The sequence below is a fragment of the Calliphora vicina genome, chromosome 4, assembly GCF_958450345.1.
Source record: "Calliphora vicina chromosome 4, idCalVici1.1, whole genome shotgun sequence".
In the NCBI taxonomy this organism is placed as follows: domain Eukaryota; kingdom Metazoa; phylum Arthropoda; class Insecta; order Diptera; family Calliphoridae; genus Calliphora; species Calliphora vicina.
Window position 1 is genome coordinate 121007534 of NC_088783.1, and position 144179 is coordinate 121151712.

At 28.1% G+C, this 144179-nt stretch overlaps 6 protein-coding genes across 7 annotated transcripts; 2 read left to right on the forward strand and 4 right to left on the reverse strand.

Annotated features, from left to right (window-relative positions):
* The first annotated feature begins 13664 nt into the window (after positions 1-13664).
* Positions 13665-82770, forward strand: DAAM (disheveled-associated activator of morphogenesis-like protein). Of its 2 annotated transcripts, none has more exons than XM_065509992.1 (11): positions 13665-13777; positions 73087-73737; positions 77922-78470; positions 78532-78951; positions 79019-79196; positions 79258-79932; positions 79999-80204; positions 80512-80657; positions 80727-80888; positions 80953-81116; positions 81288-82770. In XM_065509992.1, the coding sequence occupies exons 1-11, from the start codon at positions 13730-13732 to the stop codon at positions 82142-82144; spliced, it is 4056 nt and encodes a 1351-aa protein (XP_065366064.1). In that variant the 5' UTR covers positions 13665-13729; the 3' UTR covers positions 82145-82770. The 2 variants fall into 2 exon arrangements, with proteins under 2 accessions (XP_065366064.1, XP_065366065.1); XM_065509993.1 differs by lacking the exon at positions 13665-13777 and adding an exon at positions 41697-41835.
* Positions 82488-83959, reverse strand: DNaseII (deoxyribonuclease II). Its single transcript, XM_065509994.1, has 2 exons — positions 83841-83959; positions 82488-83776 (listed from the first exon to the last, which is right to left on the reverse strand). The coding sequence occupies exon 2, from the start codon at positions 83698-83700 to the stop codon at positions 82786-82788; it is 915 nt and encodes a 304-aa protein (XP_065366066.1). The 5' UTR covers positions 83701-83776; positions 83841-83959; the 3' UTR covers positions 82488-82785.
* A 2307-nt stretch (positions 83960-86266) lies between these two features.
* Positions 86267-88863, reverse strand: LOC135957045 (ESF1 homolog). Its single transcript, XM_065507702.1, has 2 exons — positions 87923-88863; positions 86267-87863 (listed from the first exon to the last, which is right to left on the reverse strand). Exons 1-2 carry the CDS (start codon positions 88793-88795, stop codon positions 86334-86336), a joined length of 2403 nt encoding a protein of 800 aa, XP_065363774.1. The 5' UTR covers positions 88796-88863; the 3' UTR covers positions 86267-86333.
* Positions 88864-90144: 1281 nt separating this feature from the next.
* On the forward strand, positions 90145-97128 carry MTPAP (mitochondrial poly(A) polymerase). The gene is made up of 3 exons (XM_065506904.1): positions 90145-90269; positions 90335-91193; positions 96083-97128. The coding sequence occupies exons 1-3, from the start codon at positions 90173-90175 to the stop codon at positions 96984-96986; spliced, it is 1860 nt and encodes a 619-aa protein (XP_065362976.1). The 5' UTR covers positions 90145-90172; the 3' UTR covers positions 96987-97128.
* On the reverse strand, positions 92330-93373 carry Tsp2A (tetraspanin 2A). The gene has a single exon (XM_065506905.1). It carries the CDS (start codon positions 93347-93349, stop codon positions 92630-92632), a length of 720 nt encoding a protein of 239 aa, XP_065362977.1. The 5' UTR covers positions 93350-93373; the 3' UTR covers positions 92330-92629.
* Positions 97129-100788: 3660 nt separating the features above from the next.
* On the reverse strand, positions 100789-103348 carry Naa30A (N(alpha)-acetyltransferase 30 A). The gene is made up of 4 exons (XM_065508454.1): positions 103192-103348; positions 102059-103077; positions 101749-101994; positions 100789-101203 (listed from the first exon to the last, which is right to left on the reverse strand). The coding sequence occupies exons 2-4, from the start codon at positions 102914-102916 to the stop codon at positions 101039-101041; spliced, it is 1269 nt and encodes a 422-aa protein (XP_065364526.1). The 5' UTR covers positions 102917-103077; positions 103192-103348; the 3' UTR covers positions 100789-101038.
* Positions 103349-144179: the final 40831 nt, after the last annotated feature.

The following is a 144179-nucleotide window of genomic DNA, read 5'->3' on the forward strand; positions in this document are numbered from 1 at the left end:
AGATTAAAACTTTCAAAAGTTATTATAATGTTTCAAATTATAACAGATTTTGTTGGGACCGAAGGACCATTTTCAAAAAATATTAAATGAAGGGGTAATGGTAAATATTTTTAGTTAAAATATGAAGACTGAACTAAAGGTCTTGTTTTGTAAATCAAATATCTCAATATTCATTATGATGTTTGAAATTATAACAAACTTAGTTTGACCCGAAGGACCATTTTCAAAAAATATTAAATAAAGAAATAATTGATAATATTTTTAGTTAAACTATGAAGACTGGTCTAAAGTTCTTGTTTATGTAGATTAAATCTTTCAGAATTTATTGTAATGTTTGAAATTATAAGAAATTTTGTTTGGCTCGAAGGACCATTTTAAAAAAAATTTTAAACAAGCGGTAATTGATAATATTTTTAGTTAAAAATGAAGAGTGAATTAAAGTTCTGATTTTTGTAGATTAAAACTGTAAGAATTTATTGTAATGTTTGAAATTAAGAATGATTTTGTTGAGATGGACGGACCATTTTAAAACAATTACATTGCAGTGATTACTATTTTCTAAGGAAAAGGCTAAGTAATTCTCATGTTTGTAAAAAGCAAAAGCAAAATAGTTTTATTATGATAAAAGGAATGATAATGTAGATCATTTTTTATTTCTTGATAGCGATCGAAATTATAACGGATTCGAAGGACCATTTCCTAATAATTCTTGAAACATCAAAACCGAGCTAGATTAACAATTTTCAGCAGTATTGAATACATTGTAAATAAACTACTGTCATAACCGTAAATAACATCTTATGAATCATGTAATTTACGTAGAATTCCCATTACTATTTGTTGAAAACGTTAAGAACTTTACTTTTCATTTTGTAACTTCCTAACACTTTATCAATTCAATCACAAAACTCACATAAACCAGATTTTAAATGTTTTTATTATTATTTTTGTAATAACTTTAGCACATTCCTACAAATTGTTGAAAAGGGGCTTAACAAGCTGAAAGTGGAAGAAGCAATGAAATGGGAAAAAAATCTAAATATGGGTTGCATTAGAAATCGTGATGATTAACAACTCTACAGCAAGCTACCACTTTGATGGCCATACAACTACTAAGATTATTATTTATGATTTCTTATGATGGATTTTTTTCTAGTTTAACAATAATTGCAACATTTCACAGAAATAATAATAAACTGGCCGGCTATAAAATTTAGTTTTTTTCATAAAAAAATAAGTGTGTAAAGGGAAAAAATACATTTAACAATTACCACACAGTCGTTTGATGAATAATCAAAAAAATATAAAAATATATTAAACAAAATTTCAACAAAACTATGATTTTATAATGATGATGATGTGTTGAAGTTTGTGGGTTAAATTTAGACTTTTTTGGGCTAGATTTTTTAAGAAAAATAAAGGGTATTTCATTGAGTGCTTCCTATCATTAAATCATCAACATGAAAAAGTTCAGTTCACATCACCTCCACAATCTCAAAGATATACCCAGAGTCTCTGGTGGGAATCGATCCCGCAACCCTCAGAATAGTCCAGCAACTATCGACTAGTTCATCAGGGCACCTCGGGATTTATTGGACACTCTTGGATCTCATGTGAAGATGTTGCTCCATCAAATGTCTAAGTTGAAGTCCCTATGACATGAAAAAGTTCAGTTCACATCACCTTCACGATCTCAAAGATATACCCAGAGTCTCTGGTGGGAATCGAACCCGCAACCCTCAGAATAGTCCAGCAACTATCGACTATTCCATCAGGGCACCTCGGGATTTATTGGACACTCTGGGATCTCATGTGAAGATGTTGCTCCATCAAATGTCTAAGTTGAAATCCCTATTGGAACCCCCTTTAGTTTCTTTAAATAGCTTAAGAAATTTTTTTATAATTTGTTAATGAAAAATGAAAGTGTTGAGTTTACATTTCTAAGATTTATTAAGAAATTTGATAAAGATTCAAGATAAAAAATTAAGGCTTATAAAAAGAAGCAACAAAATAAGGGGAGTATTTCAAATTTAGAAAAAACCCAACCCAATTATTATAACAAATTGAAATTCGTATACATTTGAAAAGAAAAGTCAGCCCACTCAACTTCATTACAAAGCCTTTACTCAACATTTACTACCTAATGTAGCTCTGTTTTAAAGTACGTGCTTGGAATTTTAATTAAATAAAATTTAGCTACAAATAATTCTGGTTAATTTCACACAATAAAAACAATTATGATTAAATCAATTTTATCTTGAAATGTCACTATATTTCGCTAGAAAAACCCCAGCAATTTTAATTGTAATTAAAACTAGCAAAAATTATAAACAAATTAAAGGTAAAATAAAACCATAAATTACAAATAACAAATAACATTCACAATTTTATAAAACAGAAGAGAAAAAACAAAACAAAACCCTCTAGGTGGTAATTAAGCAGCTTCAAGCCTCAACACCACCATGAACCAGCCAGTCTCCAGTAAAATAATGTAAAACAAAACTGTTTTTTTCTTATCTAAAACTAAACTAAAAGTAATTTAAGTACAAAACTAAAAGTGAATGAGCTAAACTGCAGTCTTGTAAAAAGATTTTTCTTTTTAAACACTTTTTTTTTTGATGTGTTTAACAAGTTCATAAACCACAGGAAATTGTAACAAATCTTAAACTCTATATGGTATTTAAATGGTTTAATAAGCAGTGCACATGAAATACTTTCTCTGGTAATTTGATGGTCTTTAAATGATAATTTTCAGGGTCAAAAGATAATAAGAAAAGATTCTTTGTTTGGATGGAAATGAAAAAAAATTTTAAAGAAATTGAAAGTAAAATAAAGTTTATTTTATAAATGCAGTTCTAAAACTAATTTTTTATAATTTATTTAAAATAAATAAATGAAAAGTTTTTTCACAACTAACGTACTCATTTGTTCTTCAAATTTAAGATGTGACTGAAAATATGAGAAATTTGAATTTTATGTTCGGCTCGAAGTACCAAAAAAAAGTTCTAAAACAAATTTTTTATAATTTATTCAAGGAGTAAATTGTTGAAGAGTTTTTTCACAACTTCAGTCCTTATTTGTTCTTCAAATTTAAATTGTTACTGAAAATATGAGAAATTTGAATTTTATGTTCGACTCGAAGGACCATCGAAAGTAAAAATACACTTCAAAAAGAAATTCTATAACAAATTTTATATAATTTATTTAAGGAATTAACTATTGAAAATTTTTTCAAAACTAAAGTCCTTATTTCTTCTTAAAATTTATGTTGTGACTGATATTATGAGAAATTTGAAGGTTATGTTCGGCTCGAAGGACTATTGAAAGTGAAATAAAGTTTATTTAAAAAGTGCCCTTCAAAAAGACAACAATTTTTTTAATTTATTTAAGTAATAAACATAAGTTCTTATTTTTTCATCAAATATACTTATATTATGATAAAATTTATGGTTATGTTCGGCTCGAAGGACCAAAATGAAGTTCTAAAACAATAGTTTTTTTTCACAACTTAAGTCGTTATTTGTTCTTCAAATCTTTGCAGTTATTGATAATATGAGAAATTTTAAGGTTATATTCGGCTCGAAGGACCATTTGTGTAGAAGATTCAAAAAATTGATTTTTAAGAAAGATTTAAGTTAAAATATGTGAAAATTAAACTAAAATCTTTATTGATTAGAATATTTCAACATATTTCACCAATTCTTTATAATCTTGTTAAAAAAACTAATAAATAAAGATAAAAGAAACTGTTTTGCATAGTAGGAATGATTCTGTAGATCTTTTTATATTAAAATTCGTTATATTTTCTTGATAGTGATCAAAATTATGACAAATTTGAAGGCTATGTTTGGCTTGAAAGACTAAAAAAGGATATAAATGAGAATGTTTTGAATTAAATTATAAGATAAAAGGAACTGGTTTAAATAAACAGCAGGAACATTATTTATTTTCTTGATAGTTATCAAAATTATGACAAATTTGAAAATTTTGTTCGGCTCGAAGGACCATTTGTTTAAAAGATTGAATAAAGTGGCAAATGAGAAAGATTTTAGTATAAATACAGATGTAAAACTAAAATCTTCGTAGATTAGAATGTTTTCACAAATTCAATATTTGTTATTTCTTAAGGAAGTTTTGAAGATTATACTGGGCTCGAAGGACCATTTTTATAATCAAAATATAGGAAATAAAAAATGTTTACAGCGTTCCGAAGGACCATTTTCTGTTTTCAAAAACCATGTTGATGTAATAAATATAATAAACTTCATAACATAATATAATAACATAGGAATAAATTCAAAATATGTTGAGTATAAATGTTCGCTTAGAAGTATGATATAGTCAAAATATTGAGAGTGAAAATGACGTTTTAAAAGAATAGAAGAACCATTTCTTTATTCCCTTCAAACAAAACGTAAGTGAATGATGATATGACTGATTGGATGTACAATTTTTAGAATCCTTTTCTAGATAGTAATAAAATACAATGTTTATAGTCAAAATATGAAGATTAAAAATAAAGTTTTGCAAAGTAATTCCTATTGAAAAAAATTTAAATTTTTTTCACCCGGTTCGAAGGACCATTTTTGAAAAATTTCAAAACTGTGATAAATGAGTAGGATTATGGGGAGTAAAAATAAAGTTTTACAAAGTATTTCTTTAAATACAACCTTATGACACGAAACTATGAAAAATTATTTCTTTATTTTACTTTAAAACCAACATAAGTGAATGAAGTCGTGATAAATTATAAAGTTATGTTGGTACGAAGGACCATATTCGAAGCATTTTCAAGATAGTTATAAATAACAATATTTATTGTCAAAATAATATACAATTTTTAAGAGATTCCAAGGACTACTTCATTATTTTACTTTAAACACAACATATGTGAATGAAATTATAAAGTAAATTTGGGTTCGTAGGACCATTTTCGAAGCATTTTCCAGATATTATTAAATGAGGAGATTTATTGTCAAAATATTGTAAATAAAATGACAGCATTAAGAGATTCGAACAATTATTTATTTTTTTACTTTAAAAACAACATAAGTGAATGAAATTATAAAGTAATGTTGGGTTCGTAGGACCATTTTCGAAAAATTTTCAAGATAGCATTAAATAACAGGAGTTATTGTCTAAATATAGAGAATAAACTGAAAGCTTTAAGAGATTCAAATGAATATTTCTTTATTTTACTTTGAAAACAACATAAATGAATAAAATTATGATAAATTATAAAACTTATGTTTGGTTCGAAGGACCATTTTCGAAGAATTTTCATTTAGATGATAGAAAATCTGTATTTACAATTTATGTTTTCTAGAGTCCTCCTAAAAGCAGTTTCTTGATATATGATTGAAATATTTTACTACATTTCCATGCAGAAGTTTCTGAATTAAAGAAAAATTCTCAAGATGATTCGGCTGTAACTTATGTAAATAATTGTTTTCTTTTTTCCATAAAGAAGCAGCTATAAATCAAGTGGCCACACATAAAATCTATATGGTCAAGGTTAAAACAAAATGTAAAATACTTTAAACCATTCAATTGTATTTTTATTAAAATCATAAAAAATATATCAAAGTTTGCGTAACAAAAGAATATATTTATAGACAAAAACTAAAACAATAATGATTTGCATAATTTAAATTCTGTCTCAAGTCTTTTGTATTGAACAACAAAAGAGTAAAAAAATAAAGAATAATACAATAAAATAGACAAATTGTATTGATGTAAAGGTTAAAGATTCTCTACACAAGATTTATTTTTTTGTTATAATTGAATTTATTTAACCAACAACTGAAAAATGTAAGAATTCAAATTAAAAATTAATTAATTTGGATCAAAAGGAAAGCTTTAACTAATTAATTTAATTATATAATAAAACATTATGCAGAACTAAAAACTAATTTCTAAACATTTAATAAAATCTTAAGATTTCCACTTAGAGATCATGCAAGATCATTTATAATTGTAGAGATCTTTTTATGGTATTGTCATGACTTAACATTTTTTTCTTAACTATTAACAAGAATTTGCTTGTTTTTAATGTTTATATTATAGCTAAATAATATTGCTGGCTTTTTAATCACCTTTTAAAGAAATATACCTTTCATTAAGCCATTAATTCAACATTTTCTAATAAACATAAAAATCTTCGCCTTCCTATTACTTTAATTACAATTTTAACTATTTTATGAGGCCATTACACAGCATTTATTGCTTCAAATCCTTTTGTCGCCATAAACTCCTCTCCAGAAACCCTTTTTTATGAATCATAATCATTATAAAAGATCATTTGAATGGATTTTTCAACAAGTATTTAAATATATTAATGTTTTTATTCTAAGTATTAAATAATTTAACATTTTTTAACCATTTAATGCTTAGTTTTTATGATAAACATTTTTACAGATTTTAGCTAAAGTTTTTGGACAAAGGATTATTTTAAAGTTAGCTGAACATTACATTTTTAAAAGCAATTTATAGTTTAAATAAAAAAAGTTAAAAAGCCAACCGCCTGGCTTTTAAATAAATAAGTTTTTAAGTAAATTGCTTAGTTAGAGTTTGTTTTTTTTAGTTGAGATTTAATTTATTCTTACATAATGTGTGGAAAATTTATTACTCTATTAGGTTTAGTTTAATTGTAAATAGAATATGGTAGAATATAAATGACTTTAAAAAAGCTAAAATAAACTACTTAAACGACTTTAAAGCACCTTTTGAACAAGAAAGAATTGAAAATTGTAAATAAAAATAAAATTCTAAAACAAAACTTTCACAATTACTAAATGAAATTAAAGTTTTAACAGATTCGAAGTTATAATGCTTCATTTGTCTTCTAAAAGGTCACAAGTAAATGAAAATATGACTCATTCGTGATTTCTGCTCAAGGTTCGAAGGACAATTTTTGACGCATATAAAACAAAATTGATAAACGACATGATTTTTTGTTAATACAGAAGAGGCAAATGAGACTTAATTGAGTTGTATTTTAATTTGTCCATTTTTCTTCAAAAACATCAAAAGTAAATGAAATTATGACTGATTCGTGGTTTCCGCTGGGTTCGAAGGACCATTTTTGAAGCATATAAAAGAAAATTGATAAACGACATGTTTTTTTCTTAATAAATAAAGGAGAAAGAAGTACGACTTAATTGATTTGTAGTAACTTGTTCATTTTTCATCAAAAACATGACAAGTAGATGAAATTATGGTATCCACTAGGTTCGAAGGACCAATTTTTGAAGCTTATAAATGAAAATTGATAAACGACATGATTTTTTGTTAATACAGGAGAGAGAAAAGTAAAACTTAACTGATTTGTAGCATAATTTCTCTAATTTTCTTCAAAAACATCACAAAAAAATTATATTATGAATGAATCGTGGTTTCCGCTGGGTTCGAAGGATCATTTTTTAAGCATACAAAATAAAATTGATTTTTTGTTAATACAGGAGAGAGAAAAGTAAGACTTAACTTATTTGTAGCAATTTTTTTTTCTATTTTTCTTCAAAAATATGACAAATAGATGAAATTATGGTTTCCACTCGGTTCGAAGGACCAATTTTTGAAGCTTATAAAAGAAAATTGAACGACATAATTTTTTGATAATATAGGAGAAAGAAAACTAAGACTTAATTGATTTGTAGCATAATTTGTTAATTTTTCTTCAAAAACATTATGAAATTATGGTTTTCACTCGGTTCGAAGGACCAATTTATGAAGCTTATAAGAGAAAATTGATAAACGACATGATTTTTTTTGTTAATATAGGAGAGATAAAAGTAAGACTTAACTGATTTGTAGCATACAAATACATCTTAAGGGAATGAAATTATGACTGATTCGTGGTTTCTGCTCGGTTCGAAGGACCATTTTTGAAGCATTTAAAAGAGAATTGATAAACGTCATGGTTTTTTCTTAATACAGGAGAGAGCAAAGTAAGACTTAATTGATTTGTAGAATAATTACTCTATTTTTCTTAAAATACAGCTAAAGTGAATGAAATTATGAATGATTCGTGGTTTCTGCTCTGTTCGAAGGACCATTTTTGAAGCATTTAAAAGAGAATTGATAAACGTCATGGTTTTTTCTTAATACAGGAGAGAGCAAAGTAAGACTTAATTGATTTGTGGCATAATTTCACTATTTTTCTTAAAATACAGCTTAAGTGAATGGAATTATGACTGATTCGTGGTTTTCGCTGGGTTCGAAGGACCATTTTTGAAGCTTAAAAAAAAGAAAATTAATAAACGACATGATTTTTTCTTAATACAGGAGAGAGGAAAGTAAGACTTAATTGATTTGTAGAATAATTACTCTTAAGAGAATGAAATTATGACTTAATCGTGGTTTCCGCTCGGTTCAAAGGACCATTTTTTAAGCATACAATGAAAACTGATAAACGACATGATTTTTTGTTAATGCATGAAAAGCTTATGTATTACCTTGCACAAATGGTTAAGAGTATTAAAAATCGTATGCATTTTAATTCATGTATGCTAAAACCCTATTATAACTCAAATCTTGCTTTCTGTTTGCAACTGGATTTCAAACCAGATAAAATATCTACACAAACTTACATTTAGCTTAAAAAAGTTTGATAAAAATAGTATCTAACCACTCACCACTTTTATGTATTTCATTAAAAATAATTTATTTAAAACAAAATTTTTCAAAATTCTCAGCAAATATCCAAACATTTGGCAAAATTTAAGGTGGAACCTTAAGACATATTTGTGTCTTAACTCTTTTGTTTTGCCTCAAACACAAACAGTTTGTTTTACCTCTAACCAAACATTTTTTATACAATAAACGGTGTATTTTATAAAGAAAAAACATCTTAAATATAACTTAATTATATTAAAAATGATTTGGCGAAAAATTTTGAAAAAAAGTTCAAGAAAACTTAAGCTTCTTGTTGAATTCATTCTCCGATTGTGAGAGCGACAAACAGAAAAAACTAAGTCAAAACTTTGTCAATGACTTTTAATACTTTGTTTATTTTCTTTGAGAGTTTTTTGTTATATTTAATAAAAAAACACAATTACCGCTAATAAACTGTTATATAAAATTATAGTATTTTTTTCTTTGATAAAACTTTTAACCAAGTTTGTTAAAAAATGACCTCAAATTAAGCTTAAACTCTTGATTGCCTCCTACACTAAATAAATTTTGGTTTGGCAGTTTAATGATATCACAAACTAAACAGTTAACATACAAAAAATGTAAATTATTATTTAAAAAAAACAGAATTGAATTAATTTATTACATTTAAAATAACATTGTGGGAAATGTTTAGTTTTGGTTTTTTTTAAATTATTTAATTTTCTTGTTATTTTGTTAAAGTTTAGCTTAATAATTGCAATGGTTTAATTACACTTATTATCTATATATTATAACAAGAAAATTAGTTTAAGTAAAGACTTTATGGGAAATTTTAATTAAACTGCAGCTAAACATTTGACAAAAAAAAAAACATTTTATCAAAAAGATATAAAAACAAGTAGAGAGCTATATTCGGCTGTGCCGAATCTTGTATACACTTCACCAAATTTTCCTTAAACTATTTTTTTTTTGAAAAAAAAATTAAAATTTTATAAATTTTATTTTTCCAAATTTTTTTTAAAAAGGTTTTTCCAATTTTTTTTTTTTAAATTTAAAATTTTTTTTTAATTTAAAAAAAAAAAATTTGAAAAAAGAATTTTTGAAAAAAAAATTTTTTGATGAAAAAAAAATTCGGGTTAAAAAATATTTTTCAATATTTTGACCCATTGTAGGTCCTACTTACTATAATATACATCGTTGCAATGGACATTGAAATATCTATCATTAGATATTGTATATATTAATGACTTAGTAATCCAGGTATAGATAAAAAATAGGCCAAGAATCGAGGTTGTCCCGGTTTTTTCCGTATATAAAGCTATAGTAAGTTGGACCTACAAATGGGTCAAAATCGGGACAAATATTTTTTAACCCGATTTTTTTTTTCGTCAAAATTTTTTTTGTCGTAAATGATATTTCCCAAAAAAATTAAAAAAAAAAATTAAAAAAAATTGGACAAATTTTTTTAAAAAAAAAAAATTAAAAACAATTTCGATAAGAAAAAAATTTAAAAAATTTCAAAAAAAAAAAATTTTAATTTTGTTTACCTAAAAATATTAAAACAAAAATATTTTTAAGTATAATTTGGTGAAGGGTATCCAAGATTCGGCACTGCCGAATATAGCTCTCATACTTGTTTTCTATTCTGTTAAAACTTTATTTTAACTCTCAATATTTGGACTCTTGGATTTTATCATTTGCTCGAAAATGGTCCTTCGAACCCGAAATTCAAAATAAACCATATTCAATTACGTTGTTTTTAAAGAACATATATAAATGCTTATGCATCAGTTAAGCCTTTGTTTTCACTCTAGATATTTTAACAAATAAAACTGGTGATTTATAAATGTATATATGCTTAAAAAATGGTCCTTCGAGCAGAGCGCAATTTAAGCCGTTTAAAGAATAATAAAGAAATTATCCACCATATCGGTTAAGTCTTTCTTTTCACTCTAAATATTTTAACAAAATTTATCCATTTATTTTCTACAAAAATGGTCCTACGAACCGAACCTAAACCTCCATTTCATTTATTTAAGCTATTTTTGAAATAAAAATAAAGAAATGATGCTGCAAATCAGTTCAGTTTTTCTTTTCATTCTGGCTAATGAAACCAAAACGCTTGCAGAGCCTAAACCTAGAATCAGTCCTAAGTTTATTCAATTATGTTGTTTTTAGGGAAAAATATAGAAAAATGTTGCTGCAAATTAGTTAGAGCTATATTTTCTTTCTAAATATTTTAACAATAAAACTTGTCGTTTATCAGTTTCTTTTATATGTTTCAAAAAATGGTCCTTCGAGCCGAACCTGGAACTTGGAATCTGTCATAATTTCATTAATTTAAGTTGTTTTAGAGACAAATACAGAAATGTTGCTGCCTTTTAGTTAGGGTTGTCATTTCATTGTGGATGTGTTTACAATAAAATTAGAATCTGTCAAAATTTTAATTCAGTTACGTTGTTTTGCTGCAGCAAATCGTTTTAATTTTTTTAATTGTGGCAAATTCAACCAAAATGCTTGTTGTTTATCAATTTCTTTTATATGATACAAAAATGGTCCTACGAGCCGAGCCTAAATCTCCAATCAGTCATAATTTGAGTCAATTACTTTGTCTTTAAAGAAAAATATAGAAATATTGCTGCAAACCAGTTAAGTCTTTCTTTTCTCTCAGGATATTTCAACAATAAAACTTGTCATTTATCAATTTCAAAAATGGTCCTACGAGCAGAGCCTAAACCTCAAATCAGTTATAATTTTATTCAATTACGTTGTCTTTAAAAACAAAAAACAAAAACAAAGAAATGCTGCTGTAAATCAGTTAAGTTTTTCATTTCTCTCTGGATATTTTAACAATAAAACTGGTTGTTTATAAATTTCTTTTATATGCTTCAAAAAATGGTCCTTCGAGCCGAGCCTTATAATTTACTTTTGATGTTTATGAAGAAAAATTAAGAAATTTGTATGCAAATGCGTTAAATCTTTCTTTTTACTTTGCATTACATCAATAAAACTTGTTGTTTATCAATTTCTTTTATAAGCAACAAAAATGGTCCTTCGAGACGAGCTTTAACCTCGAATGATTTGTCATTTATTAATTTATTGTATATGCATGAAAAAATGGTCCTATAATCAGTCGTAATTTTATTTTTATGATGTTTTTAAAGAAAAATTAAGAAACTTTCATGCTAATCAGTTAAGTCTTTCTTTTCTATTCAATCTAAATATTTTAGCAAAAAACTAGTTCTTCATCAATTTATTTTCTATGTTTTAAATATGGTCCTTCGAGCCATGAAAAAACCTTGAATTTATGACTAATTCAAGGCTTATGTTAGACTCGATTAGATTAGAAGTTATATTGATTTATTTTGCTTCAAAAAGAGGCATCATTTCTTTCACTTTTTTTTAATTTGTTTTATTAATTTTCTTTTTGGCTTAAAATTTAATGCTAATTATTTAAATTTTTAATTGATTTTGCTATTAATAACTTTCTATTTTATTTATTAAATTTGGTTTTAAGCAATTTCATTAGGAAATTTATAACAAAATGTTTAAAATAGTTTAAAGGAAAAATAAATACAATATTTAACATAAAACACAATCATAAAGCGTAAAATTACAATACATTTCGCAAAAAAAAAATCAAACTTAAATAAATAGCAAATGAAAATGTTTTCCAAACAACAGTAACAGGCTAAAATATGAAAACTGTAAATAACACTCTCTTAAAAGATAATTTGCAATATAAAAAAGCTCTTTAGTTGTCTCTTTTTGTGAGAGAGAGGGATGGAGAAAATCATGAATACATTAAAGCGCAGGTCTAGAAAAACAATTTCGCACTTTAAGAAATCACCGATTTAACCCAGCAGAAGCCGGGTAAGGTGCTTTAGTTAATGCTCTTTTTTTCCCGTTTGGTAATTTACACTCAATTTTGTTGAAAAATTGAAACTTAAAACTCTTATTTAATGCCAAAAGCAGGCATGCAAGCACCTGTTTGTACATGTTTTACTTGAGGTAAATTTACGTTATTATGCTTTTTACACTAGACTACTTTGGCTCTCAAACAAAAAAACTAAACAAAAGTATCAACAAGACTTTATTTAACAAATAATAATGAATGTTGTTGAGGTATCACAAGCTAAAGATTGCGGTTTTGTAAGTTTGTTTTTTGTATTTTATTTTGTTGTTTTGTTGAGTGGTGGGCCTACGCTAGTTGCTACTAAGAGTGTCTTAATGTTTGACCAAAGCAATCATAACGTCTTGAAACGTCGAGCTTAATGCACGTTTCGTCTATGTGAACGCGCTTGAAAGCAAAACTGTTTTTTTTTTCTTTAACTTTACTTTGAACAATAAAACGAAAACAAAAGAAAAAAATAAACTCAAATAAACGCAATGTCTGTCTTGTTATCAATAGTAAAGTTATAAATAAAATCCCAATAAAAAAAAACAATAATTATTGAAAATTATTTTTTTTATTATTAAAGAAAAATTACAAACGTGCGGTTTTTCAAAACATTATTTAAAAAGTTCGATTAAAAGTGTTGATTAAAGCTATATATGAATTCAACCAAACAAAATATTTGAAAATGTTTTTAAATTTGCCAAAATTTTAACATAAAATTAAAAAAAATATTTACAAATTACACTTTCACTGTGTTTAATGTTTTCAAAATAACTAAACATGAAAACTAAATTTAATGCACCTTAAGAAAAAATTTATAAAAAAAAAACAAAAATACAAACGAAAATTTAAACAACATTTTAAGAAAGTTTATCTCAAAGAAAATCTTTAAAATAAACATCCACAACAAACAAATTAACATATTTAAACATTACCTTACATCTACAAAACATATTTTTCTTTTAAATATTTACTATAATGCCAACAACAAACATAATTTACATAAATTAATTTAATATTACAAAATTTGTATTTTGTTAATAAAAACCTACAATCTCTAGTTTATGCAAAAATTTATGGAATGTTTCAAATAAATCATTATTAAACAACTAAAACATTATGGACTTTAATAAAGCTTTAAAAAATATGTTAACAAATTTTGTTAATTAAAAAAAGTGTTTTTTGAAACTGAAAGCAGAAAAGGATTAACTCACGAAAATGTGTTCCAAAAATCAAATGAGTAGTTTAATGGAGAAACTGAACACGGTAAGTTTAAGGAATTAAAAAGAAAATCTTTAAAAATTTAAAGAAAACTCTAGGTTAATCAAACGAGTTTAGTTAAACTACAGTTTAATCTAAAAAAGTTCCAACAAAACGAATTTTATAAATTATGAGCATTTTATTCTTTAAATATGAAATAGACTCTCGAATATAAGAATTTTTAAAGAGTTAAATCTTCAAATAGGAACTATATAATCATCAACTGCAAGTTTATTCATCAAAGAAGAGTTTAAACTTTGATGACAAGATTATTTGTCAATAACAAATTTTATTCCAAAAATATGAGAATTTTTAAAGAGTTAAATCTTCATATAAAAGCTTTATAAACCAAGAGTTAAATCTTCATATAAAAATTATATAAAGCAAAACGGAAATAAACGTCAAATGCGAGTTTATTCAAAGAGGAGTTTAAACTTCGATGACAAGATTAATTGCCAGTAACAATTTTATTCCTCAAATATGAGAATTTTTAAAGAGTTAAATCTTCATATAAGAGGTTTATAAACCAAGACAGAAAACGGCAAATGCGAGTTAATTCGCCAAGGAGAAGTTTAAACTGCGATGGAAAATTATATTCCTAAAATATGAATTTTTTAAGAGTTAAATCTTCATATAAGAACTATATAAATCAAAACGGATATAAATGTCAAATGCGAGTTTATTTGCCAAAGAGGAGTTTAAACTTCTATGACGAGTTTATTTAGCAATGGCAATTTTATTCCTCAAATATTAATTTTTAAGGAGTTAAATCTTCAAATAAGAACTTTATAAACCAAGACTGGTATATCAACAAATGCGAGTTTATTCGTCAAAGAAGAGTTTAAACTTCCATGACAAGATTTTTTGTCAATGACAATTTTATTCCTAAAATAGGAGTTGAATTGCTAAAAAATAATTCTAACTTCAAAGAATATTTTCGTCAAAGACAAGATTAAATTTCAAAGACAGGTTTAATAAGCAAGTATTATTTTAATCTTCAAAGAGGAGTTTAAATCAAAGAGGAGTTTAATTTTCAAAGACTAATATATTTCTAATCAATATTAGATTTGCAAGGAATATTTAAATTTGTTTCTTATTTTTTTTTTGTTTATCGTTAAAAGACCAGTTTAATGATCAGATCAAAGTCGTGTTAATTCGTGATATACGAATTTTATAATCAAATATTGAATGGTCATAGAGCAGTTTTATTTTTAAAGATGAGTTTAGTTTTCAATGAATATTTTAATGTTTAAAGAATATTAGAATCGTCTGAGACAAGACTGAATTCCAAAGACATGTTTAAACGCAAACTACGAGTTTAATCCTCCAAGTTGAACTTAATCTTCAAAGAGGAGTTTAATCTTCAATGAGAAGTTTAATCTTCAAAGATTAAAGATTTTAGATTTTAAAAAATCTTTTAATTTATTTAACAAATTTAGTAATTATTTTGAATTTTTTAATATTTTTATTAGAATTAAATTTATTCTGGCTTTACCTTAATTGTTAAACAATATACATATTAATCGCCAAAGGCAATATTAAATTTCAAAGACAAGATGAGCTTAATCATTAAAACACGAGTTTAATCTTTCTAAGTATAAATATAATCTCCAAAGACTAGTTTAATGATCAAAATAGAATTTAATAATCAAAGATGAGTTTAATCGTCAAAGATAGGATACAATTCCAAAGACAGGCTTAATCTCCAAATATAAATTGAAGCGTTGAAAGGCGAATTTAACAAACAAAGATAAGTTTAATCGTTAAATCGTGGTTTTAATCGTTAAAAGACAAGTGAAAGACGAGTTTAATAATCAAAGATGAGTTTAAGAGTCCAAGAGGAGTTTAGTCTGAGTTTAAAATAATATTTAATATTCAGTTAAAAATAGTCTTTTAATCGTCAAATATAGATAATCGTTCAAATCAATTTTAGTAGTCAATGACAAGTGCAAAATTGTTATTTTTAAAACGATTAATCGATTATTCATTTAAGCGAATATTTAAATCTTAACAAAGAATCCCACAAAAAAGCCTTTAAATAACATCTAAATTTATTTTAAAGTAATATTTTGCACAAAATTTAAACTTTTAGAACGATTAATCAATCGATTATTCGGTTCAGCGAATAATTAATTTTTTTCTAAAAATCTACAAAAGATCGTTTAATTACTCCTAAATTTTTTTTCAAATAATTTTTCCAGCTCGTTCAAAATTTGTAAAACGATTAATCGATTATTCGGTTCAGCGAATAATTAATATTGTTTAAAAAATCCCACAAAAGATTGTTAAAAAACACTTCAATTTATTTAAAATAATTTTTTGGTGCAAAATATTCAACTTTTAAAACGAATAATCGATTATTCGTTTTAGCGAATAATTAAATTTTTACAAATAATCCTACAAAAACCTTTAAATAATATATAACCTTATTTTAAAATCATATTTTCCACAAAATTTAAACTTCTAAAACGGTTAATCGATTATTCGGTTCAGCGAATAATAAATTTTTTTCTAAAAATCTACAAAATATCGCTTAATTACTCCTAAATTTTTTTTAAAATAATTTTTCCATCTAGTTCAAAATTTGTAAAACGATTAATCGATTATTCGGTTCTGCGAATAATTAATTTTGTTTAAAAAATCCCACAAAAGATTGTTAAGAGACACCTCAATTTATTTAAAATAAATTTTTGCTGCTAAATTTTAACTTTTAAAACGAATAATCGATTATTCGTTTAAGCGAATAATTAAATTTTTACAAATAATCCCACAAAAAGACCTTTAAATAACATCTAAATTTATTTTAAAGTAATATTTTGCACAAAATTTAAACTTCTAGAACGATTAATCGATTATTCGGTTTAGCGAATAATTAAGTTTTTTCTAAAAATCCCACAAAATATTGTTAAATGGCTCCAAAATATATTTAAAAATAATTTTTGGAGCTATTTTAAAATTTGTTAAACGATTAATCGATTATTCGGTTCTGCGAATAATTAATTTTGTTTAAAAAAATCCCACAAAAGATTGTTAAAAGACACCTCAATTTATTTAAAACAATTATTTGGTGCAAAATTTTAACTTTTAAAACGAATAATCGATTATTCATTCAAGCGAATTTTTACAAATAATCATACAAAAACCTTTAAATAACTTCTAAATTTATTTTAAACTAATATTTTGCACAAAATTTAACTTCTAGAACGATTAATCGATTATTCGGTTCAGCGAATAATTATTTTTTTTTCTAAAAATCCCACAATAGATCGTTTAATTACTCTTAAATTTATTTGAAATTAATTTTTGGAGCTATTTTAAAATTTGTTAAACGATTAATCGATTATTCGTTAAAACGAATAATAAATTTGTATTTAAAAATCACACAAAAGATTATTAAATGGCTCATAAATTTATTTAAAAATAATTTTTGTAATATTAAATTGACTTTTAAAACGATTAATCGATTATTCGGTTTTACGAATAATTCGTTCTTTTACAAGAAATCATACAAAAATAATTGAAATTTCACATAGATTTATTTAAAAATAATTTTCGTCACGGAATTTTTCATTATAGAACCATTAATCGATTATTCGTTTAAATAAATTTAAATTTTTTCCACCAGGAATCCAACAAAATATCTTTAAATGATTTCTAATTCATTTAAAAAATTTGTTATGTAAAATTAAAATTTTTAAAACGATTAATCGATTATTCGGTTCAACGAACCGATTATTCATTTATTCGATTTAACGAATACTCTCTATTTTACCATAAAACATACTTTTAATATCACATACATTTATTTAGGAATCAGTTTTGCTACAAACCATTAGCTAATAAAACGATTAATCGATGATTCTTTGAAGCGAATAATTTATAAAAGTTGTTCAAATAATTCCATAAAATTTAATAGAACTCTTTAGTTTTAATTACTTGCAAACCAAACTATTAAAAATCTTGTACATGTAATAAATATTGTGCCATTTAAATGTATTTGTTATATAACAAATGATGTCATGTAAGAGTTCAACCAGTTTCTTTAAAAAAAATCTCCACTCTAAATTCCAACAAATCTAGATTTTTCTTCTACATTTCTGTTACAAATATGTAACATACAAAAATGTAATATATTTTATATATTATAATTAGCTTTCAGCTTAAAACTAATATAATTTAATTTATTAACCTTAATAAGACATAAATCAATATGAGAACTAGCAGCGTATACTGGTCAATAATAAACAATACCATTATATTTGATTTAGAGTTCGAACTATCATTTAATTGTTCCTGTTAACCTAATCACCATAACTTTGTGCACAATTCAATAAAGAATTATTTAATGCATAATAACAACAACAAAAACTTCTGCACGTTTAACCATCGTAACACTTTTAAATAACAAACTGCAACGCTCTGCTCTGCACGGCCAATAAAATAATAAATAACAACAACAAAAATCTACAAATGCCGGTTTTTTTCTTACATTTTGTTGCTGTGTGTTTTAATGTTAAACTAACAAGTTGTAAGACCAGAATCTTTCAAATCCAATGACTTATGTAACCTCATTTCCATATTAAAAGAAAAATATTCAACTTTTTTTTTACTTTTTATATAAAAAAAATAAAAACAAATACAAAAGACAAAAGCTATAGACAAACACACACACAGACTGTAGGAAAAGCTAGCTTAGAAAAAGTGTGGAATAGAGGAGAGAATGTAGTAAAGTTTTTGTGGCTGCTGCTGCTGCTGCTGCTGCATGCCCCAGAAATGTAATAGAAGCGATAGGCAGTAAACGTGTGGAGATTGAAAGAGGTTGCAAGAATGAAAAACTTAAAAAGAAAAGGATTTATCAAAGGATATTTAACACAGTTTGAGATTTTCCTATATTTTAGCTTTTAAACCTAACGAATAATCGGTTATTTGGGTTAATGGTTTTGTAAAATTAAATTCCAAAACAAGGCAAATGTAATTTTAAATGATCATAGATTGTTTTAATATTGATTTTCAGTAGTTTGCTTAAAAATTAAATTAGTTTTAATCGATTATTCGGTTTGAAAAATTATTTTTTACAAGAAAATTTCTAAAAATGTTTTAAATTTTAATTAAATTTATTTAGAAATAACTTTCGTTAAATAATAAATTTTTTTAACGATTAATCGGTTAATCGATTTAACGAATAATTTATTTTTTTTTTTACTAGAAATCAAACAAAAATCATTAAAATGGAAAAACAATTTTCATTTCTAAACATTTGACAAAAAAAGAATATATTTTTAAAGTAATTAATCTGTTAAATATTTAAAAAAAAATTAATCGATTATTTTGTTTAACTAATATTTGACGAATAATTATTTTTTTTTTAAAGAAAATTTCTAAAAATGTTTTCAAATATTAACTAAATATATTTAGAAATCATTTTTATTAAATATTAAATTTTTTAAACGATTAATCGTTTATTCGGTTTAACGAATAATTTATTTTTTTTACTAGAAATCAAACAAAAATCATTAAAATGGAAAAAACAATTTACGTTACTAAGCAATTTACATTTTAAAGTAATTAATCTGTTAAATCTTTTAAAAAAAAATTAATCGATTATTTGGTTTAGCGAATATTTGACGAATAATTATTTTTTTTTTTAAGAAAATTTCTAAAAATGTTTTAAATTTTAACTAAATATATTTAGAAATCATTTTTATTAAATATTAAATTTTTTTTAAACGATTAATCGTTTATTCGGTTTAACGAATAATTATTTTTTTTACTGGAAACAAACAAAAATCATTAAAATGACACATTAATTTACATTTCTGAGCATTTTACTAAAAAATCGTATATTTTTTAAGCGATTAATCGGTTAAATATTTTAAAACTATTAATCGATTGTTCGGTTTAGCGTATAATTAAGTTTTTAAAAGGATTCACTCCAATATCTGTTAAATGAGAAATTTTTTCGTTTTAAAATATTTTTTCTGAAAATTTACGATTAATCGATTATTCGGTTTAGCGAATACATAATTATTTTAAAACGAAACCCAAAAAAAAACTTTTAAATGAGAAATGCTTTTACTTGAAAATATTTTTTCTGAAAATTCAAAAAAAAGTTAAAGCAATTAATCGGATATTCGGTTAGGCGAATAATTATTCATTCTACTATAAATCACACAAAAAAACCTTTAATGTCATTTACATTTATTAAGAAATAATTTTAAATTTTTAAGCGATTATTCGGTTAAGCGAATAATTTACACAAATCTGGAAAATGTATTAACTTTAAAATATTTTTTAATGAATAAAAATTAAAACGATTAATCGTTTATTCGGTTCAGCGAATAATTTGATTTACAAGAATACTTTAAAATACTTTAAGTTACACAATTTTTACTTGAAATAATTTTTGGCAAAAATTAATTGTTTAAAACGATTAATCGATTATTCGTTTTAGAGAATAATTTATTTTTTTACCAGGAATTTTACAAAAATACTTTAAATGTCACATACGTTTTTTTAGAATTAATTTTTGATATAAAATTTTAATATTTAAAACGATTAATCGATTATTCATTTTAGCGAATAATTTGGCTTTTTACAAGAAATTCCTTTCAAACAGTTAAATATATAATAAATTTATTTAGAGAATGTTTTTCGTTGGATATTTAAAATTTTTTGAACGATTAATCGGTTATTCGGTTTAACGATTAACTTTACGTTTAAGCGAATTTTCCCAAAAAAAAAACCTCTAAATTACATACACTACATATATAAATTACATACACTAAAATATAAATTGTACTGCAAAATTTAAGTTTTTAAAACGATTAATCGATTATTCGGTTTAGCGAATAATTTTATATTTTTAAAATTTACTCCAAAATTACTTTAAAATCAACTTAAATTTAGTTAGCAATAGGTTTTTGGTATGAAATCTAAATTTTTCAAACGATTAATCGATTATTTGTATAAATAATTTATTTTTTTAGCACAAAAACATGCAACAATGTTTATAATTTCTTAGAAATAAGTTTTGTAAGATTTTTTTCTGAAAATTTTTAAATTTCAAAATGATTATTCGGTTTAGCGATTATTCGGATTAACGAATAATTTATATTTTCACCAAAAATTACAAAAAAAAAATACATTAGAGATATATATCAATATATTTAAAAACATTTTTTGCAGAATAATTATAATCTTTGAAACGATTAATCGATTAATCGGTTTAACGATTAAATTAATTTTACTAAAAAATTTTAATATTTATCTTTAATAATACCAAATTTGGTTAAATTGTTTTTATGTTAAATTTTTGTGTTCTAAAATTTTATTCGTTTAAACATTTAATCGAATAATTTTTTTCAAAAAAATCGGGAAAGTTGTTATAAAATCTAAAAAAGTTTTTATTTTTAAACAGTTTAACAAAAATTAAGAGTTTTTATAGATATTAATCGATTGAAAATTATTCGATTAATCGAATAAAATTAGATTAATAGAATAAAATTGATTTTTAATGGTTAATTAATGCTTATTATGTTTGTCGCCTAACGTTCTAATTCCAGTTGTGACACATTAACCAGCCAACAGTCATGTTCATGATTTTCAGTTTGTGTCTTTTTTTGAATGAATGAAATAAATTTAAAGAAAACAGCCAAAACGAAGTAACCTGGCAACAGAGTATTACAGATATTTTTATTTATTTATTTTTTTGTTTTTGAATTTTTTGAGTGTGTAAAACAATATGCAGCCAATGAAGCTTGAAAAGAGGTTGACTGCATTATTGGAAGTTATTTTTAAATACGAGTATAAATTTATAACGAAAAAACAAACTAACTGAATTGAAGTTGGATGGTTGGTTGGATGGCTGGCTGTCTGACTCTGGGATTGTTTGGCAAAATGCAACAAAACAGATTTTGTTACTTGTACTAAATACTGGTTAAACTTGGTGGTTGGAGTTTAGTTAAGCATATCTTAACTAACTTAAGCAACAGCATAAATTCATACTACCTCACATTCATACATACATACTTGTAATATAGAAGTCGATTTTAACGTCAGGTAGTGTGTTTTTCAGTCTGTCTGTCTCACAGTCTAAATGTCTTTTGTGAATGTATTTTCATATAAAAAAAGTTATATTTTTTTAACTGGTTGTTGTAGTATTTATTACAATATTTGTATGTTAATAAGGTTGCATAACTGTTGTTATATGTTATTAAATTGATAAGAATTAAATTTAATATATGACAACATTACTGGGTTATAAAATATGAAAAAAAAACTACTGCTACTACATGCTACTCTTGCTACTTTATTAAAGCAGCAAGCAAGTGTTAAATAAATAAAAAAAAGAAATTTATATATATTTTCTTGTATTATATTTTTTCTTTGCTGAATTCAGTGAAGTGTTTATAATTTATGGTTTGTTTACTTCATCGATTACCTTTAAAACAAATTAAAATTTTCTCAACGGAACTTGTAAAGCTTTCTTTGCTTATTTGCTTATTTTATTTAAATTTTGTATTTAGTTTAGCTTCTTCACACGCCAATTAGTTATTCATTTAGCATACATTTTGGTAATAAAACTAACAAATTCACTACTGCTTCAACCAACTACTCATTTCACTCTTTATTTTTTATTTTTTTTTAATTTAAAATATTATGTGCCGTAGTTGTGTTTAACACACAAAATTAATAAAATAAATATTTGTCACCCATTACTTTCTAATTTTTTGTTAAAATGTATTTATTTATTTGTTTACTTTTACGTTTTCACATAAAATTGTTATCATCAGCAAAAGAAATTGCAATCAGATATCGAGAAAACGTTTTAATTTTATGACAATTTGCTCTTTAAAATATAAAATAAGTTAAAATTAAAAATAAAAAAAAAAACTGATCGTAACTGATCAAAATTAGTTTTATTTAAACCAATATTGAAAATCTTAACTATACAAATCTATATTGAAGTTTTAACTATGTAAATTGTTCACTATCACCACTTATAAATTAAAATTCTTAAAATTCCACTAAAAATTCTATTGATCATATTGAAACCTCAATACTTAGTCCAGACAACCATCAAGTTTAGATCTTATTATTATAATTTCTTTGTAAAATCTGATTATTATTGAAAATTTAATTAAACCTTCATATTTCTAACCTAATTTTACTTTTCTTAAGACTTTTGTTTCGAAATATTCTATTGAGGTGCTTAAGGTGCCATTACTTAGCCAGGACACATACCTAATTAATGACTAATCATTAAAATGTTTAAGAAAATAAATAGAAAATTTACCGGCAATATTCAAGACTTCAGACTGACTATAGTCACTACTACAGACAGACTATTGACTGATTATAGACTCGTTATATACAAGACTATAGTCAAAACCTTAGACCGGTTATATACCAGAATATAGACTCACTATATCTAGGATTGTAGACTACTAGATATAGACTGGCTATAGTCCAAACTATATTCTGACAATAGTCAGCACTATAGACTAACTATAGCCGAAACTATACTGACTATAGTCGAAACTATAGACTGACTATAGTCTGGACTATAGAATGACTATAGTTAGGACTATAGAATGACTATAGTCAGGACTATAGACAGACTATAGACTGACTATAGTCAAGACTATAGACTGAATATAGTCAAGACTATAGACTGACTATAGTCAAGTCTATAGAGTGACTAGAGTCAAGACTATAGACTGACTATAGTCAAGACCAAAAACTGACTATAGACTGACTATAGTCTGACTATAGTCACTGACTATAGTCAAGACTATAGACTGACTATAGTCAAGACTATAGACTGACTATAGTCAAGACTACCCAGTATGCAACATTTCGAGTCAGTTCTATTTATCGAACTTATTTCGAATTAAAATCGAAAATATGAATTTATTATGATGCTCTATCCAATCTACATTTTTTAGAATATCGTATTTTAATATTTTATAGAAATGGCGAATAATGTTCGACTTTTTTTTAATGTCAAATTTTATTTTTGCACAAATTGACAAATTCATATTATTCTTTTGCCAATTTGTGAGAAAATAAAATTTTATTTCTAATCCTATCAATAACATATTCATAAAAATAAAGTTTAACACGAAAAATGGATCAAAGACGTCTTAAAAGAAAAGCGCAGCCAATTATTGATGTTGTTTTTGACAATTCGAATCTCATAATCAGCAAACATCAGAAATATCTGCAGAGTTTATTGCATTTGAAAATGAAAACACATCTAACGCAACATTATTGGATAATAATAAAGGTATTGAATATGCATTATTTCAAGAAGAAATTTCTCGATGGTATAAAGTATACGAAATTGTTCATATATTTAATCGAAATCGAATCAATTTAGAACATTTTTAATACCGAAAAAGATATAGTATATCGATAAAAATTAGAATCAGAATAATAAATAATTTTCGACTCTTTATCGCTCTGCACTCTACTTAGGAAAATACGCACATTATCGACATTATATCGAAGTCGATATCGATAAAATTTTACGAAAAAATGATTCATTTTCGACATAACATCGAATCATTTTGCATACTGGGTATAGACTGACTATAGTCAAGACTATAGACTGACTATAGTTAAGACTATAGACTGACTATAGTTAAAACTATAGACTGACTATAGTCAAGACTATAGACTGACTATAGTTAAGACTATAGACTGACTATAGTCAAGACTATAGACTGACTATAGTCAAGACTATAGACTGACTATAGTCAAGACTATAGACTGACTATAGTCAAGACAATAGACTGACTATAGTCAAGACTATAGACTGACTATAGTCAAGACTATAGACTGACTATAGTCAAGAGTATAGACTGACTATAGTCAAGACTATAGACTGACTATAGTCAAGACTATAGACTGACTATAGTCAATACTATAGACTGACTATAGTAAAGACTATAGACTGACTATAGACTGACTATAGTCAAGCCTATAGACTGACTATAGTCAAGACTATAGACTGACTATAGTCAAGACTATAGACTGACTATAGTCAAGAGTATAGACTGACTATAGTCAAGACTATAGACTGACTATAGTCAAGACTATAGACTGACTATAGTCAAGACTATAGACTGACTATAGTCAAGACTATAGACTGACTATAGTCAAGACTATAGACTGACTATAGTCAAGACTATAGACTGACTATAGTCAAGACTATAGACTGACTATAATCAAGACTATAGACTGACTATAATCAAGACTATAGACTGACTATAATCAAGACTATAGACTGGCTATAGTCAGGACTATAGACTGACTATAGTCAAGAGTATAGACTGACTATAGTCAAGAGTATAGACTGACTATAGTCAAGAGTATAGACTGACTATAGTCAACAGTATAGACTGACTATAGTCAAGAGTATAGACTGACTAAAGTCAAGAGTATAGACTGACTATAGTCAAGAGTATAGACTGACTATAGTCAAGAGTATATACTGACTATAGACTGACTATAGTCAAGACTATAGACTGACTATAGTCAAGACTATAGACTGACTATAGTCAAGACTATAGACTGACTATAGTCAAGACTATAGACTGACTATAGTCAAAACTATAGACTGACTATAGTCAAAACTATAGACTGACTATAGTCAAAACTATAGACTGACTATAGAGTTTTTTTTTACTTTTCTTTAGTAGTTAAACTCAAAATATTCTCGGGAAGTTGTAGTGATTATCCAGAAACCTCACTACTTAGCTTAGAAACTAATCTTTCATTACTCGTATCATTTTTATATTGAAGTAAATCTAACTTTTCTTAAACTTTTATTAAAACCACTTCATTTCAAATTCACTCTTACTTTTCTTTAACTTTTCATCAATTGAATGTTCAATGTATTGGCTTTATGATTGTGTCACAAATATTTTTGCCATAAAATTGATTATAAAAGTAGTTTCTTTCTTACCGCAGTCTATTAAAATTTCTTTTGTAAATTTTTACAAGTAATTTTCGTGAAAGTGAAAATGTATTTTCAATAATTATGATTTTATAGGCGAAATTAAAAAAAATCAAACATGTTGCTTGGAAATTTTTGTGTTTTTTTGTTTGTATTTCTTATTATTTTCTTTTAATATGTCAGTATGTTAGAGTTTTATTGGTTTTTTTTAATTTATTATCCATTGTTTTTTTTTTATTATTTGTTTGATAAACTAATTTATGGCCATAAAAGAAAAGTGTTTGTAATAGTTTAAAGGTGTTATATGGTTATAAAAAAAATTAAAATTCAAATAAATCACAATTACAATAAATGAATTTTATGAAGTTGGCGCCAGAGCTAGATTTAATGGGGAAAAGTAGAGTTATTAACATTAAATATTGAACAAGTATTATTTGGAAAAAGAATTTGGAGATCAGTACTTGATATTTCTTTGTTTGTAAATTAACAATGATTTTGCTTTAATCCTACCTAACAAAAAATAATCTTCCAAATACCTTTTAAGAAGATAAAAATGCGATAGAAATATATATTATTTTACTTTAGTTTCGCTGTAAATCTATTCTTCTGTATAATCAATTTGCTGTATTTTAACTTTTGCTGTAATACATTTAAGCCTGTAAACACAATCACAATCTTCCTAATACATGTTCAGAAGATACAAATGCGATAATAAAGCGATAGAAGAACTAAAATAGAGATATTTTCTTGGTTAAAAATCTAAAATCTAGCTTCAATATATAATTAAAAATATAAATTTCCCTGAATTCATGTAAAACGTGGGTGTGGCTCAAAAAAAAAATTTGTCTGTTTCTGAAAAACACTTAATAAAAACTGCCTACTTTCCTGTATTTAAACATACTACCCTTTTTCTACATAACTTTTTTGTATAAAAAAAAACTTTTTCATTTAATTCAATAACACTACATGATTTTAGTTATAAAATTAATGAACTTGCCAGCACAGTGATACATTTTATTACATACGCAGCATACAACATAAAACCTCCAAAACATTTTTTATAACCTCATGGAGTATGTTGAAAAATTAAAACAACAATAAATAAAAATTCCAAAAAAAAAAACTGTAAGGTGGATTATGGTTTAAAGCATAAAAAAAAAGATTTTCAGGTGGGATTTAAAATAAATACGACATTAATTCATGGCTAAAAACAACGAAACTAACTGCTGAAACAAACTAAACCTCAAGAAATATAGATTGTAATGGCATGCAACATGAAATTATTGCTGGTGTTTACACTTGTTATGGTTTTTATTTAATTTATTTTCACTTGCAAAAAAAAAATTACATTTGCGGATATTGCACAACACCAACCAGCAAGTTACAATTTACTTTCCAACTAAAATTTATTTATTATTATTATTTTATATTTTATTTATGATTTTTTCAATTTCTCTGTTGTCTTTCTGTTAAAAATTGCAAGGTCATGCTTAAATTTTAGCTAAAATTAGCCCTAAAGGTGGAAGTAGTAACTTTAACGCTTTGAATTTCTTTAGAAAATCTATAAAATATTTATTTATTTATGAGTTTCAAAGTCGGCTTGTTTGCTATATAATTATTAGTTTTTTTTTAAAAAAAAAGGAAAGAACAGCTTCTTTTTTCTTGTTACTTTTACTTAAATCATATATTTGTTAGGTTAAAATAAATTACTTTTTCAAACCTGCCAGCCAGTTGAAGTTAATCATAATCTTAGCATAAACATTTCTTTAATATTTTAAGCTCTTTATTATTAACTTGGCTTTCATTATTTTGCTGTTTTTCTATTTTTATTTTTTAGTTTTTTATGATTATTTTTTAAGAGAGTTTGTTTGTAGCCTAACATCAGTTAAAGCTGCTGTTGAATTTTAACAACTAAATCATTTTAAAGGCTTATAACTGACCAGCCAGTTAGCCAAGCGTTATAATTTTGTTGGTCTTAGAACAGTTAGCAGTTAGAAGATTGTAAGTGATAATAATAGAGAGTTTTTTAACCCTTTATAGAGTAACAGGAACTCCAGACTAATGGCAAAAAATACACTGCAGACTTGGCTGTAGTCATAAATTTAGACTAGGTTGTAGGCAAGACTATAGACTGACTATAGTCAAGACTATAGTCTATAGACTGACTATAGTCAAGACTATAGACTGACTATAGTCAAGACTATAGACTGACTATAGTCAAGAGCATAGACTGAGCCTTTCTATAGTCTTGACTATAGCCTTTCTATAGTCTTGACTATAGACTTTCTATAGTCTTGACTATAGCCTTTCTATAGTCTTGACTATAGCCTTTCTATAGTCTTGACTATAGCCTTTCTATAGTCTTGACTATAGCCTTTCTATAGTCTTGACTATAGCCTTTCTATAGTCTTGACTATAGCCTTTCTATAGTCTTGACTATAGCCTTTCTATAGTCTTGACTATAGCCTTTCTATAGTCTTGACTATAGCCTTTCTATAGTCTTGACTATAGACTTTCTATAGCCTTTCTATAGTCTTGACTATAGCCTTTCTATAGTCTTGACTATAGACTTTCTATAGTCTTGACTATAGCCTTTCTATAGTCTTGACTATAGCCTTTCTATAGTCTTGACTATAGCCATTCTATAGTCTTGACTATAGCCTTTCTATAGTCATGACTATAGCCTTTCTATAGTCTTGACTATAGCCTTTCTACAGTCTTGACTATAGCCTTTCTACAGTCTTGACTATAGCCTTTTTATAGTCTTGACTATAGCCTTAACTATAGCCTTTCTATAGTCTTGACTATAGCCTTTCTATAGCCTTAACTATAGCATTTCTATAGTCTTGACTATAGCCTTTCGATAGTCTTGACTATAGCCTTGACTATAGCCTTTCTATAGCCTTGACTATAGCCTTTCTATAGTCTTGACTATAGCCTTTCTATAGTCTTGACTATAGCCTTTCTATAGTCTTGACTATAGCCTTTCTATAGTCTTGACTATAGCCTTTCTATAGTCTTGACTATAGCCTTTCTATAGTCTTGACTATAGCCTTTCTATAGTCTTGTCTATAGCCTTTCTATAGTCTTGACTATAGCCTTTCTATAATCTTGACTATAGCCTTTCTATAGTCTTGACTATAGCCTTTCTATAGTATTGACTATAGCCTTTCTATAGTCTTGACTATAGCCTTTCTACAGTCTTGACTATAGCTTTTCTATAGTCTTGACTATAGCCTTTCTATAGTCTTGACTATAGCATTTCTATAGTCTTGACTATAGCATTTCTATAGTCTTGACTATAGTCTTGACTATAGCCTTTCTATAGTCTTGACTATAGCCTTTCTATAGTCTTGACTATAGCCTTTCTATAGTCTTGACTATAGTATTGACTATAGCCCTATATAATCTTGACTATAGCTAGTCTATAATCTTGACTATAGCTATTCTATAATCTTGACTATAGCATGTCTGTAGTCGAGACTAAGCCCGTCTATATTGTACTATTGTCTTCACTATTTTCTTTCTATTATCTTGACTATTTTCAGTATTTAGTATTAATATAATTATTAATGATAAGCCTCAAAAATTCCTATTGGATTTTGTTCAATAAATTTAATTATTATTTACTTTTTTCTCAACATTTTTAACACGTTTACTTGTTGAAAAACTTTTACTCAAAATATTTTATTATTTTCTTGGCAAAAAACAAAAAAACAATCATCAATCAATTAAATCAAGCGTTTAAAAATTAATAATTAGCGAAATTAAAAACATTTTGTTTTTGCTAACCTAAATTTCGCACACAAGTTTGAAATAGATATTGGGTTTATTTTTAAAATAAAACTAGGGTTAATAACGTTTTGTTTAACTTAAAAATTTAGCTGGAAGTTGTATACATTAAATAAAAGAATTTTAATGATTTTTTTTAAGATTAAATTAAACTAAAGTGATGCTATCATAGAAATATAATAAAGGGGTAGAATAAAAATATTAGAATTTAAGACATGTGGGCAATAAATAAGTGTTTGGTTATTTTAAGCTAAGGATTTTAAAAGTTATAAAGTTGTTTAAGAAATTCAGACACATGGTTTTAATTTGATATAAATGTTTTATAACAATTGAAATCAATTTAAATTAAATATTTTATGAGAAAAGAAGCAGGAAGTAGAACTAGAACTAGAATTTAAAAAAAAGAATAAATATTTTCAATTGTTAATAAAATTTTCTTAAACAAAAAGTTGAAAAGGTTTTTTTAATTAATTTGTTATATTCTTGTTTAGTTATTGTCTATTTTTTCTTTAATTTTATATAAATTTTGTAGCGCCTTTTCCTAGTTTCTAAAAAATTAAGTGTTTTGTAACAATATTTTAGCCGTGTCATGTCTGTGCATGTCTTTTGTTTGTTTATTTACATGTAATTCAAGTTCGAGTAACGGTATTCTCACATACGTTTGCAAGTGTTTGTGTGTTCATGTTGACGCTTTCGTGTCTCAAGTCTTTTGTTTTCAACTTATGAAATTATTTTAGTTTTAATTATTTTCTATTTACTTACAATTTATTTAAAAGCGGAAGTTTATAACAAATAGAAAATATTATGTATAAAAGAAATAGTAGTAACTGGCGACAGAAATATGTGTCAATACATGACTTTAGCAATAATTATTTGTAATAAATTCAAGAAAAAATCATAAATTTCTAATAGCAATTTATTAGAAACCCGTAAAAGGTTATTAAATAATGAAATTATTGACTGTTATTAAGCAAACACCTGAGACAAGTGTTTGGTTTGTGTAACAGAATTATTATGAATAAATTTCTTTGCAAGTTGTTTTAAATTGTTGGCAAATTAGTTACCATTACATCATTAACAAATGCTTGCTTGTTATTATGTCATGGTTATTTAGCTTTAATAAATGTTGAAGTTTAATATAACACAACAAATTAATAGAACGTGAAATATTGTAACATTTTCTTTTGAAAATTTCAACATCAAGTGTTTTAAAAGTTTGTAAATTTGTTGAATTTTAAATTTGTATACCAAAATTTCTTATTTAATTAATTTAATATGCAAAATTCCATATTTAAAAAGAGAAAATATCTTTAACATTAACAAAATTTATTGATTTTTGTTTTAAATCTGATTTTTAGTTTCTCCATTTCTAGGTTTTTTTTTTTTGCTAATTTACATCATGTTTTTCAAATTAATTAAAAGTCTAAAAAACACCAAAGTGAAACAAGTTTTTGTTCGAAACGTAAACATCGTTTAAATTACTCTAGTAAACTATATTTAAATATTGTACTCTTATTAAATGTAAATTCCTTGTACAAAAATATACTTTTCCAAACCCCCTTTATCAGCAAGTTTACTTTTCAAATTTTCATTTAAAATCTTCCGCTTCCTGCATAGACCACATTATGACGCAGTCTTTCATTGTAAAAGCCTTTCAAGAAAGGCAACATTATATTATTAAAAAAAAATCTCATATTTTGTTTTGTTATAACAAAAAACAAATAAATAGATAAAAACCACACATGCAAATTATATGAATAAATAATGATAAAAACAAGTTTAAATATCAATTATAAACACTCAAACTATTTAACAGGATTTGCTAATATTTTGCCAACAACATTTGACAAAAAAAAGAATGGAATTTTTAATTAAAAACATATGGCAGTTTAAAAACTATTTTAAACAAATAAAACTGCAGCAAAGTAGTTACTCTATACTTGCACTGAATTCCTGTAATCTTCTAAAAAGATCATGACTAAAGTCGTCATTATAGTCTTGACAATATTCAAGACTATAGACATACTATGGTCGAGACTATAGACTATCTATGGACGAGACTATAGACGAACTATAGTCAAGACTATAGACGAACTATAGTCAAGACTATAGACGAACTATAGTCAAGACTATAGACGAACTATAGTCAAGACTATAGACGAACTATAGTCAAGACTATAGACGAACTATAGTCAAGACTATAGACGAACTATAGTCAAGACTATAGACGAACTATAGTCTAGACTATAAACGAACTATAGTCAAGACTATAGACGAACTATAGTCAAGACTATATACTAATTATAGTCAAGACTATATACTAATTATAGTCAAGACTATAGACTCTATAGTCAAGACTATACACTAATTAAGACTATATACTAACTATAGACAGGCTATAGTCAGGACTATAGACAGGCTATAGTCAGGACTATAGACAGGCTATAGTCAGGACTATAGACTGACTATAGTCAAGACTATAGACTGACTATAGTCAAGACTATAGACTGACTATAGTCAAGACTATAGACTGACTATAGTCCTGACTATAGCCTGTCTATAGTCCTGACTATAGCCTGTCTATAGTCCTGACTATAGCCTGTCTATAGTCCTGACTATAGCCTGTCTATAGTCCTGACTATAGCCTGTCTATAGTCCTGACTATAGCCTGTCTATAGTCCTGACTATAGCCTGTCTATAGTCCTGACTATAGCCTGTCTATAGTCCTGACTATAGCCTGTCTATAGTCCTGACTATAGCCTGTCTATAGTCCTGACTATAGCCTGTCTATAGTCCTGACTATAGCCTGTCTATAGTCCTGACTATAGCCTGTCTATAGTCCTGACTATAGCCTGTCTATAGTCCTGACTATAGATGAGCTATAGTCAAGACTATAGATGAGCTATAGTCAAGACTATAGATGAGCTATAGTCAAGACTATAGATGAGCTATAGTCAAGACTATAGATGAGCTGTAGTCAAGACTATAGATGAGCTGTAGTCAAGACTATATGAGCTATAGTCAAGACTATAGATGAGCTATAGTCAAGACTATAGATGAGCTATAGTCAAGACTATAAATGAGCTATAATCAAGACTATAGATGAGCTATAGCCAAGACTATAGATGAGCTATAGTCAAGACTATAGATGAGCTATAGTCCTGACTATCTGTATTAAGTCTTATGAATTAATTCTCAAATTGATTTAATGAGCTTTCGTGCAATAAGCAAACATACGAAGGTGTGAAAGCACGACTGCTTTAAAAATATCATAGCTCTTAGAAAATAGCTTTAACATATGCCTAACAAATTTGCATTTAATTTATTTTTTTCACTTATTTTTTTCAAATTCCCCACTCTTTATCACTTTTATTTAAATATTAATTTTTTAATGAACTTAAAATTTAATAGCTAAAAAATGCAAACATATTTTTACACTGTTTCTAATTAATAAAAAATAAATATTTTTGATATTTATAACATAATTTACATAATGAGGCGGTAAAATAATAATTAATACCAACAAAACATCAACTAATAACCAAAAGAAACTTAGCTACCACTTTTAATGAAACTAGCTTTGGCAGCTGGAGATGAGACAACATTTTCATAAATATAAATCAGGGAGAAAACAAAAACAACAATAATTTACCAGATTAAGCTTAAAAATATTGTATAAACATTAAATAAATCTCATTAAATGCTTCAAAACAAAGCAACAATTTCTTTTTTTTTAAAAACCACTTATAAAATAAGTTTGAGAAAAAACTTGGCTCTGAATTGCCGACTAGAAATAAAACATTGACTTACATTTGTTGTTAGCCAAAAAGTAAAATATTTAGTGGGACATGTCTGTCTGTCTGTCTGAGTCTATCAATCGTTTTCTAACCAAAAAAAACTAGACATAAATGTCTCATGTCAAATTAAAACAACAAATCTGGGGAGTAGCCAATGTTTAAATCAGTTGAACACAGTTTGGCTACTTTATAATCAATCAAATGCAATTAAATGTTTGAATCTATTACATGCGTTTGAATAAATACATTAAACAAACTATTAATAAAGAAATCTTTATAATTAAATCAATTGCAATTCCTATAAGTCTGGAAATTTTGCCAAAAAAATTGCCACAACTTTAAATTAAAAATACATCATGATTTGGACACACAATTGCTTAAATTGTAAGCAAGCTCATTCATGTCTACAGTGATTTGGAAGCAAAACCTTAAGTTTGATAATATACAAAATAAGAAATAAAAACATTGTACATAAAAATAATGCATGACCACAACCTCTTACAGAGTTCATTGTAACAATACGGATCATACTCAAAAAAAAAGTTCAAAATGTAAACTGAATGTAAATAATACAATTACAATTAAAGCGACAAGGCTACACAACTATGTACTTTTCTAAATTAAATACTAAGCTTTTTTTTAGTGTATATAATGAAGGTACTTTTCTAAATGAAGCCAAGAAGCTAAACTAAATATTTAACTAGTTATAAAAAAGTACTTTTTTGTAAGTTAAATTGGTACTATTGGTAAATTGTATAGCAAAAAGTACCAACAAAACTTTAAATAGTGTTATTATTAAAGCGTTATATTAATAACTATAAGTTATTGATGTTTATTTCAAAAGGTACTTTTTTTTATCGAAAATGGTACTTTTAGTAAATATATCAAAAAGTACCAAAAAAAATTACTGAATTTTATTATTTGACTTTTTTACATTCTATAGGCATTTTCTCAATTTTTTTTCTTTAAAATAAAAAAAAAATAATGAAAAACTTGACAAAAAGTACCAAAAAATTCTATTTTTTTTTGGCATTTTTAATGCATGATTCAGCAACTTTTTAATGAGGTAGGTTTACGCGTAGCTCTCTGCGCGCGTACCATCAAGTAGAGTCGAAAGGACCCCGTTTTGACATATTAGGTACTTTTTTCAAAAGAAAAAATAGTTATTTTGGTAAATATATCAAAAAGTACCACAAGCATGTACAAAATGTTTCTTGTAAAGCAGTATTATGCACGAAAATTAAAAAAAAAAATTCTAGTACATTTTTACGCCAAAATTGTAGTTTTCAATATTATGTCAAAAAGTACCAAAAAAGTTACTAAATAATATTGAACATTTTAAAGGTTTTTTTTGAGAAGTGTTATTTTTTGTATTACAACTTCATTTTCATATTTTTTTTAAAAAAGAATTTAATGAAAATTAAAATAGTACTTTTGTAAAAAAAAGTACTTTTTGGAAAAATGGAAAAATTTTACTTTTATAGAAACTACTTTTTAAAAAAATTATACATAAATTTATATAGAAGTTATTTTTGGTAAAATATAACATTTATAAAAAAGTACATTTTGCAAAAATGGGCCTTTTTTGGAAAAATTGTACTTTTATAAAAAAAAAGTACTTTTTGGAAAAATTGTACTGTTAAAAAAAAGTAGTTTATGGAAAAATTGTACTTTTAAAAAAGTAGTTTTGGGAAAAATCGTACTTTCTTTGAAAAAAGTACTTTTTGGAAAAATGGTACTTTCGTAAAAAAGAGTACTATTTTGAAAAATTGTTCTTTTATAAAAATGTACTTTTAGGAAAAATTCTACTTTTATAAAAAATTTGTTTATGGAAAAATAAAAGTATTTTTATAAAAAAGTACTTTTTGGAAAAATTGTACTTTTATAGAAACTACTTTTTGGAAAAATGATACATAAATTTATGAAAAAGTTATTTTTGGAGAAATATAATTTTTATAAAAAAGTACATTTTGCAAAAATGGGACTTTTTTTTGGAAAAATGGTATTTTTATAAAAAAAAGTACTTTTTGGAAAAATTGTACTGTTAAAAAAAAGTAGTTTATGGAAAAATTGTACTTTTAAAAAAGTAGTTTTGGGAAAAATGGTACTTTCTTTGAAAAAAGTACTTTTTGGAAAAATGGTACTTTCGTAAAAAAGAGTACTATTTTGAAAAATTGTTCTTTTATAAAAAATGTACTTTTAGGAAAAATTCTACTTTTATAAAAAATTTGTTCATGGAAAAATAAAAGTATTTTTATAAAAAAGTACTTTTTGGAAAAATTGTACTTTTATAGAAACTACTTTTTGGTAAAATGATACATAAATTTATGAAAAAGTTATTTTTGGAAAAATATAATTTTTATAAAAAAGTACATTTTGCTAAAATGGGACTTTTTTTGGAAAAATCGTACTTTTTAGAAAAATTTTACTTTTATAAAAAAAAGTAGTTTATGGAAAAATTTTACATTTTTAAAAAAGCAGTTTTGGGAAAAATGGTACTTTCTTTGAAAAAGGTACTTTTTGGAAAAATGGTACTTTCGTAAAAAAGAGTACTTCTTGGAAAAATGGTACTTTTATAAAAAAGTACTTTTTGGGAAAATGGTACTAAAAAGTACTTTTTTGAAAAATTTTACATTTGAGTATTAGTATTCACATTTTTGATTTTTTTAAGGAGAATTTCATCAAATACTTTTGGAAAAATTATACTTGTTTTAAAAATTGTTCTTTTATAAAAAAGTACTTATTCGAAAAATGGTACTTTTTGGAAAAGTGGAACTTTTATAAAAATAACGTTTTGCACAAATGATACTCTTATAAAAAAAGTACTTTTAGAAAAAAATTTTTTTTTTGGAAAAATTAAAGAGGAATTTCATAGAAAGAGCTTTAAAGTACTTTTTTGTAAAAATTGTACTTTTATAAAAAGGTACTTTTTGGTAAAAATGTTACTTTTTTTATTTATTTTATCCTTTATATATTAATATCTGATTATTTTAATAATGAAATTTATTAAAAGTACTTTTTTGAAAAAAAAAAAATCACGATTTGTAAAATAGTACTTTTTAAAAAAGTACACAAATTTTTTTATCACAAAAAATGTTTCTTAATATTTTTTCTTAATTTTCACTTTGGTGAAGGGTATATAATATTCGACACAGCTGAATATAGCCCTCTTGTTAATAATTATAAAGGCCCTTAAATTTAAGTACCTAGTTAAAAGGTACTTTTTTGTTGCAACAGTAACAACCCAAAGTGTCAAGCATTTGTGTAGTAAATTTAATACTTTTTTAATTAAAATATTTTCTCAGACCTTGAGGGTTTTTGGCAACTAAAATTGTAAAGTATTGTTTAGTAAATTAAAAATTAAATTTGTTTCTCTAAAGAAATAGCTGTTACAGTTTATGTAGATGATGAAAATATTTGCGTACTTTTTTTATTATAAAATTTGTATAAAAACTATTGCAGTTATTACATAAATTATTTTGGAATTTATATCTTTTAAATATTTGTAGTTGTATCCTTAAATGTTGGCTTTAAATGAAGCGAATGAATGCGGTATGAATGTTATTGATACGTAACCTGTATAATCAATCATGTTTAATGAATTGTTTTTATTTCAATTGTTTATATACGGTTTTGTTATACGATTTTTTTTCTATATAAATCAATAAACTTTTGGTGTTTGTTAATAAACCTGGTTAAGTGTAAAGCGAGTTAATAATCAATTACACCTACTTTTTTTGGGATTGAAAAAAACATTTATGACACACTTTTTGTTTGTTTGGAGTGCAAAAATTAATTGTTTTTTAAATATGCGTTAAAGTTTTTTAGTTATTTAAAAAAAATTATATAAATAGTTGCAGCCATAGATAAATGCACATAGATGGGAAACTTTCCTCTCAAAGACCTAACTCAGTTGCTACAAAGGCGATGTGCAGAGAATATATTAGTAAAAAAAACTATGTGAAAACAAAAACACTCATATGAGAGACTTTTTCGTTTGAGTTTTTTCTAGTTTCCCTTCTATGTGTGTTACTCTATGGTTGCAGCATTGTTGAAAGAGTGTGAGAAATGAGAAAACATTTCAATTAAAGGAAAATTAATTATTTTTTTTTGGTATTTTCATTGTGTAACTTTAAATATTTATTTGAATCTTTTAAAACTTTGAAATTTTTGTTTAATATCAAATAACCAGCTACTGTTTGTGGCTAATTTTAGCATGACCAATAGTTAAATGAATATTGTGGGATTTCCATATTAAATACTAAAACCACAAAACAACTAAGATACCAAATATTTGCCTTAAAGTATCATTTACATTTAGAATTTTCAGTTTCTTTTTTTTAAAAAAAACAAGATTCTTAGGCTTAAAAAAAAATTGTTGCACAATCGCAACCCCAAAACGCAAAACCAGCTCATATTTCTTATACTTCACAAGTATAAAAAAGGTATATAAAATTTGTCTTTTTAATAAAAAAAAACTGCATTAAACTTATTAAGTTATATATTTTTTTATATCACAAATATGTCTAATATATCCAACAACTCAAGGTTAATTAGTTGGTTACCGTTAGTTTTAACTTAGATCCAGTTTTTTATTTTTTTATTTTACTGTTTAAATAGTAGTTTGTCAACAATACAAGTATTAAGTAAGTAATGTAGTATTTTAACATATTATTTATTTGTAGTATTTTAACATATTATATTATTAGTTTCAATTGGAATTGACAAAATCGTGGCGATGAATTGAAATATGACAACTTGTTTGCTTAAATATAAATAAAAATTGTTTGAAATTACAGCTTAATTGAAATTAATGCTTGATTTTATTGCTAAAAAAACAAGGCCAAGCTAGTAAAACTTTTAAATTAATGACAAAAAAGAGGCTCCAATATAAAAAGACTGGATATTAAAGCCTGGGAAAAAGGATATCAAGGCAATGAAAAAATGCCAATTAAAAATTATTAACAAATAAATTTCATTTAAATTGTTCAAAAGAAAAATTAAGTTGAACAGGATTGACAAGTGAATTAATAATATGGCAGCTCTATTAAAAGTGGTACCTATAACAATTGGCACTACTTTAAGTAAGTGCTACCATGTTATTAATTTCATTGGCAGCACTGTTAGCAGAAAACTATGAATACGGGGGGGAAATAATTTTCAGCAATAAAATTTGAAATTAGAAATAATAAATGATCTGTTAAAAGGTTTTAATATAGAATTTTCAAGATAATCGATTTATAATACGTAGTTTATCTAATTAAAATTTGAATAAAAAGAAGTCTGCTAACACTTACCTTTATCTGCAGGAACTGAAATAAATAAGAAAATAAAATTGTTAATAATAATGAAAAAATAAGTTAAAAATAAAAGTATTAAGATATGAACGTTCACATTGATAACAAAATTGACGAAAAAATGTAAACAATATATTTAATTCCCTCTTATTTGACATTAGATGACTCTTATTAGAGTATTTAAAATATTTAAATTGTTTTCAACACCGCCCGGCGATTTTGGAATTTTTCTGAAATATTTTCATGGGTATTTTATACAATTCCTTAAGCTTAGTTACAAAAATAAGCTTTTTGAGTCAAATTCGAAAATTCGAACTTAATTTCGAATTTCTAAAAACTAACACAAAAAGTTTCCAGTTATTGTTCCACAACATTTCCATTGACTTTTTTAATAAAAATTTAGGAATTGGCAATTTTGAAGTGATGTTCGAAAATTCGAACTTAATTTCGAATTCTTAAAATCACCACCAAATGTTGTATCACTGCTAAGCAAAATAAAAATTATTTTGTTCTACTGCATTTTCATGGGTTTTTTGTTATTCGAAAACAGAATTTTTAAAAATTTTTGAAATTTTTTGAAATTCGAACATGAAATTTTTGCTAAAAAATTTAAGATTTTATCATTTTTTCGCTCACCATCAAGTATAGTTAACAAAAATATACGTTTTAAGACATGTTCGAAAATTCGAAGTTAATTTCGAATTTCCAAAAACCAGCACAAAATGTAGCATTACTGCTCTACAAAGTGAAAATTATAAAAATTTTATTGTTTTGTCAAATGTTCATGGCTATTTTGTTATTCGAACATAAAATTTTTTAAGAAAAATTTAAAATTACATGAATTTTTAAATTCGAACATTAAATTTTTAGAGCAAAATAAAAGATTTTACTATTTTTGTGCAAAGAATCAAGTGTAAATTGCAAAAATAGGCTTTCTGATCAATGTTCGAAAATTCGAAGTTAATTTCGAATTTCTCAAATGTACCACAAAATGTTCCTTTATTGTTCTAGAACATGAAAATGATAAACATTTTGTTTTTCTATAATATTTTTATGGAATTTTAGACATTCGAATATGGAATTTTTTGAGAAAAATTTAATAATTCAAAATTTTTTTAAATTCGAATATGAAATTTTGAGAGCAAATTTAACCACATTATCATTTTTAAACAAAAAATCAAGTTGCAAGTTGCAAAATTATGCTTTTTGAGTCATGTTCGAAAATTCGAAATTAATTTCGAATTTCTAAAAACTATCTTAGAATGTTTCATAATTGATCTACAATTTGAAAAATATAAATTTTTGTTGGTTCTACCAGATTTTCATTGATTTTTTGACATTCGAACATGGAAAATGTCTTTAAAAGTAAATTTTTTTGGGATTTTTTAATATTCGAACATGAAATTTTTAGGGCAAAATTAAAGATTTTATCATTTTTGTATACAGCATCAAGCTTCAATTACAAAAATAGACTTTTTGAGTTATGTTCGAAAATTCGAAGTTAATTTCGAAATTCCAAAAACTATCTTAAAAGAAGCCACTGTTGTTTTGCAATATAAAAATAATAAAATTTTTATTGGAACTCAAAATTTTCATGGTTTTTTTGGATATTCGAACATGAATTTTTGAAGAAAAATTATTGATTTTATAATTTTTGTAAAAATTTCCAGCGTATGTTACCAAAATATACTTTTTTTGGTCATGTTCGAAATATTTAATTTCTCAAAAATGCCTCAAAATGTTCCACTTTTCCTTCGCAATAAAAAAATTATACAATTTTTCATTTTCTATCACATTTTCAGAGATTTTCGAAATTCGAACATACAATTTTTTACTAGAAAATTTAAAATTTGATAATTTTTTTATTAAGAATCAAGCGTAGGTTACAAAAATATACTTTTTGAGTCATGTTCGAAAATTCGAAGTTAATTTCGAATTTCTCAAAAGTACCTGAAAATATTCCATTTTTGATTCACAATATAAAAATGCTGAAAATATTCATGTTCTATCATATTTTCATCGAGTTTTTGTTATTCGAACATGAAATTTTTAAAGAAAAATTTAAAATTTCAAAATTTTTTACAAAGTCATGTTCGAAAATTCGAAGTTAAAAAAAATATCCATTAAAAAATGTAATTTTATGTGTTTAAAACCTTTTCCTGTAATTTTCAATTATTTAACAACATTTTCAAAGTCTCCAACAAAGTTAATTAAATCAATTATGCAAATCAATAAAGCTTATTAAATAAAGCTGTTGTTTGTTATTTTAAATCCATAAAAATCTAGTTAGTATTTTTCAAGATAGCCAGTAATTTCTTTATCTTTTTTTGTTTTAATAAATGTGGATCTTAAGTATCCATGTCTACACCTTTTGATAAATTATAAAATAATTTTTATTTAAATAATTCTTTGCTAAAAAAACAAAACACAAAAGAAACTTAACAGAATTTTGTATTTCAAAAAAAATTGTTTATTTACACAAGTGTGACTGATAAGCTGGAATTTACAGACATTAAAAAGGGAGAAGCGTTTAGAAGAAAAATGTATTAAACACACTTTTAAGAATTAAAAGAAAAAGTAAAATTGCGTTAAAAAAATTACAAAAAAAAATTCCAGAAGTTTTTAAATAAAACAGGGAGCAGTGTTCAAGTGTAAAATTATTTATATTTTCTAAGAATAAATATTCAAATTTGTATAACAAATGAGAACAGTCTCTATTTACTTTCAAAATGACGTAAATTAAATATTTTAAAGTTAGCTGAGGGTTTAGAATCCAATGTGTTTGACGTTTATTGCAAAAATGTATTAAGTGAGTTTAAGTTATTTTTATTAATATATAAAAAACTAGTATTTTTGTAATGTTTTTAGCCACTTAGATGATTTTTTTGTATTTTGTGTATTATTTTTTAAATAACTGACTTAGTTTACTTTTGCTATCAACGTTAAATTTAAACATTTTTATTATTTATGTCAAGTTTAAATAAATTTCGCTCATTAAAAAAACACACAAAAATTCTTCTAAAATAAAATTGTTAAAACGCTTTAATAAAATTAGTGAAATAAAAACCTTTTAAATTAGAGGACGTTTCGAAAAATATCAACGGTTTTTAGCTAAATTATTTATGGGAAAACAAATTAATTAAAAATATAAAACAAAAAAATCTCCTTAAAAAAATTAAAAATAAATGTGAAAATTAGCTTTGAATAAAAAAAATGGTGGTTAAACTATTTTCCATTATAACAAGTTCATTAATGTTTGTTGACCAAATTCGAAAAATTTCATACAATTTGTTCAGTTTATGTCACGATTTTACGATACAAGTTTTTCAATGACTTGTCTTGACCCTCATCAATACGTTTTTTTCGAAGTTTTTTCATCTCTAAATAAATTTACAAATCAGTGGATGGAAAATGCCAAACAAACTCTATATTCAAAAATTTATTGTAGTTTTTTTTTTATTTAAAATAAAAAAGTTTATTTGAAAAAAAGATAAAAAAAAATATAAATGTTGGTGTGAATGTGAAAAAGTGTTTTTTAAACTTGAATTTTCAAATAAATTTAAGAGTTTTTTGTATTGCTGTTTTTTGAAGATTATAATGACATAGTTGGTTTAAACAATTGTATTTTTTTTTTTGAAAACCCAGCCAAAAGTAACAGAGAATAACAAGTAAATAGATTTTCAAGCACCCTACATTAGAAATGAAGAAATAAACAAGGAATTACAACCTTCTTTTCAAAACAACAATTTACCAAAACTACAACAACATACATATTTGTTTATACACATTCCAACAACATGCTAACCCACAGTATAAGTGTTGAAAATGGGTTTCGCTGAAACCATAACAATTTCTTTAAGGTGATCTCACATTATGGTTCATAACATTTTTTCTATTGCTCCGATTTTGCAGATTTTCAATACCAATTTGCCTAAGATCATGATAAACATTCTAAATAAATCTCATCAGCCTTGGTTTAGCATTTTACATGCTAGGCTGATTTACACACACAGAAAAAATTACATAACTAAAATTAAAATTTTAGAAAAATCTGTGTTCTCACATAATTTTTGTTCCTTTACGGCGCTACAAAGTGAAAATGATAATATTTTTATAGTTTTATAGCATTTTCCTGCAGTTTTTCCCTTTCAAACATAACATTTTTGAAGAAAAATTTAAGATTTTATTATTTTTGTACAAAGTTACAAAAATTAAATTTTTGAGTCATGTTCGAAAATTCGAAATTAATTTGAAAATTCGAATTTCTATTTTTGAAATCTAGCGTAAGTGAAAAAATTAAAATTTTGAGTCATGTTCGAAAATTCGAAATTAATTTGAAAATTCGAATTTCTTTTTTTTGTTACAAAATGTCAAAATTATGAAATCTTTCATATTATTCTATATTTTTAAGGGGTTTTTGACTTTCGAACATAAAATTTTTGGCCAACAATTTAAGATTTTATCATTTTTGTACAAAAAAATCTAGCGTAAGTGACAAAAATTTAAATTTTTAAGTCATTTTCGAAAATTCGAATTTCTATTTTTATTCCAAAATGTAAAAATTATGAAATCTTTCATATTTTTCTATATTTTAGGGGTTTTTGACATTCGACAATGAAATCTTTGGAGAGAAATTTATGATTTTATCATTTATGAAAAAAATACAAAAATTAAATTTTTTAGTTATGTTCGAAAATTCGAATTTCTTTTTTAAAATCTAGTGTAAGTGACAAAAATTTTAATTTTGAGTGATTTTCGAAAATTCGATATTAATTAGAAAATTCGAATTTATGTTATTGTTCCAAAATGCAAAAATTTGAGTCAATTTCGAAAATTCGAAATTAATTTGAAAATTCGAATTTTTATTTTTTGTGCCAAAATTTAAAAATTATGAAATCTTTCATATTTTTCTATATTTTTAAGGGGTTTTTGACATTTGAACATGAAATTTTTTGTGAAAAATTTAAGATTTTTAAAGAGAGTCATGTTCGAAAACTCGAAATTGATTTCGAATTTCTAAAAACTTCCATTCATGCTTATCAACGTAAAAATTCTACATTTTCAGGAAATTAATTAACTAGAATTGATCTCTTTTTCCAAAAATTTCAGGATATAAAACCTGATATTTTAATAGTTGTCAAAATCTGTCATATGTCAAAGACTATCCCTTATTTCTCCAATATTTTATGTTAATTGAACTGTCTTTAGTAGAGTGTCATAATAATTCTGCACACACCTTTTTTAACATTACTTACAATTTCTTTTTGAGTTTTGAAAACGATCGATCACGAAAAAAGTCGCTTTAAATTAATGTAGTCGTACATATGATTTGTTAATGCATGGCCTGTGTATGCTTATTTAGATATTAATATGAATCAATGAATATTTATTCATTTATACATAACTAAAGTTTACAATTAGCTTTTCTTGTTTCAATTTTTTTATATTATTTTTGTTTTCTTTTATTGTAATATTAAACATAGCTACATAGATAGATAGATATACCTTGTTGCTGTTAAACATTTGTAATTTATTTAAATTCAATTTTTATTTTAATTTCACTTTCATTTTCAACCAGAAAGCAATAATAAAAGACAGACAGACTGACAAGACACACAACTGCCTAAAAACAACAACACCACTACTCACTGTTGTTAGTCATTCATTCAAATACACTTGAATTCACTAAATAAGTATAACTATCTATAAGATACATAACACCACCATCCGGTCACTTTGAATTTTTTTTTTTTTTTTTTAAATTTTATTTTACATCACCAGAAAAATATCAGTTTTATTATCATTATTTTATTTTATTTTTTTTTTTTGAAAATATATTGTATATTTGAACTAACGCGTCCCCAGTCTTCTTTGTAGTATTGGTAGTAAATTATACAAATACAATTTTTACATTTATTCATATCTATCAGCAGATACCAACGATTTACCATGTAGTAGTCATTAGTTTAGTGTAAAAGATGTTTGTTGATGTTTTATTGTAAATTTTTGTTTTGTATTCCATTCCACATTGTTGCTTTTTGGTGTCTTTATGATTTTTGATAACGAAAGATAGTGAAAACGTTTTTTTTTTCTTGATTTTTTGGAAATGGAAATTAAGGCGGTCTTTTTAACCTCATGCATATTTATGAAATAAAAAAATATGTGCCCACCAATAAAAAACAGCAACAACAAAATTAGCTTCTCTCCCCCATTTGTCATTTAAGGTTAACTTAGGTCAGGTTTGTAATAATTTACACAAAAGCAGATATTTTAAATGGTAACTAATTAAACGTGTTTGGGATTTAAATTGAATTAAGAGAAAATATTTTTTGGCTAATTTGACTTCAGCATACAAAAATGATGAAATATTAAATTTTTTCCCAAAAGCTTTTATGTTCGAATGTTTAAAAAAATATGAAAATGTTACAGAACACACAAATTTCTACAATTTTTATATTATAGATTAATAACAGAGCAGTTTTTGATAGTTTTTGGAATTTCGGAATTAACTTCGAATTTTCGAACATGAGTCCAAAAGCTTATTTATGTAATTTAGGCTTATAAATTAATTAAATATGATTAAAACTAACAATTTTTCTCCAAAAATTTCATGTTCGAATGTCAAAATTTTAGTAAAAAAATAAATTTCATGTTCGAATCTATAAAAAATCAATAAAAATCAGGTAAAACCAAACAAAATTCTAATTTTTATGTTGTAGATCAATAAAGGTACATTTTGTGATACTTTTTGGAATTTCGAAATTAACTTCGAATTTTCGAACATGACTCAAAAACCATAATTTTATAACTTAGCCTTGTTATTTTAAACAAATATAATAAAAATTAAAATTTTTCTGCAAAAATTTCATGTTCGAATTTTAATTTAAAATAAATTTCATGTTCGAATGTTCAAAAAAACCAACAAAAATCTTAAACAACCTAAAAAAATTATAATTTTTATGTTGTAAATCAATAAGGGAACATTTTAATATAGTTTTTGGAATTTCGAAATTAACTTCGAATTTTCGAACATGACTCAAAAATCATATTTTTGTAAGTTACGATTGTTACTTTGCACAAAAATGATAATATTTAAAATTTTTGTCTTAAATTTTCATGTTCGAATGTCGAAAAACCCATGAAAATGTAAAATAAGATGAACAATTTTATAGTTTTTACATTGTAGATCAATAATGGAACTTTCTGCGATAGTTTTCAGAAATTCGAAATTAATTTCAAATTTTCGAACATTGCTAAAAAACATAGTTTTGTTTCTAACATCATCAAGTCTTAAAAATTCCTCTACAAATTTTAAGTTCGAATGTTAATAATTCCAGGAATTAAAAATAAAAAATGAAAAAATTTATGTTTTCCCTCTTTTAAAAAAAATTAATTTAAATAATTTCATTTTATCCTCAAAAACCACTTTTAACCTTTAAAGTCAAAACGTACGTGTCTTTTAAACAATACTAGAGATTTTATTAAAAAGAAACTGCAATAAAATATCATAAAAAAGCAAATAAAATTTAAACAAATCACCTATTAACGGTTTAAAACAAAACACAAAATGAAAATAAAACGCCTTAAGGTTTTTAAAACATTTAACACGCTTTACATACTTAGCATGGCTATACTGAGGTACATTTAATTTTAAACTCACAGGGGAGTAAGGGGCTTAACAGTGCAAAAAACTACAAAAAAACACTTTCATGAATTCAAGATCTTTTTTTTGTTTTAATTTAACCTGTTGAATCCACACACTACAATTGAAGTGTGTGTGTGTTTTTCTGCAAGCTGTGATCTCTGGGTTCGTCTTGCTGCCATCTGTAGTAATGTTTTGAAGGCGTTTCACTTTCGATTTCAGTGATTTCAGAAAGAAAACAACACCAGCAACAAAAAAAAATAACAAAATTGTTCACTCAAAGCTGTCATTGCCGGTTTGAATTCATCTTAAAGATTGTTTGCTTTTTGCGCAGTGTTAAATTAATCATTGATGAAAGCGTAATTAAATATTTATCTGGTTATTTTTTGTGTTTATTGCTTTATAAATATTGTATTTATTTGTATCGCCAACATTATCTATCAGACAAGAGCTTGAAAGTAGATATAAAAGGGAACAGAGGTTTTTATTATATAATTTGTATAAGATTTTGAAAACAAAAACCAGTTAGATTTTCTAATTTTGCTGCAGAATAGAACAAAGTAAAGCAAAAATACATAATAATACAAGATCTTAAACATTTCCCCTCAAATTTTGAAATATTTAAAGCAATTACTTGTAAATATTGTTTGCCTCTATTATTAACCAGATTTTTGTTTTCAAAATCCTCTTTATATATTTTAGCTTTAATTTTCGTTAAATTATTTTATCTAATAAACTGTGCCTCTTCTCTCTCCCTTTTTAACTTTTTTCCTTTTTTATCTTTATTACTTAATCAGCTTTCATTTTATCTTTATATGATCTGAACTCCTGTTATGATTAGATAAAGTTCTTTATAAAAATAGTTTTATTATACAATTGCGCATTTATCTTTCCCACAGGTTTTTTTGTAAACAATTTCATTAAATATTCATGATTTAGATAAATCACTATAACTAAGTTAGTAGACAGCAAAATTCTATAGAATTGCCATTAAAACTGACAATAGCTTGTCAACAATGTCAAGTGGTAAAAACATCAAAACACAATAACAATAATGTCAGATGTCAAAATAAATCAAGGCAAATAAATTTTAAAAAGAAAAAGCCTTAAATGAATCATTAATGTTCAGGAAATATTACAAAAATAAATAATAAATTGCACAGTTAATTTCTAACTACGGATTAAAAGTTTTAAAATTTAATGAAACTTATTAGATATTGCATTCCATTATACTTTTTTATTATGTAAGAGGTCAAAGGTCATTAAATATTAAATCATAACGATCATATAATACAGACAACATTATTGTAAAGTTTTATATTAAGCTTTACAATAATTCAAAAAGCTTACTGTAAAGCTTTTTAAAAACTGAGATTTTTCAAGCTTTTGGTTTGAATGTTCTTTTGCCTGACCTATAATTCCTACAATATAAAAGCTTTAAAGCTTTTTAGTTTATATTTATTAAAATTTTGCTGAAATAAGAAAAATTAAGCTAATAAAAAGCTTTAAAAGATTTTTACATCAATTACTATTGAACTTTTAATAAAATTTTACAAAACAAAAGCTTTTTGTAATTTCCAAAATAAAAGCTTTTAAAATTAAAGAAGTTTTTTTATATTTTTGATAATTGAAAAGTTTTCATAATTTGTCTACAAAATAAAAGCTTTTTGGAATTTCCAAAGAAAAAGCTATTTATGAGCTTTTAGATGTCAACAACTTTCTTTTGTTAATTTCAATTTAAATCTAATAAAAAGTGTCAAAGCTTTTAATAAAATGATATATTAATGAGGGTAACAAACAAAAGCTTTTAGTTTTTATAGCCCTAATATTTTAGTTTTCAATTAATTTTAAATATGTTTTCTAACCTTTCAACTATTTCAAACATCTCTATTTTAATTGTTTTTTAAAATATGCTATTAAATTATGGTTTTTATTAAATTATTGCCTTTTAAATATGCTATTAAATTAACTATCTCAAGTACTGGCTTTTCAACTTCAGTTCCATTTACCTTGATCTAGGCTTTATAATATACATACAGCTATGTATGTATTTACTTGGTACTAAAACTGTTTTGCTCTGCCTCTTTAAACTTAAAAGAAAAAATCTAAAAAATAACAACAAATAACAACAAATACCTAAAATATGTAGTTAAAAAAAAACATAACTAAAACACTTGACACCCATTTAAAAACAAATATGAGCTCATAAATAATATATTGTTAATGCTGCTATTAAAACAAATAAACAAAACAAAAAAAAACGTTAAGAAAAACTTAAGTAAATGTCAGGTATAGAGAGTTGCCATAAATATATTAGCAACAATAAAATAAATTCTATTCAGCTGTGTTTTAAATTTCATTTTAATTAAAATAAGTGGAATTTATTAAACAAATTATAAGAAATGGTTAATTTTGTCTTAATTTGACTTTAGTTTCCATAATTATTAGTATTTTAAAAGAAATGTATTGATTTTTAAATGGTTTAGGGCTGTAAACTTAATAACAATTCGAATATTCTTTATAATCTATTATTTTCTTCCATTTTAAACAATTGGCCATATTTTTCTTATAATCTAGAATTTTTCCTGCTCTGGCAACACCCTATTTAGTTTGTTTTGTTTTTATATTAAATTCGTTGTTGTTGTTTTAGTTGTAATATACAATTACCTCTATTTCATACACTCCCATACAAACCCAAACAAATATAGCATGAACTGTTTACTTAGTGTGTTTGTTGTATTCTCATATAGTAATTGTTGCTCTGGTTTTTTTTTGTTGTTGTCTCCACATGCGTGCTCAATCTGTTGGTGTTTCAAATAAAATTGTTGTTTTTATTTTAATAAGAAACAACAAAAACATCAACATAAAAGTAACGTGCTTTGCCACAGTGTTTAACGTTTTGTATTTTTTTTTTGTTTAAAAAAAATGACACAAAGCTGATTTTTATTTGTTTAATTTTGGATTGTTTCTTATTGTTAAAGCTTGCTCTATTATTATTTTATTTTATACATAGTTTGCAACAAGTGCTAGTTTAATTTGTTTAATTGGCTATTTTTTGTAAACGTTTTCTGCTGACATTTGTTCCGCATTCTTAGAGATTGAAGTAAAATTTTTGAAAAATAAACTCTGTTGAGTCAATTGTTTTTGTGTTAATTAAACTTTAAAAAATTTTCTCAAAAAACGTGTAATTAGTTTAATGTTAAATAATTATATTTGTAGGTTACGTAATTTTTTATAATAATTAGTAATTAAATTATGAATTAAACATACAATTCGCACAAAATAATTAAAATTTAATTCAGTCTGTATTTCCCCCTCTGTAGTTGGGGGGACTAGTCAGTTGTCTAGCGAAAGAGGGTTAGTACTGGCTTCTTCAATAGTAAGGGAACAAATGACTTACATTTAGACCCGTTTCACGTTAGGCAATTTTGTCAATTTAGCACTTTAACATTTCAACTAAATGAAAAAATTCATTAAGTCGATATTTGTTATTGGAAAAATTTTAAAATTCGTTATTCCCTTCAATAACTTTGGCAACTACATATATTTTACACATTTAATTAGAATAAGCCATTGAAAAGTAATAAATATAATCATAAAGTCGACTTTTCGACTTTAAAAAAATCTCATTTTCGACTTTTTATTTGAAAAAATGTATAAAAAAAAGCTCATAGCTCATTAATAACTCTGGAAGCCACATTATTTTATACTTAAATTAGAATAAGCAATTGAAAAGTAAAAAAAAAAGTTTGGTCTTTTAAAAATCGTATTTACGACCTTTTATTAAATAATGTAAAAAAAGCTCTCATCAATAGTTCTGGCAACCACATATATTTTACACTTTAAATTAAAATAAAAAACTGAAAATTAATTTAAAAAAAATCATAAAGTCGACGTTTCGACTTTTAAAAAGTCTCATTTACGACTTATTTATTTAAAAAATTGCTCATAGCTCATCAATAGCTCTGCTAACCATATACATATGTTTTATATATTAAATTAGAATAAACAATTGAAATTAAAAAATTATAAAGTCGACGTTTTGACTTTTAAAAAGTCGTCTTTATTTTATTGGTATAACTCGACTAGCGATCTTTAGGGAAAACAAAACGGCCACTATTCAACTTTTTTTAAAGTCGCATTTACGACTTTTTATTAAATAATGTAAAAAAGTCGAATATACGACTCTTCAAAAATCGAAAAAAGTTGAAAAGTGACCGTTTTCTTGAAATTCGATACGAATATAAATGTGATTGAACTTGTTGCCATAATCTATTGTGATTGAACTTGTTGCCATAATCTATTGCAATTTGCAGAAATTGTTTCATTACAATCGAATTGCGTAGCAAACCCCGGTATTACTAAAAAATCTACTTATAGTTTCTAGTTGACTTTTGAATGTATCCTATTGAGAATCAGGGACGTTATTAAATATTTTTGTATCTGCTTAGAATAACAAGTCATTGAGGAAGTAACATTTTCCTTTTTAATTATTATTATTCAGCCTAAAATCTTGTATTTAATTGTCTATAATTTGCCATAACCAGTAAGTGTTTCTTTCAGAATTCACCTGGTTTCACTTGACCTTTATAATTGAAAAAACTAAAACATGATACAAGAAAATCTTATTCATTCACTAGAACCCACATAAAAAACACCATAAAACTCCATTGTTAAATGTTTAAATAAATCATAATATTGGTTTAGTAAAAAAATATAAAAATAAAAACAAGAAATTACTTCCTCTTCTAAAAAAAACAATTAAACTATAACTGTGGAGTTTAACCTTGAATTTGAATTGAAATTAAAGATCATTTATTATTTCTAAAACAAAAATTTAAAAGCGTTTTTGTTAATTGTGACAAATTGTTAGCCACAAACATAAATATGTATTTCTACTAGTATTTTTTAAAGAAAATTCTTTATTAATTTTAAATTTATTTCTTGTTTCTTTTCAGGTACGTTTCTTTGTTGAATATCTTGGCAAATATCATTTAATTCCCCTTTATTTGTTTGGTATAGTATTAAAAAGTTTTAACAAAAATGCCATATTTGTTTAAAATGTCAAAATCTTATAGTATTTGGTTAATGCCACACCACAGATTTCATTTATTTATAAGGTTAGCAGAATTGCTAACAAAAAGCTAAAATTGCACTTGTAAGTTTAGAATTATAAGCCATTAAATATATTTATTATTTAAAATACTCGAACAAACGTTTAAAGATCATTATGAAATTCTTTTGTTTTGACTTGCAATGAAGTCATTATTTATAAATGCTTCAGTCGTCATTCATTCTGAAAGCCAGTCAGCCAACCATGCCATGCCACCCCACACCAGCACAGTTGCCAAAATAAGCTTTTTATTTAAGTGTAAAATGTAGATGATAAAATCATTTGGTTGCTTAACTTTGTCCGTCGATCTGTCTGTCCACATATGGCTTATCTTAAGACAATTGAAATAGAAATGTTAAAAGATGTCGATGATATGATTTCATCAATTCATTGGAAATTGTTTCAAAGACAATATAATATTTGAAGTTGCAGATATTTGTATTGGAAACAATAGGAAAAGTTTGTTATCTTAAGCTTAAGGCAGCCTAAAAGCTTTATAATGAAATCATTTCAACAAATTTCTAAACAAATTAAAAGAAGCAATAGCAGCAATTATGACTATAATAATAAAAAATAATCTAACTCAACAATGTTGGAAATTGTTGTTTTGCGAAACTATAACAACATTATTTGTCCCTATCTTTTGGTCTACTTAATCAATTTAGCTGATTTTCAATACCAAGCTGACTAGGACAATGATAAACATTATTATGGAAACTTTATTGATTTAGGCTAATTATTTTGGATGAGAGCGTGATTTACACACACAAATAATTTTGAAATTTAACAGTTTTTGAAAATAGCTTAAATTTAACTAAATTTTATTCTAAGAAACTTAAGCACACACATCAGCTAACGTAACAATGTTAGAAATTGTTGTTTTGGAAAATTATGTAAAAAAAAATTTATACATTTTGCTCACTCCATAACTTTTGTTCTACTGAACCGAATTTTTTAATTTTCAATAACAAACTGCTTAGGACAGTGATAAACATTATTGTGTAAAACTCATTTATTTTGGCTGGGAATTTTGGATGAAATCGTGATTTACACACACAAACAGAATTTTGAAATTCTTCAGATTTTTAAAATTAGATTGAAAAAATCAATCCTACAACAAAAAAAATTTGGTAATTCTTGTTTTTGCTAAATTTTATCAAAATTAATTGAGGTTCTCTCACATTTTGGTCCATAACTTTTTGTCTACAGCATCGATTTAGCTGATTTTCAATACCAAAATGATTAGGACTATGATAAACCTTTTTGAAATACTACCTTTTTAAAAAGTACTTTTTTCAAATGTACGTTTGTAAAACATTAATTTTTTACAATGCACGGTTTTGAAATAGATCTTTTTTAAAATGTTCTTTTTGAAATAGTACCTTTTTAAAAAGTACTTTATTAAAGTAGTACTTTTTGGAAAAGTACTTTTTTGAAATAGAACTTTTTTAAAATGTACTTGTTGGAATAGTACTTTTTTGAAATAGTACCTTCTTAAAAAGTACTTTATTAAAATAGTACTTTTTTAAAAAATACTTTATAAAAAGTACTTTTTTAAAATATTAATTTTTTAAAGTGTACTTTTTTAAAAAAGTACTTTTTTTAAAACAGAAATTGTTTAAAATGTACTTTTTTGAATAGTACTTTTTAGAAATAGTACCTTTTTAAAAAGTACTTTATTAAAATTTTTGGAATGGTGATTTTTTGAAATTTAATTTTTTTAAAATGTACTTTTTTGAAATACTATCCTTTTCAAAAGTATTTTATTAAAATAGTACTCTATTAAAAAGTACTTTTTTAAAATGTACTTTTTGGAATAGTACTTTTTTGAAATAGTACCTTCTTAAAAAGTACTTTATTCAAATAGTACTTTTTAAAATAGTACTTTTTTAATATATTAATTTTTTAAAATGTACTTTTTAAAAAGTATATTTTTGAAATACATATGTATAACATTTTTAAAATGTACTTTTTCGAATAATACTTTTTAGAAATAGGCCCTTTTTGAAATAGTACCTTCTAAAAAAGTAAAAATTTTGGAATAGAACTTTTTTGAAATTTAACTTTTTTAAAATGTACTTTTTTGAAACAGTACCGTTTTAAGAAGTACTTTATTAAAATAGTACATTATTAAAAAGTACTTTTTTAAAATAGTACTTTTTCAAAAAGTACTTTTTTGAAATAGAACTTTTTTTAAAATGTACATTTTTGAATATTTAGTACTTTTTTGAAATAGTACCTTTTTAAACATTACTTTATTAAAATAGAAGTAAATTCTATTAGAAAAAAAACTTGGAAGTTTAAAAATTAACCAAATATGTATATTTTAAACAACCATGATCTGTTATCTTCTCTATTAAACAATTCATGTTAAAACAATTAATTACTCAAAAACAATAAATAATCTTTAATACAACAGCTGTTTAGTACTTCTATTCATATTCTAATTGTTTAATTTTTAATGGTCATAAACATGACTAAAGGCCTTACAAAGTGTAGTCGCATCAGAATTACAGCCAACTTGTCTAGTTTATATTGACCTGATTTTAAAGCCGGCTGGCTTGGCTGCTTATGTATTCATAAAAACTCATAAATGTTCAAGTCGAATAGACGGAGGCAGAGATAAAACAAACAAAAAAAAACAGCAAGAAAACATTTAAATGATTTTCTTTGGCTTTAGCAACGCACTCGTACAAACAAGTATTATGTACTTACAAAACAATTTGCTATTGATGTCAAATATGACTTTATCTCAATTTCTTTTGTAATGGAAAATCATTTAATTTGTGTTCTACTCATTTCTAGGTTTCCGATTTTCTATGGTTTTCTAATGCAAAACAAAAGTTTCCCACTCAATAGATTTTCAATGGAAGAAAAACTTTTTCCCATTTAATGCTTAGTCAGCTAATGGGAAACTAAAGTTTTATAAACACATTACAAACTATTAAAAGAATTCTTTAATATTAATGTATAATAAGCCATTTATTTATTGTTGTTTGAATAATGTAAGAATATTCAGCGGGAAACAATTTATTGCGATCACTGATCTGTAATCCATTAAGAATCATTACTTTAAAACATTTCAATTTGTTATAAATGAATGTTAATAATGATTTCTTGCTTTAAGTATGTATTTCAAAGAATTATTACAAGAATATCATGCAAATGGGTTAATGGGTTAAAGTTAATGATGTTTGAAAATAATTATATAGAGAGATCACAAAACTAACCGGAACTAATGGCCTCTAGGCATTTGAAAAGAAACTTTAACAACAAAAGAATAAAATACACATTTTTCCCAACAATTTTACAAATTGAAAACAACTTTAAATGGAAAATAAATAAAACAAATTTTTAAAGCAAAATTAACCTAAAAATCCAAACGATCAATAACCATTTTTATTTTTTTGATAAACAAAAGCAAAAGATCATCTTCTCTATGTATCCAAACGATCAATAACAATTTATTTGATAAACAAAAGCAAAAGATCTTTCAAAAATCTTCTCTTCTAAAACGCAAACCTGTAAATTTGCTGTTTAATACCCTTATCAAACCCATAATTAAGTAATTTACTTTGCGTTTCACCATCTATCATTCATATTGATATCTAAAAGCGTGCGTAATTAACACCTCAATTACAAGAATTTGATTAAACTAACAAAACAACCATGATCAATATAGCAAACACGTAACTCTATTTATAACGTTTTTACACCAATGATGCAATGCGACAATGGGAATTTTAAACAATTTTCTTCTGTGTTTGGGTCAGTAGTAACAAGTCATAAATTAAAACTAGTTCTAACTTAACACAGTTTTAAATAAACAACGCGTACGTACCGTCGTCGTAAAGTTTGTCTAAATATTCTGTAATTTTTTTTTTATTCAATAAATAAACCTGATTATATTGATTTTTTTAAGGTTTTTTTTTCATCGTCGCTACTCGCAATTTAATTTAATTGTATGTGGCCTTCAAAGTATGAAGTACGAGTATGTGTGTTTTTAACAATTTCAAACCAGCAGACATTGAATTTTAATAAATGAAAATATTTTCATATGCAAATAATGCAACAAGCTTAAGCAATTAGTTGAAATTTTTTAAAATAAAATTCTAAACACGTTAAATAACCAAGAAGCACGAAGAAGACGAAGGAGAACTAGTAGTAATAGAATAAGAAATAAAGACAAAGTGGGCGGGTGTACGTACGTACGACATAAGAAATAATGTTAATTGGGGCTTGTGTTGATTTGGAATATTTTTAAAATATTCCACAAATTTGCCAATTTTTTTGTTAAGATTAAAAAAATAATTTGATTTATATTATGATATTGAAATAGTACCTTTTTAAAATTGTTTTTTAGTACCATAATAGAACCTCTTTCAGTAATTTTTTTTTTTTTGTTGAAAAATTTAATTTTAAAGTACTTTTTTGAAATAGTACTTTTTTTAAATAGTATTTTTTAAATAGTACCTACTTTTTTAAAAAGTAATTTTTTGAAATAGAATTTTTTTCAAAAGTATTATTTTAAAATGTACTTTTTTGAAATAGTATCTTTTTAAAAATTAGTTTTTTAATGTAGTACTTTTTTAAAAAGTATAGTTTTTAAATAATACTTTTTTAAAATGTACTTTTTGGAATAGTACTTTATTAAAATAGTACTTTTTTCAAAAGTACGTTTTTAAAATATTACTTTTTTGGAATAGTATTTTTTGAAACAGTACTTTTTTAAATAGTACTTTTTTTAAATTGTACTTTTTTAAAATGTACTTTTTGGGATAGTATCTTTTTGAGATAGCACCTTCTTAAAAACTACTATATTAAAATCGTACTAGTAACTTTTTGAGATAGCACCTTCTTAAAAAGTACTTTATTAAAATCGTACTTTTTGGAATAGTACTTTTATAAAAAGAATTTTTTTGAAATAGCTCCTTTTCGAAAAGTACCTTTTTAAATAGAAATTTTTTAAATAGTTCTTTTTTAAAAAGTACTTTTTGGAACACTTTTTGAAATAGCACCTTCTTAAAAGGTACTTTTTTAAAAAGTATTTTTTTAAATAGTTTTTTTAAAATATATTTTCTTTTTAAAAATATAGTTTTGAAATAGTACTTTTTTAAAATGTACTTTTTTTATTAAAATAGTACTTTTTTCAAAAGTACGTTTTTAAAATATTACTTTTTTAAAATTCACTTTTTTGAAATAGTACTTTTTTAAATAGTATTTTTTTAAATAGTACTTTTTTAAATAGTACTTTTTTTAAATTGTACTTTTTTGAAATGTACTTTTTGGGATAGTATCTTTTTGAGATAGCACCTTCTTAAAAAGTACTATATTAAAATCGTACTTTTTGGAATAGTACTTTTTTAAAAAATATAGTTTTGAAATAGTACTTTATTAAAATAGTACTTTTTTTTTAAATGCACTTTTTTGAAATAACACCTTTTTAAAAATAGTATTTTTTGAAATAGTACTTTTTTAAATAGTACTTTTTTTAAAATGTACTTTTTGGAATAGTAACTTTTTGAGATATCACCTTCTTAAAAAGTACTTTTTGGAATAGTTCTTTTTTAAAATGTATTTTTTTGAATTAGCTCCTTTTCCAAAAGTAACTTTTTAAATAGAAATTTTTTAAATAGTACTTTTTTAAAAAGTACTTTTTGGAATACCTTTTGAAATAGCACCTTCTATAAAAGTACTTTTTTAAAAAGTATTTTTTGAAATAGTATTTTTTTTAAATTAGTTCCTTTTTAAAAATTACTAGTACTTTTTGAAATATGTAGTACCTTTTTCAATATTAGTATTTATAAATAGTACTTTTTTTAAATAGTATATTTTTGAAATAGTACATTTGTGAAATATGTAGTACTTTTTTGAAATAGTATTTTTAAAAATGGACTTTTTTGAATAGTCCTTTTTTAAAAAGTATATTTTTTAAATAGTACATTTGTGAAATATGTAGTATTTTTTTGAAATAGTATTTTTAAAATTTGAAGAGTCCTTTTTTGAAATTATGCTTCTTTAAAACTATATGGGGAAATAGTACTTTTTTCAAAAAGTACCAGAAAATATATTCCATAATTTATGTACATATTTTAATGGCTCTTAAACTATTTGTTTAATGTACAATCGCTGGTACATATACCAGAGAAGTACCTTTTGAAATTTGTTCCGAAAAGTACTTTTTCAAAAAGTGGTTTATACAAACAAAATATTTCAATGTGCCAGCAATTCATTAACCAAAAAAAGTACTTTTTCCAAATAGTACTAAAAAGTATTTTTTCAAAATATTTTTGAAAATTATTTAACAAAATTGTATTAAAAGTAAATTTTCACAATATTAAAATACATAGTACTAAAAATGACATTTTCAAAATAGTACTGAAAATGTACTTTTCAAAATAGTATCTATTGAAAAGTTGTTTTTCATAATAGTACTGATAATTATTTTTCAAAATGGTTGCAAAAGTACTTCATATATTTTCAGAAATGTACTTTTGCCTGAAGATATTTTCGAAATAGTACTTTTTTCAAAAAGTACTATTTTAAAAATTTAATACACATTTTAATTTTAATCTTAAAAAATACATTTTTAAACATTCAAAAATATTCCTTTCTCAAAATTTTTTAGATTTTTGGAAAAAAAATTTGAAAATTATTTATCAAAATTGTATTAAAAGTAAATTTTCACAATATTTAAATACATAGTACTACAAACGACATTTTCAAAATAGTACTGAAAAAGTATATTTTCAAAATAGGACTGAAAAAGTACATTTTCTAAATAGTACTGAAAATTATTTTTCAAAATGGTTGCAATGTTTTTTCAGAAACGTACTTTTGTCAGAAGATATTTTCGAAAAAAGTACTTTTTTCAATATTTAATACACTTTTTAATTTTAATCTTAAAAAATACATTTTTAAACACTCAAAAATATTCCTTTCTCAAAATTTTTTATATTTTTGGAAAAAAAATTAACAAAATTAACATTATTTTGCAACAATAACAAATTTTGTTACAACTTTATAAATGTATTTGTTTTATTTATCTCACTTTTTCTACATGTTTACATTCTACGGTCGTGTATGTTGAAAAACTATAAATTATCAAATTATTTAACAATTTTTTTTAGTTGTGGTTTTCTATAAAAACCGAAAAATATAAAAAAAAACATTTGTTAAGAGAACAACTAACGGTTTCTATTACCATAAACAAACAATTCTAGCCAAATAAGTAAGAAAATAGAAAACCAAAAAAAGAACGCAATATAAAACCTTTAGGCCAAACACGATTTTATCCTCATAACAATCTTAACAGTATTAGAAAAATCGACAGGAAAACAAAAACAAATTCAGCAAAGACACTCTGGAAACAACAAAAGAAAAAACTTTACAACAATCTATGTATTAAAACTATACAAGAGCTAAGCTGTATTAAAATTGTAAATTTATACAACATTTTCTTAAACTTCATCTAATGTTCAAAATCAAAGACTTCTTGACTAAAAAAAAAGTGTTCAAACAGCAACCAGGCTTAAAGCAAACAAACCGTACTGCCAACACCATTAGATAACTATGTATTAGTTTAATATTGTTGTTGTGTGTATGTAGGTTTTTGTTATGCACTGTATTGCATGTGTAGTAGGTTTTTGTATTGGAATTGTAACTTTAAACAGAAATTAATCGCTAAATAAACGAAATAAAAATGCAGTGTTAATTTATGCAACGAATCAAGTGTTAATGTCACGTATTTTTTATTTTCCTTTGTTGTTGCTATTTTGTTGTTTTTACACATTTTCTTTTTGCACCTTTTTTTTGCTGAGCTTTTGGCTTTTTTTGGTCGTTTAATACCTAAAGTTTTGAAAATACAGTTACTTTAATTGTTGTTATTGCTTTTTTTTCTGTTTGTGTGCAACAAATCGATTGATATCAGCCAATGTTTGGTGGTAAAGAGGGAAGTTAAGCCTATTAAAACAAATGGAATTTGAAAAATTATAAAAAAAGAAGATGAATGATGAAGGTTGAGTAAAAAAGGACCACATTTTGAGCCTTAACAGCAAAATAGCTTAACCCACAATATATTAGCTTTTAGCTTTTTTACACAATCTGTACAATTTCCATCAAAGTATCATTGATATTTTATAGCAAAAGCTATTTTAGCTTAAGTGCACATTGCTCATTGTAATATAAAAAGCAAATTATTACAAAAAAGCTTTTCCTGTAAAGTTGTCTGTTTGGCACTTTAGCTTTTTTCGCTGTTATGTTAGTTCATTTTAGTTTAATGATTCAAAAATATAGAAAAATTTCTAATGTGTCAATTTTTTTCATGCCAATTTTGTAATACTTTTGAGGAAATAACTTTATTATTTCAATAATTATTTATATAGTTGTTTTCACCACAATAACATCTCATATTTCGTTTAATAATACCACAAGGTGTTAAAGTTATAACAATATATAACGCCATTGCAAAAATATATAAAATTGTCAATGGATTATTATTATATAAATGTGTGACAGTAAAATAATATAAGTCACAATAACAAAAGAAGCATTACAAATGAACAATATTTTTTTATCACAAAAGAAAAGGAAATACAAAATTATGGCAATAAAATTAAAAAAAAATAATATGGAAAAAGTTATAAAAAAATGGAATTGTAAATAAAAATTTTAGTTCTTAATTAAATACCTTTTTTTTAAATTTATATTATGTACTCTTTTATAAAATTTAATCAATTTTTGTACTGAAAAGTAATTTTGCAAAATAGTACTCAAAAGTACTTTTTATAAATAGTACTGAAAACTACATTTTCAAAATAGTCCTGAAAAGTACATTTTCAAAATAGCACTGAAAAGTACTTTTTCAAAATAGTACTGAAAAGTACTTTTTCAAAATAGTACTCAAAAGTTCTTTTGCAAAATAGTACTCCAAAATTCTTTTGCAAAATAGTACTCAAAAGTACTTTTTATAAATAGTACTGAAAACTACATTTCAAAATAGTTCTGAAAAGTACTTTTTCAAAATAGTACTCAAAAGTATTTTTGCCAAATAGTACTGAAAAGTTCTTTTTCAAAATAGTACTGAAAAGTACTTTTTCAAAATAGTACTCAAAAGTACTTTTGCAAAATAGTACACAAAAGTACTTTTGCAAAATAGTACTAAAAAGTACTTTTTCAAAATAGTACTAAAAAGTACTTTTGCAAAATAGTACTCAAAAGTACTTTTGCAAAATAGTACTAAAAACTACTTTTGCAAAATAGTACTCAAAAGTACTTTTGCAAAATAGTACTCAAAAGTACTTTTTATAAATAGTACTAGTAACTACATTTTCAAAATAATCCTGAAAAGTACATTTTCAAAATAGTCCTGAAAAGTACTTTTTCAAAATAGTACTGAAAATTACTTTCACAAAATAGTAGTAAAAGTACTTTTACAAAATATGTAGTGTTAGAATTACTTTTTCAAAATATAAAGTACTAAAGGAATGGAGAAAAAGTTAATGTTTTAAAAAATAGTAATTTATATAGTGAAATGCAATTGAAAAGGTTTTCTAGTTTTCAAAGGCCTTGGGTATATCAACCCAAAATTTATTTATTTAAAGTTAATAAACTTCTTTTTTATAATGTTTATTAATAATTCAAAAAAGCTTTGATTGTATATTCATGTAAAATAATCTTTAAGCAATTTCTTAATTAAGCACATGATATTTTTCAGAAAAAAACTCAAATTTTAGAATTTAATATTTCCAAATAAAAACACATTTAATAGAAATGTAAATATCCACAGAAATATCACCGCAACAACTATTTAAATATATACAGGCATGACAAAAAAAGCCAAGCCTCCAAATAGTTTTCAAAATGCACCAGCTCAGCAACAGATATTAGACATTTACTACAGCCAACTTACTCACTAACTAACAAATTTTTATGTTTAACATGAATTTTTCCACATAAAAACCCTGACTAACATCAACAGCAACCACAACCACAACTTTTTCTCAAGCTGTGAACAAAAAAACGCAAGAAATAAAAACTATTGATATATGATGAAGTTTCGTTACAGAAATAAAACTTCAAACTGAAGTGTTTGGTTTGGAAACCATCTATATCAACATATCTATCTATTATGCCCTTTAAAAATAAAGTGGAAGTAGAGGAGAGACAAAAAAAAGAAGCACAATCAACCGTGAATTTGTAAATACTTAGTGAAAAATTTATGTTACAGGCAAAACTAAGGAGTGAGATCGAAAAATTCTTAACACACGTTTTTCATTACATTTTTTAACCCAAGTATTATTTGAATTTTTTTTTGATCAAGTTACCTTTGAAAAACATGTCAGTTATTATGTGTAATGTCAATTATATTAATTTTTTTGTTAATCTGATTAAAATGAGTGACCAGAAAAAAGTGCGTACTGAAATTATTAAATATTTTCAACAAAACCCAACTTGGTCTTACAAAAAGTTGGCCAAGCATACAAAGGTCTGCCGTCAAACTGTTTCCAATGTTATTAAACAGTACCGGGAGAACTTGTCAGTTGATAGAAAACCTGGTTCAGGTAGAAGGAATGGTCCACATGATGTTTCTAAAGCCAAAAAAATAGAACGCATTTTCAAAAGAGCTCCCAACACATCCGGTAGGAAAGCAGCCCGGTTAGCTCAGTGCTCGGACTATTTGGTACGAAAAGTTAAAGCTAATGCAGGTTTAAAAACATACAAGGCTCAAAAAGTTCCTGACAGGAACGCTACTAAAAATTTAGAGGCCAAAAACAGAGCACGGAAATTGAAGTCAAGTTTTATAAAAAAATATTCTTGCTGCATAATGGATGACGAAACGTATGTTCTGGCAGATTTTTCGCAACTTCCAGGTCAAAAATTTTATGTTGCTGATGCTCGAGGGAATGTTGAAGAAAAGTTTAGGACCCAAAAGCAGACAAAATTTCCCAGAAAGTTCTTGGTATGGCAAGCAATATGCAGTTGCGGCAAAAGAAGCCACTCATTTGTTACAACGGGCTCTATAAATACCGAAATTTACATCAAGGAATGTTTACAAAAAAGGCTGCTTCCATTCATAAGACTTCATAATGTGTCCACTTATTTTTGGCCTGACTTGGCATCCTGTCACTATGGCAAACAAGCCCTTGAGTGGTACAAGAACAATAATGTGGTATTTGTACCAAGAGAGACAAATCCTCCAAACTGCCCGGAGCTAAGGCCAGTGGAGAGATATTGGGCTCTTGTTAAAAGAGAATTGAAGAGTACAAAAAAGGTGTCCAAAAGTGTGGTAGATTTTAAACGGAGATGGACTACATGTTCGAGCAAAGTGACAGAAAGCACTATAAAAACGTTAATGGAAGGGTTTCCGAAAAAGGTTCAAAATTTCATCACTAGTGATTAAAACTATAAAAATAATTTTTTTTGTAAATTGTAATAATAATTTCAATCAAATAAAAAAAAAATTAAAGCTGTAAGTTTAGTGGTTTCTTTTTTATAAACATATATGTATGTTAAGAATTTTTCGATCTCACTCCTTAGTTAGACCACATGCCAAAAGAAAATTTGTTACAAAAAATAAAAGAAAATCATCAGCATGATTTTCTTTTTGTTAAAGATGTTAGTAGTAAAGGTGTAAATAACGGTGGCAAACACTTTTCCTTTTTTTTTTTTGCTCGCTGGTACTTATGAAGCGTATAGTAAAACAATAAAGGCATAGTTTAACGGTTGAGGTTTAATTGAAGATAGATTGGTTATTTCAAGATTAGGGGTACAAAGTAGGTTTAAACTAAGTAAATCAATCAGAACTACAGAATTTAGAGTTTCTATTTTAAACTTTGATAATTGACAATTAACTAAAGTTTAAACTTTAAAAAAATACGTAGTACCAAAAAATACTTTAAACTATTTTTTCAAAATAGTAGTGAAGAGTACTTTTTCAAAATATTACTGAAAAGTACTTTTTCAAAATAGTATTGAAAAGTACTTTTTCAAAATAGTACTGAAAAGTACTTTGTTAAAATAGTACTGAAAAGTACTTTTTCAAAATAGTACTGAAAAATACTTTTTCAAAATAGTATTGAAAAGTACTTTTTCAAAATAGTAGTGAAAAGTGAAAAGTACTTTTTCAAATAGTACTGAAAAGTACTTTTTCAAAATGGTACTGAAAAGTCCTTTTTCAAAATAGTACTGAAAAGTCCTTTTTCAAAATAGTACTGAAAAGTACTTTTTCAAAATGGTACTGAAAAGTCCTTTTTCAAAATAGTACTGAAATGTACTTTTTCAAAATAGTACTAAAAAAAATCTTCTTTGAATTTTTAATTAATCAATCATGATTTTGATATTTTAGTTTAACTAAACTTTAACCTGAGAATTTAGCTTAACTAAGCTCTAATCAGAGATTATATTTAAATTGAAATCTAACTTTAAGTTATTGTTTAACTAAACTTTTTAACCTCTGATCTAAGTTTAATTAAACTCTAACTAGAGATTATATTTAAACTTAATTCTAAATTTGGAATATTATTTAACTGAACTCTTACTTGAGTTCTAAGTTCAATTAAACACTAACGAGATATCTTAATTAAAGTAATCTCTAAGGGTTTGTGATTTAAATAATCTTCAACTTGAGACCTCCGTTTAATTAATCTCTAACTATACTTAATAGTTTAATTGATATCTTATTAACAATTTCATTATTATATAACTAGTTTATAAGATAAGAAATCAGTTTATTGCTAAACTTCAATCCAAGTTTAATTAAACTCCATGCTAATCATAGTTTAAATAAACTTTTAATCAAAACTTTAACTAAATTAAACTCTAACTAAAGAATTTATTTTAAACTCTGCTTAAACAGCTGTTAAACCTCACATTGAAAATCATTACCCACAAACTGTCATTCCTTCAATTTTCATTTTCTAACAATTTTGATTTTAATTTCGTACCACCACATTTTGCTGTTCAACGTGTTTGTAATTTTCTTTAAATACCCTGGCTAAAGTATTAGTGTTTTGAAAGAAACATGTTAACATTTATTTTATGATCAAAATAATGGCTTAAAACGTTGTAATTATTTGCAACTTGTTGCCAACTGCAAATATCTTTCGTTTTCAGTTTTTTTTATTTCAATCAACTTGTTTTTCAATCAATATTAAGTTTAAGCTCATCTTTACCCACTTTAAGTGATTTATGTGTTTCAAAATATATATATATATTTTTCAATCATTTTAAAGTTACACATGTGGTGAGATCGGATCATGTTGTGATGGCGATCATGATGAGTTATAGTGAGTTGGTTGGCTGGCTGGCTGGATGTTTGGTTGGTTGGTTGGATGACTGACTGGCCGAGCTCTCTAATGTTGAGTGACAAACATTGTTTTTAGGCACCTTAATCGATAATGACTTCATGTGGCATACACTTTTGATATTAGTGGTTATGATCCTCATGTAATTGTTTTTTTTTTCTTAAGTTTGAAGAGTAAAAGTGTTTGTAGTGGAAAAGTTTTATGTTAAAATTTTTGTTAGAGAGAATTTGATTTACAAAACAAAATGAAAGCTTTTGAAAAAAATGTCTAAAAAAAAAGCAGACATGCGGAGACCAGGCGAGGATCCAGCTCAGTTTTTTTAGGAGGAAATAAATTCAAATGGATGTTTCCTTATTTATATTAAAATACTCTGTTTTAGAAACTGAAACTTAGTAGCTTTTGAAGCAAAATTATTAGTTCTGTTAGGTTTAGCAACCCTGCAACAATGATTTATTTAACCACATTTAACTAAAAACACAACCCTGTAAGGGCGATCAGAGATGTAAACCTAAGCAGGGTTACATTAGTAGTAACAAAAAACCACAAATTGAAAATGGTATGCAAACCTATGTATGTATTTATGTAAATTTTATATAGATTTTCATTAGCATGTATAAGTTCTTTTAACTAGCATGCTATTTATAAATAGTTATAATTTAAAGTTGGCCACAATTTATCACTGTCTTCAATCTAATGACAACCACTCCTAAATATTTAGCTTCAACTTAATGGCCATTAAATGTAGATAATTAATAAATCATTAATTGTACCAGCCCTTTTACTACAAATTATTTAACGCCACTGAACTGAAAACACAACCCTGTCATTGCAAAATCCAGCCATGTAAACTTTAGCAGAGTTGCTTAAAATAGTAGCAAAAACCTGACAGACAGTTCTAAATATTACAATTTGTGTGAATTTGTTATAATTTTTCAGTTTTTGCAAACTTAATACTTTAAAACTTGATATAATCTCATTAGAAAATCTAAAAAATACTGCAATTTGTAGAAAAAATATTATCTTTTTAATCTTTAAATGGTTGTTCCAACTTTTTAGCATGTAAAAACTTTTAAACCTAGATTTTTACTATTTAAATAAAGTTGGCCACAATTTATCACAGTTTTCAATCGAATGACAGGCACTCCTAAATATTTAGTAACACTTTAGTTACCATTTAATGTATATAATTGACAACTCATGGTTTTTTCTCTGTATTTCTATTTACAAGATTATTTTGTAAATTAGAAGTATAAAAAACTGTTTTTAGCAGCTGTTTATTTAAAACAAATTACCGCTACCAAGTTGTGAACACAACCCTGTTAATGCAAAGGCAGAGATGTATGCAGAGCCAGAGTTGCAATAAGTAGTAGCAGACTGTTCTAAACATTATTCGTTTGAAAAGCCTATCGGAGCCATTATATATGCAAATGTCCGCCGCAGCTTCGCTGAGTGGCTCGCATGCGAAATGTCCAATTTTACATGACTCTGGCAAATTTGAGCGCTGCTGTGGTTTGTGGCTTATCCACATTGACTTGTGACTTAAAAAAATTGCCCAAGAATAAGTCTAAGGGGTTAAATCGCACGATTTCGATTTCAACTCCATGTGAGATGACCGTGCCCCATGTCCTGTTGAAACCATATCATTCAATTCAGGCCAAAAGAAGTTGGTAATCATTGAACTTTAGCACTCGCCATTGACTGTGATGTCCTGGCCAACAAATATGGACCAATGATGCCACAATACCAAAATCCACACCAAACAGTGACATTTTCGGGATGCATTGGATGCTCTTTGCTCTCATGAAAGACCCTTTATTTATTATTTTTTCTTTTTATTTCTGTTTACCCAACACAACCCTGTTATTGCTTAAACAGGGATGCATTAATTAGTAGTAAGAATCCAGTGTGCCGGATTATAAACACTGCTAAATTATATTTTAAAGAAAGATTTTTAGTTATTTTTAAAAATTTGCAAGTTTAATATAATAAAATTTAAAATAGTCTTAAACTAGAAAAATAAATTTGTTATCTTTCAAAATCTTTGAGATTTTTTATAGATTAAAACGAAACTAGCCACAATTTATCATTGTTTTCAAACCAATGACACACACAGACACTCCTAAATATTTAATATGTTTTTAATAACCATTTAATAAATATAATTGTTAATTTTATTGCTTTTTAAAAGATTTCTTTTATAAAACAAATGAAATTTATAAAAAAAAATAAAGACTTTTAAAACAACAGGTTTTTTTTTAGTTAAATATTCATAGCAATCATGTAAAGTTTTACATGATTGGTATGCTAAAAATTTGTACCAACAACCAAAGACTTGAGTTGGCTCTTTGTAAACAAAGACAAACAATTTAATTGTAAATGATTATTATTGTTCAAACGTTACAATTTTTTATGTTGATTTATGCAAATTTCTTATTGTTTTATTACTAGACGCCTAATAAATGTCACCAGATATTAATTGCTTTGTTAAAAATGCGGTTAATTATTGATTTATTTTTTTTTTCATTCAGTTTTTACATTTTACTTGGGGGGGGGCAATTAATGTTGTTCACCTTATGGTGTAGGGAGTAGGTTTTTGTATGGCTATAAATATAAATCGAAAGGTGTTAATCAAAATAATTTGAAACAAACTCAAAAAAATGTGAAGGTGACAAAAATTCCATATTCCGGAATGTTGTAGGGGGATATGGTCTTTCAATTCAATTTTATTAAGGCAAAGTGTTAATTATTAAAAAAAATAAACTAATAATTAGTAATAAACCTAAAGCCATTAATTTGAGATATCATAAAATAGAAGATTTCAAAATAAAACTATAAAAATCAGAAAACTATGTCAAGTTTGCTAGAAAAGTATTAAAAATGCGAAAAACAGTGATCGGCTCTCATACCCTTCAAGAGCATGATTTGTACACAACACGAATATCAACGAGGTTCATAAAATTATGAATTAGGAAGCAAAAATCATAATCAATATCTTGTCAGGTTGCAATGAAGAAATATATGTTTTTATATTCTATATTCTCTTTATGCCGACCACTGTTTTAAATCATTTAATACCCTATTGATGTGTTACAGAACTAATTTATTTGCATTCAATGGAAAAATTTCTCTATTCAATTACTTTATATTTCAAATAACAAAAAAAACCCTTTCAATTTCAAAACTATTTGCTGTTCAGGTACATAAATAAATTTCGAAATTAGGTTGTTTGTAAATTGTATTAAAAAAATTAAATAAATTTGATTTAAAGCCTACGCCATTAAAACCACAATAATAGTTAATTAAAATGGCATGTGTTTTAAACAAAAAAAATGAATAAATAAATAAAATACTACAAATTTAAACATAATCAAACAAAAAACATCTTCGCCACCATCAACAAATTGCCACTGCCACCAGCACTCACTCACTCAATCTAACTAACAATTGTTGTTAAACAGCAGCAAATAACGGCAACTAAACAAAATCAAAACCATCAGATTTAAAGTTTTACATTATTTTTATTTATAAACAAATACTACTACTTACAACACATAGTCATCGTAACATCCCAGTACACACAAAAAAAACACCTCAATTTCAAATAAAATAAAATAGAAACCGAAAGTTTTATTTTTATATTTTTTTGTTCAAAATCTAAACCATTGAAATCATGTTTACAACCTTTAGATTTAAAACTTGTGTCATATCTATTGAATCGTACCCGTCAGTCCGTCTTAAGTTTGTATTATGTTGTAGGTATGTTTTATGGTTTGTAGCCAGCCACAACGGAAGCTAAATTTAATGTTTTTGTATTTTGCGAAATTAATTGTAGGCACGACATTTGAAAATCTACTGAGACAATAGCCAACCATTCATAGCTACCACCAGCAGCCAACATTAATAACAACATTTACAACCGTTAAATGTTGGCAACCAACCCAAGGGTGTTGGATGCCATGTTATCAAACCAACCATCAAACTAACAACAATAGGCAACTACAAATCAAATTGTAAATATTTAGAACAAACAGGTTGGTGTTATACGTATGCTCAGGAAGGTTGGCAACGTTTAGGTCAAATTCAATTGTAATGCATTCAAATTTGATTTAATGTTGGTTTTTTTAACAACATGCTTTTTGATTTAAGTAGAATTAATGTAGGCATGTTGTATAATATAGAAGGTTGATCGTAGGTTGCTTGGGAAGTTGTTGATTCCAATAGTTGTGAAAATGTTTTTTATAGACAACTAAGCAAATGAGCATGAGACTGTTTTTTGGAATTTTATAAAAATTGTTTAAGAAAATCCAAAAATTTGTTTGATCTTTGAAAGGAATTTGAATGATATTTAATAGAGGAAAGCAGCTCCTAGCTCATAACAAATAAGATATGAAAGAAAAACCAGAAATATCTGGGTCTTTATAGGCATGTAATGAATGATAAACTCTTCTGGAACCCATATTTCTTTCAAAGAATGGAACTGCTATATAAAGACTTCTGTAGAAGTTGAACTAATTATAAACAGAGTAAACAGATGCGTTGTGATGACCAAAGGTATAGCCAATCGAATGATTCGATTTGATTCGAAGATTTTTTCGGTTATAGCTAAAGAAAGTCAGTTAAGATAGAAGAATTACGATTGAAATATACGAATTTTTGTCACCCCAACTTAAATTTGTCAGTCACAACAGAAAAATTCTGTCATTGGCTACCGAGAAAGCTCATTAATATGATTTGGTCTTACATTGGAAATTTGAATGTAATTTAGACATTTATTAAATCAGCGGAAGGCTTTATATAAACTTCTCTTTCCACTGGCATTTTGAAGATAATACAATCCATTATTAAGTCAGCGGACAGGCTGGATATGAAAAAACTCAAACGCTTGATTCACACATTTGATACCATGAAACAAATGTTCCTGTTTTTGAAGCCAAGCTAATTTTACATTTAGATGGCTGCCCTTTTAACCCAAAATATTTGAAGATTCTTAGAATTGAGGTCATTTGTTACTGTCATTTCAACCCAATAAAGACAACAACACTAATAATAAGATATTGACATGAAATCTCTACTATAAGAATCCAAGAAGTTAACTTCGGAACTTCTGGCATGTCGATATAAATTGTCACTTATTTTGGAGAACATTCTGTTAACATTATTAGAATAAAACAGTTATTTCTGTTCCAAGATCATCTTAAAGTTGAAAGCTTTAGTGAAAGGATATACTCCAAAATAACTCCCTTGGAGATTGCTTAGGATTGCTGCCTTACACAGAAATCACCAAGTATCAACAATGATTCAGCCTATACGAATAATATTCGCTAAAACTTGTTAGAATAAAGCAGTTATTTCTAATCCAAGATAATCCTAAGGTATGAAGCTTTATTGAAGGGATCTTCTCCGAACTAACTCACTTTGGGATTGCTGCCATACACAGAAAACAGTTTCAAATGATTCAGCCTTACTGAGCAAATTTTGTAGTTGTATTGAGATGTATCAGATACCAACGTTAGATGGCTTTGCAAGAGGAGATTTGCTGTCCTTCGGTATAACGCTATCTCGGTATTCATTCTTCTCCTTCGATATTCGACTCTCATTATTTCACAAACTATCCCAAAGCAACGTATTCCAAGTGGAGATTTACGCTAGCTTGACTTCGTTACGAATAGAATCTGGGCATGAGACCGAGATTTTTCTAAGTAATTCCAAGAACCCTCGGAATCTGGATACCAACCAGAGACGATTACTATTATTTTGGGATAATGCTATATCACTCTTCAATGTTCGGAAATTTTTCATAACGATCTTGGACTCTCCGCATCTCTCTGATTAGCATGTATGTATACCAATCAGAGATTGGTGAATTCGAAGTGGAAGCTAAGATGTCTTCCTTGATACATGGAATTGCCAGAAGAAAACTGATCGATTTTTAACAGAAATTAAATACAGGATAATAGCTACGTTCATTTGGTTGTTTATCGGAGAGTTCCATGAGATTACACTACAAGTAATAGAACACAGCTTGTTTACGATTACCCATTATAGGATATTCAACCTTTTATGGTCCTTCGCTGGGCTTAGAAGAAACAAGGCTCTTTTTGCTCGGTATTTGATTGACTTTTCATAAGTACGATTTGATTGAGAGTATGGAAATCCAGTGTAGCAATTATAGTAGAAGTGGTTTGGGTGAGTAGCAAGAAGAATACGAAAAAAAACCTCTGTCTGACTTCACTGATATATAGGAAAGCAAACGATGTATGGTTTGGAATGCGGAATCATTGACATCCAATTTGGTAGGATTGGATGTTTGATAAGGTTTGATTGACTTTGATAAGGATGTGAGATCTCCACAGCTTTAAGGGTATCAAAATAAGCCTAAAGTCATTCGAATAAACTCGGGAGAGACCCACTTAAGCTAGCCTCCAAGAAAGGTTGGTTTATTGCCTCCAACGTTCAAGAGTATCTAGCAATGATGGGTTTTCGTGGTGCTTTTTTTTTAACTGTCCATGGATATTCTCTCTCTAACTTAGATCTGTTTCCCTATTATGAATACAATACTTGTTGCTAAGTGATCGTGATTATTGGAGACATGAATTTTTCACAAATTTTAAAAACAATTTTGTTGAAACGTCAGAATCTGGACTGTTTCAAAGATTAGAGTTATCAGGGGTACTGAATGGTTCCTGGAAAACCAATGAGATTCAAAACTAAAGTATGATTAGTGATCTTTGGAGGGTTGAACCTCCAAGAACAGCTTCGGAAGGAGTGAATTATTTTTATCAATCAAACATTAACAGTTATAATTTAAAAATCAAGTTTATTTGAAAATTCAAGGACCCCAATATTAAACGTTTTAAAAAAACAAAGTGCAATGAAAACGTTGCGTTCTCACAAAACAAATTATACCGTTTTTCTGTCATTTCAGCCTAAAAAATTAGCAAAAGTTTCAAACTTTAGGGTTTACCTTAATGATTACAAAAACCTCAATGAGGATTTCCCTTTTAGCAAAAAATTCAAAAAAGAAATACATTAATTATTTATGTGTCACTTTGTTAGTTGTACAACAATTTATATTAATTTTGCTGGTTTGCAGCAGGAAAATAAACACTTTGTCCAGCAGACTGACCACCACATGTTTTCCAATTGTTTGTTAACGGAAAATTCATTAACTTTAAAATCTGTTTGGCTGTCGCTATGGTGCGACTGTATGCCTAAGTTTATAATGTCGATTTTTAGTGAAAGTACTATTTTCTTGCATTTTCTTGCTGTGGCATTAACATCACATGTTGATGATGATGATGATGGTTGGTTTGCAAAGTTGCAACATTGAACAGATGCCACCATAAATAATAATACCAATAAAAATGTGTACAATTAACCAAACATCATACAATGATTTGGACGCATGTTATTTTCACATTATTCAGATGACAATCAAAATCATTTAAACGATTAGTTAACAAATTAGTTTTTCTTTTTTTTTTGTAAAATTTTTCAAATATGAATTTTCATTGGAAAATTATGGCGATTTATTTAGCTTTTAACAAATATTTGTTATATATTTTTAATGCAATTTTTTTGGCTGGTTTTTTTTACTTCATTAGCATTTTATTGTATTTTATAATAAGCTGAAAACATGCGATGCGGTTTATTTGTTAATATATATAAACCAAAAAGAGCTGCCAATTTATGATACATTTTATTATAAATAAACATGTTATGTATTAAATTTGTTTAATTAAATAAACATAAGTTTTGAGTAAATTATCGATTTAGCCAAGCAAAACTGATAAAATATTTAAACATGATGAAAATCGATGAAAACATGCAAAGGTTTGTAATGGAATTTTCACTATTTAAAGAAATATTGATATAATTTAATGTTTGAAAATCGATTCCAAAAACTGAGAAATTAAAACCAGGAATTAAAAGGAAATATTTTATTGGTTTAACAAATTCCCCAGTCCATACTAAATTTAAACGCTTTACTTTTTAGGTATTCAAAAATAAACATTAATAGTTAATTTAAAGCATATTTATGTACTTCCAACTATAAACAAGGGGTTAATTGCCTCAAAGCACGCGCACCTAATGAACAGGCAACAAAGTTAACTGCAACATACGGCTTGAATATGCAACACTATCAAACAAACACAATCTTATTAAGCAAAAAGTTATAAATTTAGCAACAATAGCAAAACAACACCTTTCGAAAATTACAATAGGAAAAAAACTTAACAAAATTAACATGTGTTTCTTAAAAACCATAGATTTGGCAATATTTAATGATAAATTTGTTAAAACCAAAAAAAAAAAAATTCGAAATTAAATTTTTTAGTTCCATTTAAAAACAAAATAAATTATTACGATTATAATATAATTTTCTTGTTTTCTTTAAACTCTTACAGACTTTACAGTCGTGTCCTATTAGCAGCTGTACTAATGAACCTGATACTTTGAGTGCGAACAACGATTCGCTGCAGACCACACCGGATAGTACGCTACAGAAATCAACCAGCCTGCAACAGCAGACGCAACAATTACAGCAGCAGCAAATAAACCACATAACCAACCTTCATACCACAACAACTAATATCAACAACAACAACGATTCACATCATCACTCTCACAATCATAATCATAACCACACTCTCCACAATAATACCAATACGAATAGTGCTACCAGCGATACTTCGTCTACATCCTTTCACCAGCGTTTTGACTTTAGTCAATTAAAAGCTCGTCTACCGGAACTCAATTGTCTGCACAGTTTACAACGCTACTGGCAACAGCATAATAACGGCGCCAGTGATCCTAACGATCCAGCATCGTTGCAACCAAAAGATGATAATGTTGGTGGCGTTTCAAATTCCTTTTATGCCAATAATATTTTAGGTTACACATTCGGCTATCAGTTTAGTGGCAAAGACAACACTACAGACAATAACAGTAAAAGCGAACAGATACGAGAAACTCCCTTGCAAAAGTTCTACAGACATCAGCAGCAAAAGAAAATGCCGGCGTTTAGAGGCAGACGCGGTTGGTGTGGGTGTTTTCAGGTGAGTTTTGGAAGTGAATTTTAATTTAATGATATTAAATCATATTAACAAGTGTCTAATCATCATGAGACTAGTCAGTCATCTTGGGCTAATGTAAGATTGTTTGTTGTCTAGTCTGTGTTGTTTAATCATCACTTGGGAATATTACAATGTAATTAATTCTTAATAGTATTAACCTTGGCCGTAACTTTTAAAAACTAATAGAGTAGCCAGAGCAGAACAACATTGAACATTAGAACAAATAGAAAATGCAAAAATCTATAGCAATAGCATCATAAACAAGACTTAAGTACAGCTATGTTTTGAACAACTTCCCTACAATTACGCCCTCTAACAAGATAGAACTCTATATGATTCAAGAACCCGACCTGCTCCTAAACATTCCTTGAATGTAAAAATTCATGAAAGTTTGTTAAACTCTTGATAGCCATTAAGAATTTCGAAGAAGTTATAATCCAAGCAGGACTTGATTTAAACCTTTTCATCTAATTTGTTGACCCTTTCAAACGAAACAATGATGCAGTGTAGTCAGTCACCTTCCGTACCCAGTGGAGAAATATTCAAAGCTGCGAAAATGTAGAGTTTAAATAACCTCTGATCACAATTTTTATTAGAAAACAAAGGTTCTACAGATCCGGGAACCCAATTTCATGGTGACGCAACAGTTCCTTCTGAGATTTCATTGGAGGGGTCTTCCAAATTTCAACATCATACAGTTGAACTCATGTATATGAACTATATAAACATACAGAGGTATATGGAGGATCCATTGTATCGCAGCGCGTAACAATTTCTTCCGGGATGTCATGAGAGGAGTCTGGCTAACTTCAACATCACAGAGATGATTCTGTAGCGTAAAACAAGAGCCATTTTGACACAACTGAGATCATGATGGAGCAACATAAGTTTTAAGCAATTGCCCCATTTTCTATAGCAGAAGGATAAGAAGTACACTTCCACTCGGAGACCCATAGGATCCAATGTGATACCCGTTAGAAATATAGCAAGGTGTGAACTAGAACTAATGAAGAGAAGTAGTGAAAGTTCATCATGGAATCTTTCTCCTAGCCATTTTTGCCTGAGACCCTGTAATCTAGGACAGTTACACAGAATATGTTCCACTGTCTCTAGTTCCTTGCACATCCTAAAGAAGTCGTGTGCTCCCATATCCCATTTACCAATGAAGGCTCTGATTGAGCAGTGATCGGTTTATCTTTCCTACTAAAGACCTGAGACATTTCCTACTCAAACCAATTAGTACTCAGGTTGCCTTTGCATCCAACTTTGGTCAATTAGCTTTGGACAGCCTGCAATCCGTCCTACTATACCAGGATTGCTTCGTAGAGTCCCGGAATCTTTCGAAGATCAACCTATAGTAGTGGCATATTGGAGGTTTATCTTTATCAGGTCTTTAGTAGGTTATCTTTCCTACTAAAGACCTGAGACATTTCCTATCCAAACCAATTAGTATTCAGGTTTCCTTTGCATCCAACTTTGGTCAAATAGCTTTGAACACCCTGCAATCCGTCCTACTATACCAGGATTGGTTCATAGAGTCCCGGAATATTTCGAAGATCAACCTATAGTAGTGGCATATTGGAGGTTTAACCTGCCAGTCCCTCTTAATATAGTCCAGATCATCTGCTATCTCATTTCCCTGTATGTTAGTTTATTTGGATAAAGCGCATTATTATCTTGACCTTTATGGACACAGACTTGACAACAGTATTTGGTTTCCATTAAATAGGAAAAGCAAGATAACTTGTTCCAACTTTTGCTATAAATTAAAGTAAGAAATCGATTCCTTTGAGTTTAGTATGCCCACCTCTGCTTTGATGATTTGACAAACAATTTTTCTTAACTTTTTTTTATTTAAGATGACTGTCTATTTTAAATAAGTTTTTAGCTGGCGTCATTTAAAGAAATGCGACGCTAACAACACAAACAAGGTTGAAGAATAATGATGATATTATAAGATTTAATATGGATTTAATTAAAATGTAAATTGAAAAAACAGTTTCCCTAAGAGAATGCTAAATGTAAAATATATGTATGTAGATTCTTCTTTCGACATTTTAAATGGGAAGAATATGACTGACCATGACCAGTTCTATAATATTGTAGAAATTAAGGCCTAGTTTGGACTTAATGTAATCAAAGTCTCCCAAAACTATTTTAAATCTATGATATTTTTTATTCTTCTATCATAATTTGTTGCTTGTCAAACAAGAAATTCAAACATGCCTCTTTTAGTATCAACATTTAAACAAAATATTTTAATTTGTTTTTAAGTAGATTTTCCAAAAATAGCATTTAATGTAACATGTAGCTCATGTAATAAAATGCAATCATTAATCCCTTGTGAACCATTAAAATTGTGAGAAGTTATTTTAAATTTGGACTAAATTAAGAAGCCTACTGAGAATACAAAATGATCTCTTTCGAACCGTATTAGCCAGTAGACCCCTGGAACTTAATAGTAATGAAGTTGGCTGCAAGTTGTAGAACTTCAAGATTTATCAAATTTAAGGGGAAGACTTCAGCAGACAAACTAATGTTTCTGGGTTAATAACACACAAAATGGAGCAATGAAGTTAGCAGCAAATCAAGACTTTCACCTTTAAAATTGAAGACCCAGCTAGGGAAAAGGGTTATCAAATCGGAATCGAATATACTAAGGTGGGTTGCGAATAATTTTCAGTGAGGATGTTAAGCTAAAACTTCAGAGATCTGGGAAGGTTAGGTTAGATAGCAAAGTGAAGACAGGAAAGAAGAGCAGCTTGAAACCAGGCAATAGGTCCCTTTGTGTCACCTGAAAGTAAAAAATAGAAAGAAGAGAAGGGGACAGTCATATGTAATGAAGAGTTAGAAAAGTGAAGAGAAAGAAGTTCCGAGAAAGAGAAAGAGAGGAGAGGAGAATATTGACAAATATTAGGCCTCTCCGTGAAGATTCCCGATCTGGCTTGATTAGCCAATTCCTGATAAAGGCCTTAAGGCACTCTAGCTTCATGTCCGAGAGCTCAGACATACTATTTAAGGAACGATGTCGCAGAAACCGTAAGCGTAGATCTCCTAATGCCAGACAATGACAAAGAAGATGGAAAATGGTCTCATCCTCCTCTTCATTATGACAACTTCTATAGAAGTCGTTATAGGTCAAGGCATATAGAAATGAAAAGAGAAGGGGACAGTCAGATGTGATGAAGAGTTAGAAAAGTGATGAGAAAGAAGGTCCGAGAAAGAGAGGAGAAGAGTATTTTATTAAGCAACAGTCAATTGGCGGATATTAGGTCTCTCCGTGGAGATTCCCGTGTCGGGCCTGTTTAGCCAATTGCTATTCATGATAAAGGCCTTAATGTACTCTAGCTTCATGTCCGAGAGCTCAGAAATACTATTTAAGGAACGATGTCCCAGAAACCTTAAGCGTAGATCTCCTAATGCCGGACAATGGCAAAGAAGATGATAAATCATGTTGACAGCTTCTACAGAAATCGTTATAGGACAAGCCAAGTCTCCTCGCATAAATGCCAAAGAGAGATCTGGGAAATAGATGAGGAATTCAAATCCAATGGTTCCTTGAATTTGAATCTTTGCTCTGATTCCATGTATATTTGGACACTTGCAGTTATAGATTTCCATACGACATTTAAAGAGTTAATATTAATACTTGTTTCTAGGCAAAACAACTCTTCATATTATCATGTTGAAGCCATCAACAAAATAGGTTGTATTAGAAATTCACATTATAAACATATTTATAGATAGATAAACTATTTTGTATACAATATAAAAAAAATACTTTCAAAGTTGTTTTATTTGTAGCCTTTGGTAATTTATCGATTTATTGCTGCATTAAGTGAAACATTCATTCGTTAAGGAAAAACAAAAGAAAAACCTTACTTGGCACTAGGTGCATAATGAAACCAAAACGCCAGTCAAACAACAACCTCTTTGGAGTAAAACTAAAACTTTGTTCAACTTTTTTTAACAATCACTTTAAGTCGATTATTAATGGAGTTATTTTTTGTTGCTGGTCTATCTACATTTTGCAAATAATTAATTGGTTATGCACTATTAACAGTGAATTAATTTTAAAATGATACTCATACGATTATGAATATGAATATTGCAAAACTTTGACTTAAAAATAAAATTAAAACAAAATAAAATTATAATTTTTGCAGGATGACGAACCGCCTGAAATTTGTGTGGTTGAAGGAGCTTTCACCCTACAAACTCTAACACCCACACAGCCCATGCCCTCGGTAGATGAATTGGATACAAAGTTTGCCGAATTGGTGGAAGAATTGGATTTGACAGCACCCAACAAAGAGGCTATGCTAAGTTTACCACCCCAAAAGAAATGGCAAATATATTGTTCGCGTAAATCACCCTTGGACACCATAGATGGTGGTCCATCGAGTAATATAAGCCAACCGCCTACAGCCGAACATTATGTGGAACGTCTTAAGGACTTGGCCATGCATATATCTGTCAGTCCGGAAGATTCTCCGTGTCATGAATACAATGTACGCATCGAAAGCCATACACATTTCCTCGATGCTTTGAAAACCGCTCTAAGAACATCGACCCACAGTTTCGTCCTAAGATTTGTGGAATTTGAGGGTTTGCCAGCTCTCCTCAACCTATTGCAAAAAATGGATATACGCGTAGCGAATAGTCCATTCCATACTAGTCTAATTGGTTGCATTAAAGCTTTAATGAATAATTCGGTAAGTTTTTAATTAATTCAATTAAAAATCTATATTAATTTGTGTAAATTTTTAATTAAAGACTGGACGAGCTCATGTTTTGGCTCATCCCACCTCGATTGATACCATAGCCCGCTCTTTGGCGGCCGATAATATTAAAACTAAAGTGGCTGCTTTGGAAATCTTGGGTGCAGTTTGTTTGGTGCCTGGTGGCCATCGTAAAGTTTTACAGGCCATGCTAAATTTCCAAGAATTTGCCGCCGAAAGGACTAGATTCCAAAGCATTATTAATGATTTGGATCGCTCCACAGGAGCCTACAGAGATGATGTTAATTTGAAGACGGCGATTATGTCTTTCATTAATGCTGTGTTAAATTATGGCCCCGGCCAAGAGAATCTGGAGTTTAGGCTGCATTTGCGTTACGAATTCCTAATGATGGGCATACAACCCATCATAGACAAGTTGAGGAAGCATGAAAATGAAACTCTAGACAGACATTTGGTAGGTTAAACTCTTTATTTTAATAAATATTACAACTTCTTTAATTATAATATGAACATTCATTCAGGACTTCTTTGAAATGGTAAGAGCGGAGGATGAAAAAGAACTGGCTCGCAAATTTGAACATGAGCATGTGGATACAAAGAGTGCCAGCGCCATGTTTGAGTTGCTAAGACGAAAACTGAGTCATTCACCCGCCTATCCTCATATGTTGTCTCTATTCCAACACATGCTGTTGCTGCCTTGTAAGTTTCTTTTCCACTATTGTTAGATTTAAACGAAATTCATGTTTTTCACTTTCTATAGACACTGGCCATTGTACCCAGCATTGGTTGCTGTTTGACCGTGTGGTCCAACAAATCGTTTTACAAACCGAGGGCAGACCTCGCAGTGATATTGATACTGACGATCCTAATAAGGAGAAAACCGCTATTTCCCCTGTACATGATCCCGATGTATCGCCTTTGGAAATCAATGTTTCCAAATTGGTACATCTTTTAGTCAAAGAAGAAGAGCTTACCCAGGCCCGCAAGCGAGCCGATGAATTGGAGAAGGAAAATTTCGACATACAATCACGTTTAGCCAAAAAAGAACAAGAACTAGACTTGCGCATGCAGGAAAAGGAAGATTTGGAGACAGGTCTGGCGCGCATGCGTGAACGTTTGGAAAAGGAATCCGCCAATCATTCACAAGCAGTACAAAGAGCCCAAACTGCAGAAATGAAATTGGAAGATTTACAACACAAACTAATGACAGAACAGCAGGAGAGGGCACGTTTAGAAAGATTAGTTACCGAGGGTAGTATACCCGATGACCAAAAGGTGGCTGGCTTGACGGGCTGTAATGGAGCTGTTTCACCTCCACCACCACCGCCACCCATGAAAGTTATACCACCTCCTCCACCACCAATGATGGCTGCCCCACCACCACCGCCACCTTGTCCAGGACCACCTCCACCACCCACTATGACTCAAGCCATGGGTAAGTTTACAAATAGTTTTATAATTGTTTAACGTCTTTTTTAATTAATTTATTCTAATTGTGTAGCTCCACCAGCTCCTAAACCCGAAGTAGCCAAGAAAAATGTGCCACAGCCTACGAATCCCTTAAAGAGTTTCAATTGGTCCAAGCTCCCCGATGCCAAAGTTCAAGGTACTGTTTGGAGTGAGTTAGACGAATCCAAATGGTATAACAATATCGAGTTGGAATCTATAGATAAGCTATTTTCCGCCTATCAAAAGAATGGAGTTCAAGTAAGTATTGGTTGCAAATGAAAACTATGTTTAGCAACATTTAAGGACATGTTTAGCAACATCTTTATAATCTTCAACCTGCGACCTATATAAAGCATGTCCGTTTTTCACCAAAAAATTTTTAACTCGAATTTTTTTCCAAAAAAATTTGTCCATCCAAAAATTTTTTTTTCAACCTAAATTGTTTTCAATCTTTATCTTAAAGTATACTCAGGGGAAGGGTATATAAATTTTGGTCGATTAAAGCTATCAGACTTGTTGGAAATATGGTTAAAATACTAAAATATTCTCTTCTTTCAAACTTTAGCAAGTCACAGATGGCTCCATAGAGGATCTGCGCATGATGGGCAGTAAGCCACGCAATAAAGTTCTCTCAGTTATTGATGGTAGACGTGCTCAAAATTGTACAATTCTATTGAGTAAATTGAAAATGACTGATGAAGAAATCTCCAAGTAAGTTAAATTATAGATTTATCTTTTTTTTTATACAAAATTTATTATTAAATGTTTTCCTTAATACAGAGCCATATTATCTATGGATTCAAATGAACAATTAGCTTTGGATATGGTTGAGCAATTGTTGAAATTTACACCATCCGCCGAAGAAAGAGCTTTATTGGATGAGCACAGTGAGGATATTGAATCGTTGGCTAGAGCCGATCGTTTCTTATACGAAATTTCAAAGTAAGTTCAATATTTTTTTTTGAAAGGAGACAAACTTTCTAAGGATTTGTATTTGTTTTTCTAGGATTCCTCATTACGAACAAAGATTGAAGAGTTTACATTACAAGAAACGTTTCATGATAACGGTTAATGATTTAATACCACGCATAACCAGTGTAATGGAAGCCTCCAGAGAAGTAGCACGCTCCAGACGTTTACGGAAACTATTGGAACTTGTATTAGCTTTAGGTAAGTTTCCTTTCATATCGAAGTAATGGGATTAAACCGGCTAATTCGATTCAAATTGAAAATATTTTGGAATTCAAACAAACATTTTCAGTTTCCGTGACTCTCCAACGAACATTTTTTTATTTGGAATTGGAAATTTTATAACTTCTTTTGTTTTCTTTTTTCTTAAAGGAAACTACATGAATCGTGGAGCTCGTGGCAATGCTTCTGGCTTCCGTTTGGCTTCTTTGAATCGTCTGGGTGATACTAAATCCAGTGCCGCCAAGGGCACCACACTCTTGCACTTCTTAGTTCAAGTTATAGATAAGAAATTCAAAGATTTACTCAAACTCGAAGAAGATATACCCCATGTCAGAGAGGCCTCTAAGGTATCGTTGGGTGAAATGGACAAAGATATACAAATGTTGCGCACCGGTTTGGCCGATGTGGCCAGAGAAATTGAATTCCATCGTTCTTCGGGTCCAGCCCAACAGGGTGATCGTTTCTTGCCCGTTATGCGGGAATTCCATGCCCAAGCCTCTGTTAGATTTGCAGAATTGGAAGATAAATTCCAAGACATGAAGACCAGATTTGATAGAGCTGTTAGATTGTTTGGCGAAGATGGTGCGGTATTGCAGCCCGATGAGTTCTTTGGTATTTTCGATACTTTCCTAACAACATTTGGCGAAGCCAAACAGGACAATGAGAATTTAAGGAAAAGGCAAGAGGAGGAAGAGAAACGGGCCAAACAAGAGGCCGAATTAAAGAAACGCACAATAGAGCGCAAGAGCAAGGAGGGTCTTATGTCCTCAGTGGCCCGTAACTTGGGTTTGAAGTCATCCAATGGTCCCGGCAGTCCCGTCAAGGGTGACAACAAGGGAGAGTTTGATGATTTAATATCGGCTTTAAGGACGGGTGATGTTTTTGGCGAAGATATGGCCAAATTTAAAAGATCACGCAAGACCAGACTTAGCAATGGCAGTACTTCTCCTCCCCGCCATGGTCTGCACAGAGAAGAAAGTCGAGAACGTACCGTCAGAAGACAATAGATTAAAGAAGAGTCTTAATAAGAATCTCGTTAATATTACGAAGAAAATTTAACTGATGTTTGCCATCTTTGTATTTATTGATTTTTTTTAATGGTTTTTTGTTTAATTTTTAATTGTTAAATTCCATAGAGATTGTAAAAAACCCCCCCTAAATTATATTATTGTAATTATTACATATTTTTAAAACATGAAAATAACTCTATTTAATTAAGTATCTTCGAGCAAGAGAAAATGTTCTTTTTTTATAACAAATGAAAGCATTAAACCAAAATTATTTAAAAATCTATATTGTATGTATTTAACACTTAATGAAAAACAAAAAAAAACCCACAAACACACACACTTTTGTATTAAAACCATTTATTAAATTAGTTTTTTATTATATTTAAAGAAAAGAAATTAAAGAAAATGTTTTGAATTTTGCTGTTTTTGTTTGAGAAAAAGTTTATGTAGGAAAAAAAATAAAGACTAATACAGCAGACAAATATTTATATTATAAATTAATTAAAAGAGAAAAATACAAATTTAAAAGAAGAAGAAATTGTATATGTAAAGTTAAGCATATGAATTATTAGAAATTACTTTATAAATTAATAAAAATAAAACTGAAAACCCCTATACTAAAACACGAAGAGTTTCATTTAAGATTTCGAGCAATTTTCATATTGTTTAATCAATTTCCTATAAAGTTTGGCCACCTTTTTGTGCTGTTGGCACAAAACGCCACCACCTCTTTGCAGCTGATGCTGTTGGCGATTTATATCGCCCACACAAATCCAGTTAGAGGTGGAACGAAAACGCCAGCGCCAGAATTTCAAGCCTACACTTTGTGAAACCGCCCATTTGGAATGATCATGGGTGGTATTGAAATCTATTTTTAAATCATTTAATTCAATAGCTTGTATATTGTAGACTTTGTCATTGAGCGAGCAGTTGGAATTGAAATTACCAGCACCATTACGCCAGGTTTCCACTAATAGATTAGTATCCAAAGTGGGAGCCACAAAATCTTCATACAATTCCTTATTAAATTGAGAGGTTTTGGCAAAAGATTTAAATATAGAACCCTGTAAAGTCTTCAAGTCCAAAATATTATTAAACGGTTCTGTACGGATCCATTGTTTTTGTATGGCTTGTTCCAAATGAGGAAATTTATCGCTTAAAGTCACAGGCACTCGATCATAATAAATATTTGGTTCATTGAACAGCAATTGTTCACCGATTTTCTCCATTTCCGTTGAATTTAATGTAATGCACAGAAAACTTTGTCCATAATGAGCAGCCGTCGAGGGATATTCATATCGTGGAATGGAAGGAAATTTAGGTACAGAATGTACCAGCCAAATGCCTGTAAGACCATCAGTAGCTATAACACCTTTAGTATGGCCTCCCGAGGCAATCACCTGGCCATTGGGAAATTCATCATTATAGGCCAGCATTAAAACCAGGGGATTGGCATTTAAGGGTTCCAAGGTTAAAGCTGGCATAGACGATGTTTCAGTTATTTTATGCTGGGATAAAGTCCATTCCTCATAAGACGCATTAGTTAAATACATATAACTCAAGCCAGACTTATCAAACTCAACAGTTTTATCACTTGAATAATGGGCAGGCAGTTTGTAAAGATAAAACCTAAAACACAATTTCATTGAAAACTAATTTTGTTAACAGAATTTTTCAAATAAATAATAATCACCAGTCTACATTTTCTCCTTTATCATTTTTGCAAGAAACCTTTATCTCCTTGGCTTTAATCAAACTCAACAAATTACAAATTAAAATTATCAGTATTAAATTTTGTATTAGTTTTGAAATCATTTTTTTAAGACTAAAATATGATGCTGCTTAAAGAACTTTTAAACACAAACTGAGTTTTAAACTAACAAAGCAAATTAATAAAGAGAAATGTGAGAACTCTTATACACACACTCGTAAAGTAATGAACTAGTAAACTAAATACTACAGCAAGGGTTTGGATATCAGTTTAACGATCGCCAGGCAAAAAACAAACAATAAACAAAAAGAACCCCTAAACTGATTCATAACAAAATAAAGGGTGTTTTTTATTTATGACTAGAAAATAAACAAAAATGTAATATTTTGCATTTCTATTTATTTTTGGAAACTAAATGAATCGTAGAGCTCCTGGTAATGCTTCTGGCTTCCGTTTGGCTTCTTTGAATCGTTTGGGTGATACTAAATCCAGATAAGAAATTCAAAGAGTTACTTAAACTCGAGATATACCCCATGTCAGAGAAGCCTTTAAGGTATCATTAGGTGAAATGGACAAAGATACACAAATGTTGCGCACCGGTTAAGCCGATGTGGCCAGAGAAATAGAATTATATCGTTCTTCGGGTCCAGCCAAACAGGGTGATCGTTTCGTACCCGTTATGAGGGAATTCCATGCCCAAGCCTCTGTTAAATTTGCAAAACGTTTGCAAATTGTTCAAATTTATTTTGAAAATCAGCAATAAACAGAATTGCCGTATTTGGAGCGATGATAATCCTCAAGCCATTGTCGAAACACCATTAAATCCAGAAAAACTCAATGTTTGGAGAGCAGTCATTTTTCTGACCATCGTTATCTGTGGACCAATGATTCCACGGGTCCACAAATAACGATGTTCAGAACGTATGACTGCTCAAACAGTATTCAGTGTGTACATTTGTGAAATTATGGTCCGAAATTTTAGCCAGCTAGCTCCTTTCGCTTGGGTCCTATCGCATTTACAACACACGGACTTTTTGGTTCCACGACCAACTTTTTTTTTTTGATGGTCGATATGAAAACCTATTTCTTTTTCAGTTAAAATTTCTCGGCCTCTATAAAAAAATACCCTTTAGTTGTTGCATCCTTAGTTGTTGTTGTATATTATTTTTGTTAGATTTATTGAGAACAAAAAGGGATTGCTGGAATATAGTTTTACATCATGTAATTTGTTCACCAACATTTTATTATATAGACACATTTTTGCTATGAAAATAAAAAACCAAATTTCTATTCATAAAATTTTTGAAATAAACAAAAACTAGCCCAGAAAAACCATTTAATAGTGAAAAGATATAAAATTTCAACCAAAAATAATATTAATATTGTGGGTTGTATTTGTTTACATATAAAAAATTGTTCACAAGAAAAAAAATTTTTTTCCCAAAAATATTCATTTCTAATTTTTTTGTGGTTTGAAAAATGAAAACTTAGACTTGGTTATAAATGCAACTTTTGGTACATTTATTTTTCGTGTGTTTGTTGTAACAAAAACTACATTTTTCCATCCAACAAATTTTGAAATGAATTAAAAACAATATTTTTCACACAAAAAAAATTTTTCAGACAAAAATATTTTTCACCATAGGTTTGCAAACATATTCGTTTACATTAAGATTTAAAAATTTAAAAATTTAAATTTTTCACTAAAAATTTTTTTTTGTTGAAAAATATTTTTCACTTAAAAAATTCACCCAAAAATATTTTTCACCTAAAAAATGTTTGAACAAAAAATATTTATAATCTAAAAAAAAAAATTCATCCAAAAAATTTTCCCACCTAAAAAATGTTTCACCAAAAAAATTTGTTCAAATAACATTTTTAACCCAAATATTTTTCACCTAAAAATCTGTTCACCAATGGTTTTCAAATAACATTTTTAACCCAAATATTTTTCACCTAAAAAAATTTCCACCTAAAAATTTGTTCAACAAAAGTTTACAAAAATTTTTAACCCAAAATTGTGCACCTAAAAAAAAATTCACCCAAAAATATTTTTCATCTAAACAATTTTTCACCCAAACAGTATTTAACTCAAATGTGAAATTTTTTTAACATAAAATGTTCCGCTAAATAATTTCAATAATTTCCTCAATTTAATTTATAATTCCAGTAAAATTTAGCTGGTTTTCAAAGTTATTGGGAACAAAATCTGATTATATTCAGGGTATTAGAAATTGTGTAAAGGCCTTATTCATAATAAAATTTTAAAGTTTATCAAAATTTTATAAAATAAAATATTGTAATTTTATAAAATTTTGATAAATTTAAAATTATATTATAAATAAAGCCATAAATGTGTTTTTTTTTTCTTTGTAACTTTCTTTTACAAATTATTTATTATTGAATAACTCTACAAAAAACTATAACTACATATTGCTCTAATCACTCACCATTTTAGCTGGCAATTATTTGCAATTATTTACCCTGTTGTTTCATTTGTATTTTGCGTTTAAGACTCTTCACCAACATACTATTTTCAATATGTTTTTTGGGTTTTTTGTTAACACTTTCTTCTGCTTCTGCAATAGTTTGTGAATTAGTTGTGGTTTTCTCATCACCATCACCATGTCTTCTTTTAAGTTTTTCATGTATTAATTGTTCCATGGCTTTGGTTTTCTTAAAGTGAGAATCAGTAGGATCTATATTAAATTCATGCGAGCTAAATACAGCCTTAAAACGTTGATCATTAATATCCAATTCGAAATTATCTTCCACGGGTTTTTGGGATTCTTCTACAGATTTTTTCGATTTCATAAGTTGTTTTCTACGTTTCTTTTTAGATTTAGTTTCTTGTTCACTTTTTAGTATCTTATCCAAACTAAAGTGTTGTTTGCCATCATCTTCTTCATTGTCATCCAACAGTAATTCCAATTCTTTGGCCTGTTTCTCATCTTCTTGCTCTTGTTCAACCTTTAATTGTTTTTGTTTCTTCTGTTTTTCTTTACGTTTGGCTTGGGGATCCTCAAAATCGCCATTAGCAAATTCTTCAGCAAAATAGGGATCGTCCATGTCAATATTATCGGGTATGGAATCGAGCTCAGACTCGGAATCTTGGCCGTTTGTTTGCATTTTCTTTTTCTTTCTTTCCTCCTTGCGTTTTTTATTCTTTTCATTGCGTTTTTGCAAAACCTTTTCTATGGGCGTAAGATTGGCTTGGGGTTTTTTGGTTTCTTCCTCAATTTCATCATCTTTGAAGGGATTTGTTTTATCATTATTCACTTCCCAAGAGAATTCCATTTGATATTTCTTTTTTTCCTTTTCTTTTTCTTCCTTTTCATTGATTTCCGCTAACAAAGCCTTGTATTTGTTAATAACTTCATCTTTCTTTTGGGATTTTTTCTTCGATTTTTTCTTTTCTTGTTTAGTATCCTTGGTTGTTTTAGTTTCTTCTTCAATTTCACTTTCCTCTTCCTTTTCATCATCTCCCTCCTCGTCTTGCTCTTCTTCACTGCTATAGGCCACTATTTTACGCAAATCTTTATCACTAATACCTTCAAGTTTTCCAGATGATAATTTATCGCCCAATTCTTTTCTATCTACCGCTGTCTCATCCCAAGTTAAATCTACTTTGGCCTGCTGCAAAGCTGTGGTGGTAAACTGTCTGGGTTTGTAGCTATTGGCATCTGGCAATTCAGTGCATACCTCTGTGGGCTCATCCTCCTCAAAGGAGGTATCATCGGGTATAAATCTCAGATCGACTTTTGTGGCTGAACTTTCATATTCTATGCCATCACATTCGTGATAGATTTTATCTGCGGTTGGTACAGAATCACATTCCACCACAGCATAATAGTAACGCAAACGATTAAGTTGGTATTGCCGCAACTTTTCCATGTGATAGTCATCACCTTCACCAGCATCACTGTCTTGTTCTTCCACCAATTCATTATCATCATCAGAATCATCGGAGGAGTCTGCTTCATTTTGTTTCTTTGAACTGCCATTCTGTAAGTTAGTACTTAGTAAACATAATTCCTTTAATAATAAATGTAAAAAAAACTTACCTGTTTCGAGGCTTCTTTGCCCAAACCCACCAATTCTGGTGGCCCATGTAATTCTTCCTCCTTCAAACGTTGCTTGCCAAATTCTGAAGGATAAATTTTCACACTTAAAACAGAGCCGCCGGGTGGCAGAAATGAACTAAACAACACCATTAAATCGACCGCCCTGACACGATCCCAATCCATGTTGCATACCGCCAAACGTTTGGTGGAATCTTCTGTAGTCTCTGCATCATTGGCCAATTCACCCCATACATGATCTATATACATTTCAGGATCTTCATCTTCTGAAGATTCATCATCCGAGGAGGAATCGGTTACTAAACGTCCCTCTCCTCTGGCATAATCAATATTGGGATCTACTAAACGTTCACGCAAACTTTTGGGCACCTCCTCGCCATCACTAATCAATTCATCATTTTCATCTACTTCACCTTCCTGTTGTATTATGGCCTTTTCTTCTTTTTCTCTTTCCTCATCTTCCTCTCCTTCAGAAGAGCTGGCCTTGGCTTCTTCATCCTGACTTTCTTCTTCTACATTTTGTTTTCCCTCCTTTTCTTCGTCGCTTTCTTCAGCACTCGAGTCCAACTCGTAAAACTTTTTCAAATCCTCGGCATTTGATTTATTTACACGACGACCGTATTTGTCCACTGTATATTTCACTTTAAATTTATCATTTGTAAACATGCCCTGGAAACGTTTATCAATTTTAACTTTCCTTTGCTGTTTGGGCAGACTTTTGAAGCGCGGATCCGACACCAAATGCTGAAAACGTTCATCTTGCCAAATGCCACTTGTTGGTTTTGCAGTATCATTTTGTTGGACTTTATTTTCACTTTTTGGCTTTTCTTTTTTATTCACTTTATCTTTAGCCATATTTTTAATTAATTTTCTGTGTATTTTTAACAAATTTGCACTATTTTTCTCAACAATTATCAACTTTATGGAAAATAAAACAAAAATCTATCGCACGTGCACTTCTAGAAACGAAATTACAATTCGACGTCAGCAGTGGCAGCGACAGCTTAAAAAAACAGCTGTTATTTAAAAACCGCTACTACTTTCGTACATTGATGCCTACTTAGTGACTTTTGGAGCATTACTTAAATATGTTTTACATTATTAAACACAGACATATTTGGTTTTTTGAGTATTAATGTTAATATTATACTTTTGAATATTAAATACTATTAAAATCTACGATCGTAACCACTTTTTCTGTCCGGTTCCAAATTAACTGCTACTGCTTTCAAAAAGTGATGACAGTTTAGCGGTTTCCTATAATTTTTAATGATTTTAGTTTACATTGCTTATGAAATTTATTCATATTGGAGATTTTTTCTATTGTTATAAAATTAGGAACAAATCTAATTTATAAGCAGCATCGAAAAAAACTATTTTTTTCAGAGGTCCGCAGCTAGCAATTTCTTGACCACGCATGAATTTGTCTCTTGTGGACAACTCTTGTCAAAGTTATGTTGTAGTTCAAACAGAAATATATTTGTCATTTTCACACGAAAACTCCTCAATTTTAAAAAATACAAAGAAAACTATTAACATTGACATAATTTCCAATGTGAATGCGATATAAAAAGATATAAAGAGAAAAATCAATGTACTGGGATCCTCAGAGTCCCGAACCCTCAGTGTCTTAGAATTTGTAACTGTAAATACATTTAAAATGATTTTAAATGTTAAAAAATTAAGAAATTTTTGATTTGTATGATTTTTTATATAAAAACAAAAAACACATCCAATTTTTTAATTTTCAAACATTATTTACATGAATTATATAAGTAACTCCCATTTTGGCAGCCATTTTTCTTAATTTACCGCTATTTCTCATTTTGCGCCAATTTTACGCTTACCAACATTGACACTAGTAACAGTGTTGGTAAACGTAGAAAAAAACTAAACATGAATTTTTACTAAAAACTCATACCTTCTCAAAGGTTTTTATAAAAAAATTAATTAAATATTAAAGTCTACAAAATTTTAGCCTAAGTTTAATTGATACCATAACAATTTAAAGTCCGTAAAACAACAAAAACTTGAATTGTTTATAAATGACAAATTTCCAATTGGGATTGATAAATTGATAATTTATCTACAGCTGATTAGTTAACCTCAATTTTCAGTAACAGGCGGGTTGGTGTTTAGTTGTTCTAAAGGAATTTATTTTGTTTTAATAAAAAAAACTTAATAAAACCATAAAAAATATAACAAAAAATAGTGAAATTTAGTGTTAACAAAATGTATAAAATAGTGAAGCAATGTTGTAGCATAAAAAACTATCCGAAATATGTGTTAAAAGCTAAATATTCCTCAACACCGCCCACCGCAACTGCAGGTAAGTTGAAATGTTATAAACAATTGTTCAATTATAGTATTTTTAATAAAATTTATTGATTTTAGTTAGCAAATTGTCTTTTGATGATTTTGTGTTGCAGCGCCAGCAACAGGCTACGCGCAGTGTGGTGGTGCAAGTTAGTTCTGAAAAGTCTTTTCCTGAGTTATACAACTACTGCAGTTCGTACGGCAACATAGTGGGAGCCCATCATTATTGTGTGCGGCATGATGATGTGCAGCATTATATATTGTTGGAATATGAAAACAGCCAACAGGCTTTAGAGGCCATAGATTCCTCGGCCTATAATGAGGACTTCATAGGTGTGCCAGCTAGATCGCCCTTTTTGTGGTTTAGAGCAACTGGCAAAAAGGCCTTAAAACAAAAGCCTTTGGAAACTGCCGACAAATCCAACTTGGTTGTGTTGGATGGCAATAATATAGTGGAAATGAGTGATTTGAATAGGGTATTAAAGGAGTGTCCCCACATAGAACTGCAATTGATGGAGCTATATAAACGCTCTAAATTAAATGATTTAGGCATACGTTTAAGATTTCTGGCCGCCTATCAGGTGCAAAAGGCCATATCGGGCATGTTCCCTTTGGCAAATGCTCTGCCCTTCGGTTCTTCGGTCAATGGTTTTGGCAAAATGGGCTGTGATTTAGATTTAATATTACGCTTGGATCATGAGTGCAAAGGTCCAGAGGCCAGAAAAAGGCCCGATTCACGTTTAGTGTTTCACACCAAAGAGAATCTAACAAATGGTCGTTCGCAGACCCAACGGCAAATGGAAAGTATTGGTGATATGTTGCAACTGTTTCTGCCGGGAGTGTGTCATGTCAGGCGTATTTTGCAGGCCAGAGTACCCATTATAAAGTATCATCATGAGCATTTAAATTTGGAAATTGATCTGTCTATGAGTAATCTGTGAGTACTACATATATTTTTATTTATTCATCTCATTCTGCTTAAATTTCATATGAGGGGGGAGAATTGAAAATTTTCAATAAATTTTATAACAAACATCAAAAAGTACCAGAAGTACATACTTTTTGAAAATATTTTTTATAATAAAGTTTTGATTCGAACTGATGCACAATATTGCTAGCCTATAACAAAAATTAAAACCTAATTTTAACTGAGTCAAAAAAGCAACAAAATTTAACAATAAATAGTACCAAAAGTACTTTTTGAAAAATGACAACTTTGCAATTATGTTTGGCAAAAGGAAGCAAAATACTTCAAATGTGATGCTTATAGAAGATTTTTATTGATATATCAGACAAAGAAGTTTAAAATAGCCATTTATAGGAAATTTTCTATAAATTTTTATATCAGAAATAATATGTACCGAAAGTACTTTTTTAAAATATTACAGATTTTCCATATTGTATTATATTATATGCTAAGATTTTACTAATTTAAAAATTTCTAAAAAAGTACTACTATTTAAAAATATGCAAACTTTGCAGTTATTATGGGAAAAAGAAATATAAAAAGTACCAAAAGTACTATTTGAAAATATTACAGATTTGCCATATTTCTTTGTAATACAGCACAAAATGATAATTAAAACATATTTTGCTAATTTAACAATATCTATAAGAGGAATCAAAAGTACTTTTTTTTTCTCATTTCTCTCATTATTCTTAAAATTTTCTCAAATTTGAAACAAATTGTATGTGTTTTTGAAATTCTTAAATTTTCCCAGAAGAATACCAATTACTTTTTGTAGGCTTTAAATACAATTATGACAAACAATTTCGTTAAAATCAATTTTCAGCATTTATTCAATGAATTTTAGAACAAAATGGTACAAAAGTACTTTTTGAACAAATTGAAGAATTTGCAGTTTTGATATTTTGTGTCAAAAAAAAAGAATCAAAAAAGTACTTTTTGCTCATAATTAAAGGGTATTTAAACAAGTATATCTTGTTCTTATATCTTATGATTCTTAAAACATTTTCAAATATAAAACAAATTTCATAAAAAGTACCAAACAGTACTTTTTGCTCAAAATTCAATTCCTTATTATTCTTAAAATTTTTCCAAATTTAAAACAATTTTTCGTTTTTGAAATTCTTCCATATTCCTAGAAGAATTTCAAAATATTTTCTTTATTTTTATTCAAAAAAAAGGATGTTCTTTAAAACTTAATTAAATAATTGTATAAAATACTTCATTATCATTAAATACAAAACTAAAGTATAATGATGGATGTTGTATAAAGAAGTTCATTCGGCATTTTATGTTATTTTTGTTTTGTTTTTGTATGCAAGTTTTGAAAATGTATGTATAAACGGCTTAAACTTAATGTGTATGTAATTAAAAACTGAAGAGAGCTTATTTGTACTGCTCTCTAATTAATGCCTATAGGCTCGAGCTTCATCCTCCTCCTTCTTAACAGCTTGTACTAAAACCAAACTCATAACACCGCATATAACATTAAGCAAGCCCAAAGCCAAAGCTAAGGCCACAATCCAAGATGTTTTAGCCTCAAAGAACCAGGTCAGGGCATCAACACAACCAATGAAAAAGGCATTACCGCTGACAGTGTCGCGACAGGAGGTGGGCAAAGGTTGACGTAAATCCAAATAGTCCCAGGGTCCGGTAGCACCACAACAACCAATATTTTCTTGTATCATATTGAGTACATAGGAGGAATAGGAATATTCCGAGGTACTAACAAAACGGTTAATGCTGGTCAATAGTAAAGGTTGTAGACTAGAATGTACTGTGCTGTATTGCAGCAATAAAGCAGCGCCTATAGTAGAGGCTATAAAGCCAAATATCTGGGTGCCTATAAACACAAACAGAGCCAGGGTATTTTCCATAAGAGCACTTAGGCAGCCCAAAAATGAAACAGCCATTAAGATAATGCTGATGGCTATTAAAATATAAACGCCTATGTAGAAAGATTGGGCCTCCAGAATGCGCAGCCATTCATTGAAACCGGGTTCAGCTCTTAGCCACACGGTGAGGGCAAACAAAGAGGTAGCTATCATCCAGGCTACAATGTTGAAACAGAATAGAGTGTATTTAACACAACCTATTTGCTTTTCCAAAGTGTTTTCGGCAGCCATTTTTTATTGTTTGGTAATCAAGAGCTGGAAGGGAATGAAAAGAAATTAGTGGTTAGATATTTTGTTTAAAATTTGTTTGTAAATTTAATAAACTTGGAACTGTAGTATAGTAGCTTGATCTCTGCCATATTTATTTCAAATTGCGCATTTGTATTTTTGAAAATTTTGCAGAATGTTATTTAAATTGTTTTTTACTAAAATAATTTTTTTAGTAAAAAATTTAAACTTATTTTTTAGTGGAAATTTTGGTGAATTTTCGTGAAAATTTTAAAATTATTTTTTAGTAAATTTTTGTCACAATTTGACAATAAATTTTAAAATTGTTTTAATTTTTTTGAAATTTTGAAAATAATTTTGTATTGAAAATTTTTTAAAATTAAATTTTTAAATAATAATTTTTTATTGAAAAATTTTAAATTAATTTTTAATTGAAAAATTTGAAAATATATTTTTTAGTGAAAATTAGAATTTTTTTTTTTGTAAAAAATTTTTTTTTAGTGAAAATTTGAAAATAAGTTTTAGTAAAAAAATTTAAATTAATTTTTTTTAATAAAAAATGTTCGTCTATATTTTTTAAAAAATTAAAAAAAAAATATCTAAAACATTTGGAGAAACAAATTATAGACAGAAACAGAAATTTGAAAATTTGATTCGAAAAATTTTCAATATTTTTTGAAATAATTTTTAATAAAAAAAAAAAATTCGTTTAAGTTTAAAAGGAATTCTAAATTTTTTTCTATAACATTTTGGGAAAAACTTAAAATTAAGAATCGATGATTAGTTATAGAAGTTGTTATATTTCTTTACAAAAATATAGAAATTGCAGTGCCTTTCAACAAAGCTTTATTTACGCCCTTTTTTAGATTATTAAGTAGGTATTTTATTATTTCCAATTTCTGTTGAATTAAATTTGATTCATTATTTTTATTATTAAACTTTTTTCTGTCACAAAACTTTTGGTTGTTTTAAGTTTGTTTGTTGTTGTTGTTTTTTTACGTTATCAGCAAAATATTTGTTCATTTAGCAAATAAAAGCGTTATCACAATCAACCTGTTTCAAATGATGATTAATACATTACAACAAGAATGGTGCAACCACTTTTTAATGTTCACTTTATTAGATAAGGAGTTTTTTTGGTTCAAATTATCTATAATTTTCATGTAGTTTTAAAGAAATAAAACGTTTTTAAAGAAAATTAAAAGAAAACAAAGAAACATTTGTAAAAACTTTAATATTTTTAGAGTTTTAAATGGATTTCACTTTAAGTCTGATTATTTTCTATCACTTTAATAAGATTTAATTGAATTTTTTTGTGAAATTTCAAAAAAAACAATCAAATATTAATTAGTTTATTAATAATTTTCAGTTCAAGGCTGCTTTTTATTATTCAAAGACACACAATTTTAATTATTTTCTTTGTTTTAAACCAATTGTGTAATATTTTATCATAAAATATCCTGAAAAATTTAGAAACTTTTCAAACATTTTTAACACATTTTAAAATAAAATAATTTGGTAATAGTTTTCAGTTCAAGGCTGTTGTAAATGCTTATATCAACCATAAAATGGCTTTCATTTTCATCATTTAGATAATTTTTGTAATATTTAATAGATTTTTCTTTTATTTTTATTTTAATATAAGATTTTTATTTAAATCTTATTTAATTTTCTTTTGTTATGTAGTTTTTCACCTTTTTAAATTGTTTTTAATTCTATTTTTTTATTAAAAGTTTTTTTAACTGAAAATTCCGTGCTCCGCTTTGTATGTTTTTTTCGTTTGTAAATTTTCGTTCGTTTTTCGTAACTGTATTTTCTTTTTCGTGGCTAATTGTGTTCAGTTATTGTTATAGTTAACCCATTTGATGATGCCATGTCCGCTGTGTTTAGGAATTCATACTAAAGCTTTACATTTCAATATTTAACGATAAGATAAGATATGTAGAGCTACCAAAAAGATAAGATAATAAATATTATTGCTAAATTTTTATCAGAAAAAGTTTATATGGAAAAGAAAAGGTAGACTATAAAGAGTTACACACCTGCTTTGTGATTGAAATAAATAATGTTACATTAATATAAAATATTTTTAAAATAACAGCATACTTATTGTATAGGACGAATGTTCGTTTAGTAAATAAATTCATTATTCAATTGTAGTGTTACTCATATCCGGAATTTCGGAAGTTTATTATTCTTAAGCATGTGTCAAGTAAATAACAGATATTGTATAAAATAAACAAATTTAATAATGAACCTTCATAATGTTCCAGTCTTTAATATAGAAGAAAATTACGTTCTTAACATTTAAAGTTTTGATCTATCAGAAGTTTGCTAGTAGAGATTTGAAATCAAGATGCTCTCTTAAACAGCTATAGAATCTTCAGCATTTGCAACATACTAAAAGCACATTTACAGATAATCAAAGAATTAGAACTGAAATAGAACTGAACTAGAACTAATAAAGCAGCAATGTTCTGAACACACAAGAAAGACTTAATACTAGCAGAAAATTCAAAGAAGCAGGCACCAAACAAATTCAAGATACGCAGAAAAACACTAAGAAAAATACTAATTTTAAACATCATTAACCAACACACTAAACAAAATTCAATTCACCTTATCATCAAATCGCCATAGCAAAATTCTAACCATCCTGGCCACCTCTTCATGAAATTTATAAAACGAAACTCTATTAATCCTTTAACATCTTTTTCTCTTCAATATCAATTTCAGTTCGGGTTTTTATATGTCAGAACTTTTGTACATGTTTGGCGAGTTCGATGAACGTGTAAAACCCTTAACCTTCTGCATACGTCGTTGGGCCAGTTCCTGTGGTCTCACCAATCCCTCACCTGGACGTTGGATCTCGAATTTCTCCTTAACCTGTCTGGTCATTTTCTTTTTGCAACAAACCAAACAACCAGTATTGCCCGCCATAAATACCCTTATCAAAGCGGCCTCACAAGATGATGTACGCATTACCGAGGACGGTATAAATTGTACTTTTGCCCGTGACTTTCAGTCGGTGGGTTTTCGTAGTAACAATACTAGTAAAACTAGTGAATTGTTATTGCAATTCTTTGAATTCTATTCACAATTTGATTTTCAAAATAAAGCCATTTCGCTAAATGAGGGCAGAGCCATAAACAAACCTGATCATGCTGCTTTGTATATAGTAAATCCCTTGGAACAGTTGATGAATGTAAGTAAAAATGTTAGCTTGGAGGAATGTGAACGTTTACGCATAGAAGTGCGTAATGCTGCCTGGGTATTAGAGTCTGAAGTGGAGAATCAATATCAAGGCGAAGTGGATAAAACACAAGAACCCTGGGGCCTGCTGAACTTATTTAAAACGCCCGAGAAGACTATAATACGGCCGAATATGTTCTTTAAGCCGCGCATTTTAGAAATTAGTGATTTATTTGATAAAACGGAAACACAACAAGCGGGCAATTCAGTTACCTCTACCTCAATGGGTTTAAAAAATAACCAAGTCAAACAACAAATAGATAATATTAAGACTAGCGCACGCCAGGATATGAAACAAATGCGTTTGAATGCCTCATCTTCATCCCCAGCTTCAGCAGCAAAGTCAGCCTCTTCTACAACATCTAAAGGCTCAAAAAGAAGTAGATGAGAAGATGTGTAAAGCGTACAAGAAAGACATTTTAAGTATGTCGTTTGGACTGCCCCGGGACTAAACTAGTAATTAAAATTGTTTGTTATTTAAGTTATAAGTTTTACAAATTATCCTAAAATATAACGATAAGTAAGAAGTACATACTGTTTTATTTTTGTGCAAATGAAAAAATAATAAAGAAAAACGAAATTTCTCTTTGACTATTAATTTAGTTGCAACAAAATTATTATAAGATTTTATATTTTGGTAGAAAATACCCTTCACCATGAGTGGTAAAGGTTTATGTTTGTCATTCCGCTTGTAGTTTTTTACATTTATCATTTGGGTCACAAATGATACAAATTAGTTAAAGCGACATTTTTGAAATTCATCGCATATTTTCAAATCGTTCAAACAAGATTAATCACATACCCGAAAGATATACAGGTTTTAAATTGGTAATAATACAATTTAAAATTAGTTTACACGGATTATGAAAGATTTTTGGTGAAAAACTTGAAAATCAGTTTCACTTTTCGACACATTTTTGGTTAATAATTTAAAAGATGTCTTTTTTTTGTGAATTTATTATTTCTCTCACGGTAGTTTTTTTCTATAAAAAAGTGTTTTTTTCTCAAAAAAGAGAAAAAGCTTTTTCCATTAAAAGTTAAAAAAAATATTTTTTTTTAATAAAAAGTGTAGAATACGCTTTTTCTTAAAAAGGTTAAAAAAGATTTTTACAAAAAAAAAATCCAAAAAATTATTTTTTTTTTAATAAATAAATTTATTCAAATTTTTTTTTTAAAAAAAGCTTTTTTAAATAAACTTTTTTACAGAGCTTTTTCATAAAAAAAGTTTAAAGGTTAAAAAAAGCTTTTTAACAAAAAAAAAATAATTTTTTTCTCAATAAAAAAAATTCTCAATAAAAAAATAATTTTTTTCTCAATAAAAAAATAATTTTTTTCTCAATAAAAAAATTTATTCTAATGATGCCTTTTTCACAAAAAAGTAAAAAAGTTTTTTTTAAAAAAAAGTTTAAAGATTTAAAAAATAACTTATTTTCAATAAAAAAACTTTTTTACAGAGCTTTTTCATAAAAAAGTTTAAAGGTTAAAAAAAGCTTTTTAACAAAAAACATTAATTTTTTTCTCAATAAAAAATTCAAATGATGCCTTTTTTACAAAAAAGTTATTTTTAAAAAAATTTTGCTTTTTCAATCAAAAGTTAAAAAAAATTCTTATTTTCAATAAAATAACTTTCGAGCTTTTTCATAAAATTTTAACAAAAAAATTACAAAAGCTTTAAAATATTTTTTTAACAAACATTAGTTTTTACAAAAATGTTGAAAAAGCTTTCTTCACCAAAATAAAAATTTGAATTTTCACAAAAAAAATGAAAAAAAGCTTTATTCACAAAAATGTTTATAAAACCCATTTTACAACACTAGCAATTTAGTTAGTGGAGCAAGTCTATCAAAAACATGGATGAAAAACAAACCAATTTGCCAAATTGTATAAGCAAATCTGTACTGTACTAAAGTTGTTCTCCTTAAGCTCTTAAAAGGGGCCTAAAAAAAATAAGCTTTTTTTCATAAATAAACTTTTTCACAAAAAAGTTAAAAATACAACTTTTTTAAAAACGATTTGTTTGCAAATATTTTTAACAAAAAAGTTTAAACAGAAACTTTATTCATAAAAAAACTCAAAAAGCTTTTTCATTAAGTTTAAAAGCTTTTTTTTACCAAAAAATTAATTTTTCAAAAAAGCTTTTTTTTTAATATAAAATGTTTTTTTTTCACAAAAACATATTTTTCCATAAAAAAATACTTTCACCTAAACGTTTTTTTTAACCAAAAAAACTTTTATTCACATTTTTTAAAATGATTTTTTTGACAATAGAAAACTGAAACAAAAATACATAGAGAATTATACATAGAGACGAGACAATCCGATTTGTCAAACAAAAATACAACAAATAATATTTCTGATACAACAACAACATACATTGTCTAGCATGTATTTTGTTGTTGCAAGAGATAGGTTTTTGACAAAAGACTTAGGTTTTTGACAATTCCGTCTCGTCTCTATGTTACCCTATGCAAAAATAACCAAAAAGTTTTGTGACAAACAAATTTGAATTTCTATATAAAATAAATTTTTTATTTTTGTTGTTTTTCTTGCATATATATGTTTTTATTTATTTATAATTTTATTTATATTTACACACTTGCTTTAAGTATTAGTTGATTTGTTTTTTTTTTTGTTTAATTATTTTACGAACTCAATTAAATTTACATGAAACTTACTAGTATTAACCATACGACAAGACTTATTTTATTACTAAATCAGTAAATAACTTGATTTTCTTCGCTACATATATTGTATATATTGAAGTTTTAAACGATTTCAATTATCTTCTTTTAAGATTTATAGAGATAGTTTTTCTTTTGTTTTTATTTTGAAAGGCATTGTTAGTAAGGGGATTTATTAAAAACAAATAATCCCCTTATTAAGTTTAATCTCTTGTTATATGTGGGTTAGTAACTTAACTTACTATAATCATGATTATTAATATGGATGTCACATTTATTATTTACTTAATACGCTTAAAATTTAATTTTAATTTTTTTTTTGTAGTTTTGTCAAAGTTTTTATTTGTGTGTTTAAATATTTGTTGCTAATTTTTTTTTGTTTTGTTTATTATCATGAGACGGGTTAGTTTACAACATAATTATTGAATATATTTTTTAAATAAAATAATAGGGTTAATTAAAAATTTTAAAGTTTTAAATAATAAATAGAGTCTTGCTTTTTAAGATAATTTATTGAAGCAAATAAGAAAATTATTGATTATTTTTGATATATCCAAAATTTTAGAAGACAGTTTAAAAATGTATTGGTTTTTGTGTTAAAATTAAAGATTTCTAGCAAGGTTTTCAATAATCATTTTATAATTTTCTTAAAAAATAAAAAAAATTCGAAAACTTTGAAAATATTTAAATTAAACTTTCTAAATTAAATTTTGTTTATAAACCTTTGAAAAATACAAAATTTTTTAAAAGTATGAGGAAAAATCTATAACAATATTGTGTATAGTTTTGTTTTTGTCTAAATTGATTTGTTTTAAGACACTTAACTTGAATTTTAAATTTAGTTTGTTCCATTTTTTTGTTTAAGCGAAATTATACTGAAGCTTTCTCTTTGTTTGTCATAATTTAAAAATTAGCTGCTAATTATTATAATTTACGTATTAATGCTAAAACAAATTATATAAATTTACAAACTACAAACAGTTTCTCTTACATACAATTTGTTTCAAAAGTTAAGTATGATTTTGTTATAAATCTTGGTTATCCTTTGATTTGTTATTAAGACCAAATATTAATTGCTTCTCACATTTTTTGTTTTAACTTTGTTCTTGCTAAATCACATCATGTCAGCTCTATAAAAAATCTAAGATTGAAAATCAACAATTGATTTTCTTTTTTGTTAGTTATTGTATTTCATATAAATAATAACATTTTGATTTTACACACAATTTTTCAATTTAAAAATAAAATACAAAAAAAATCGGTTAAAATATTTAACTCAGTTTGTGCTAAAAACAAAAAATATATATATTTTCACTGCAAGAATTAACAAGTTCAATATACATAATAAGAACCTGATTCAGAAACAAGACCGGCAAACAATTTTAACAATTTTGTATTAAAATCACATCTTCATTCTAAAATTTTTAAATTGTTTTTAGATTTTGTTTCTAAAATCCAAAAATTGTTCTTTACCAATTCTAGCAAGTCTTAGTAAACGAACAGACTTAATTATTTGTTTGTGTTTTTTCCTTTTGTTTTGTTTTATTAAATCAAAATGATGTTTTAAATAAAAATGTTGTGTTTTTTTTTTGTTACATGTTGCTGAATTTAATGGTTAAAGTATAGATAAGGTAGGGTTGATAGGTTCCTCTAGAAAAAAAACTTAATTTAAAGAAAATATTTTATGATTTACAAGCATTATTTGATTTTTGTTGTCGCTGGGTGATGGGGGAGGGTGTTTGTTTTTTTACTAAAGATCTCATCTAAACCATAATTTTAAACGTAAAGCATCGACACCATTTAAATAATAACGAAATAGACGTTTATCACGTACAAAACCCAAATTTTCATACAAACGTAAAGCGGGCAAATTGCTCATTTCAGTTTCCAAAACAACTTCATCGGCTTTGTCGGCTAACATGGCCTAAAAAGGAAGAAAAAAGTTAGTTGCTTACAATATAAATCTATTGCAAATCCTAAAATTTTGTACATTGCAACAGGTTTGTTTACTGAAAAGTAAAACTATTTACGTTTACAGAACAGTGGAGAATATTCTCCCCTCGAATCCGAGTTACGATTTCGATTTTAAACGAATTCACATACTTTTGTATTCTGTAAATCAAATCCACATGATTTACTCGTTTTACTTTCAAGTAAATAAACTTTTTTCAAATTACCTAAATCGTGTGATTTGCAAAACACCAAATTATTGATAATGCCTTCTTGAAAATCACTTGATTTACAGAACAGGTAAGAATAATATCAAATATTCGACCCTGTTCTGTAAATCGACTGAGCGATTTTTAAAAAAGTAATAATTGAAAAGAAAATTTATGTTTTGAAACAGATTTGTTTACTGAAAACTAAAACCTCAACATCAAAATATATGAATTCGTTTAAAAACAGTAACGTAATTCGATTTACAACGGAGTAGTGGTTATTATTTTTTCTTTTTATTTCAACGTTTACCTCTATGGCTTTTTGCACTAGGGTTGTGCCAATTTTCAATTTCCTATATTCCTTGCGCACGGCCAACATGGCTATATAGCCACGCCTCACATTCATGTACATATCCAGCTTGCACACTATAGCACCCACATACTCATTGCCATGGGCCGCCAAAAAACACAATTTGGGCCAATTATAAATGAAATAACGATAAGTATAGATCGAGTAAGGCTCGGATAACTCAGCTTGTATTAAACGCATAATGTCCTAGAAAGTAAAGCAAAAAAAACATTAAAAATTTAAACTTTCTTTATATTTAATTAAAACCTACATGCATCTGCAGTTCAGACTCATATTCCTTGTACTCAATATGAACATTTGTTAAATCCAATTCGGGACTTTTACTTAAAGTAACTAACTCCAAGGACGATGATTCCTCTTGTGTTTCTTGTTCTTTAGTTGGCTGTTTCGAACAGTTGTCTGCTTTCGTTTTAATATTATTGTTGCTAGGTGTGCTAGTAGAGTTGTTGTTGGTGGCGTTCATGGCAGTGTTTAGTTTTGTTTCGTTTGCTAAAATTTGTGGTTCCTGATGGCTAAAACCATTTGTAACGGTTTCAGGGCAGTGGCCGTTCTCCAGTTGGTTTTCATTGTCCTCTAAAGAACTGTTATTCTTTTTGTTATTGGGTTTCCGTTTTGATTTTTTATTCACTGCCTGTTGTTGACAAGTGCCATCATCTTGTCCATTAACCGCGGACAACTTGTCCTTATCCAAATGATGGCCATTTAAAGCAGGTTGTTTTTGTTGGTTATCGTTTGTTGCTATATTAGTTTTAGAAGTTGTAGTAGTGGGAGGGCAGGCTTTAGATTTTTTCAAATTTTCTGTCATCAGGCCATTGACCTTGTTGTTGCTGTTGCTACTACTACAACTACTGCTGTTGCTGTCGTTGCTTATGTGCAGCTGTTGCTTCAATTGATCTGTCAGTCCATTTTCCAACGCCACCACCCCCTCTATTGGCTGCTGCTGCTGCAGTTCATGTTCCTCATTAGACCTTGTCACAGTATTTGACTCATTTTTGGAGCTTTTCTTTTTATTTTTAGATTTTTTCTTTGATTGATTTTGTTGTTGTTGCTGCTGTTGTTGTTGTGGTGTTTGCATTTGACTCCCCAAAGAGCCTTTAACTTGTTCCATTGCACTTGTTTAAATAATATGTAATTTTATGTTTTTGTTTACTTAAAAAAATAGCAAATATTTTAAATATTTCCCTATTTTCTTTTTTTTTTACAAAAAAAAGGTTTTCTTTCGTTTTTTTCTTTCTTCCTTGTTAATTTTCTTCTTGCTCTCTGCTTTTACTGAAACGAAAAAAAAAGAATTCAATGACAGACATCGAAACACACTTTTGCTAAGAAAATCTAATTTTTTGTTGATATTTAGCGAAATAAATTATTTATGTCCATAACACATACGTTTTACTGGCTTTATTTGTTATTTTTCAAACATATTTTCCACAAAATTATTTAATTTAAGTTGATTTTTCTTTAACAATTCAATAAGATTTTTCCTCCTAGATGAAGTTCTTTTTTTTCACAATGATTTTGCAGTGACATTTATTTTATCTATCAATGGAAATGCAACCCTGTGAACATATGTAACACCACGGCTGACTGCAGGGTTGCCTAATTTGGTTAATGGGAAAAAACGCTTAAAACTGAATTTAGTTTAAAAACGCTGTATTTAACGTTGAAATCAAAAAATTTATGTAAAAATGGTATATCTAGATATTTTTTCAAAGCAAATATTTTAATTTATAATACATTTTAAGGAATTATTATATTTTGATTAATTTGCTAATAGAATAACATAAAAACGAAATTATATTCAGTTTATAAATCAGAAGTTTCAAAAATTATAAAAAAACTTCATAATACAAATATAGATATATGTAGATATTAAAACAAATATTTTATTATTGCTTTAATTCGACTGACACCCCAATAATTTATGGGCGATATGTTAAGTGTACCCATCAACCATGAGTAGTAATTCAAATATTTGTGGTTTCTTTATTTATTTTATTGGAAGCAAAATGTTTAGAACCGATATGATAACATCGTTTTCAATAATAAAATACAATATCATAATCATCCCTATAAGGTAATATCGTTTTCGTTATCGTATTGTATTTTATTATACATTTTACTTATAATATAATATTATTTTTCACTTATATAACGTAAAAATAATTAATCATGCTGACTTTGCTAATGAAAATTTGGCGTACACCTCACGAAACCTCATTTTATTACTCGTCTAGACGTTAAATATCATTTATCCTTATTCATAATTAACGGAAACTGATGTTGCCACTTCATTTAATGAACTTAAACAAAATGGTAACTCTGTTAACACTATTGTTCATTCACAATAACACTGTGAATGACATATGTAAACAATTGTGAATGTTTCATTCATGTAAACAAGGCAAATTTGAAATAAAATCAGTTAGAAAAAACAAACGTAGATTATTTAAAAAATTAAATTGGAATAACTTAAGTCAGTATTTTTAATTAAAATTAACTAGTTTTTGGTGTTAAATAGAAGTGGGTATGAAAATTTGATTAAAAAAGTATAGATTTACAGAATGTAATTAATTAAATGTAAAAAATTAAAAAAAAAGAAAAGAGCTGTAATTTAAAAAAAAATTAAAGAAAATGTATGTATTAAATTATTTCCTATTACCGTACTAGCAAGTCTGAGACCTATGGTCAAAGTATGCAGAAACATTTTGTTGGTTTTAATAACGAATTTAAAACAACAAATTGTATACAATTTCCATTAAAAATTTACCATTTCTATTTTCCAAATCTTGATTTATTTCAATGCGATACTAAATAAACAAAAAGCATATTGATGATTTTCAAACTTCTTAATACAATTACCTTAAATTATATGTGCCATGAATCCTTAGCATTAGAAAGGAAGCAAAATTACCACAAATTTTATTAATTCTAGACGTCCACTTGAATCGGCCAGCTTTGGGGGACATTTACAAATTATTTGTTTTAATTTCTGGCCACAATTTGTTTTTGATTTTTGGTTACTCCTGCTTCTTCTACAACAAAAGTAAACATTTTATTTATCCAGCTTATCCGTATGCCAAATATGTATGTTGTGTAGGTTTTCAAGTTTAGTTTACTTAGTAGATTGCAAATCAAAAAAATAACAACTAGTACCCCAAACATGTAGCAAGGATTTCAAATCAGTGATGATGATAATAAAACTTCTTTCTAATGAATTGTATTATTTCCAGTAAAAACCAGCAGCTACCAGGACGTGTTGAATTTAAAGTGTGAGTGTTTGACTGGTGGCTGTTGTAGATTTTTGTCTATGCTCTAAGTTCATTGAGCTTAAGAAGATTTGTAATCATTATCCTAATAAAGAATTCAACTTTAATTTTGTGTTTGCTAAGCTCCAACAATCTTCTACGAGCAAATAAATAAACACAATGTTTAGAAAATTAAGCAACTAAATAAGGAATTGTGTAAACATTGTGTTTATGTAAATAACATAAGTTTTTTTTTATCTTCCAAAAGCATGAAGTTTGAGAAAAGGATGTGTTTCATACTCCCCCTTTTTTTGGTAATAAAGATTTCAAATTGCATTAGTTAAACGTTAAGCAGTTGAGTTTAGAAATTTAACTTATGGTGGTTAAAGGGTGGGTTTTTAATATTTGGAACAGAACAGGTTGTAATAGAAGTTTAATAAATTTATTTTTGGAGTTTTGGAATGTTATTATAGCAAACTAGTCAGTATTTTGAGAAAATAAATGGCATATTCAAAAGTCATTTGTAATTTTTTTGGTTTAGCTATAATCGTAATTCCATAAGTTTTGGTGTAGGCCTTAAAAATGCGGGATTTTTTTCAAATTTTTAGATTTTATTTTGAAAGAATTGTACAATATAAATTTATTCCCATTTTTCTGGCAAAAGAACTGCTCATCTTTTAAGGTCAAAGTGAAGCGTATCCCAGAGCGAGCGTTCTGCTTCGATTGAAACAAATAGTAGTCGGACGGGGCAAGTTCTGGACTAAAAAGCGGGTGAGCAAAACCTCCCAACCCCTTCATTCTAAATAGTTTTTAACAGGTATTTCATGTCTGGCCGCATATTCTGGACGTTTTTCACCCAATGCTCGCCTCAAACGACAGGTTCTCTGTGATGGTCTTGTTAGATTTCAACAGCTCATAATATATAGGACCCTTTTGCTCCCACCAAATACAGAGAATTACCTTAGCGCCACGGATATTTGGCTTTGGTGTCGATTCTGCTGGTTGGCCGGATCCATTTTTCCATCGCAAGTATTGATTCGGTGAAAAAATTATTTTCTTTTCTTTGCAAAATCTTTCTATGTTTCTTGGTTTCAATTCGTATGATAGCCAATTTCCCTACTTTTGGATGAATCCTGCTGCTCGCAAACGTTTTGAAATTGCTGCTTGAGTTGCTCCCAAGCTCTTGTTGAGTTTGACAATAATCTTCATGAAGTAATGTCTTCAATTTCTTGGTCTTTAAACTTTTTTTGCTGGCAAACCATATCGAAACCGCGTCGATACCGATCTAACATTAGCTTCAATCCTGGTTCAATATTTAGTTCAAGTTTAGCTTCAATTAGTTCCTTCAATCCTAGTTCCTTAAGTTGTCTAAGTTTATCTGCAATCGTGGTCCCTTAAATAGTCTAAGTTTAGCTTCAATCCTTGTTCCTTAAATGGTGCAACACTAGCTTCAATCCTAGTCCCTTAAGTAGTCAAAGTTTAACATCAATTCAATTTCCTTAAGTAGTCTAAGTTTAGCTTCAATCCTAGTTCCTTAAAAGGTCTAACATTAGCTTCAATCCTAGTCCATAAAGTAGTTTAAGTTTAGCATCACTCAAAGTTCCTTAAGTAGTCTAAGTTTAGTTTCAATCCTAGTCCCTTAAGCAGTCTAAGTTCAACTTCGATCCTAGTTCCTTAGGTAGTCTAAGTTTAGCTTCAATCTTTGTTCCTTAAATAGTTTAAGTTTAGCTTCAATCCTAGTTCCTTAAGCAGTGTAAGTTCAACTTCGATCCTAGTTCCTTATGAAGTCTAAGTTTAGCTTCAATCCTTGTCCCTTAAATAGTCTAAGTTTAGCTTCAATCCTAGTTTCTTAAGTAGTCTAACATTAGTTCCAATCCTAGTTCCTTAAGCGGTCTAAGTTTAGCTTCAATCCTAGTTCCTTAAATGATCTAACATTAGCTTCAATCCTAGTCCATAAAGTGGTAAAAGTTTAGCATCAATCAAAGTTCCTTAAGTAGTCTAAGTTTAGTTTCAATCCTAGTTCCTTAAGCAGTATAAGTTCAACTTCGATCCTAGTCTCTTAAGTAGTCTAAGTTTAACATGAATTCAAGTTCCTTAAGTAGTCTAAGTTTAGCTTCAATCCTAGTTTCTTATCCTAGTTCCTTATGTAGTCTAACATTAGCTCCAATCCTAGTTCCTTAAGCAGTCTAAAGCATTAGCTTTAATCTTAGTTCCTTTTGTAGTCCCGTTTCAGCTTCCTCCAGTTTAATTTTATCTAGTCTTTACAACTCCCTTAAAAGATTTTAATGTTTTTTTATTTAGCATGATTTCCGTTTAATTTTTTTCATTTTCAAAGGATTTATTTACTGTTTAATTGCCACAAATTGTAAATTTTATGTGACTCATGTCATCACAAACATTTAATTCTGCAGCAGCAGGATGAGTGTTGAAAGTTTTGAGGGTGGCATCAAACTCCGCCCGCTTTAATTTATAACATTTTATTTTAACTTTTCTGTATTTGTATTTATGATGCTGCCAAAAGTCGCGTGTGAATATTTAGATTTTGTTAAAGTGATTTATGCCACCAGGGGGAGGTTTTGTTGTTGTAGCTATTTTTCACTTGACAATAAAAATAAATAAAAAAAAAAAAATACAATTGAGATGCTCATAAAATAAAATAAAACACAAAGTTGTGTTGAATTGTTTATTTAAATTGTCTCTTTGATTTTACATGATAAACATGGTGTTGAAATGCTGATTTAAATGCGGCGAAACCAACACGCGACCCAATGGATATTGAGTTAACTTAAAAGGAATGAATAATATTCAGTGAATAATTATAAAAGTAATAAATTTAATAACAAAAAGAGAGCAGGAATGTAATCAAAAAAATCTATTTTACTTGATTTTACCAAATGTTTGCTATACCAACTAATTGATTAAAATCAGCTTTCATGTTCCTTCATTTAATTTAACAAATATCTTGTTAGTTCAATAAAAAAACTTTCCCAAAACACCAAAACGTATTTCCTTGTAATGGTCACACTTTTATTTGCAAAATATTAGCCAACAATTTCCCAGACACCTGCATTTATTAAATTTTCTTGTAATAAATTGGCCGTTAATAAATTTTACATGCACTTGGCTACTTGTCTTGCAAGTCGTATTAATGCTGGACCTAACTATACTCTCATCACCGTACGTAGTAGCACTTGTGTAGCAGCATCATTTTTGTAACCATAAACTATATTGAGCTTACAAATCAAGGCCATGCAAAATTGTTTTTATGTGTTTGGTTTCCAAAGTATTAGAACGAAGAACGCACACGTTTTCTTACCACCATACCAAATGTAAATATTTAATTTTGTGACAGTGTAACGAAATGGGATTAGTTGCGCTTTGGCCACACGTACTAGTACTAGCTGTGGTATAATAAAATCATATTATTTGTATATTAGATTGAGTGTAGATTGTTTTTTTTTTTGGTTTCCTTTTTGTCATGGTAAAGAATCAATGACAAATAATCGTATAACCCGCAAAATTCGCTGCGGACTATAAAATGTAAGGCATCACGCCGGAGACAAGTGTATGACATGATTTAAATGGATATGGGAGAAATGAAAAGTCAAACAAAATATTGCAAAAATTAGGATTATTGCAAAATTATGAACGAACATATACAATAGAAAACAGAACTATGATTGAAGCTATATTTGGACTATATAAAGAGCTATGATTGAAGCTATATTTGGACTATATAAAGAGCTATGATTGAAGCTATATTTGAACTATATAAAGAGTTATGATTGAAGCTATATTTGGACTATATAAAGAGTTATGATTGAAGCTAGATTAGGACTATATTAAGAGCAAGGATTGAAGCTATTTTTGGACTATATAAAGAGCTATGATTGATGCTATATTTGGACTATATAAAGAGCTATATAAAGAGCTATGATTGAAGCTATATTTGGACTATATAAAGAGCTATATAAAGAGAAATGTAATATTCTGCGTGTATCGTAAATAAATACAATAAAATTATGATGACTTTTTAGCACCACCACAGTCCCAAGGGAGACTCTAAACGCAGTGAAACTTTCAATTTGTTTTCCTTTACAATAAAAATGGTTAAGCAATTTTTTTAGGGGTTGAAAATTATATTTTATTGTCGATGTAATACAGAAAAATCACATCTTAAGTAACCACAGCGAATGAAAGTTTTGACCAGTTTTACAGCCAAACAAAAAGGTACCATATAAAATATGGCATTTTAATCAGATAAAGTGATTAACAGTCGGGGATAAATAAAAGGCAGCAACAAAAATTTACAGAGATAAATAGATTTTTTAATATTTATATTCTAAATTCATTTATGCTATTTTTTTAAACTCAACTGTTAAATGATTTTTATATGAAACAATCGATTAAACTTGATTTTTCAAAAATTTCCTTTTTTAAATATACAATTTTTTGCTGAAATATTTAAGGTTTTTTTTCGTTTTTTTTTAATGTAAAATGCAACAACCAATAATTTTAAATGCTTTATTAACAAAGTATTTATTTGTTTTCGTAATTTCATGAACAAAAACTGCTCAAACATTAACTAGAGTTAAAGCGCCACAGTTTTTTTTGCACGTATTTTTTGTTAAGGAAAATCTTGTTAAAATTTCAAGTACGAAGCATTGCCAGGAATCCACCAAAAAAAAATTGTTCAAGAAAAAAAAAGATGTGTCGCCACCAACACAACTGCAAAAGCTTTAGGCGCGATTCTTGGCTGCTGCAAGACAGCAACAAAAAATTATTCACAGCTTCAATTACAGCTCACCCTACGCCAAGTCGGGTGATCATATGTTTAAGAGTTCAGCAAAATGCAGAAAACATAATATTAAAGGCCAAAGATTGAAGCTTAATTTAGGTTCCATAATGATCTTTAATTGAAGCTAAAATCAGGCTACATAATGATCTTTAATTGAAGCAAAACTTAAAATCATAAATAATAGCGTTTTATATAAAATTTGACTCTATAAAAACCTGCCATTGAAGCTAAATTTAAAATATATAAAGACCTGGGATTAAAGGTAAATATATAATTCACCAAGACATGCGATTGAAGCTGAACTTAGGCTCATATAGACCTACGATCTAAGGTAGACTTAGACTCTATAAAGACCTACGATCGAAGCTAGACTTAGACTCTATAAAGACCTACGATTGAAGGCAAACTTAGACTCTATACATACCTATGATTGAAGCTAAACCTATGCTCATAAAGACCTACGATCGAAGCTAAACTTAGACTCTATAAAGACCTACGATCGAAGCTAAACTTAGACTCTATAAAGACCTACGATTGGCAGCAAACTTAGACTCTATACAGACCTACTATCGAAGCTAAACTTAGACTCTATACAGACCTACGATCGAAGCTAAACTTAAACTCTATACAGACCTACGATTGACAGCAAACTTAGACTCTATACATACCTACGATCGAAGCTAAACTTAGACTCTATAAAGACCTACGATCGAAGCTAGACTTAGACTCTATAAAGACCTACGATCGAAGCTAGACTTAGACTCTATAAAGACCTACGATCGAAGCTAGACTTAGACCCTATACAGACCTACGATTGAAGGCAAACTTAGACTCTATAAAGACCTACGATCGAAGCTAGACTTAGACTCTATAAAGACCTACGATCGAAGCTAGACTTAGACCCTATACAGACCTACGATTGAAGGCAAACTTAGACCTTATAAAGACCTACGATTGAAGCTAAACTTAGACTCTATAAAGACCTACGATCGAAGCTAGACTTAGACTCTATAAAGACCTACGATTGACAGCAAACTTAGACTCTATACAGACCTACGATCGAAGCTAAACTTATACTCTATACAGACCTACGATCGAAGCTAAACGTATACTCTATAAAGACCTACGATCGAAGCTAGACTTAGACTCTATAAAGACCTACGATTGACAGCAAACTTAGACTCTATACAGACCTACGATCGAAGCTAGACTTAGACTCTATACAGACCTACGATTGAAGGCAAACTTAGACTTTATACAGACCTACGATCGAAGCTAAACTTAGACTCTATACAGACCTACTATCGAAGCTAAACTTAGACTCTATAAAGACCTAAGATCGAAGCTAGACTTAGACCCTATACAGACCTACGATTGAAGGCAAACTTAGACTCTATACAGACCTGGGATTAATGCTAAACTTGGACTGCGTTTGAAGCTAAACTTACTCTCTATAAAGATCTATAATTGAAGTTAAACTTAGCCATCGTTGAGTAATTTTTTGTAACTTACAAAGTCTTATAACTTAAACTTTAATATTTTCTTTTTCTTAATTAGAAAATGTTTTTAAAAAAATGTAACATTTTTAAGCAACCAAATGACCGCTATGTGTGGGGGCTCTCCCACAGCGAGGGTCACATTTAGTTGAATGAATCAAACACACTTTTTTAAAGATGAATTAGCAGAGTGTTATTGGTAGTAGTAGTTTAAAACAGCATTTGGGCTGGCACAAATGGGCAGACAGACAGCAGCAACAACAAGAACGAACAACAGCAACAAAAACACCAATAATAAAACAAAATCAGCAACAACATGATGACGACGACGATGACTATGAGGAGGCCAGCAATCGAGCTATCCAAGCCAGCCAAAGAAACAGCCAGTGTGTGTGCTGAAATCGAATCAAATGAGTGTATACTTGTTGTTAAATAGCTGGGCGGAACAAGATGAGATGATGGGCAATTATCTGCGGGAGGTCTGGCATTGGAGAGCTCTATAATGAAATGCTTGCTGCAAATATGGGTTACTAACTACTCGTACATACAGATATACTTGTATTCTGATGTAGGGACAGACTTTGCTACACATGTAGTCATATTAGTGTTTCTGGGTTTTTTTTTTGGAAGAAGAAAAAAAAAACCTAAATTGGGAGCTTTTTTGGGGACTGTGAAATTTTGTAAAGTCGCGTTTGTTATTGTTGTTGTTAGAGGTTTCTCAAAAAGGTGCAAATTCGATTCAAACAAGTGCCAGCAATTGTAACAAACATGTTGCCATTTAGACGGACTCCACACAAAAATTCAAAGTCCCTGCTTTAAAACCATTAAAGCGCCTGGCTTAAGCTTCTGTGGAGTAAAAGAACTACAACCAACATCCAAAGCAACATTTAGTAGATGTGAGTCTTTTATGTTGGTTTTTATTTTGACATGTTCCTTTAGTTTTCTTTTTTTTGTTTGCTGTTGTAGTCTTTTGTAAGCTTAATTTAAAGAGAAGGCGCCAGGCCAAGACTGAACAAATGAATTAGGGCGTTTTTTTTTCTTACGTTTTCCTCTTGCTGTAAGTCGCGAAACAACATACACTGCAACACGAATCACAATTACTGTGAAAATCTTTATAACAAATGAAGCGTTTCATGTTAAACTTTCAAACAAAATCGCACTCCCAACTCGTACCACCACATAGTTCTTTATTTTTTTTTGTTCTTCTCTATAGCTAGAAGAATGATGTGGTTCTATGAGAAATATATAGAACTTCAAAGTTCTTTCTTGCTGTTTGGCTGGCTTGCTAAAACATTGATTTGAGTTTTTCCTTATTGATCAAATATTTATGACTTGTACATGAATTTACAATTTTTTGTTGTTGTTGTTGTTGTTCTACGATTGCAGTAAATGCATTTGTAAAATTGTAAAACAGTGTATTCAATCATTGGCAAGAATTTAACTACTGCGCATTTGCTGTTCTTTCTGCTGGGACCACCAAAAGAGTAACGAGAATAATCTAACGGTCATTTAGGAAGGAAAACGAACAAAAACTAACCAACTAACATGAGTTTAAATATTAGAAGAATGATTGAAGAATTTCCTAGAGCTGTTCTTTATTTGTTTCCATAGACAATTTTGAATTATTTATGAAGTGAGATTTGATCTGGTTACGATCGCAAGTTCTTAAGGGAGATCTGTTATTATAAATATTGTATTGTAGGTTTTAAATTATTATAAGCTAAGGACCAACCTCAATTTGCATCTTAGCTTTCTTGAATCTAATATTTTCTTAAATTAAATTTAAATAAAACAAAGTGTGTGTGAGGTATCATTGAAATTCTTTATTCGTTTGAAAGGCCGGCTTTCGATGTCATTATATATGGAATAAACCATTGTTCAAATGTCCGCCGCAGTTTCGCTGAGTGGCGCGCATCCGAAATTTCCAATTTTCCATGACTCTGGCTGAATTTGACCGATGGCATGGTTTATGTTGGTTTTAATGGCCGCTGTATGTTGTGGCTTATTCACATAGACCTGCACTGAAGAAAACCCTAAAAGAAAAATTCAGACTGAGTCAAATCGCAAGATCTCGGAGGCCAGTTCACATCACCTCTCAAATCGCTCGTGCAGAATGTCCAATGTGGCATGTAGCGCCGTAATTTTGAAACCACATGTCGTTGGTGTCCATATCATCCAATTCAGGCCAAAATAAATTAGTAATCATCGACCTATAGCGCTCGCCGTTGCCGGTGATGACCTGGCCAATGTCGTTCTCAAAGAAATGTGGATGCATTTGGACGATCTTGGATCCCATGTGGATTGGCATCGTCCCAAATTCGACAATTTTGTTCGTTGGCATAAACATTCATCCATAAATGAGTCTCACCGTAGAATAGGCGAGGCGAATGGAACGTTGTCCGAACAGAACACCCATTTTGATAATACTGATTTTATCATTCGTACCTGATATGTAACGGTATAGCCGTCCATGATGATTTGGCAAAGCAAACTGAATAAATGACAGCCAATTCGATATATGTAGCTTCAACAAAATGTCATAGTTCGGAAGCCCCTATTGGAAAATCCTTTACTTTAAAAATTTTGGATAAAATATGTTCGAGAGATCATTAGATTACCTTTGCCATTTGAATAGTAAAGTGGATAGGTGCATGGATAAAGTAGAGTATGTGATCTATACATTTAATGCGACAGAGAAGACAACCTACAACAAATTTATGAGCTCTCCTGTAAGAACGCGAATTAAGTTCCTGTAGTTTTGTAAGCTCATATCCTTTGCCTTTTATTTTCCCAGTCGAGGAGCTCTAAAATAGATGTTGAAGAATTGGAAACTTGAAAGTAGTATACCGTTTTCTTTTGGCTCCTATCTACTCTAATCAAGTAATTCTATCTTTTGTTCTTCAAAATAGACTTTAAATCAGCGACCTTTACGAGAGCTTTGTTTTACGTATTACGTTGACTCCAGGTATTAGGAGTCGCAACTTCCAGAGTTTGATAAATCGTGTTTCACAAGACTATTGAAATTTTTCAGGATAGTTGAAAGAGATCCATCGATCTTCGAATAAAACAGAATGAATGAACAAATTAACAATTCATAAATTTTGGAACTTATCGATTACTCGTCATCCCCGCAATAGTTAATCATTCTCTCAGATCGTTCATGCAGAATGTCCATTTTGGCATTCTATGTGTGACACGTAGAGTCCTCCTGTTCGAACCACATATCGTTCAATTGAGACCAACGCTTTTGTTACAGATCAGCTGTTTTTGGAGACGGTGAAGACCAAGCTCATTTATTACAGTTCTGCAGTTATTGTTAGTTCTTCTCTGGAGAAGGAACATTTGGTTGATCCAGTTGAATCTGAGGTTTGTCCCATGATTAAATGTTACAATAAGGAGAAAATGTTTAAAACTCCACATAGTAGTAATTTGAGAGACAAGATAGAATAGAATATAAAGAATGGATCATTATCAACTCCTCGAATATTTCCTTTGTTACAGTTCTGCTGTCTCCGAAGATGCTGAGTTCGGTTGAGACAACTGCAGCTAAGATGACTAATCTTTGAACTAGTAGCTGGAACACACGAAACGAAGATAAGATGTAATTGTATTTCCAAGAGAAAAAATGATCGTTGATCATGGTTTGGGATAATGATCTAATTATCTACAATCCATTAGAATTGTCTACCGTCGGTAACTAAACGCTGTAGTAACAATTTACAAAATGAAAAACATTCGATTATGTTTTTTATAAAAGTAATACAAAATTAGTTTTCTTTTAACTTATTGAGGTTATTTTAAGCGATCGTTCAACATAAAACCTGTGTCTGATTTTTTAATGTTTACAAAAACCATATTTTCTTGTTATAAATAGAATTCCAGTACTTATTGATAATGATTCAATTGTAATTGAAAGATCGTCTACCAATCTTCAGTGCTTAACTAATCATTCGAATCAAGAACGATCGGTTTTGAACTTTCCTTGCTATAAATTGAATTCCAGTACTTTTGTATAATGATCATTCGAAACAAGTGTAGGTTATTTTAAACGATCGGTTTTGAACTTTCCTTGTTATACATATATTGAATTCCAGTACTTTTGGATAATGATCATTCGAAACAAGTGTAGGTTATTTTAAACGATCGGTTTTAAACTTTCCTTGTTTTAAATTGAATTCCAGTACCTTTGAATAATAATCCAAGTGTAATTGGAAGATCGTCTACCAATCTTCAGCGCTTAACTAATCATTCATATCTAGAGTATGTTATTTCAAATGATCGGTTTTAAACTTTCCTTGTTTTAAATTGAATTGCAGTACTTTTTGGATAATGATCCAAATGTAATTGGAAGATCGTCTACCAATCTTCAGTGTTTTACTAATCATTCGAATCAAGTGTTGGTTATTTTAAACGATCGGTTTTAAACTTTTCTTGTTATTAATTGAATTCTAAGTAGTACTTTTGGATAATGATCCAATTGTACAATAATTGGAAGATCGTCTACCAATCTTCAGCGTTTTACTAATCTTTGGAATCAAGTTTAGGTTATTTTAAACGATCGGTCAACATTAAAATGTTTAAGGAAATTAATTTTCCTTCTTATAATTGAATATCCTTTCCCTTTATAACGATCAGGCTGTATGGCCTGATTTCATTATCTACTAAAGAAGCTAAAAAAATATATGCCCAAAGATCGGTTTATTGATTGCTTGAGAGAGGCCTTCCATTTTAAACCCTAATTTTTCTTAATTTTAATACAATAATAATAAAACAGAAAATTATCCCAGCTTAATAACAAATCATTAAATTCTTGTAAAAGAATCATAGAAAAACAAAAACAATATTTAGAAAAAAAAACTTTTAGAAAACAGAAACAAAACAAAAAAACTGGGCTTGTTTACATCCAATTAAATCTTAATGCTCGCATGTACTCGGGCAAACAGCCTCTATTTCGCTTACTCGCTGTCTAATTGTTGTTGGATTGTTTTAATGTTTAATGTTGCCAGAAATATTTTCTTTTGCTTTGTATTGTTGTTGCTGTCATTGTTTCTGGCGTTGTTGTTGTTATTGCAGTTGTTGTCTTTGTTGTTCGCTGTTTTGTAGACAAAAAAACTATGAAGTGAAATGATAACACTTAATCCTCTTTCTCCTTCAAGCATAAAATCGTTTTGTATGTTTATTACTGGCCTGTATTTACAAGAGTGCACTTTTTGTTGTATTTGCTTACACTTACAAACATGTTAACAAGACATGATGATACCTACACCAAGTTGCAAAGAAAAAGTCTTAACAATAACCCAGCAGTTTTCATGGTGACTAGTTCACGAACTAGTTGTCTCCTTAAGGTAACTTAGGTGTAGAACTAGTTACATAAGTAGTTACGGGTGCCTGATAGACTAGACAACAGTGTGCTGGAATATCAATCTGAGGGTGGTGGGTTCGATTCCCACCAAAGAGAAGCCAAAGGGCTTTGCAGTTTGTGATTGCTTTAAAAAAAATCCTAAGCAGGGGGTTAATTGACCTTTTAAACCTTTTTGATTACAATGAGACTGTCTGATAGCTGGTCCAAAGTAGTCAACACATTGGATTCACCTACTGGTTACATAGTGTCTGATAATTTACTAGCTACCTAAATGGGTACTGGATCAGCTTCATAACTAGTTATTTTAAAATGTACGGGTGCTAATTGACCTCAAATAGTTAAAAATACATCTCATAGATAGTCCAAAAACCGATTGCTGGTAAACAAACCTTCATAAGACAGTCCTCTAATAGATTACTACTTTCTAAAGTGCGTTACAGAATAAACGTTAAAAGTGACTACACTATAGGTTACCTAGAAACACTAAAGTGACAATTCATTTCATGCTAGATATCAGTACACTTAAGCAAAAAGAAAATAAACTGTATGACAATTATATCAACACAATTTGTATAAAACCAGTTTGTTTTATATCAACACAAAAATAAACGTTTAAATTGACTACATTCTAGATTACTTTGAGACACTAAAGTGACAATTGACTTCACTTTAGATTACTTGGGATGTATAAAGTAAAATTTATAAATTGGAGACAGCCAAGTGATCAAACATCTCATAGACAGTCCAATATTCGAATATTTGTAAACAAACCTTCACCCAACAGTCCTCCAATAGATTATTTCTGGTGGGTTAAAGTAACTACTTTCTAAAGTGCAGTACATAATAAACGTTTAAAGTGACTACTCTCTACATTACTTAGAAACACTAAAGTGACAATTGACTCCATGCTAGATATCAGTACACTTAAGCAACAAGAAAATAATCTGTATGACAATTATATCAACACAATTTGTATAAAACCAGTTTGTTTTATATCAACACAAAATAAACTTTTAAATTGACTACATTATAGATTACTTAGAGACACTAAAGTGACAATTGACTTCACTTTAGATTACCCGGGATGTATACAGTAACCAATTGACTTCCAAGTGACAATTACAGCCTATAAGGGATACATAGACTACTTGCTTAACTGCTGGGTAGAATTGCGCTTTAACGAAATATAGTTCTAACTTGGGTATGTCACCAACTGTTTGAAACGTATTTGTTCTTTATATTTAAATAATGTGTGTTTTTTTGTATAAGTTCCTTGTATTTAGTACTATAATACCGTTGTTTACAAAAAAAAAATAAATAAAAAGAAACACAAAGAATGCCAACAGTTTGCAAAACAAAATGTCGGATCTTGGAAAAACTATTCACAAACAACACTTGCAAGGAAAATGCCAATTTGTTTAGGAAACAGAGCGTTTTTCAAAATTGCAAGCAGTTTTTCCTGCGGCTTATCATCGTTCTCGGTGTGTGTGTACTTCAGTTTTTCTTTTTCATTCTTAAAGCATAAATATTTTAATTGCCTTTGTTAGAGTGCAAGTCCTGTCTTTATGATATTTGCGGTAGAATAATTTCTACGTTTTCTAGATGCTATGCTATTTAAGAAAATTCAATGCAATTTTAACAATAACTACGGATTTGGATTATCTTTTGTATTTAATTATCTTGTCAAGTATTTAGTTCAATACAATTTTAAGATGTTTCCTTTTCATTATGGGCTTAAAATGAAAAAAAAAATAAAATGCAGAACAATTAAAATCATGCCAGTAAATTCCTTAAGAAAATATCAAATTCGGTATGTTGCTAAGAAGTTGGCCAGGCGCCGTTTTAGCATAAATCATACACTGTTCCCTAGGAGTAAGAGATGAAGCCAGGAGATGATACAATTTTACACTGGATAATTGCCTATTTCAGACCTTTCCTCGAGTGTATTTCGTCATTGTGTATCTTTAAAATTTGATGCGTTTAAAAAGGCTTTGGTGTTTAGTTTTCATTGAAAAAAACTGCTCTATTTTCCACAACTGAAATTAATCCCGGGTTTATTTTTAGTGTATAATAGGTTGATGATGGGATAAGAAGTTGTTTAGAGCCGTATCACTGACATTAATTACAATAGAATGAAGGATATTTCAAGATATAAATTAAGACATCTGCTGTCCATTCAATCGTGCTAGCAAAACCTAAAAAAATAATGAAAATTGTTTTTGTCTTATTAGGAAAATATTGGAATTGAATTTGTATTTAAATGCAATTGATATTCTTCAACAGGAATAAAAATGCTAGAAGGAAAGGATCGTGTTAATAGAAATAGAAATTGTTTTTGAAAAATACAGAATCCAGTTTAATCACAGCCTTCTAAACATTCTGAACTTCCTGAAACCTATTAAGTGAAAAATCAATACTTAAAACAATAAGAAAATGACGATTTGAAATAATCTCCATAAAATTGACAACAAACGGATAAAAATGCAAAGAAAACATTAAAGAATCATGCAAATGTAATGAGGAACCAGAATCCAGTTACTTCCTAAACTTCTTTGTAAAAGATGAATCATATGCACCGGTAGACTAGACCATAGCGTGCTGGACTATCAATCTGAGGGTTGCAGGTTCGATTCCCGCCAGGGACTCTGGGTGTATCTGCAGACAAGCAAAAAGATTCGCAGTTTGTGTTTGTTTGAAAAGAAAATGAGACCTTTTGTCATCCAATTATCCTGTAATACTTTTTACATTTACTGCATCTAAATAAATCTACCAAAACAGTTTTCAATTGTGAAATGATTTTCTAAACTTCTGTTGTTTAAACACTTTGCCGTCGTTGAGGCAAATGAGACAATTCCGTTGGAAAGTTGGAAGCCCTAAATTTTATTCAATCAAACATAACAAAATATATCCTTCTTAAAGTCAACTGCTTCAAAACTTTATGAAATTTCCAAAGGACTAGACATTTTTTAACGAAATGTCAAACAAACAAACATTTTCCATTAAGAACAACAAACTGTAAAAGGAAAATAAAGTCGACAAGCGCTTAGACAATCAAGTTTACTTGAGCAAGTCTTGAGTTTATAGAAGAGAGAGGATGAAAAAGAGGAATATGTTTCCAATCTTCTCTCTCATCTACAAACTCAAGACTTGCGCAAGTAAACTTGACGTGTATGAACCAGCACTTAGGAATCATCAGAACTGAAATTGTCGGAAATTGTTTCCTGGAACAACTTTCCTTTGTTACAGTTGTCGGCAAACCTTTAGCCGAATTAGTTGGGTGTATTTGCGCAACTACGATCTTTTAATCTTCCTAACAGACTCTTTCGATTGTTGGAGAATAAATAGAGTAGAAAGTAGAGAATGAATGTGAATCTTGAAAGTTCGTCTCTTTCGAATGTTGGAGAGGCAAATTTGTGTAGAAAATTAATGGGATCAAAAAACTTTGGATTAATCCAGTTATCGCTGAGTCTGCCAAAAGTTGTCTTAGTGAATCCCGGATTGTTTCTGATTGAATTTTTAATTAATTTCCCTCATGATTTCTGCAGAGACTCGTGCTGGCTGTGAAGACTCCATTTACATACGACTACCGACGAAGAACCTGAAATTTTACTTAAAACTTATTTACCACCAAGAACAGAGGAGCACTACTTTATGCAAACTTAATCACACCTATGATTTATTTAGCAAAAATAATGAAGGAGCAGCTTCTTTAAAGAATAAAAAGAACAATATAGAAAGAAAAGTCGAGATCAACTTTTTAAACGTATGTGTAAAGAATTCCAGTTTTAACTGCCTCAAAAGTTTATCAAGTTTTTGGAGAAGTTTCGAAGATCAAGAAGAATAAATATTGACTGTTTTGAATAACATAATTTGTCTGGACTTTAGCAGAACTGAGGTTTGATTCCGAAGATAGTCTAGTGGATTTATACGATGATTATAAGACCAAATGATTGTGTAGTGGATTGAACTTTGTCAAATAATGGCAATTGCAAAACATTCCAGGAATACTCTTTAGATTTCTATAAATATCCGGATGAAAATCAAACCTTTTTGGCCACTGGAAGCTTAAATTACACCGGATTCTTTTATTCTTTTTTTTTTTGTTTCACAACTTTTTACGTTCTATACTTTTTGTATAGAAACAGCATTCTTCTTCCATCCTTGTTTAGTTTGGAAGGGGTGCGTACTATGTGCACTTCCACTCGGAGACCATAAGGTCCATTGCGATTCCCTTGAAGAGTCAGATACAGAGAAAAAGCACATGAAGAAGATAATGAAGAAGAATGGTAGTGTCTGCGTAAAAAGGGTGAAAGTGATTTGAGATTTGAATTCACCGTAGAATATCCTTTAAATAGCCAACCTATACCCCTGATAAAACCTAGTATGTTACCGAATTTACAGCCAGCAACACACCCAAGTTCATCTAGAAAACTAGTACCTAGCCATTTAAATCTATGACTTTGTAGTCTCGGACAGCTTAATATAATGTGCTCTACTGTCTCCAACTCCTCAAGATCCCCACATACCCTACTTAAATCCTGTGTTCTATTATCCCATTTATCTATGAATGCTCCAATTGAACAGTGACTGGTTCACACTCCTAGAATTCTGAGACAACACCTATCCAACTTAATTAGTGTTTTGGTTACCTTTGCATTTAGTTTTAGCCAAAAGCCTTGGACACTTGACAATCCGTCCTACGATTCCAGGATTAGTTGGTGCAGTCACTGAATCTTCCATCCTAAATATTTGTATTGAAATTTAGTCACGATCTGAAAATCTAGATGACAAATCTGGATGTTTTTATGCGGAGTATATGAGATTATCTTTATCCACGATATGATCAGTGACGTTGTGCGTATGAAATCCATTAAATAATATTATTCTCAGGATAATTTTTCCAAAATGCTTTAATTTATATTAAATACAATTCCTTCAAGATCTCGAAACTCCAAACAATTCAATCCAAGATTTGACATTACCATGAGAAAAGAATTTCATTTCAATTTTGTTGTTTTGCATTTTAAATACTACTGCATTCTTACATACACATGTATGTACATAATTCTGGGAACAACATTTTTAAGGTGTTTTTAAACAGAATGAAGGAACAGCTTATGTGGAAGCTGATTGTAAATATGCCTGTTATTTACACAATATAAAGTGTAAAATTGTTTTGCCGTTGTTGAATTTTTAAATACCCTAATTAGATTTGATATCAATACGAGCGAAAACTACTACTACAATACGAGTGAATTCAGACAGACGTGCATTCATTTTGTTTCAACATTTACGACTACAATTCCTATTTGTTTTTGTTTGTGTGGAGGGGATTTCTGGCCGGGTATCCATGCCAAATCTAAACATTAAACAATGGCTTGATTTGATGTTTGATATGCAGAAGAGTACTTCATTAAAAAGATTTGAAGATGAGAATGTTTTCCTGCTTGAAAACGTCATTAAGAAAATGACAATCTCGAAAATCATTCGCTACTTGCGGGTTCTTTTTTTTTGTCGTCTTTCTTATTTTTTCTCTCTGATGTATTTGTTTGTTTTGTGTGTGTCGTTTCACAGAACAAACGCCACAAAGGGTAGTGAAAGAAGAAACAACAAAATTCAACAAACTGCCGAACTAAAACAACAACTAAAACAAAAACAAGCCAAAAAGATATCACAACGCAAACACAATTCTTTGTTTTAAGAAAATTTTCGACTGGCGCCACTTGAAGATCAGACACGAAAGCGCATTGCTGCTAAAGCTCAAAGCTGAAATTTCGACATTTAAAAAGAAGCCGAAGCCAAAGCCGCGAAACCTTAAATATACATACACACTCTTACACAGATGTTAACACACAAAAAGTACCGAATATTAAGATACCCTTCACATACAACTGACTTGGCTTTTCAAATGACAGACGTCAGGACAGGACAAGACAGTTTGCCTTAAGAGTTGCCAATGAGCCATAGTATCTTAATATATATTAAGCATTTGCATTAATTAGCCCCAAGTCTTTCGAATCTTAAGCTTAAATTAGCTTAAACTCAGCTTGTCTCTCAAATTCGGCATCTATAAACATACAAACTGCTGCTTAGAATTTGATATGCCTTCTTTCACAAGGTAGTGTATTGTATCTGCAACACGAAGCCTGTGCAACAACAACAACAACAAAATAACCGGAATAAATAAAATAAAGCAAAAATAAAATCAATGAAAACAAATGAACTCCTAAATGCAAAAGGACATGAGCAATAACACGACGTAAGGATTTGAGCAAAAAAAAAAAAATAAAGAAAAAAAATCTCTACAAAAAAAACCCACAAAACAGCAGTGTTTTTGATCAGTGCCGCCGCCGTAACAGAAACGCGCACAGTCGCACATTTGTAGCCGCTACCTAAGGCGCCACTTGGACAATTTGATTGTCGTCAGTTACTTGTAAATGTGGCAGTACAAATGAATTGTGCGGTGCGGACGAGTAGATGGAGTGAATAGTTGTGAAGCTTATAACCAGCTTCTTTTGCATCCATACTATCTATATAGAACATATTCCATGTACCACCACCACATACTTTTATAGATGAGCATGAGAGTAGAATTTGCCTTTTGAAAAATGGTGCTGCGTATTCAACTAGAGTTTAATCTATTTGGCTTGCATTTTGATAAATTGCTCCAGAAAGAGTGTAAAATTACACTAAACATGTTGATTACATTTGATGGCTGCGATTGAGAATTATTTAAATGATGTTGGCAACATTGCTCCGGCTCCAGTGTTATTATCTGCTGGTTGTGTCTGGCCGGAAGTCTTTACTACACTTACGATTTAGTTTGTACTTAGGACAAGGAAGGCATGTTTGGCATGCCAATGCAGTTGAGAAGAAAAATATTTGAAAAATGGGGTTGCAATGCACTTAGAAACTTTAAAAATGTTTATCTTCTGCAATCTAAATTATCTACTCCAGATGGACTCGGATCTCTGGAATGGTATTGAACTACTTTTCATTCCAATGCGAATACTTCTAGAATAAAAATACAAAGATGATGTGGCTCAAGTAGATTTTCTGTATTTTCAATCCTATGGTAATGCATATTTGAATATATATAGCGACTATTTGGAAGTATTCCTTTGTTAGTGGAATAATCTCTAGTTGAAACAAACTAAAATATCTGAATCTAGCTTGAAAAATGCAGCATGTCTCCAATAAATCGGAATCAAGGAGATATTTTGAATCTCATAAAAGTCAGTGGGCGATTGGTAAACTTGCTTACCGGATCTCTAAAGAGAAGACAAAACATTATCTTTTCTGCGAATGGTCTACCACTCTTGGATTACTTGAAGGAAATTAGTCAAGTAAATATTTTACAATTTATTTGAGGTATCGAGATTGAGACTAGTTGATATTGTGGCATATCTCAATGCTGCTTGTTGGATCGTTTTCTTATTCTCCCGATTGAGTTCCCTGGTTCCCATCTTGTTTTTAATTCAAACAAGGATTGACGTTTCCTCTAAAACACACGCTAATCCAACATCTACATTCCGGAATTCAACGTTAAACTTAAAATATGTTCCTTAGTGGTCTTGAATTTGCCAGATGGGGTTGATTTCTGCTCAAGAGCAGTAAAAACTTTCCCAAAAATAAACATTTTGGTTTGTTTAACTGGGTAACATTCATTGCAGAACATAAGTTCATTATAACAGTTAATAAAAACTCCCAGGAAGGGTGTTCAGTAAGTTGCCTTATTGGAAAACATCTTCTTCCTCTCTGAAAGAACTATTACTATTTCCAAAATGTATAAATCCTTGTAATACAGATGCAATGTTTTTGGATGTAGAGGATGTTGCTTTCTACTTGTATAAAGTTCCTTTCTTCCCAAGTGGTTCCAAGCCAGGAATGGGGTTTCAATTATTGGAAATCATCTTCTCCCTCTCTGGAAGAACTATTACTATTTCCAAAATGTATAAATCCTTGTAATACAGACGCTTATCCAACATTTTTGCAATGTTCTTGAATGTAGAGGATGTAGCTTTCAGCTAATATAAAGTCCCTTTCTTCCCAAGTGGCCTTCTTCCCAAAAAGAACAAATTTTGTAAGTTAAAATGGGTAACTTTAAAGGCAGAACACTAGTGCAAATCCTGTTAATACCAAATACTTTTGAAATACATCCAGGATGTGGATTCAAAAAGTGATCATATTGGTATGAAAGTACTCGCTATTACTCTTCTGTTTAAATGTTTTTCTTTAGGCAAATAAAGTTTGATTTGAACTCTAAATTAAAGTCTTAGTTAATAAAAAAACTCAATTCCATTTTTTGAGATGCTAATTTCCTAAATGAAATATCAATTACTTAAAGTTCGTAATGGGCATTTCAGACAGTTCACACGAATCCAGAGCGTTTGTCATGGAATTTAATTAAGAGAGGTTTCAATTTAAGGAATGTAACGTGAAGTTTAAACCTAAAAGTTTACTTGTAAATGCTGAAGAAACTTTTTCATTATTGTTGTTATAAAATTTGGGTGACCCGATAGACTAGTCGCTAGTGAGCTGCACTATTAATCTGAGGGTTGCAGGTTCGATTCCCGCCAGAAACTCTTGGTTTTTACACAGACAAGCATAACGCTTCGCAGTTTGTTTTTAATATCGAATGGTACTCTGGACGTTCCTGTACGAAGATGCAATTAATTGTAGGACTTTTATCCTGAAATTAAAGGAATTAAAATAAAATAGTTTGAACTGATAAGGACATTAAACAAAAGTTTATTTGCTATTGTGAATGATGTTTGAAATCTGAGTATTTTTATTTTTAACTCGAATTTAAAAGAAGCTTATTGAAATAGTAACAATAAATCAGTGTAAGAAAACCTGGAAAGAGATCTAGGAAAAGTGTGAAAATTGAAATTACAAAAAAGCTTTCTGTCTATTGTGAATTATGTATTGAAAACTTAAATTTACTTTCAATAGGGACATAATGTAATACACAATAACTTCCAGCACTTAAATATCGTAGGGGAAGACAATTAAAATAAGATGGTCCCAAAAATATGTGAAAATTCGTTTGTCTATTGTGATTCTTAAGGAGGTATATTCACAATATGTGATTGAAGTATTAACTCCTAGTATTTGTATCCGAAAAATTTATTTTTAAAATATGATTTTACATTAATGATTGTGAATCGGTGAAAAACGGATCCAGGAAGAGTATGGAAATCGAAAGTGACTAAAACATAAGTTAATTAAAGATCCAGGAAGACTTTGGATATTCACAATAGTAAAAAGGAATATTCTTCCAAAAGTGAATATAAGTAGTACTTAAAATTAACGAAAACATATCCAGAGAGAGTTTGGAAATGGAAAACTATAAATCCGACTAATAAAATCTTAAAAAAAAACAGATCTAGTACGAAAATGAAAAAAAAGAACCGATAACAGTTCCAGGAAGAGTAAGGAAATTGAAAACTATTAATTGGACTAATAAAATATAAAAAATAGATCCAGGAGCGCGAAAATGGAAAACTATGAACCGAACTTAAAGAAGCTTGAAATCCAAATCCAGGAAGATAGAAGATACAGCTTCTAATAGAAGAAAGACTTGGAATGTTTTAGATATTTCGAATTATGTATAAACAAATAATGATTTATAAAAGTTTAGAATTTATTTTCAAAAGGTCGGACTAATAAGCCTCAAAAACAGATCCAGGAAGTGTAAGGAAATGGAAAACTATGAATCGGACTAATAATTTCTTAAAAAAACGATCCAGGACCAGTGAGGAGAGGGAGGAAAAAGAAATTAGACTTGAAATCTTTAAAAGATTTTAAAAGTTAAAAGGATTTTATAAACAAATTATGGCATCAACATTGAGAAGATTTATACTTCAAGGAATTCACATACAAATGAAAATATATTATTCCTCGTCCTTGCAGAATGGTGTTGTTCAAATTAGGGATGCTTTTCATTTGAAAGTTATTGCGAAAGTGTAGCAGCTTTTGAAAGTATTGAGTATGATAAAGTGATGCGAGAAACTTCCCACCATTACTTTACCAGAATATAATGACAATTTCTAGGACTAATTCCCAAACACTTAATCATTTTGAAATAGTGACAAGTTGCTGAATAATAAAATTATCTTTAACAAATGCCAATGATGTGTTCCAAAACGTAAGTGTTGCAGCCAGGATGCAATCTGGTTACCAACCAAACGTAGAGCCCGGAAGTTTCATACGGCGGAAACGGCAACTCGTTTTCAGACACATGATCGGAAGGAAGAGTGTGTTTGAAATTGCTACTTTCCGCATAAGGTCATAACTAGTGTAACAACAATTCTAGTTGTCAAAATATTTATTGTCATTACGAAAAACTACTATAAATTTAATGTGGCAATCAAAAAATTATACAAGACTTTAAAAACATCAACAACAACCCCTTACAGAGTGAGAAATAGTGATAGAGGGAGGGAGAGAGAGCGAGAGATGTAAAATTAGATAGAGAGCATGTTTATTGCAATGTTGAGTAGTCAAAGGATCTATTGAAACTTAATTGCAAACGACAGTGAGCAATAAAATTTATGACTTACAAATAATAGAACAACTTTAACAATAGATTTACGAGACAAAACAGCATTCATACATATGAATTTTTAGAAAATTGTGAAGTGCATTTGCTTTAAAGTGGTGGCAGGAAGGTTTAGGCATTGTGTTCATGGTTATAGCAAAATAAATTTCCGCTCCAAGTTCTAAATCAATTCAATTTATTTTTATTTCGTAGAAAGAAAGAATCAAAATAAATAAAAATACTAAAGAGAGGGGGGTGTTCGTTCGATAGCTGATTTGAAAGGTTTTCAAACAGTTTGTCTGTCTAACCTAACGATAATGTTATTGATGAGGAGATTTGGAATTTTATTGAAATCTATTTAATTGCATTTGAGGGTGTTCATTTCAGCCTTTAGAATTTATTCAATTGTTGCTTAGCTAAAATATTAATTACATTTTATAGGCCGTTTCTGTAAGAAACAATTGTTAGAAATGTTTGGCTATAGAAAAACAGGGGGTTTGTACTTGAGAAATAAAGACCTCTATTTAGTTTCTAGGTAGAGAAGGCTATTATTTTCATCTATTGTATTGGATTTTGAAAATACTTAAATTTATTAATAACGCTGATGGGTTTGAAATTAACGATTATTGTGGGCAAATACTAAAGCATCTGGGAAATTACTCAAAACTCAAGATGTCCTCTCTCTATCTCTATTTAGGATAGTTTCCCAATACTTGTCTTCATTGCAGATCGGTTCCAAATCCTTTACAGATTCTTAAGTTTATAGGATTTTGAGAATATTCCCAATCTCTCCACCTTTTTGTTACTAAAAAACTGAAACACTCATCTTAAATTTTATCTAAAATGTCAAAGCAAACTTTTTGTAATTTTCTTACGCCTGAGCAAATCTTAAAAAAGAGTGCTAACAAATCTCAATTGGCAAAATGCCAAAATGTCAATCATAATTTAATTGAATTAAAAAAAATAAATATAGAAAAACTTGCTAAAAAACTTGTGCGCTGTGGTAGAATTAAGTTTCACAGAATTATTACAAAATGAAAAGAATGCATAACTAATTAAAATAAAAATATTAAATTTTTTTATTAACACATAGATAATTTCACCCCGACAATGTTGTCTGTTGCAACACATGAAACGCTTGAATAGTTAGAAAATAAACGCAATCAGCCAGCGTCAAATTCCATGCACCAGTTGCAGCAACATTTACATTTACACAAACTCAATTCATACGAAATAAACAAATAGTGTTGCTTTTCAACCAAGAGCCATGGATGCTAAAATAGATTTCAGGAAAAACGGGAATACTGACAAAAACAACTTTGTGACATAATGCGTACGTGCCAGGGACACATACGTTTTTTTTGCGGGCTTTTCAACTATAATACAACAAAAAAAAAACAACAAATTGGCGTTGACAAGCTTATATGAATTAAGATTTTAGTACTAAATGCTTTTAATTCGGTCTGAATGTTTGTAGAGTAGAGTAGAGTAGAATATAAAGGGTGTGTATGTTTATGTCCTACAGTAGACTTCTTTGTTTTATTAGCTTTACGCCTGGCGCTTCAATTTCACTATCTTATGAAGCGTATCTGCGGAAATCTGGCAATCTAGGTTTCATATTTAGCTGCCGGTTCACTTCAAAGTTTAGGTTTTGTATAGAATATAGTAGGGAATAAAATAAGAGCAAATAAAGAATAAATTTTAAAAATGGCAAGTTTCAAAATAGTAGTAAAAATTAAATACTTTTTTTAATTTGTGTCAAATTCCAAAATTTGTTGGTGTTTTCCTTATCTGATCTGATAATAAACAAATTTTGTAAATTTTTAAAAAAGTAGTAGAAAAGTACTTTTTTAAATTTTTATAAAAATCTAAAAAATATGAAAATTTATGTTTACTTCTTTACAAATATAATCCTAAACAAGACCAATTTTACAAAAAATTATAATTTTGAAAAAAGTAGTAGAAAGTACTTTTTTAAAATTAAGAAAAAATATAAAAATTTGTGTTTCTTCCTTATAAATAAACTAAAAATTAAATTTTTGTGTAAAAATTAATTTTTTTAAAAAAGTAGTAAAAAAGTACTTTTTTAAAATTTTTATAAAAATCTAAAAAATATGAAAATTTATGTTTACTTCTTTACAAATAATCCTAAACAAGACCAATTTTACAAAAAATTATTATTTTGAAAAAAGTAGTAGAAGTGCTTTTTTGAAATGTTTGACCAATTAAAAAGAAATATAATAAAAATTAATTTTTTTTGTTTAAATTAAAATTTTTAAAAAAGTAGTAGAAAAGTACTTTTTATAATTTTTATAAAAATCCAAAAAATTGGGAAATTTAAGTTTACTTCTTTACAAATAAACCTATAAAAGAAAAATTTTACAAAAATTACAATTTTGAAAAAAGTAGTTTTTTAAAATTTTTATGAAATTATGAAAGAAATATAAAAATGTGTGTTTCTTCCTTATAATAAACTTAAAATTAAATTTTTGTGTAAAAATTTATTTTTTAAAAAAGTAGTAGAAAAGTACTTTTTTAAAATTTTTATAAAAATCCAAAAACATTGAAAATTTAAGTTTACTTTACAAATAAACCTATAAAAGAAAATTTTTACAAAAATTACAATTTTGAAAAAAGTAGTAGAAAGTAGTTTTTTAAAATTTTTATGAAATTATGAAAGAAATAAAATAGTTTGTGTTTTTTCCTTAAAAATAAACCAAAAATTAAATTTTTGTGTAAAAATTAATTTTTTTAAAAAAGTAGTAGAAAAGTACTTTTTTAAAATTTTTATAAAAATCCAAAAAAATTGAAAATTTAAGTTTATTTCTTTACAAAAAAGATTAAAATTTTTAAAAAAGTAGTAAAAAAGTACTTTTTTAAAATTTTTATGAAATTTAAAAAAAAAAAATATAAAGTTTGTGTTTTATCCTTATAAATAAATTAATTTTGTTTGTAAATTTTTTAAAAAAATTGCAGTTTTGAAAAATGTAGTAGAAAAATACCTTTTAAAATTTTTATAAAAATCTAAATAATATGAAAATTTAAGTTTAATTCTTTACAAATAAACCTATAAAATATAAATTTTACACAAATTAAAATTTTGAAAAAAGTAGTAGAAAGTACTATTTTAATATTTTTATGAAATTTATAAAAACTGATGTTTTTCCCATATAAATAACCTAAAAATAAAATTTGTTTTTATAATAATAATTTTTAAAAAAGTAGTAGAAAAGTACTTTTTAAATTTTTTATCAAATTCAAAAATTTAAAAAATTCTTGTACTTTTTCCTTAAAAATACAAAAATAAACAAATTTCTTAAAAAGTACTTTTCTACTACTTTTTAATTTTTTTTAAAATCCAAAATATATGTTTATTTCATTACAAACATTTTACAAAAATTACAATTTTGAAAAAAGTATTTGAAAGTACTTTTTCTAATATTTTTATGAAAAAAATATAAAAGTTTCTTATAAATAAACTAAAAATTAAATTTTTGTGTAAAAATTAAAATTTTGAAAAAAGTAGTAGCAACATACTTTTTTAAATGTTTATAAAATTCCAAAAAATATTAAAATTTATATTATTTTCTTTATACATAAACTAATAAAATAGAAATTTTAACAAAATTGCAATTTGTAAAAAAGTAGTAGAAAAGTACTTTTTAAAATTTTTTATCAAATTCAAAACATGATTCAAGTTCTTGTATTTTTTCTTATAAATAAACAAAAAATAAACAATTTTTAAAAATTTGAATTTTCAAAAATGTAAAATAGTAGAAAAGTACTTTTTTCAAGTTTTATAAAATTTCAAAAAATGTTTCTGTTGTTGTTATTCCAAGACTAAACTAATTTTTTTAAAAATTTATTTTTTTAAAAAAGTAGTAGAAAAGTACCAATTTTTTTTAAATTCAATTTTCCAAAAAGTAGTAAAAAAAAACAAAATTTACAAAAATTGGAAATTTTTTAAAAAAGTAGTAGAAAAGTACTTTTTTAAATGTTAATAAAATTCAAAAAAATTAATACAATTTGAGTTATTTCCTTATAAATAAACTAATTTTGTAAAAATTATTTTTTAAAAAAAAGTAGTAGAAAAATACTTTTTTACATTTTTATAAAATTAAAAAAAATATTGAAATTTATATTGTTTTCTTTATAAATAAAATAATAAAAGACATTTTTTCAAAAAAAATGCGATTTTGAAAAAGTAGTAACAAAAGTACTTTTTAAAACTTCGATCACAAAAACAAAAGTTTGAAATGTATATTAATTTATGCTAAAAACTGTTTGAATTTTGTTTTATTTCATTTATTTACGCTAATTTATTCGCCTCTACTGCTACAAATGTGTGATGAGCAGCTTATAACAACAATTCGCAGTTGCGATGACAGTAGTGATGACAGATTTCTACGAATTTTGGCATTTGTGTTAAAAGCCGCGGTGCTACTGTTTTCTTTCATGCATTACACAACTGATGACGCTTAAGATGGTTTTGATAGGCCACAAACAAACCAAAAAAAAAACATACATGCGAACGTTTAAACATGCTTTAACATGTTTTTTTTTTGTTGCTCTGTCGGCTTTGGAACCAATTCATCCCTAAACTTTCTTCGAAAGGCTTAAAATTTATAAAATAAAAAAATAAAGAGATGTGCTGCACATTGCTTTTAATTGAAACGCAAAAATTCTTTGAAATCAACAAGATGTTTACTTGGCGTTCCAAAGACAAACAAACATACTTTTTGATGGAAATAAAAAAAGCACGGAGCCGTTTTTTTTTTTTTTTTCGTATTTTGCTAATTTTGCATTAGATGTAGAAAATACAAAGAGCAGAGTGTCATACCAAGTATTCTGGTTTATCGATTAAAGTTTATAGACATAATTAGTGCACCGGAAGAAATGCTTTAAATGGTTTAAGAAGAAGTATTTAAAGCGAAGAATATGTATAGTATGTGCTAAAGACGGAAAAGCTCTTTAAAGCTTTGCTTTATGTTAATCATTTGAGTTTAAACTTAAAGCTTTGCTTTAATTGTTAGTTATTTTGCAAAATCTTAAAGCTTGTTATTGAATCTAGCTGTTATAGAGAGAGCTCTTGAAGAAATTCATATTATTAAGCATTTAAATTTAAAAGCTTAAAACTATTCAGTGGCCAATTATTTTATTATAAATTACTTATAATAAACTTTAAGCTCTCTTTTTTCAAGCTTAATAAGAAAGCTCAATTTGTACATAAATTATAGTATTAAATTTAAGCTTTATTTCTTTTATACTGAATTAAAGCTTAAAGCTCTTTTAAAAAGGGATAAATTTAAAATGTCTCACAACTATATAATGATCTTTTTTGATCATTATAAGGAGTGAGATCGAAAAATTCTTAACATACATATATGTTTATAAAAAAGAAACCACTAAACTTACAGCTTTAATTTTTTTTTTATTTGATTGAAATTATTATTACAATTTACAAAAAAAATTATTTTTATAGTTTTAATCACTAGTGATGAAATTTTGAACCTTTTTCGGAAATCCTTCCATTAACGTTTTTATAGTGCTTTCTGTCACTTTGCTCGAACATGTAGTCCATCTCCGTTTAAAATCTACCACACTTTTGGACACCTTTTTTGTACTCTTCAATTCTCTTTTAACAAGAGCCCAATATCTCTCCACTGGCCTTAGCTCCGGGCAGTTTGGAGGATTTGCCTCTCTTGGTACAAATACCACATTATTGTTCTTGTACCACTCAAGGGCTTGTTTGCCATAGTGACAGGATGCCAAGTCAGGCCAAAAATAAGTGGACACATTATGAAGTCTTATGAATGGAAGCAGCCTTTTTTGTAAACATTCCTTGATGTAAATTTCGGTATTTATAGAGCCCGTTGTAACAAATGAGTGGCTTCTTTTGCCGCAACTGCATATTGCTTGCCATACCAAGAACTTTCTGGGAAATTTTGTCTGCTTTTGGGTCCTAAACTTTTCTTCAACATTCCCTCGAGCATCAGCAACATAAAATTTTTGACCTGGAAGTTGCGAAAAATCTGCCAGAACATACGTTTCGTCATCCATTATGCAGCAAGAATATTTTTTTATAAAACTTGACTTCAATTTCCGTGCTCTGTTTTTGGCCTCTAAATTTTTAGTAGCGTTCCTGTCAGGAACTTTTTGAGCCTTGTATGTTTTTAAACCTGCATTAGCTTTAACTTTTCGTACCAAATAGTCCGAGCACTGAGCTAACCGGGCTGCTTTCCTACCGGATGTGTTGGGAGCTCTTTTGAAAATGCGTTCTATTTTTTTGGCTTTAGAAACATCATGTGGACCATTCCTTCTACCTGAACCAGGTTTTCTATCAACTGATAAGTTCTCCCGGTACTGTTTAATAACATTGGAAACAGTTTGACGGCAGACCTTTGTATGCTTGGCCAACTTTTTGTAAGACCAAGTTGGGTTTTGTTGAAAATATTTAATAATTTCAGTACGCACTTTTTTCTGGTCACTCATTTTAATCAGATTAACAAAAAAATTAATATAATTGACATTACACATAATAACTGACATGTTTTTCAAAGGTAACTTGATCAAAAAAAAATTCAAATAATACTTGGGTTAAAAAATGTAATGAAAAACGTGTGTTAAGAATTTTTCGATCTCACTCCTTAAACAAACTTAAACCTGTTAAACAGACCTAAAGTGCTTAACAGCTTTAAATTGATTTAGTAAAAGCTTTCTTTAATTTCAATTAAAGTTCCTTAATTTGTTTAATATTTAAAAATTCATTTTTAGAACCATGTTTTACTAACTTGAACACTTGTACTTCATTTTTTTTCCTTTTAGATTCCAATCAATAATAATTATGGCGACAACTTTTAAAGCATCACTCACCACCATCATCTCTTTTTTGCACCACAAATCAAAAGTGTTCTCTTCATAATATTTTCACAAATCCATAGAAGAAAAAAGGATACACGAAACAACAACTACTAAGAACAGAATTACAAGTGAGTACTCATGCATTTAATTAAATCTTTTTGAAGCTTTCTAAAGCCAATGAATGAATAAGTGAATGATGGCAAGAAATAATAGAAAAATAAATCTAGCAAAGGTGTGAGAATTTTGCGGATTTGTCGACAAAAAGTGTTGAATTTATATGTATGACAACCGGCTGCTTATTACGCTGGCTGATCAAAGCCACAACTTAATTTATGAAAATTATTTTTTATGGCAGGTTGTCAACGTGTTTGGGTTAGAAGGGTAGTGTTTATTTTTTATTTCAATTTCTTTTTAAATTAATAAAGTTTATTAAAGAAATGTTAAACTTAGATTTGGGAAATTGTGGTCTTAAAATTTATAAAAGAATTTTGTATAATTTGGGGAAAATTTTAAAGATTTTTGACATCAATTTAGGACTAAAATAATTAAGCAAAAAAAGCTGTTCTCAGTCATGGAGTTTTATTAAAACTAAATTAATTTAAAAAAGCTTTATAAGACAATTTTTTCATATAATTCTTAAAAGTAAGCTTTATGAAAAACTAAAGCTCTATATGAGCTTTTTTCATTTCTAGCTTAATTCCTTGTAATAATTGATTGAAAGTTATTCTGAAAATAGAAACTACCTTTCGAAAACTTTAATTTTTTACAACATTTTTATTTTCATTTATTTAAAAGAAAAAAAACATTAATTTTAATATTTTTTTGGATTTTGATACAATTTAAAAAAGTACTTTTATTTACTACCTTTTTAAAAAATTGTAGTTTTTGTAAAATTTGGTTTTTGATTGGTTTATTTGCAAGGAAATAACATAAATTTTAATATTTTTTTTAATTTTATAAAATTTGAAAAAAGTACTTTTCTACTACATTTTACAAAAATTATAATATTTGCAAAATTTAATTTATTAGTTCACTAGAAAGAAAACAATATAAATTTACACAAATTTAATATTTTTTTTGGAATTTTATACAATTTAAAAAATTTGTCTTTTATTAATTCACTTGCAAATAAAACAATATAAATTTACACAAATTTTAATATTTTTTTGAATATGATAACAATTTAAAAGCGTACTTTTATTTACTACCTTTTTAAAAAATTTCAGTTTTTGTAAAATTTGTTTTTTTTTTGGTTTATTTCCAAGGAAATAATCTTAAATAATTTTTTCAATATAAAAATTTAAAAAAGTACTTTTCTACTACTTTTTTGAAAATTATAAAATTTGCCTTTTATTAGTAGAAAACCATATAAATTTCAATATTTTTTTGGAAATTTGTCAAAAATGTACTTTTCTACATCCTTTTTTATAAAAATTCTTTTTCACTACTTTCTTAAAATTTAAATTTTATAATATTTGCCTTTAATATTTTTTTTGGAAATTTGCGCAAAGTTTAAAAATGTACTTTTCTACTACTTTTTTAAAAAATTAAAATTTTGGTTTATTTGTGAAAAAGTAAACAAATTTTTTATATATTTTTTGAATTTTAAAAAATTTTTACCAAAATGTAAAAAAGTACTTTTCTATTACTTTTGTAAACATTTAAATTTTTACAAAATTTGTTTATTTCTAGTTCATTTATAAAGAAAACAATATTTTTGGAAAATTTTTCCAAAAAGTACTTTTTTAAAATTTGTATTTTTAAACAATTTTTTTATTTGTAAGGAAAAACAAAAATTTAAATTTTAAATTTAAAAAGTACTTTTCTACTACTATTTTGAAAAGTGCAATTTTTATAAAATTTCTATTTTATTAGTTTATTTATAAATAAATGAATATAAATTTTTATATTTTTTTGGAATTTTATAAACATTTAAAAAAGTAGTTTTCTACTACGTTTTTCAAAATTTAAATTTTGGCTAAATTTGTTTATTTATAAAAATAACAATATAAATTTCAATACTTTTTGTAAATTTGCTCATAAACATTTCTACTACTTTTTTAAATAAATTTGATAAAAATTTAAAAAAGTACTTTTGTACTACTATTTTGAAAATTGAAATTTTTGTAAAATTTCTATTATATTAGTTTATTTGGAAATAAAACCATATAAATTTTAATATTTTTTAAACTTTTACCAAAATGGAAAAAAGTACTTTTGTAAACATTTAAATTTAAAAAAAAATTTGTTTATTTCTAGTTCATTTATAATGAAAAGAATATAAATTTAAATATTTTTTGAAAATTTTTCCAAAATGTAAAAGAGTATTTTTCTACTACTTTTTCAAACATTTTAATTTTTACAAAATTTGCTTATTTATAAGGAAAACAACTCAAATTTTAATATTTTTCTTTGGAATTTGATAAAAATTTAAAAAGGTACTTTTCTACTACTATTTTGAAAATTACAATTTTTGTAATGTTTCTATTTTATTAGTTTATTTATAAATAAAATTTTTATTTTTTTTTTTGGAATTTTATAAACATTTAAAAAGGTACTACTACGTTTTTAAAAATTAAATTTTTTGCAAAATTTGTTTATTTATAAATTTAAATATTTTTGGAAAATTTTACCAAAATGTAGAAAAGTACTTTTCTACAATTTTTTTTAAATATTTTATTTTTTACAAACTTTGTTTCTTTATAAGGAAAAACTAAAATTTTATTATTTTTTTTTTTTTGGAATTTGGTAAAAATTTAAAAAAAGTACTTTTCTACTACTATTTTGACAATTAAAATATTTGTAAAGTTTCTATTTTATTAGTTTATTTATAAATAAAATAATATAAATTTTGATTTTTTTTTGGAAATTTTATAAACATTAAAAAAGTACTTTTCTACTACGTTTTTAAAAATTAAAATGTTTGCATAATTTGTTATAAAGAAAACAATATAAATTTCAACTTTTTTTTGGAAATTTGTCTAAAATGTAAAAAAGTACTTTCCTACTACGTTTTTAAAAGTTAAAATTTTTGCAAAATTTGTTTTATTATAAGGAAAAAAAACAAGTTTTATTATTTTTCTTTGGAATTTGATAAAAAATTTAAAAAAGTACTTTTCTACTACTATTTTGAAAATATAAATTTTAGTAAAATTTCTATTTTATTAGTTTATTTATAAACTAAAGATGATAAATTTTGATATTTTTTTGGAATTCTATAAAAATTTAAAAAAGTAGTTTTCTACTACGTTTTTAAAAATTTTAATTTTTGCAAAATTTGTTTATTTATGAATAAAACAATATAAATTTTAAAATTGTTTTTGGAAATTTGTCCAAAAGTAAAAAAGTACTTTTCTACTACGTTTTTAAAAATTAAAATTTTTTCAAAATTTGTTTTATTATAACGAAAAAAACACAAGTTTTATTATTTTTCTTTGGAATTTGATATAAATTTAAAAAAGTACTTTTCTACTACGTTTTTAAAAATTTAAATTTTTGTAAAATATGGTTTTTTGAAAAGTACTTAATTAACTACGTTTGCTACTAAAAACTGAAATTTATGCTTAAAAAAATTGTTCCCAAAATTTTTATGGAAGATTCCATCTAGAATACTAACATCTGCTCGCCAAATTAGAGGCTATTTGTAATCCTCTCCATACCAGTAGTTTTCGCTAATTGTTTAACTTATAAAACTTTTTAGCAACCTATCACTTCCCTAGCAGTTAATTTAAAATTTATTTTTAAATTAACCTCAATTCGTTAGCAATGCATGGAATTTGCTGATCTTCTTAGAAAAGTGGCAAACATGAAAGGCTTTTCTAAACCATTTGAATAAATTAGAGTTGTAAAGAGTACATGTTAGGCACATCCATCTTTCATCCTGAATAAGTCAATCGATTGTTTGACATAATTATTTTTTTATTATTTTCATACGTTCTTAAACTCCCTGGCTTTTTTTAGCTGCTCTCCCCTTTGCTGGAGAGTCACAGTTAAATTGAATCACATAAATTTCTACATGTGATTATTTTTGATTTTTATGCTTGTCTTTCTGGGTATTATTTTTCTTTCTTTCTTACTTACTTAGTTGTTGTATTTGTAACTTAAATTATAAAGCTTAATAATCTTAATTGAACATTCATTCAGAAAACCCAACAAGTTGGTGGTCTACTCGTACAATCTTTAACCAGTTCTCTACAATTTTTTCTCGTGTTTTTTCTCAAGTTTTTTTTTCTGGAAATTTTAGTGTTTTTTTTTTGTTGTATTCAAATGTCTCATCTTCTTAAGTGAGCCATTGTGTGCCGTTCGTTTCGTTTCCTTTCATTCATATTCCACTTTTACCACCATAGTGGGTGAATGAGTGAGACGCGTTTTATACGTCCATCAGCAAATTAAGTTCAATTATTTTAATGTCATAACATCATAAATTGCTGCCAGAGAATAAATAAAATACAACAAGTCCGAAACCAGCCGACAACCAAACAACTGCTTAGAGGGCAAATATATAAAATACATTCATACATTAAGTCAAACCATCGACAACCAACCATAAAGGCAACAACTCACATAAGTGATCGTGATTTAACTGGTGAGAGTCTTAAATAAAATAAAATATTACTCTGGTACTTAAAGCACGAACATAAAATTATTATTATGATTATTTTATACTTTTTTTTTCTTCAGTTTTTTGTTTCTTCTTTGTTTAGTTGTTATTATTGCCCCTTAGTGGATCATGAGAAGAAATAAAATTTATATGACCACATCCAAAGCACATACTTTTATTATGTACTGTATGTATGTAGGTATGTATGACGTACATGTAAAGCGGATTTTCGTCACAATTAATCTATTTAAAATGTCCATGTTGTTCGTTTGTTTGTTGGCTGCCATCATGTACTTATTTTTTTTCAGTTATTGCCCACCCAGTCCGAAACTTTCACTTCAAATTTTGTTTGTAAAACTTCTGTACTCTACATCCATCTATACACTGTGTGGTTTTAGGTGGCTGTGCCTCAATAATAATGGTGGTGGTCACTGTATAACGCTGCTAAAATTAAACAGGGTCGCGTGTTAAAATCTGATCTCTTTATTTCTGTACTCATGCCAGTAATTATTTTGATTTACTTGATATAATTTGTTAAAAAATAAAAACAGTACAGTAAAGGGAAATAAGAATTTAACGCTTACAAAAGAAGTTAATGAATCTGTAGTTTATCTAGTTGTGGCGGATAGAAGTCTAGACACTCAGTTCCTCGGGAAATGTCAGTTAAGAAAATTGTGTAAACTGTTACAAGGAGAGGAAATACTGTAATTGGGGAACGTGACAAATATATTGCTCGAAAAAGTCTAGACTTTAGTCAAATTGTAGCTTTGGAAGATAACTTTAGCTGGTGTTAAAAACGTCTGATTAAAAAACAATTATTGTCATGAAAATTAAGTCTCTTACCTCAAAATCGTGGATAAAATTAAGTTATTTGAATGTGTGAGATGGAGAGAGATAAAGATTGATGGTTCGTGATAACTTAGCCATAGATGCAATGTCAGTTTTCCTCAAATTACGTGTGTTACACGCTCGTGTCCAAATAACCTTTAGGAAACGCATGATCTTGACAAGGAAGTAACAGTTTTATTTGAATGCCTGATATTGAAAGAGCTAACATTGATAGTTTGTAATAACTTAGCCAAAGATTCAATGCTAGTTTTCCTCAAATTACATTCGTTACACCGCTCGTGTCAAAATAACCTTTAGGAAATGCATGAACTTGACAAGGAAGTGACAGTTTGACAAACTGCCTAAAGATTTCTTTATTAAACTTTTTTGTGGAGCTAGATAGAAAAGACAACCTTAAAGAAATCATGAGATATCTTTAACTTTCCATGATCTAAATTCATTTAGAACACATTTTCGACCGGTAGCAACGAAATGCTGGCTTAATGAAAAATTTGTGAAATTCAGACTCATTTGATTCATTCTAGAAAACAAATCGTTTGGAAAATGTTCAAAATTTGTCCAAAAATTTGAGTTTTCTCTGTGTTTCTTACAAATCATGTCATATTCAAACTCACAAATCCAGGAAGAGGCAGAAATTTGTGAAGCTTTGACAAGTTTTCAATCATTCCAGGAAGTAAATCGAGCGAAAAATGTTTAAATCAGCTCAACAAGTAGATTTTTCTTTATGTTCGTTACAAGTCATAGCATATGCGAAGTCACGGATCCAGGAAGAGTTGAGCTCAGACAGATTTTGAATCGTTCCAGGAAGAAAAATTTAAGATTTCTTTATTTGTGTTACAAATCATGTCATATTCAAAGTCACAGATTCAGGAATAGGAATAGGATTCAGGAAATTTGTGAAATTTTTCTTTATGTTTATTTCAAATCCAGGAAAAAGGATACTATTGTGAAATTCTGACTCATTTGAATCATTTCAGGAAGTAAATCCTTTGGCAAATGTTTAAATCAAGCCAACAAATAGATTGGCTCTCTCTCCCGGAAAATGGGAGATTTAAAATCATTCCAATCATTTAAATCATCTCTACAAATTGATTTTTCTTTATGTTCGTTACAAATCATAACATATTCAAAGTCACAGATCCAGGAATAAAAGGAAATTTATGAAACTTAGACATATTTTGAATTAGGTATATTTTTCTTTATATTTCTTGCAAATCATGTCATATTCAAAGATACAGATCCAGGAAGAGGGTGAAATTTGAGAAACTCAGACATATTTTCAATCACTACAGGAAGTTAATCATGTGGAAAATATTGAATTCAACCCAAGTAGATTTTTCATTATATTTGTTACAAACCATCTCACATCAGAAGTCGCGGATCCAGGAAGACGGATAAATTTGTGAAACTCAGACGCATTTGAATCATTCCAGGAAGTAAATAGATTGGAAAATGTTTAAATCAAGCCAAGCAAGTAGATTGACTCTTGCTCTCCCAGAAAGAGGGAGATTTTGAATCATTCCAGGAAGTAAACCGCGTGTAAAATATTTAAATCAGTCATACAAATAGATTTTACTTCATGTTCGTTACAAATCATATCGTAAACGAAGTCATGGATCCAGGAAGAGGCAGAAATTTGCGAAACTCAGACATATTTTGAAGCATTCCAGGAAGTAAATCATGATAAAAAATTTCAAATCAACCCAACAAAAAGATATTTCTTTATGTTTGTTACAAATCATGTCGTATACGAAGTCATGGATCCAGGAAGATTGACAAATTTGTAAAACTCAGACTCATTTCAATTATTCCAAGAAGTAAATCGTTTGGAAAATGATTGATTGTTGATTTCAAATCAAGCCAATAAGTAGATTGGCTCTCTCTCTCCCAAAAGGAGGGAGATTTTGAATCAATCCAGGAAGTAAATCGCGTATAAAATATTTAAATCAGTACTACAAATAGATGTTTCTTTATGTTTGTTAAAAATCATGTCGTATTTGAAGTCAGGGATCCAGGAAGAGGGAGAAATTTGTGAAACTTAGACATATTTTGAATAATTCCGGAAAGTTAATGATGTGGAAAATGTTTGAATCGATCTATTAAGTAGATTTTTATGTATGTTTCTTGCAAATCATATCATATTCAAAGTTAAAGTTTCAGGAAAAGGGTGAAATTTGTGATATTCAGACATGTTTTGAATCATTCGAGGAAGTAATTCACGTGAAAAATGTTTAAATCAACCCAACTAGTAGATGTTTCTTTATGTTTGTTACAAATCATGTCATATTCGAAGTAAAGGATCCAGGAAGAGGCAGAAATCTATGAAACTCGAACAAGTTTTGAAACATTCCAGGAAGTAAACCGTGGTAAAGAAATTTAAATCAGCCCAACAAGTAGACAAATCAGGTCTTAATCGAAGTCAGGCATCCAGGAAGAAGCATAATTTTGTTACAATAGAGAACAAATTATAATTTTCTTTAAATTATCACTAATAGTTCAAATAAACGATGGAATCTTGCACCGGCAAATTATATAGGGAAATGTACCTTCATATCTGAAGGATCTAAACAAGCTCGTTCCTAAAGGAATTGTTCAAGTTGAACCTCCCATGACTGGTTAAATTATGTTACCCTAGAAACAACAGCACCATCGGATGATGAATCATCTAAGTGGTGTTGCTATAGTCTCGAATCATACTACCTGAATGAGCATTAGACGAGGGCCAAATTTGTGTAGACTATGTGAGCTCACGAACTTGGTAGCATTAGACATATAAAAGCCATTTGTCAGCAATGTCGTTCTCTTTGAAGATATTGTCTTCATAAGACTTTCCAAAAAATATCCAGAGAGTGAACGTTAAGTGTGACCATCAGTTGTTTGTTGGTTTTAGAAGTCGTAATTCCAAATACCATGGAGTTCAACAAAGAGTTTAGCAAGGTGGTGTTATCTATCTTCCTGATCCTGCTTTACTGCTACCTTTTTAAAACCCAACACCAATGGATGCATTGATAAACTTATCTCACGACTGTCCTACTTCCAAATCCATCCCATCATTTATGTAACACTAATGCCCCGATTGTCCAATGCCCGTCTTACAAGAGTAGATGTCTGTCTTACAAGACGAACCTAACTTTATCGGCAGTACGATAAATTTAGGTTCGCCGTTGTTAAAAGCTATTGTTAACACCAAGAAAGCAGTCGATTAACCAATAAAATCCAGACGTCACCAATCGTTTCCTCATTCTAAGTAGGCTGTCTATGACCAAGAAAGTAATTGGCTAAATAAGAGAAACTAAACTCGGGTTTTGTAACCACTTTCGGATGAATATCCATAACTCTTAACAGAGTTTTGCAATACCTCTACGAAATATAATTGAAAGTTTCTTTTCGACTCCAAGATTGTATCAAACTCCAAGGGGTTTCCAAGCCAATTCCACAATAATCTTTGTTCAATTTAAACATCATGCTTAAACGAATTTGGGTAAATTCATCATGGAGAAACATTGGGAATGATGGAGAGAGAGAAAGTTAGTTTTGAGAACTATAGGGTGGCCAATTTAAGCTTTGATGTCCCACAGGCATCCTCTTTTAAACCTAAAACTTTTGAAACTTTTTTAAAAACGATAAATGCAACAAATACACCAACAAACTAATTCTACTTAAAATACCACAACAACTTAAATCAAAACTTTTTGACCAACTATTCAACTACATACTCGTACTTATTTACACAGTTGGTCTCCAACTTAACCTGCACCCACACAATCTGAATCCATGAAAAAAAACGCACTGATTTAAGCAAAAATGCAACAAGTTTTTTTTTTTTTGTTTGTAGCTTGCAGTTTGTTTTGTATAGTTTTATTACAGATATGTTTTATGAACGTGTATTTATTTTAAACAAAGGGGATGTGTCCCTCGCTGAAGTCTTAAGTAGGCGTTTAACTTTTTTGTGCACCAATGCAGAAAGTGTTTATTAGTCGCAGTTTGTTAGCCAATGTCTTGCGACCATAAATTTCAACAAGAATGGAAACAAAAAAGCGAACGGACTGTCATAATTGTTTTTAATAATGGAGTACATACATATATAAATAGATAGAGCGCAACGTGTTGTAACACAGTAAAAGTTGAGGTTTTTTTAGATTACAAGTCAGTGATCCTTATATATAGTTATAAAATGTGACAAAATTGATGCAAATGTAAGAGGAAGTGGTTAATAATATGGCAGCAAAACCCTACATATTTCAATGATCTTCAATGATCAAAAAAAATATCGATCGCTTTCAAGGGCTATAATTTTATAGAGAAAGTCAAAATTTAGCTAAAACCAACTCAGATTCTAATTCACAAGATGTTGCAGTTTTCTTCGATCATCAAATGATAGATGATCCCGTATCTTCAAGTAGAGCATTGGATTTTTCTTTTGCAAACAAACTTTCTCTTCGTTCTAAAGTTAGTTCGGAACTTTGATAGTTATTCGTGAAACAGCTGAAGATCGATTTTGTAACTTTTCAGATATTAATTTGTGTCTCCTCTTAGGAATTGGAGTAGATCATAATGAAGATCCCTTTCAAGGGCTATAATTTTATAGAGAAAGTCAAAATTTAGCTAAAACCAACTCAG

Coding starts and splice junctions, on each gene's coding strand:
- DAAM (XM_065509992.1), top strand. CDS start 13,730: ATGTGTTCCAAAAATCAAATGAGTAGTTTAATGGAGAAACTGAACACG. Junction 13,778..73,086: donor TAATGGAGAAACTGAACACG/GTAAGTTTAAGG, acceptor AAACTCTTACAG/ACTTTACAGTCGTGTCCTAT. Junction 79,197..79,257: donor ACACATGCTGTTGCTGCCTT/GTAAGTTTCTTT, acceptor CACTTTCTATAG/ACACTGGCCATTGTACCCAG.
- DNaseII (XM_065509994.1), bottom strand. CDS start 83,700: ATGTATTTAACTAATGCGTCTTATGAGGAATGGACTTTATCCCAGCAT.
- LOC135957045 (XM_065507702.1), bottom strand. CDS start 88,795: ATGGCTAAAGATAAAGTGAATAAAAAAGAAAAGCCAAAAAGTGAAAAT. Junction 87,864..87,922: donor GCAAAGAAGCCTCGAAACAG/GTAAGTTTTTTT, acceptor ACTAACTTACAG/AATGGCAGTTCAAAGAAACA.
- MTPAP (XM_065506904.1), top strand. CDS start 90,173: ATGTATAAAATAGTGAAGCAATGTTGTAGCATAAAAAACTATCCGAAA. Junction 90,270..90,334: donor ACCGCCCACCGCAACTGCAG/GTAAGTTGAAAT, acceptor TATTGATTTTAG/TTAGCAAATTGTCTTTTGAT. Junction 91,194..96,082: donor GATCTGTCTATGAGTAATCT/GTGAGTACTACA, acceptor TATCAATTTCAG/TTCGGGTTTTTATATGTCAG.
- Tsp2A (XM_065506905.1), bottom strand. CDS start 93,349: ATGGCTGCCGAAAACACTTTGGAAAAGCAAATAGGTTGTGTTAAATAC.
- Naa30A (XM_065508454.1), bottom strand. CDS start 102,916: ATGGAACAAGTTAAAGGCTCTTTGGGGAGTCAAATGCAAACACCACAA. Junction 101,995..102,058: donor AGTCTGAACTGCAGATGCAT/GTAGGTTTTAAT, acceptor TTTACTTTCTAG/GACATTATGCGTTTAATACA. Junction 101,204..101,748: donor TAGTGCAAAAAGCCATAGAG/GTAAACGTTGAA, acceptor CTTCCTTTTTAG/GCCATGTTAGCCGACAAAGC.